Here is a 144,179-nt window from a genome sequence, read left to right on the forward strand (position 1 = left end):
CAATGTCGCGGGGGGAGTGGTTGTGTTATAGGACATGAGAGTCAACTTTTTTGAACTTGTTCACTTTCAAAATACTCCTGTAGAAAACCCTTACACAACTCTTTTTTTTTACATCAGTGTGTAGAGGGTGTCATGCTCTTCAATTGAGGCTATAGGTGACCCAAATCGGGGTTCAGATGAAGAAGTTATGATCAAAAGAGTGAACTGCTATCTGCTAGGTAGTAGAGCGGGGTGGGGAGAGAGAGAGAGAGAGAGAGAGAGAGAGAGAGAGAGAGAGAGAGAGAGAGAGAGAGAGGAGCAATCACCAAGGTTTACTAAAACTTGAGTCGGTGAGAAAAAGGAAATGATGACTAAAACTGGAGCGATTTTGCATCAAAATGTGGAGAATTTTTCCCTTCTTATATTGAAGGTGAAAAAAGAAAATTTAAAGATCTTGTACTTTATCCAATGAAGAATACACTAACGGTTTGCTTGCTATGATACCTTCCATCAATGGGTTTATTTTTTTATAAACCTCAACTAATATCATGGTGGATTAGTTTTCCACCAAAATAGAGGGGTTTAATTATGGAGCATAAATGCTTTAATATTAATAAATCCTTCCATATCTGCTTTTTATGTAGCTTAAACATGTAGCAGTCATCAGAGTTCTTGAACTTTTAAAGTGGTTTGGTTGTTTATACCCTTGAAAGTCCAAATGTTGTGTTGTTGCTTTAAGCAATACTTTGTAAACATTTGATAGAGTGGGTCCATCCATACTTAGGGTCTACTTTTTCATTACAATTTTCACTACCTGTTCAAAAAAGAAGAAGCACAATTTTAGAGTGCTTACATAAGTTGGCCTTATAGTGTATTTATAATTCATTAGGCCTTTATTTAGAAGGTCAAAATTTAAGCATTGTATCTATTGAACTTGACAAATTCCTTCTTTTGGCGTTTATTAGACAGAGGTCAAACCATGGCCTAAATCAAAGATTTTGAAATCCCAACCAGCAACTTTGGCTGTGTAGCCTCGAGTTTCAAACTTTTGAGTCTCACCATGACTTGCACGCCATCATGCCTGCAAGGAGTTTGAATGAGAGCACTTTCAAGTTAAGTTCCCGTGTTGTGTTATCACACAAAATACAAAGGTTACTAGGTTTATAAAGACGTTTATCGCTAAATCATGCAGGAAAAGGTAATGAGTTGTGAAGTGGCCTCTAGGGACGAGGTATTATCAAGGTAAGAGAAACCCCCGTGTTCCCTCTCAAAAAAATGGTTCTTGCATATATTCTCTCTTTTCATGTTTGAATACTTGGGATTTGGTTCCGAAGAAGTTCATTGGTCTCAAGTGGGTCTACAAGACCAAGTACAAGTCAAACAACTCACTAGAAAAGCATAAAGCTTGGTTGGTAGCTAAAGTGGTGGCTCAGAGTTGATTATAACGAGACCTTTTCACAGAGTGCATCACGTAACTTATTTGGAGAGTATTTGCTCTTGTAATCTATCATAGATGGCCCATGTATGGGATGAATGTCAAATTGGCCTTTCTCAATGATGATTAGAGAAGGAGGTGCATGTTTGTGGATGAAGCTTATGCACAAGCACCAAAGGGTACCGAAGAGAGGGGAAAGCGCACATTGTTCAAGTGAACAAATCTCTATGTATTCCATAACGACAGAGGGAGTGCCCTTTAAACATGTCAAAAGCTGCAAGATGAGGGCTGAATTCCAAAAATGAGAGAAGCTCATGTGCACATGATAAAGAGGGAGAGGGAAAGAGAGAGGCCGCCGTACTAGTACTTTGAAAAAATTGGTCCAGCCTCGTTGAAATTTTAACGAGCTCACGCAGCCCGCCTTGGGCGAGTCCCGTTCGCTCTTACCAAGGGATCATTCTTATGCAATTTTTCAAGCTCAAAATGTAAGTATGTGTGTACGTACCTGAGTGTGTATATAAATATGTGTGTGTACGTGTATATGTGTGTGACTATCCTTATACATCTCCATAGCACACACATCACATTCTCTCTATCTCTCCGTTGTTGGCATCCCTCACCACTCTCTCTCTCTCTCTCTCTCTCTCTCTCTGTGTGTGTGTGTGTGTGTGTGTGTGTGTGTGTGTGTGTGTGTGTGTGTGTGTGTGTGTGTGTGTGTGTGTGTGTGTGTGTGTGTGTGTGTGTGTGGAGGCCATTGAGAGAGAGAGAGAGAGAGAGTATAGAAGGTCAAAGTAATGAAAGAACTTTGATATCGTTTAGAGTAGCGGTGTGTATGAGGGAGAGTTACACTGGAGCCACCCCTGAACCCCTCTCTCTCTCACTTTAAAATGGACATGGTAAATCGAGAGTACGCCAAGGTCCACTTGCAAAAAAATAACTCAATGAAGTCAGCTTCAAGTAGTTCATGTACTCTACATCATCTTGCACTATAACATCATCATCTACGTAATCAAACCATAATCGATAGTTTTTTTCTCAAACCATGATTAAAATCAAGCCAGAGTTTGTATGTAGAGAGGGAGAGGGAGTGTGAGAGAGGAATACATTCGAAGATGTGTGTCAAGCTACATTTATTCCAACACTCAATGTATGTCAAGCTACATAAGTGACCACATAATCATCAATAAAATAAGGTCCTAGAAGCATCACTTGGTGTTTGCACTATCCAAGGTCCAATGCGACGCACACTTTGCCCAAGACGTCGAGGAGGAGGACCCAACACATACATCTCTATCCTCCAGTCGGGGGGCCAACTGTCACCATATGAATATCGACAACACACACACACAAACACACATACACACAGAGGAAACTTTGTTGCTATGTCAAGTGGTTACTTGAGTGAGAGTCTAGGTTTTTACTGCCATAGAGTGTTAACGCCATGCATTTGCATTCATCAGTTTTGTGTGTGTATGTGTGTATGTGTGTGTGTACGTGTGCATGTGCATGTGCGTGTATGGGTGTGGATAGAGATGGCCTGATTGTGCAAGTGTTTGTGCCATGGTCGCAGGACAACCTTGATTCTCTCTCTCTCTCTCTCTCTCTCTCTCTCTCTCTCTCTCTCTCTCTCTCTCTCTCTCTCTCTCTCTCTCTCGTGCTTCGCTTAATTGAAGGATCTTCCTTTGTGTCTGGAGTCAATCGCATCGTCACCATAGACGGAGAATGGCTACTTGTATTTGGAACAGGGGTGGTAATGGCCTCAATAGCATTGCTTATTTTATTGGTGTGAAATTAGGTGATGAGAAAGGACAGAGGTAGTAACCGAGTCGACGTCATGGAATTAGGAGCACGTAGGCTACTACCAAGTGCAAGAGGAGGGGCGGTAATGAGAGAGTCTGTTTGAGAGCAAGGTGATATGGTGCATTGAGTTACTACTCCGTGACCTTGCGAGTAGGTCTATCACTCCATGGGAGGTGATGTTGTCGCAAACTGATGGAGGGTGTACGCTTTGCTGTACATGTCAAAGCTGGGAACTTGCCTGTACACTGTGTGCGAGCCTTGAAAGGCTGCAAACACACAACTAGAAGATCCTAACAAGCTCAAAGGGACAGGGGTGTGTCACTCACCACTCAATGCTTCCGTCGTGAAGGATCCTGTGCTGCGAAGAAGAAGGAGCCGTCGTTGATGTCGTACTCAACCACCGATGCCGCCACAATGCTCTCTCTCTCTCTCTCTCTCTCTCTCTCTCTCTCTCTCTCTCTCTCTCTCTCTCTCTCTCTCTCTCTCTCTCACACACACACACACACACACACACACACATGTGAGCACACGAAGGAGAAGAAGACAAAGATGGAGCAAGAGCAGTTCTTAGCTTACACCTCCCAGAATGAGGATTTTTAGGTCAAATGGACCTTTTATAAGAGTTTGGCCCATTCACACATGGGCGCCCACAGTGGGCCGGTCGTTAAAAAACTACTGTAAAAATAAGATAAGTGATGTGCTTCTCATCGGCGATCACCTACACACCTATTGGACCGACAAGCCCAGTCCATGACTCAATCAAATAAATAATGTATGTCCGTCGAAGGTGATAGGGTGTCCGTGAGGGTTAACATGCCCCCCTTCCTGATGTAGATTCCGTCCTCGGAAGCTATTGAGATGAAGTCCGTTCGTCGAGGTGGAAGAGCATCCGAGATTTAATGTCCTTAGCCTTCTTCAATCACTACAAAATCAACCAAAATTGGCACAATAACTGCATTCTCATATACAATTAAAAATCATATGCAGTTGTAGGTAGACAAATTGATTGGTAACAAAATATTAAACAATTTATCAACAATAAACATTAAATTATAATATAATCAAATGCATAAACATTTGTAAAGGTAAAAAACTAAACAAGTCTGGGGTCGCTAATTTAACGGTCGAAAGGCACTAGAGGTCAACTATTAATACCATGGGTAAGCTTCTCAATTTTCTCTGGTCAATTAAGTTGTTTAATCTCGCGAGAGCAAAGTATTTCATGTCCAAGGGCTAACTAGAGGCTATACCTAGAAGACCTTGTAGTTAAGCTATGATAAAAGGAATTGTTATCACCTGACTTATTTCCTTTTCTTTGACCCCCCAAAGTCTTTTCACATTGATTCAATTTTGATATGTGTGCTTATTTTGTATGCCTTGGTTTTTTTGCTTTTCAAGGAAAAGCGCCCACACTAGGAACCTCTAAGGCTCTGGTACCATAGGCGATACATGTGAGTGAAGTACCAAATCAAGCTGGGATTTCTCTTCCAACTTAAGATTTTATATTAATGGCACTTTTGATTTTTTTGTTTGTTCATTTTCAACATTTTAATTTTGTAACTTTGGGGGGTCATATAACACTGTTACCCTCCCTAGGCTCATCACACTAGTAAATTCCCTTTATAATACTTAAGCTAAAGGTCAATAGGGAGTAAGCCCACTAGAAATCCCTAGTACATTGCACACAATGCTTCCTCAATCGGATTAAGAACATAAAGTAACCATTGATTATTAGGAAGACATTCCCCATGGTATTAAGAGAAGATCTCTAACTCCTAACTTGGTCAAACTAGCTTAGTAAGACTGCTTGATTTCTAAACCTAGACAATGGATGATGACAGAAAATTATATAGAATCTAATGTTTAATCTAAGCAAATGTGCGGGATTTGTGCTACCAATCACATTTAAAGCAGACAAACATGGATGCAAAAACAAAGACAAGGGGCAATGCTAATGGTCAAGAAACACCTGTTTGTGTTCATGATCACTCTTGATTTGAAGAGTGAACGACAGAAAGATTCCATGAAGGTCCAAATCCTAATAGCAACACGTTCATGTACACACTAGGAAACACAAAGAATATCTCTAGGAGGCACATCAGCGGGAAGAGGTACCAACCCTTATTGAACACAATCAAACAACATAAGGAACCCTAACCTAATTATTTGCACTCCCCCTAGAGAGTCAAGGAAATGGGATATTGTAGAGATTGGGGGGGAACCCTAAGGCTAAACCCCTATCCTCGTCATCATCGAGAAAAACAGTCATTATCCGTGAGACCATATGTGCCATCCGTGTAATCATGTAACTCTTCCTCATCATCCGTGTAATCATGTAACTCTTCCTCATCATTAGAGGCACAAATGTTCACTAAGAACATCACTAGATGTCTATAGTCATCTTGGTCAAGAGGGTAAGTTTGTGTAATCGGAGAGACGTCCTCTATTAAGTATGGATCAATTGTGGTCAAGAGACATATCATCCATTCTAACTCCTCAAAATTCCTCTCACACACTAGAGTATCTACCAAATCCCATTCACATGCAAGCACCGAGTAGACTATGTTAAAGACTTGTGCAAAGTAAAAATGATACCTCTCACCCAAGGTAGGAGTGGATGATTGTATCATACTAGCCATATCTATACACACAAATAGATAATGGTTAGAGTACAAATATTATAAGAGTCGTGTCAAAAGGTTGTGTACTTGTGCATAATATGTTTGTATAATTTTGGTCATGTACTAGAACTTGTAGGTTTCTAGATTTTTGTTTGGTGGCTCTTGCTCTTTTACTTTTTTATTATTTGTTTTTTGTGAGTATAAGGCTTTATATATACATTCCCTAAGATTGGGAGATTGAGAGGTCAGGGAGGAAGGTTGAGAGGGGAGTGGGTGAATGATGAATGTCAGCAAACACTCCCCCCTTCCTTGGGTAGATCATACCTTTTGGAATGATGTTGTCACCTTTTGAAACCAATTGTTCCAAGTTTTCTTGGGTGAAAACTTTGACCAATAGTTTTTGACCGCCCTAGGAATTTCATCTAGTTGCAAGGGTGGTAAGGTACTCTCCCATGATTTTATTTGCAACGTTGTTGTAGGTGGTGAAGGCGAAAACTCTTTTTTGTTTGTATGGATATGTACAATGGTAGGTGGAGGTTGTGTCAAAGCTTCTATTTCCGTATAGGAACTACATGAAGAGCAAGAAGCTTCATTCGTTTTTTCTATGGTTGAGCTGAGCGAAACAAGCCTTTCTCGCTTGGGAACCCATACTAGCTCCGAATCCGGTGTATAGTGTTCTGTGATTTTTCCTTTCTCACGATCTTCCATCGGCTTTGTCGTCACAGGATTTGACTCACATGGGTCAGGTGACAGGTAAGAACACAATTTACATTCTGGCACCCAGATTTGATCATTTCCTTGATAGTGGCCTTGGGCTTCCAATAGTCGTTTAGGAATCCAATGTCGCATTTTCTTACATTTTTGGAAGCGAGTGGGGCGTTTCTTAAAAAGCTTCTATTTTTTAGCATCAGCCATGGTCGCTAAAGAAGCTTAGGGATCTACTTGTATGTTTTCTTTGCTGTATTAGGATGCATCTTGTGTGTCTCAAGCTTTGATTCAACTACAGAAGTTGAAGCTCTAGAGAGTTGGGCTATAGGGACATATAGTTCAACCTCCTAGACATGCATTGTTTTTTGTTTTATTTCCTCAAGAGGTAATATCTCAGGGACTATGGCTTGAGTGACATGCTAAGAGGTTGTTTCTGCGTTGTGACACTCCTTGTCCCCCAATCAATAGTGCATTTTTTTGCTATCATCCACGTGCGTCCTAGGTTTATATGACCTTCCATAGTTCCAACAGGCATGACCAAAAGTCTTGAGATGACCTTCCATAGTTCCAACAGGAATGACCAAAAAATCTTGAGCTACAACCCCGTTATTGTAACTGACATAAGTGTGCCCAATACCAAAAATTGCAGTTTTTTTCTTGTCGACACCCTTGACTTGGATAGTACTCTTAGATAGGGATGGCTTTCCAAACGGACACCTCACTCCGTATGACAACAGATTATATTTAGCACCCGTGTCTAACAATGCATTATACAACACTTTCCCCTAGGCGCTATTTAGTTCAATAGGGTATCTTAGAGGCATGTCAGAGTCCAACTAATCATCCTCTGTTTCAACATGGAATGCATATGTAATTCCAAGGTTGGCCTTTCATTGGAATCTTATGCATTGTTGTCACTCCTTAGCCTCAGCTTGTTCTTCAATTATGTTTGTGCCTTGGGTGCCTTTTTTTTATGGATGGCATGTAGCTCCTCTTGGCTTAAAGGATCATAGTATCTTTTAAATTTTCTCCAATTGAGGAATCCAATGGTTTCAACTCCATCAAGAGTCTCCACACAAATGGTACCTTGTGGGGTGATTTCACATACTCTATATGATCCTTTTTCCGCACATTTCAACTTTTTCTTCTCGTTTTGCACTCCATACATAAGGACTTTATCACCAACATTGATATCTTTGTTCTTTAGATGACGGTCAAACCATTTCTTCCTCCTATCTTTCTCTACAAGTGTGTTTTGCACAGCCAATTGCCTTTCTTCGTCTAACCTTTCAAGAATATATAAACACTCAACTAAAGGGTTACCATCCAACCTTCTTATGAAGCTACATGCAGACTAGGAATTACAAACTCCCATGGCATAACTGCTTCTTGGCCATATAGCATTTTGAATGGTGTATAATTAATAGCCACTTTGTAAGAAGTACGGTAAGCCCATAGAGCTGATGTCAGCTTCAAATCCCAATCTATGCGATGAGCGTCCACTGTTTTGGTCAAGATAGAAATTAAGGTCTTGTTATTAGTGCTCTCAGCTTGGCCATTTGCTTGTGGGTAATACGGTGTAGACTTATGGTGAGCTATCATGAAGTTTGTTTTGTGAGTTCCTTCTTCACTCCATTTATAAAATGAGTACCATTGTCACTCACAATTTCAAAGGGACAACCAAATCTTTTAATAATGTTGTCAAAGAAAAACTTGGCAGTTGACCTTGCATCAACCTTACGTGTCGCCCTGGCTTCTGTCCACTTTGTCATATAGTCAGTTAGAACGATAATATATCGAGATTGAGTGCTACGAGCTACCGGACTAATTGGGCCTACAAAGTCTGAACCCCATTATTCAAATGGTTGAGTCACTTTAACAGGATGTAAGGGCATCTTATCCTTTCGTCGTGTGATAACGTTGGCTTTCATCACATCCTTTTGCAAAAAGTGATGCATCCTTGAATAAGGTAGGCCACGAATAGCTTAATTGCAACACCTTTCTAGCAGTTAGTTCCCCTGAGAAATGTCCTCCGGCTATACCCATGTGGGCTTCTTGCAGTATGTATAAATACTCATCCTCATGGGCACAAAGTCTAAGAATATCATCCTTCCCTAGCTTGTAGAGAGTTCCTACAATGAGAGAATAAGGTTCACATTCTTTTAACAGTTTTCGAGCTATATCCTTACGAAGCTCCTTGGGTGGAAAACCATTAACTAAAAAGTTCACAATATTCTCACTCCATTCATGCATGCTCTCAACTAGAAATAAGGAAGTATCGGGCAATTCATCATCGACTCCAGTAGGGGCTTCACATTGGGTATGCAAGACAAATGATCCGCCATGATATGTCTTTTACCAGGTCTCACCACAACGGTAAAATCAAACTCAAGGAGAATGAACAACCATCATCTAATTCTTCTCGTGGAACAAGGTTTATTTACTAGATACAACAAGGCTTGATGATCCACATAGAAAACAAACTAGTACCAAAATTTCTTCACTACGTAAATCATAGCTAAACCTTCCCGCTCTGTTGTTGTGTAGTTTTTCTCAGCATCATTCAATTGACGACCTGCAGAGCTAATGGGGTAGTCCAATTTATGTTCTCCTGGTTGAGCTAGAACACACCCAATAGCAAAGTTTGATGCATCAATATGCACATGGAAAATTACATTCCAATCGGGAATTCGTAGAATGGGAGCGCTTGTCAAGGTCTTTTTCAATGACTCATAAGCATGGTCACACTCCACAGTCCAGTGGAACTCAATAAGAATCTTGTACAAAGGATGAGCTATCTCGGCAAAGTTTAAAATAATCCGTCGGTAATAACCAACATGGCCCATGAACCTTTGAAATCCTGTATAGTTTGTAGGTGGTGGCAAATCAGGAACGACTTTAATTTTCTTCTCATATGTGGAAATCCCATTTTTGGACACTATATGCCCTAAAATGACTCCATGTTTAATCCAAAATTGGCATTTGAAAGGGTTTAGGGAGATGCGATACAATCTGCACTCAAACACTTTTTTGTAAACATGATAGATGTTCTTTCCAAGAAGAATAAACACATAGTTCGTCTAAGAAAGCTTCGCAAAACTCCCTCAAATATTCTCTAAAAGCGGTGTTTATTAATCTTTGGAAGGTAGCAAGAGCATTGGTTAAGCCAAAAGCCATAACACGAAACGCAAACACTCCGAATTCGGTTATAAAAGTCGTTTTAGCTTGGTCCTTTAGTGCAATTGTGATTTGATTGTATCCAGAGTACCCATCTAAAAAGTAACTCTTTCAAGCACATGTTCAGAATATGTGAAGGGGTAATAGTCTCTCCTAGTGGTGACATTGACCTTTTTAAGATCCCTCCTAGTGGCGGCATTGACCTTTTTAAGATCCATGCACACTGTGAGTTTCCCATTCTTTTTCGGCACAATCACTATTGGAGACACCCATTCTGAGTGCTCAATAGGGTATATGAATCCGCATTTGAGAAGCTTTTCAATCTCTTCTTGAACAATCTTTGCATACTTAGGATTCATTGGGTAGGGTCATTGTTGGACTGGTTTTGCCATGCTATTCATGGGAATCATGTGTTGCACCACGGAAAGTGGAACACTTTTCATATCATGATATGTCCAAGCAAATATATCCTTGAATTCCTTGAGAAGTTCTTTAAGTACATACTCCTCAGTCTTCTCTGTCAGATCTTGAGCAATGAAAACAGGTTTGGACTCTTCTCCTCGTTGAGCTAACTCTATCTCCTTAACTATCACTGGACCGTCATAGACTCCATTGCTTCCATCATAGGTTTTCTTTGAGCCTTTGTATACACAACCTTACGCTCCTTCGTGGTGTAAGATTTGAAATGATCGGGTGCAAGGTGTAAGTCTGTGGGGTCTTGTTGTTTTGTGGATTGTGATTTCACTTTCGCTTCCTTTTGTTGTTGAGCTAACTCTCGATTTTGTCATCTCCTTATGGTATGGCTCAGCTTTGGCTTCTCTGTAGCCTCTAGTTGTGCGATGTCAATGGGTTGTGGACTACACCACATAACTCTTTGAAAGTATTCACCCCAGTTATCTACCAGCTTTTGATGAGCAGCACACGCCCCTATATAATTAAGCCATTCCACGGTAGATTTCTTTTCATTTATTTTAGCATGCACATTTGCTCGATAACGTCGCCTCTTATATCTCTTACTCTTCTTGTCTAATTTTCGATTACGACCGATCTCTAGTGAAGAGTCACTAGATGAATCGCTACTTGTGTTTTCTGCTCTCCTAGATAGATTGTCATCTAGGGTACCATTGGGCCCTGAATGGTTTGTCCCCACGTTTGCATTAAGATTTAACTCTGATTCTTCGTCCTCGGAGTCAATTTCAATTGATTATTCTGACTCCGAATCGTGTGGGCTATAGTCTTGTGAGACGCTACTGGTTCCAATGTCAGGCAAGCCTTTATCCTTAGGTCATCAAAAGCTATATGCGTTGCTTCTAGCATATTTAAGGGTACAAGTTGTGGCATTTCATCCCCCTCAGGTGTTACCTAGGTCGTCCCTCTATTTCCCCAAGTGTCTATGGTTGCTGCTAGGTGGACCCAATCCACATTGTCAGACTCAGTCATCCCAGGTAGAACATCCATATTTCGGGCTTCAGTCCCTTGACGTGGGGAAGATGGGATATCCATTTCTTTCATAGGGTTAGGTAGTCCCTCAGTAAACATTCTTTCTAACAAGAAGTGAGTACGCCCACTTTCCATGACTTCAAGTCACTTTCTTTCTGGATGACACTAGGTATAGCTAGGGGTCTATGGACTTTGTGAGGTTGTTGTTGCGTAGGGAACACTGTGTCTGTAATCAGGATCTGCCTGGGTGATCCCTTTGGGTCTCTTCTACCAAACTCCTTAATTGCTTGACTCACTCGATCTCCTTTGTAGGATTTGGGTAAGTTCCTATCTTCTTCTTGGGTCCTGGCCATTGTGGCTCATGACAATCTTCCTTGTTGGTTACTTTCCTAGTGGTCGTTTCGGTCTCCATGGTTTCACCTGAATCAGAATCCTCTTCAGCGTCGTTCACATATACGGGGTCGTCACCAGTCCCTATGTTGGTCTTTGAACTGGGATTTGACTTCGTTGCTTTTTGCGATCTCTTCCTTTGTGTTTTCTTCTTCTTCTGAGATTGGGCAATTGACGTCGTGTCTCTTTCTTCAAGAATATAATTTTGTTTTTGGAGCATCGATCGTGTGAGTATATTTACTCGCACCACAGGTGTAGTTTGTGATGGCTCCTTGGTAACCTCAATCAAGTTTAATGGCATGATCTTCGGTGAATTTGGATGATTTGGACATTGGGCAATCAAATGATCTATCGGCATTGTAAACGTGCTCTCTTGATTGGTTTGCATTAGTGTAGCATTCGTTTGTAGCCTAATAGGACACTCGGCTACACGATGTGGACCTCCACACTCATAGCATTGAAGAGGTGGTCTCTTGGCAGTGTAATTGATATTTTGGCCTCTTGCAGCAAGAGCAGCTACTTGATAGATAGGTTTGACTTGTCCCCAATAGTCTTCCATGTAGCATCAATCCCATAGGAAATATTAGGGTCTATATCTTCATCATAGCCTTCGAAACAAGCAAAAGATGACTCACAACCCACTTGATTCACAAAAGTGATTCTCGGATGTGGTGGTTACGGTCATAGCATAGGAGGTGGCAAGGGTGTTGTGTGTTTGAAAAACATTTTGGGCCCTAGGGACCATGTGTTATAACATTTGTTCAAGAGGTGGGGCCGACATCAATGGAGGCACTCGAGGTGTGTTTGTCCATGCTAAGGTTGGTCTATTAGCCATCGCACGCTTAAATACTATGCAATCCTTAGCTTGATGACCATACCTCCCACAGGCATTTCAATTCTCATTAAATTTTACTCTAAAAGTAGTTCATTCACTTGTACTATGCGGACCATAGCAAATTGAGCACCTTTGTTGCTCCCTTCTTGGATACATATGGTTGTTTTGTGGAGCACGATTGTCTCTAAGACTCTCTTGAATGGCCTTGGTGAGATATGCTAAAGTCATCTCAGATATCTTTGGCTCCTTAACAATAGGCTTTAGGGTCATTGGTTGATGCCCGATGCTTGCAAGCTAGTAGATTTAGGCTCAATAGACACTCTTTCTTCTTGAATCATTAAATTATCCTCCAATTGGATCGCATTGGTGGTGACTGCTTCCCAAGTGGTGACACCTCTAATGACTAGGCCATTGTAGATATCCTCATGTCGTAATCCCCTAATGAATTTATCAAGCAATTGGTTATTATTGAAGCGCTCATTTGGATTACAACGAGAATTCAAATGCTTCAAGCGACTAATAAAGTCTCTCACCAACTCTCTTTCCTCTCGTTGGGCTTTCTAGAGCTGAGATGCTACACCCCAAAGCACTCCCTCTTGTATGCATTCTTTCAAGAACAGTCTCCTAAGAGTAGGGTAAATCGTTTTTCTTCCACTCTTAGGGTTTTATACCAATCCCTAGCCTTCCCACTTAAGGTTAGGCTTAAAGCATTACTCTTATGCAGGTCATTGTGTTCTCCTAGAGAATCGCATATTTGTTCAAACACTTCGATATGCTTTCTCACATCCCCATCTCCACTAAATTTATGTGTAATCTTGGCTATTTGTACTGCCTTACTTCTAGGCTCCCTATCAGGCGTGTTACGCATATTCTCAGCAATAGATGAACCGATAGCTTGAGCAAATGTTGCCAAGTCACCGAAGTGAGCAAGCACCGTGGGTGAAGGTGCTCCAGAGACTACATGTGGAGTAGGTATTTGCATTGGGCTTGGCTCATAGGAAGCCCTTGCGTTCCAAGTTTGGTACGGTGTTGTGCCATGTGGCGGTCCAAAGTTCATATGTGTGGCCCTATGCATAGCAGACGTCGGATGTGACATGCTAATGCTAGCCGGTATGGTCCCATTGAAATAAGAGCTTGGATGTTGTGGTTGTGGAGCATAGGTTGTTGAAACAATGGGAGGGGTAGGATCTACATGAGTACGAGGATCCATAGGTGTATATGATTGGTACACGCTTGTAGGTATTGTTGCAGGCATTGAGCTACCATGTAGCAGTCATTTACTAACAACAAAGGTCCACAATGTGTTTCTTGGCATGCCCATCATTGGGGTAGGCATGGTAGCCGTGGTTTCATCAAGGGAAAGATGAGCTAGACTTGGAAAGGCAAAGCTATCACTTGTGGGCTCAGATTGCACTGAGACCCCTAACGAAACAACATATGGAGGATCCATCAGGCTTATCGAGGGATTCTCCATTTGTGATAAGGTTGGTTGTTTAGCCTTCCCTGTATCCAAGAATCTCATGAGACCCATTGAAGGTATGTAGATCCCTTGTTCTGTCTCTCTAGCTCAATAACCTTATGGATGACCTCACAAACTCTTTGTTGTTGATCCTCTACACTAGTTGCACCCATTGTGGATTGTAGGACATATAACCAACCCACGTGATAGGTGTGACCTGTGTATAGGTCGGTTAAAGTCACCGTTTGTAGTTCATACTCCTAGTTTTTGTTTAGGAACGTCCATCTAGTGCTAGGGGTGTCCTTTGGACTGGTTGACCCTTAGTAGTCGCTAATTCAGGAGCACTTGATTGCTCGCCTGGCATGGGTGTTGACATAGGGGTTTTCACTTTTAACTCTCTTCTTTTCTCAGCCCTACATAAGCTCTTGATTTCCTTTTCCCTAGCCGCAATGAGATATCACTCAACCTTTTGCACTTTGGCAAGGCTTCTCCCATCAGGTAGTATAACCTCAGAGGGGAATAGCTCTGAAGAGTCAGGGGTTGTAATGAATGGAGTATTCATGTGCACAATCTCCAGGAGCATGGGATCTACGTTGGTCATGAATGGAGAATTTACTTCCCCACCCCCCTCATTTACATCATTAGCTCCATGTTTGGAGCAAGTGGCTCTACTAAAGGTTTCCTTCAAGCAACTAAGCACGCTCAGCCCAGACCGTGGGCCCATGGCATGCATGTCTTGGCTTGAGCTATCGGGATTAGACATTGAATAACCCTCCATGATGTCATAGTCAGAGGAAGAGTCACTAGACGCAATATGTGGGTCTTAAGTGGTATTGCCTTGGGTTCCCATTGAGGGCCTAGAGCCTAAGGTAGAGGAATAATGAGTGCCCGCATAAACGAAGACACTCTCGATGTGCTCGTCCTCTAGCACACGACCAGAGCATAGGTGCATGTGACCTCGACACTCTAGAGGTGTTGGTGAGTGTCCATGAAGGCCGTTCACCTAGGTTTTTAGGTGTTCACAACCCATTTTTTGTGTATTTTTTGTCTCTTTTTTTAACCGAGCCACAGAATATGGAGTGTGATAGCTCAAAACAAGCGTCTTGGCTAGGGGGACGTGCCATGATTTACAGCCCCTGATTCAAATACGTACAACCCTCAGAATCCTAAAACTAATCTTTTCCTAGGTGGGGAGAGAGCTAGAATTAGTAAGTCCAAAGTGTGAGTGTGAAGGGAATGGTGGAGGACTTGAGGAACTTGTCCCACATGCCCTCCCTTCACTTGAGGTCCTAGTCTTTATATATAAAGTGGTGTGTATAGTATATCATAAGATCGACGACTGAGGCCTGGACCTAAACTTGGGATTGGGCTTAGGCTTGGGAAAAGATCTCGATCCCTTCCTTTTAAGATAAGGTTTTTTTAATTTTTGTTTTGAGTTTTCTTTTTAGTCCCAAATATCCCTAGTGTTTTTTTTTTAAACAATTTTTTTAAAATATTTTTTTTTCATAAAAAGTTTTTCTGAGGATAATGTGGCCGCATGGACGTCGAGCTCCCATGCACACATAGCAGCTCCTGCGAGCTCTGTCTAACCTTACACCTAATTAAGCTAACTACCTCTACTAACACACTGTCAAACACAATACTCTGCACACTCACAGCAGACAGTCAACTCTACTGCTCACTGTCTACTCTCCTTCTCCCTGTCTACATTTACTAACAGATCTACTAATACCTGCTCATTACAGATCTTACAAAACTAATAAAAACAGTACAATGCAACACTAACAGAGCTTACAACCACTTATCAGAAGCTGACCAAAACCTATTAATTTTTCCTTTACAATCACTTAACAGTAGCTAACAAAAACCTATTAATGTGCCCATTACATCCAATTAACAGTTCTCACACAACACATCAAAAAACAGAAAACAGATGGAAGAAAAGCTTTCAGAGGTAGCACTGAGTGCTCCTCAAGCTTAATGCAAGGCATTCCCCGACAGCGGCGCCAAAAATGTACGCTTTGTGGTACGTGTCGAAGCTGGGAACTTGCATGCACACTATGTGCGAGCCTCGAAAGGCTGCAAACACACAATTAGAAGATCCTAGCAAGCTCAAAGGGGCAGGGGTGTGTCACTCACCGCTCAATGCTTCCTTCATGAAGGATCCTGTGCTACAAAGAAGAAGGAGCCGCCGTTGATGTCGCGCTCAACCGCCTCGCCATCGTCGATGCTGCCGCAATGCTCGATCACTCTCTCTCTCTCTCTTTCTCTCAAGCATACACACACACACACACACACCTGTGAGCACAGGAAGGAGAAGGAGACAGAGATAAAGTAAGAGCACTTCTTAGCTTACACCTCCCAGAATGAGGATTTTTATGTCAAATGGACCTTTTATAAGAGTTTGGTCCATTCACACATGGACGCCCACAGTGGCCGATCGTTGCAAAACTACTGTAAAAATAAGATAAGTGGTGCGTCTCTCATCGGCGATCACTTACACACCTATTGGACTGACAAGCCCACCGATCCATGACTCAATCAAATAAATAATATGCGTTCGTCGAAGGTGACAGGGTGTCCGTGAGGGTTAACAGAGGGCATGACGGTGATGGTTCGGTACTGTGTGGCCCGACATTACCATATTTCAACTCTCCCACTATTGCTCTTCTATACACGGTAAGCCCATCAAAGGTATTGCGTGACCCCTGTTAACCACAACTTTTCTTCACTGTCTTTCCCTCCCAACCTACCATAGCTACATCAATCCCAACTCCACCCCAATATGAGGCATGACTAGGCCCAGCCACGACGTCATTCCCAGGAGGGTCTTGCACAACAACAGATAATAAGAGGAATGATTTATTTCAAGCTCGACAACAGTTGGGGAGGATTCCCAGCTTTATGCTCATTGAAAACAACCCACTTGCTTGAGCTTTTCCTTGCCCAAGCCATGTTGTGGACACTTGGATACAATGCAAGTCTTGCATAGAATGCCAACCACAAAGAGACATGCCCATCTTTGACCCCATCACCTCCCCTACTCTACAAAACGTCAATATACTCGACGTTCGCTGCGTCGACCAGCTTGGCCATTGCTACACCTCTGGCGGGGCCCCACCCTTCACCTTTTGTCCACCCTACAGAAGAGCCTACACCGGTGTTGTGTCATCTTTGGCTAGCTTGTGAGGGATACTCTCACTCTCTCTTCTAGCGACAGCCTCCTTAGGGTAAAGGGGCCAATAGCGTGCCGGGTTCCAGTCCAAAAACGCAGCAGGCCCCTTACTTGTACAAGTTTCCTCCAAAAGAAGAACACAAGCTAACGGATGGTGTACTGGTTAGCCGAGAGTTGGGTGCAATCTTGATCGTCCGATATCAAGATCGAGCCTTGTTGGCCACAATGCACTATATACACCCCGTGGCGTCTCCCTTTCCATGGTCGTTTTTGTTACACATGGAATTTCGAACTGTGTCGTACCGCTTCTGTGTCGCACCATTCAAGTTGGCCTTACCATCCTAGATAGCCCTTGTGTTGAGCTTTTGATCGCGCCCTCCCAAGCTGAAAACTGTTCTGTACACTGAGTGCAATTCTTCGCCTTCCTTAGGTGGCCCCTTACTGGCCCCTTTACCCTAGCATGCCCTTCAGCTGCACCACCGCCTTCGCGAACGCCGAAAATGGAGGGGGCTTTGCCAAACTACTAGGCCTCAGTAGCGTCCCTCTTGGATTCCCTACCCAACTCCAATGCAGGGGCTACTCCAAGATCTTCTCTTACCGCCGTGCATTCCTCTGACATCTCCACTCTCACCTTCAATGGGCCCATGGCCCCTACTAACATCGCCTTCACTCCTATAATGCATTGCAAGAGATACACAAAAATCATGCCAACGCATTTTGTTTATTGTCTATCAACAGTTGTGGTAATGGCGTCTGGCTTTCCTCTTCACCACCACCTTGCTCCGCCATCTCCCTCCGCTTCACCACTTCCTGCTCACCTCGAGGTGAGCCCCTCTTAACTCTACCGGCACGTTAAAAAACATCGCAGGTGGTGCCCTCTTCTCTATTGTATCACAGCACCATTTGTTGTGCCCCCTCATGCAGCAAACATTATATACGTTTCCGTGAGCAACTGTGCATAAATATGGGTCCCATCAAGCAAAACTCCCTCATGTAGTTGCAGACAAACGTCGCCCGGAGCCCAGCTTTGCAAACAAGGGGAAGGGCTGGACTGAGGTTTTTACTACCATAGTGTGTTAACGCCATGCATTTTCATTCATCAGTTTTGTGTGTGCGTGTGTGTGTGTGGATAGAGATGGCCTGATTGTGCAATTGTTTGTGCCATGGTCGAGGGACAACCTGGACTCTCTCTCTCTCTCTCTCTCTCTCTCTCGTGTGGTTCGCTTAATTGAAGGAGCTTCCTTTGTGTCTGGAGTCAATCGCATCGTCACCATAGAAGGAGCATGGCTACTGGTATGTGGAAGAGGGGTGGTGATGGCATGAAGAGCGTTTCTTATTTTATTGGTGTGAAATTAGGTGATGAGCAAGGGAAAAGATAGTAACCAAGTAGACGTCACGGAATTAGTAGGTAGGCTACCACCAAGTGCAAGAGGCGGGGCAATAATGAGAGAGTCTGCTTGAGAGCAAGGTGATATGGTGCACCGACTTACTACTCTGTGACCTTGCGAGCACGTCCATCACTCAATGGGGTGATGTTGTCCCAAACTGATGGAGGGCATGACAATGATGGTTCGGTACCGTGTGGCCCGACATTCCCATATTTCAACTCTCCCACTATCGCTCTTCTATACACGGCAAGCCCATCAAAGGTATTGCGCGACCCTTGTTAACCAAAACTTTGCTCCATTGTCTTTCCCTCCCAACCTACCATAGCTACATCAACCCCCAACTCCACCCCAATTTGAGGCATGAGCAGGCTCAGCCACCGCATCATTCCCAGGAGGGTCTCGCACGACAACATACAATAAGCGAAATGGTTTATTTCAAGCTCGACAGCAGTTGGGGAGGATTCCCAGCTTTATGCTCATTGAAAACAACCCACTTGCTTGAGCTCTTCCTTGCCCAGGCCATGTTGTGGACACATGGATACAATGTGAGCCTTGTGTAGAATGCCAGCCGCAAATAGACATGCCCATCTTCAACTCCATCACCTCCCCTACTCTACAGAACATCAATATACTCGACGTTCACTGTACCTAAGTGTGTACATAAATATGTGTGTGTGTGTGTGTGTGTGTGTGTGTGTGTGTGTGTTTATCCTCACATATCTCCATAAGACACACATCACATTCTCTCTATCTCTCCCTTGTTGGCATCCCTCACCACACTACCTCTCTCCTCTCTCTCTCTCTCTCTCTCTCTCTCTCTCTCTCTCAGTGGCCTCCACACACCCACACACATACACGCGCACATAGACTTGGGTGGCATTTTAAATTTTATTACGGATGTACCAATGATTAATTTCTCTTGCTAAATTCTACTACAACTTGTGGCAACATGGGTGACACACATCCTATCAAAAGAGCACATATCATGTGACTTTTGTTAAATATGCACTATTTCACCCTTATTGCCCAATGCTTGGTATCTTAATGCATTCTTCAAGATCACCCATAGGTATCTTCAAGAAAGGAGGGTATGAAGCCCCTAACCTCTCTAAGTATGCACACTATTCTCCCATCATCCTTTTGGGCCCTAGGTGAAGACAATGAGAGTTGTCACATGGGATGCAAACTTTGCCATCTCTCTTACATTCTTGCAAGAAGTACGTTGATATCAAAATGTAGACTTGGGCATTGGAATATGTAGGAGAGGTAGATGAATTCCATGGGGTAGCTTATGTTTTCATAACCAAAAGTTGTAGAGTAGCTTCCAAGCTAGGTGGAGAGAGAGAGAGAGAGAGAGAGAGAGAGAGAGAGCGAGAGCTCTACATCTTGCTCAATAGAGATAGAGAAAGAGATCCTTGCAAGGTAATATGCACTTGGCATGTTACACACACACACACACACAGATCCTAATTGAAAGCCATGAATCTCATGTTTCGAGCCCAGCCTCATTTCAACTCCCAATTGCACCTTCACATTTGTAGCTTCCACTAATCTTCTCAATACGGTGGTTGCAAGTTGTCGCTCTGGCTTCAGATATCAGGTGAGTCACCTTAGAAGACATGTAAGTTCGTTAAAAAGATCGAACCATTCAAGAGGTCTAGAACTAAGATGAAGGGTATACCGATAATACTTACCACCAGGATTTGAGGGATTATTTGTAGCCCCCGCTTTTTAATGTTGCTCACAATTTCATTTTCAAGTGCTCTCTCTTGGTCCAAGATATAAACAATCTGCATGGTCATCAACATTGTTGTAAGAGGGTTCACCACCGCCATAGGCTAAATTTCAATAGTAACGTCATATGTCTACCTGGCCACCTGTGTCCAGCAATCCTAAGACATTAGCTTGCCCAAAATATCCATGGGGATACATTTTAGTGAGATTGAAAGCCACGAACAACTTCCCCAAAAAGCTCTCTAAGATGTCAGGATCAGGAGCTTGCAAAAGATCAAGAAGGAGATGCATCATTTCTAGCACGTGGTCTGTAGTATCTCCCCATTCCTTTTCCAAACCCAGCTCCTGCAACCTGCAATACATCAATTACATATCCTAAATCACAGTGTTGGCTTTTTACATCTATGCTTTCACGTGCACTCCTAAAGTAGCAATACATAGCACCTCTCTCTCTCTCTCTCTCTCTCTCTCTCTCTCTCTCTCTCTCTCTTTCCATCAAGCCTTCGATTGCCTGTTCGCCTCTTGTCGACCCTCCAAGCTCTTGGGTCTCGGCACTCACTAAAAGGGCGGTGGTAATGTGTGTGCTAGTCTCCACCCAACTGTGCTATCTTATAGCCTCCCCCTAGCGTACACATTTTCCAGTCGTGCCGGTGGCCTTGACCGTAGGATCCATGTCCTTACATTACCCCCCCCCCCCCCCCCCCCCTCTGAGAATCATTTTCATCCTCAAAAACGAACGTAGGAAAACGTTTCTTAAGTGCAGAGACTTTCTCCCATTCAGAACCTTCTTCAAGTCTATCTAGCCATTTTACCAACACTTGTCGTCTGACATGATGTCTAGTGCGAAGCTCATGAGAATCCAAAATCTTTTTGGGCTCATGAGGGATGCTTGGTGGTTCGATGAGGTCAACTAACACACATGTGTCAATGATATTATCATTCTATCCTAGCTGTTTTTGTAAACGGCTAACATGAAAAATAGGAGGAACTCGTGAGTGCTCTGGAAGAGCTAACTTATAGGCCACTTGACCTATACATTTGAGAATGGTAAACAGTCCACAATAGCATGTTGAAAGTTTATCAACTTTTCCCGTCTTTAGACTTTCTGAATGCTTCGGAACCTTGAGGAAAACCTTGTCTCCTTCTTCGAAAGTAGCAAGACTACGATGCTCATCTGCATACTTCTTATATCGATTTTGAGCTTGCTTAAGATTGTACTTCTTATATCAATCTTGAGAATTCTTATATCTGAACATTTTGTCTAACAACTCGAAGCATGTCAAAACGGTCTTGGAGAAAATCTTTTGCTTGTAGTCCTTTACTTTGAACATCATGATATGGATCTAGGTTGAAATCCATATAAAAGCATAAATGGACTAAACCCTGTAGTCACATGCTTTGAACTGTTATAAGAAAATTCCAATATAGGTAAGTAGTCTTCCCAATTGGTTTGCTTCTTGCTAACGTATCCTCTAGCACTTGATTAACTCTTTCGGTTTGACCATTTGTTTCTGGATAATCAGTCGTACTTAGATTAAATTTAGTTTCCAATTTTTGAAACACGGCTCTCTAGAAGTGATTATTGAACTTTCAATCTCTGTCACTAATGATACAAGCTGGAAGACCGTAGAGTCTATATATATGCTCTACAAATAGCCATGCTAATTCCGATGTCTTAATCGTAGTCTCAGTGCGAATGAATTGACCCATCTTTGTGAGACGGTCTACAATTACCCATATGGCATCATGGCCACAATTTGTAGTAGGTAATCTTACTACAAAATCCATAGAGATACTCTCCCACTTACCTTGTGGAATCTCTAAAGGATGTAAAAGGCAACCTACCTTCAAGCACTCTGCCTTATTAACTTGGCATTGTTGGCAGTTTAGTACGTACTCTTGAAAATCATGATGTAAGCCCGACCAATAAAATTGTCGTCGAACTAAGGTATACATCTTACGAATACCTGGATGACCAGCACTTGGACTATCGTGACACTCAAATAAGATTTGGCACCTAGTGTCTGAGTCCTTTGGCACAGATACTCTACCCTTGTGGAGTAAGTAGCCATCATCAATGGAAAAAATCTTCCATCGCTTAAGCTCTTCCTGAGTAGGGGTGGAGCTCTGTGTGTTGGAGTTTTTATCTGCGCGTGCAGAGACATGTTGATTTGGCTGTACAGAGACATGTGAGTGTGAGCGATCCCTTTTTAAAACTACACTCCACACTTTAGCATATGATTGATCTTGTGCACACTTGCCACGTAGTGACTCCAAAAATCCACTCTTTATTTATGTGAAAGCAAGTGAATTAATTTGAGGCATCCAACTTAGTGCATCCGCTACTACATTATATCGCCCCTTGTGATATCGTAGCTTACAGTCATAATCTTTAAGGATTTCTGCCCATCTAGCTTTACGGCCCTTCAAGTCCGTTTGAGTAGTAAACCATTTGATACTCTCATGGTCAAAAACTACTTCAAACTCGGCACCATATAAATAATGTCTCCACTTTCGTAAAGTGTGAATTATGGCATAGAGCTCTCTCTCATAGACAGAATAATTATGTTGAGCTCTATGTAACTTTTTACTTTCAAAGGCTATAGGTCTTCCCTCCTGGAGAAGCACTGCACCAATTTCTTTATCACTAGCATCAATCTCTACCACAAACAACTTAAGTGCATCAACAATTGCTAAAATGGGAGTAGTGGCTATAGCTACCTTGAGCTGTTCAAAACTGCATTTTTGGGCTTCTTCCCAAGAAGCCCAAAAATGGGAGTAGTGGCTATAGCTACCTTGAGCTGTTCAAAACTGCATTTTTGGGCTTCTTCCCAAGAAAAGGTCTTACCTTTTTCTTTAAGTTGATCCGTCATAGGAACAGTGATTTTGGCATAATCACGGATATATTGTCGATAAAATCTAGCCATGCCTAAGAATATTTGAATTTCCTCAACCGTGTTGGGATGTGGCCATCGAAGAATGGCAGCGACCTTGTCAGTGTCCATCTTGATGCCAGAATAAGAGATCACATGACCGAGGTAATGTATCTCTGTTTTAAAGAAATCGCACTTGCTTTTCTTAGCACACAGAGCGTGAGCTCGTAGCTGTTCGAACACTAATCTTAAGTGTTCTATGTGCTCATCTCCAGTCTTACTGTAAATGAGAATGTCATCAAGGAAAACCACAACAAATTTTTCAAGATAGGGACGTAAGACATAAATGTAGCTGGAGTGTCATAAATGTAGCTGGAGCATTGGTTAAGCCAAAAGGCATAACCAAAAATTCAAAATGCCCGAATCGTGTTCTAAAGGCAGTCTTGGAGATATCTTGCAAAAGGATACACACCTGGTGGTATCCTAAACGAAGATCTATCTTTGTGTAGTATCTTGCCCCATGGAGTTGATCAAACAACTCATCCACTCGAGGCAGAGGATACTTGTTCTTGATGGTTATGGCGTTTAATCCGCGATAATCTACGCACATGCGCATAGTACCATTTTTTTTTTTTACCAATAGAATTGGTGATGCCCAAGGTGAAGTGCTAGGTCTAATGAAACCACGGGCGAGGTAGTCAGCTAGCTTACTCTCGACCTCCTTCGCTTCTTCAACACTCATACAGTAAGGTGGTTTACTCACCGATTTAGTGCCTTGCAGGATATCTGTGCCATGTTGCACATCACGTGTAGGGGGTAAACCTGACGGTAAATCACTAGAGAATACATCACTATACTCCTTGAGTAAGTGAGTGAGCTTTTTCCATGCAAAAGGAGAAAGTAAACTAGAGTTATGCCGGGATGGAGAATCTTGTAATTCCAGTAATGTTTGTTTTACAACAGTTGTACGTTGCTCAATATAATTTAAATTGAGAGTACTTTGCTTGTTAGATTTATTAACACTTTGCTTATCATTAGAATTCATTGCACTTTGCATACCATTACTAGAATTCACTGCACTTTGCTCTTGAGAATTCACAAGACTTGGAGACAAGCAGTAACACAAAAAGACTTCATCTATTAAATCTGATTTCTGCAAAATAGAAAGCTCGGTTGTACATATAAGAGGTGCATATGGTATATTTTTCTCACCAAGCAAAAGCACATGTTTACCATTGGCCATAAAGGATAAGGAGTTGTGTTCATAACAGATATAGATGAGTAGCATCACCTCCTCTCTATTGCAATTTCCAAGCATGTCCTCCATCTCCAATCTCTTGCTCTTGCCATGCCATTCAATGCTCACGATGCCTCAATTCCAGCTAGCGCGTTTCTCTTCTCTGGTTAGGCAGCCCCTTCCACATGCAAATTTCGAAGCTCCTTGCTCTCTACCTCACCTCTAGGTCTCGACCCTCTACATCGTGTAGCCCTGCACAACCTTCCTAGACCCCCAAAGGGTGGCGCCCTCTACTCGGACTCCTCTGTCTTACCCACTTCCAACTCTCTAGTGGCTTTGCACAACCCGAGGAGCCCCCCTTCTCTGCTTTTTGGCCTCTTTAACCCCTACCAACTCCAGCTTTTTCATGCAATCGATGACACCTCCTTTCCTTATGGAAAATGGCGACCTCCCTTTCCATGCAACCTCCTGGTTTGCTCACCCTCTAGATGGAGTAATCTCCTGCACACTTTCCTTCTCCCCTAGAGCTCCTCATGTGACCTGCATTCACTTGCAGTGTTCTCTCTCTATCCTAGAGACGTAGCACCCACCTTTCATTGATATGCTATGGCCAAAAACATGGTCTTGTTCATTGTTTCGTCTTGCAAATTAGCAAGCACAATCTTGGCTTGACAGTCATGCAATAGACTATGGTGCATAGAAAAGGAGGCATGTAATCATTAGAAGAGTGGGTCTTCTTCCAAGCAGTGGAATAGCGTAGGCGACATGGCCACACACACAGAGAGAGAGAGAGAGAGAGAGAGAGAGAGAGAGAGAGAGAGAGAGAGAGAGAGGAACATGAAGAGGCTAGGAGATGCCACGATCTTGCAATATTCTGGGGGGTGGTCAAGGGAAGGAGGTAATAAGCGAGCAAAATGCAATCAATCTGAGAGTCGTGCAATAGCCTATGGCACATAGCAAGAGATTCGGAGATCGAAAGCAAAGGAGGCATGTAATCATTAGAAGAGTGAGTCTTCTTCCAAGCAGTGGAATAGCGCAGGCGATAGGGCCACAGAGAGAGAGAGAGAGAGAGAGAGAGAGAGAGAGAGAGAGAGAGAGAGAGAGAGAGAGAGAGAGAGAGAGAGAGAGAGAGAGAGCATTTTCCTCGTAAGACCCTCTGACTAAAGTCAACCGACTCAAGTCAATTTCGAGAAAATAGAGAGGCCCACACTCCCTGTATTATTGAGGTATCTTACGATAATTCCTCAATCTGTCTAAGCGTCAGCCCAAGCCTGCAAATCTGTATTATTGAGGTATCCAAGCGTGCAAATTTTCCAGTCAACTCCAACATTCCTTGTTATGTCCTCTTCCCTTGCGCTTTGCTGACACCAACACCTTGGCCTCAAACCTGTTTCACAGCTCCATGGCCTTGCCCACCTTTCACAACTAATGCTTTTTGGGTATCCCACACCCAATAAGCTACCCAAGTCACAACTTTTGCTGGCTGTGCAGCCAATTGAATTACACCACAATAGAGACTCAACAACACCAATGTACACCGATTGCTCTTCGCACTAATAGGAGGCGGGAGATAAACGTGGGAAGGGATGGAGGGCGAAGGGAGGAGTGTCAAAGGTGGGTGGAGTATTCAACATGCAAGAGAGGAAAGGTGACGCCACTGTTGCAGTGAAGAATATGCTAGTTATAGCTTCACCATCTCCATCCCTCGACCCATCACCATTGTACACATGACTAACGAATGGTGGCCAAGTGACATGTAAGCGGCAAGGCTAAGTGACGGTGGTGCAAGAAAGAGGACACGAATACCATCAACGAAAAAGCACAGCAAAGGAGTCCATTATCACCTTAAATGGGCTTTTCTAGAATTCACCCTTATCTTCCTGGGAGAAGGTGGTAAGAGTAAGAGGGAGGTGTGCAAAGCACAGTGTAAGGAGTGAGAAGGTGGTGTACAAATCGTAGGTGACATCTTTGGATAAGGTTCACCATACCCATGCAATTGAGAGTGAGGCGTGGTGCATTATTTTAACTTGCCAGCTCGGGGGGGGGGGGGGGGGGGAGAGAGAGAGAGAGAGAGAGAGAGAGAGAGAGAGGATGGGGAGGACCGCATCACAATTAATAACCTGGCGGCCTTGCCTCATGCCACTGATAATAATTGGCCCTGTCCTGCACCATCAATGATTGCGGTTGCATTAAGGCTCAAGCACTTCGGAACTTATTTTAGAAAGAAAAAAAGGGAAAATTACCAAAATACCCCTCTAATTTGTGGAAATTCCCAAAATACCCCTCAATTTTCAAAAAATCCCAAAATATCCTTGTATCTATTTTCGTTGGATTGTTCAAGATTTTCTAATCTTTATTCCTGTTTGACCATTGAGATCCGTTTTTGAGTGCTTAGCACTAATTTGTCACAAATTACCTAGAAAAAAGGCAATTATGTCTAAAAATAATGAAGCAATTAATCTCCAAAACCTATATAACCAACTCAAATTCTACTTTTAGCATCTTGTATTGATTGAAAATCAGTCTTCTTGTGAAAAGCTACAACTTTTTTTATTTTTAGAAATATATAATCTCACAATCATGGGTATTTTGGGAAATTTGGAAAATTTGAAGGGCATTTTGGGAATTTATGACAAAATGTTGGGGGTATTTTGGGAATTTTTGAAAATTGAGGGGTATTTTGAGAATTTCCACAAATTAGAGGGTAATTTTTCCCAAAAAAAAAAGCACTTCGGAACTTTAGAAGTCGAGAGTTCAAGTTGCCAAAAAGATTATCACCCTCTATCTGTCTGTGCATGCTTATTATTGCTTAGTCTTGAATGCTATGCTGCGCTTTGATCTGACAAAGCCTTTCCCTTTCTCATGTCGCTTTCTTCCTTTGCAATCTAGCCATGAAGAAAACAAACGCCTTACACGTCCCCGTCACTCCCGATTCTTCGTTTCCCCCTTTTTGAAGACGTAGATGGTACAATGATTCTGGCCAAGGACTCGAACAATCCAGTGTCACTCATAGCCGAGGCCCTCCCTTATGATGCAATTTCCATGTCATCCAAAGGAGCTTTGTTGCTTGCATTTGCGATGTCAGCAGTTCAAACTTTGCATGATGGTGCATTAAACTTTGTGCCCTTTACATAGAGTTTCAAATGCTCCTCGTCCAGCTCCGCTTCCCCAGCCCATGGAGAGCCTTCGCGAGACTACTCCCCCACGTTCTCTCACTCAAACGTATTGTGTTTGCAATGTCAGCAGGTCAAGCTTTGTATGGCAGTGCAAACTCTGTGCTTTTCACACAGAGTTTCAACTCCTCCTTGTCCTGTTGCATCTCCAGCTCCGCTTCCCCAGACCATGGAGAGCCTTCGCGGGACTTCTCCCTCACGTTTTCTCACTCAAACGTATGACATGATTGAGGATGTGGCTTCCAATTCTATTGTCACCTCAAATGTTTTCTCACTACCATGCTGTGTGTTGTGTGGAGAGATGGAGAGAGAGAGAGAGAGGGCTTACCAAGTAACATTTTCAGTAGTTCAGCGCGGACAACGCGCAACAACTCTATCTCTCTCTGTCTTGTCTGCAGTTTTGGCTCGAGCAACCGGTTCAACTCCGACACCAGCAACAACCAACTGATCTCTCTCTCTCTCTCTCTCTCTCTCTCTCTCTCTCTCTCTCTCTCTCTCTCTCTCTCTCTCCCCCCCCCCCCCCCCAAACGTTCTTTCCCCCTCTCACTCCGATGTTCATGTCTTTGCCATTGATGATCGCACCCCCTCCTCCCCTGCTATCCCTCTTCGCTTGGCTGAATGTTGTTAGCCTCCTTTACTAATGCTCCTTGTACTGCCATGTGCCACGTGGCACAAGCTAATGGAGCGTTCCTTTTTTTTTTTTTTTGCAAAACCCACAATTGTGAGTGAATTATATTAATCAACCCATAGAATTATAATGTCTTATCATGCTCGTGTTGAGCCATGACATCATCAGGGACCATAATTACATCGGCTATTAGGGCAGCATCCCAACCAACTTGCCCCCTTATCCTTGATACATAAGGTCCATTATCATGTTCTTTTTGAGAACTTTTAATTACCGATAGCCAAGATTTTCCCCCATCCTAAGCATACCCTCTGCTGTCAACAAGGTACAAGTAGTCCTAGACCAATCCTCCGACTGTTGCTTGTGCCCGAGCATCCAAATTAGCACTTTGCTTTCTTGTATAATTTCTGCGAAGCTTGCCACCTCAAGACCTCCTTCAAACACACGACGGCTCCTTGTCTGCCATACATTATGCAAGAAGAAGTACCTGACGATTTGAGTGCTAATGAGGATGGCAAGACCCACCCCCTGACTTCTTCTCTCCAAGTAATAGATCAGTCTTGTAAAAACCAATCCTCCATGTTCTTTGGATCCACTTGGATATTTTCCCTGCGAGGCCTTTGATAGTTGGGCAATCCATGAAGAGGTGGGCCAAATCTTCACTAGCCAACTTGCACCCTAAGCATCGATCTGACCCAATCCCTCTTTTTTGAATCTTCACCCCCCATCGGTAGAGCACCCCAAATTACCTTCCATAAAAATACCTTCACGTATTGCAAAACTTTTGGCTTCCAGATGATCTCCATTACTTGCTCCCACCTTTCCTCCAGCCATTGTTTTTTCCATATCTTGTTAAGGGGGCTAGACCAATTCTTCTTTTGCATCATTGTATGGTAAATGTCTTTAGGATGGGGTTTCCCTAAGAGACTACCTCCGGGCCCTACTTCCTGGCCATTTCCAGGCGTTCCAGTCAAACTCCGACTCACATATAGGCATCACTAAATTGTCAAGCTCTTTCCTCACTTTGTGGACCAGCAAGACCTCCAAGCTATTCAGTTGGAACTGTGTAACCAGAAGATCAACGGTTTTCCAACTCTTATTGTCACTGTCCTAGAAGTGCCCTAGTCGATTTAGACCCTTATTATTAAGCTTCCTGGTTGTCTCTATCCAATAGGGAATTTGTGGCGGATCTACAACTTTGGAGAGCCAAGGGGACCAATGCAAAATGTAGTTCTTGAAGTACCTGGTTTTTCCCCCCCACTTTAAGACTCCTGCTACTCTTTTGCATTTTCTTACCAATTCTCCTGAGCTACCCCCCAGTCTTAGGGTGGTCCATGTTGAGGCTAAGAGCGTGTCATGAACCTCCACCCCTCTCCACTTTCCACCCTTCGATCCAAGTTGAGTTGCTTCTATCATATATTTGATCATGACAACCCAAACTTGATCCTGTTTAGCCAAGGACACAACAAATTTGGCGCAGCAAGCTTCTGCATGGGCCATAGGGTTCAGGATTCCGAGGCCTCCTTAATTCCCCAACCGAGCAACAGATTCCCAACAGGCCCATTGCCATGGCCTTGAGGATTTCGTGTTGTTTTTCCATAAAAACCTTTTCACCGATTTTAAGAACTCTTTCCAGTGACACTTAGCCATCTTGAGAAGCGGGCTAGTGAAGGCAATATAAGGAAGCATAAAGGCATTTATCACTTTTATCCAACTTGGGAATGGGAGAAGAACATACTCCCACCTACTCATTTTTGTTTTGATTTTTTCAAGCACCCACTCAAATATTTGTTTGTGAGTTACATCCACCCCCAAGGGGGCTCCCAGATGTCTGAAGATATTCCCTTTTGTGACAATCTCCCCCGACCAATCAGAAGGGTCAAATGAATCATTTTACGATAGGGAGATCAACCTTGACTTCTCTATATTACACTGGGACCCCGAAGCTACTGAGAATATTTGTACAATCTCCAGAGCTTTCCTGATGACCTGGGGGCACTCCTTCAAAAAGAGGAGAGAATCGTCTGCAAAAAGTTTTGCTAGGAGTTGGTTGTTTCTTGGCAAAGCCAGGCCGTGCAGCGCCCCTCGTTCCGCACTAGCTTTGAGATTTGTAATTAAAGGATGTGATCCTATGGCGAACAGCAAGGGGGCCAGAGGGCATCCATGCTTAATAGACCTTTTGAACTCAAAAAAGCCCACAATTCTATCGTTGAATATGAGCTCTGACTGGCTTCGAGCTCCCAATACACTTACCAGATGACAAAGGTGCGGCCCAAAGCCCAAAGCTTCCATGACAGCTTCTATATATGTCCATGTTATTCTGTCATAAGCCTTATCCAAATCCAACTGTAACAGTACACACTCTTGCTTTGTGACAGTTGCATACTCGATCCCCACCATTGCTGCCAAGATGTTATCGTAAATGGACCTTCCTTTGATGAACCCATGCTGATGGGGAGAGATGATCTTGGTTAGTAAGGGGGCTAGTCTGAGGGCTATAGCTTTAGCAATAATTTTGTAGGCCACCGACATCATCATTATAGGGCGCCAATGTTTTAGTTGAGAACAACAGATCTGTTTGGGGATGGGTTTGATAAGCCCTCTCTTTACACTTATCTCCAACGACCCTTCGACAATGGCTTTATTGGCCAGCCTTGTGATTGGGACCTTGAGATCGTCCCAGAATTCTCTAAAGAATTCCACTGTCATGCCATCCCAACCAGGGGACTTTTCGTTGCCAAGGGCTTGCAATGCTAGTGAACATTCGTCTTTGGAAAATTCCCTTTCTAATAAATTAGCTTCTGAGTGGGGAATCTTCTTCTTGACACTCTGAAGTAAGGATCCTCTGGATTCTTCCACTTCTTGGGGCTGGATCTCTGGCCGTCCAATGATCTGACTAAGATAGCTCAGCATCATACCAGCCATCTCATCCTGGTCATGAACTATTGTCCCTTTCTCATCATCGAGCAAGCGAACATGGCCTCGGCTCTTCTTGATTTTTAAAGCCCTAAAGAAATGCGCTTGATTAGAGGCTTCAGGTTGAAGGTCAGTCTCCCTGGAGAGAAGCCTTCCCTTTTTGATATCTTCTACCTGCTCCTCAGCAAGGTTAGATTTGGCTTCGAGCCATCGTTTGTGCTCATCCTCAGTAGCCAGCCCCTTGGCTTTTTTGGAAGTAAGCAACTGTACCTCCGTTGTAAGATGCAGAAGGTGTGCCTCCCTAACTTTCTCGATTCTGGCGCCCGAGGTTTTGACTGCTTTCTGGATGCTCCGAGCAAAGAGGTCCCACACATTGTGTTTGTTGAGGTCGACATCTTTTTTGAGCTTACCTAGTGATTTCTTGGTTAAAGAGGGTCTTTGAATAGGTGTGCCTCTGTTACTAACAGTTTTTTCCCACCTCTTGGGGTCTGCTCCTCACCTGTATTCTTCTTAAAATTAATGTGCAGAGGTATGTGATCTGAAAGGCTTTTTGTTGGAACTAACTTCATCTCTATCAATGACGAAAGGCTTTTTGTTGGAGCTAACTTCATCTCTATCAATGACGAAATCCAGTCAGCTTTGTGTGAGCAATAGCATTTGTCCAGCCTGGAGGCAGTGCGGGCATACTGGAGGCTTGTGTATGTGAACCCAGGCGTGCTGTTCCATGGGCCGATTTCCCATAAGTCGATCATCGCCCATTTTTCGCACAAACTTTGCCATTTAGACCTTTATGAGCTAGCCAACATACTGGAGGATCCTGTTCTATCCATGCTCTTTTCTACCATATTGAAGTCGCCAACCAACAACCACTCACCTTCAATAGGAGTATCTCTAAGATGCATCCAAAGTTTAGCTCTGTCTTTTGCATTGCAAGGGTCGTACACATTCATAATGGTGAAGGGATGCCCTTCCCATATGATTCTAATCCCCAGGATTCTGCCGGATGGGTGGTTTAGAATCAACTTCGGCTCCAATTCTCTGTCCACAATGTTGAGAACGCCACTGAAACCGTTACTTCCTTCTCCATAGAATACTAGTTTCTTTCCTAGCGCCTACTTTCTCTTGCTATGGGCATCTAAGTGGTGTTCCCGGATGGCCCAACAGTTGATTGCCTTCTCCTTTTTAATTTCCTCCTAGAATAGGGTACTCTTCTTACGGGTTTTCAACCCGTTTACGTTCCAAGATTGGATAGTGAGAGATTCCATCATTAGTGAAGGGTTCATTGGGAAAGAGGAACGAATTCTTCAGCGCCCGAATCATCCCTCCCCCCCCCCTCCTTCGTGTCATGAGAATCCGGAGGTTCGCGGTCTGGGGATTTCCTTTCTTGTAGTGCTGCAAATGGATTGTGCAGTGGGATAGTGAACCCCCCTCCTTTCAGTGGGGTGGAGGACGGACTAGAGCCTTTCACCTCAAGTGTTCTCACGATGTGAAGTACTTTGGAGTCTCTCGTCATTGCCTTCACCCTTTTGGATCTTTTCAGACCAGCGACTTGCATAGCCGTCCCTGTTGTCACTGTCATAAATTTCGGGGTAGGAGCGGGAATAATGATCTTATTATTATTGCATGCACCTTCGGAGGTTCGTTGTATGGGAATCGATTCCTCCACAGTCTTTTCCTGTATTTTTACATCCATCATACCTTCTTTATCCTTCTTTGCAATTGCTCCTTCGTTACTACCTCCTTGCTTCTCTAGCCCTTCCATCTGGGTTTTCATTCACTGGTGGCCTGTGCTGTCGGAGCTGCAGTACCATTAGACTTCAAGGGGCAATCCTTGGCAAAGTGTCCAAAGTTGTTGCATTCAAAACATGCTCCAAAGTATGTTCCAAAGTTGAGCGGAATTGTAACAAGCCTAGCTCCGACATTGATTACCATGCTCTTAGGTGGCGCTTTAGATACATCCCAGCCTATACAAACCCTGTTTGAGGTTTTGCCAAACCCTCTCTTGCTAGGTATAAATAAAGGAGTGCCCAGTTGACTAGCGAGCATCCTGAGATTATCCCACAGCCAGCTAGGCAGACCCACAAACTCAACCCAGACCGGATGAAACCCTTGTAGAGAATCAACTAAGTCGAACACTGGCTCCCAAGGCACCACACAGACCGTAGTCCTATTAAACACTAGGGGCCCTTTGTCGAGATCTTTTCCACATCGGAGGCCTCTTTGAATCTCACTGAACAAAACCCTTTAGCTCGGTAAAAAGTACTTTCAACTGCTCCTCTGTGTGACCAAGAATTTGAGGGCTCTGAAGCCATTGAATAATCTCAAACCTGTTCGGAATTCTTCCACTGAACCCAAAAACCAGCGTTAGCTGAGCTTGCATGGCTAACTGTTTTTTGATAAGTGTTCGTGGAATCGCTATAGTAATAACCTCGACAACCTTCACCTGTTGTGGCAAAGACTTTCTTAAAGCAGCATAGGCCCGATCTGCCAACCCGTCTTCAACCAACCCAGTGTGATCTGTTTGGGAGCACGTTCTTTTGTTGTTGTTAGGGCCGGCCTCAATCATTTTGTTGACTTCCATGAGCTCTTGCTGAAGTCTAGCTCTTGTATTTTGCAATTTTCCGATATCCCCTTCCCCCGACATCCCTTCTGATGAGCCTTTTTCAGAATCCTTATAGTTAGGCCCCTTGAGTATGCTAGCAAACGAGATGCTTGGCCTATGAGTTGCAGATGCAGTCGCCGCTTTATTCCCGTTCGTACAGATGGGACCCTGAGGGACCCCGTCTTTGAGGGTTTTTACCTCGAATTTGAACCCTTGAGCTGAGGCCATTTTCTCGCTTGTTTCCTCCAAGGGAACTTTTTCGATCGAGATAGTTTTGTCCTTTTTCGTGGGTGAAGCTTTTGGCGAATTGGGGCTCGACATTGTCGCATCATCCAGCGATCTCAAGACCGAGTCATCGCCTTCATACATTGGCATGACTAGCTCCAGCTCTCGGATATTTTACCTGCCGTCTTTGAAAATTTGACAATCTCGAGTTCCATTGTCGAGAGACTTGGTTAATCGCAAGAACCTAGGAGCAACCATGTTTTAAAACTCTTAAGCCAAAAATCAGTCAACGAGAGCTAGCTCAGTTGGTAGAGCAAGAGCCCCTTGTGTAAAAGGTCTTGGGTTCAAACCCACTTGACAGCTCGTATGACATGTAGCCCTTAAGGATTGTTCCCCTAGTCCAAATGATAGATTGGCCACCCTAACCCGGTTGGGATGACTCACCTTAAGAGTCGGGTTGCCTCCACCTAGGGGGGGTTGGATGTGTGTGTTATAATTTCAAAGTTCTACTCTCTATTAACAAAAAAAAAAAAAAAAACCAGGCCTTTAATAAATTCCAATCAAAGGCTTTGGTATGGCAGAGGCTAAATGAGCACGGCGCAGAAACAACGATTATTTTGAAAGGACAACTTGGTTATTATTAAGGCAAAGGCAAAAGGGTCTCAGCGCAGAGCTTCGAGCCTCAGTCCAGAATATCATGTAGGCCCAGGAGGCCGCGAGAGGGAAGTTGCCAACAGAGCTTGCGGACAGCAGGTGGATGTCACGGCAGGCAAGGGGCGAGCAAGACCTGTATTTCAGGTTGCGCAACCAAAACCTAAGCATACGCTGTGTACGAACCAGGCAAGCCCTTGCGAAGTGGAAAATGGTACCTTCCCTCTCAGAGCCCACATCCTACCATCCCTGCGCAAAGCTCGCACATTAGGGGTTCGTCATCTCAGCCAAACTCTCCTTTCTCTTGAGCTAATGGAGCGTTCCTAAAGGAGGAGTGGAGGGCAAGGGATTTCTATTTGCCTCTCTCTCTCTCTCTCTCTCTCTCCTATCCCTCTTCGCCGGCTGAATGTTGTTAGCCTCTCTCTCTCTCTCTCTCTCTCTCTCTCTCTCTCTCTCTCTCTCTAGGGTGTTGCTACTGCACATCGCCAGGAGTTGCACAATTTCTCGAAGTTGAAGCTACTGCGCTGCCGTTGGACGTCCTTGGAGCTGAAGAAGGAAGTTCGCTTGGACATTGCTTTGGAGGTGAAGAAGTTCCCTTGGCCATTACAGGTAAACCCTCCCCTCAACGGTGAGAGAGAGAGAGAAAGCATCTACTGAAAACAACCTAAGGTTTCTTGGCCCTGTCTCTTTTGAGCATATCCGTACACCACATCTGGCATGGACGTCGACCAAGGACCAAGGTAGCACCAAGCACTAATGAAATGAAATGTTATACTAACGTCTTCTAAAGGCAGAGAGTTACGTCATTGTGAATTTGATAAGAGAGAGAGAGAGAGAGAGAGAGAGAGAGAGAGAGAGAGAGTATCTCAGCTTCAAGACCAAAACATAGGTGATTTCATTTGGAAAGACGTCCTCACTTTGCATATGCTAAAAACAGCCCAATAGTCCCTCATTAGCAATATCATTGAATTCTTTTGCACATATTGGAGTCTTGTATAGTGTCACACACCTTCAAGATGCAAGCATAGGTGATTGCAACTGGAGAGATTCCCTCGGTTTGCATCTACAAAAAACTTGGCCTTCTCCATGTTGAGAAAGAGAGAGAGAGAGAGAGGAAACAAGTATGTGAGGTTAGCGCATAGCCAAGGTGGTACCATACGTAATGTACGGTACGTATGTGTATGTATTGTACGTCGTTTCGTATGGATAAATTTTTTATGTACGTTAAAATACTTACCTTTTGTAAAAAACAAGTAAATGAGAGAACATTTAAAAAAAAATCCATTTCTCATTAGAGATTTTGAAAATGTATATCATGGAAACTACTCGTGGACACATTAATGATTACTTAATCTCCACTGGTGTGCTTCCTCCACAGGGGATTAGTTGGTTTCGGCATGATGGATCCTACTTAAAGGAAAACAATTTGCTCAATGCTCACAGTATGTGTGTAGCAAGAGAGAGAGAGAGAGAGAGAGAGAGAGAGAGAGAGAGAGAGAGAGAGAGGATGCTCACTTACCTGATTCTGAACCTGCACACACACTGTCAGTAACTTGTAAGTATTATTGTTGCATTGCAGAGAAGTTCTCAGAACGGCCACGTAGAGAAAAGCGTTCAGAGCGTACGACAATTTTCAGAGCCCTAGGTGCAAAAGTTCAATTGATATGTTGGTCGCTCGCATTCGGACGCCCAAATCACTCATTTTTTTTTCCGAAAAAAGCTGTCGTACAGTACGATCAATCCGTGTATTGTACGAATCAGTACGGACATACTGGACAATACGGTTCAATATGTACGAACTGGTACAACCTTGGCATTCAAGACCAAAGCATAGGTGGAGAGATGCTCTCACTTCGCAATTCGTTGAAAACAGCCCTGGCTTTGTGGCCTTGCCCTTATCAGGCATACTACATAGCTAGAAATCAGTGCATTCCAAGTGATGATATTTCGCACAAGCAGCTCCTCAATACATGTTGACCAAGGCATTGCCAAGCATCATGTTTTCCCTCAATAGCCCCTGATGAACAAATATCATTGTCACTTCTTTTGAACATATCAATGTCTTGCATAGTGTTACACGCCTTCAAAATGCAAGTATAGGTGATTTCAACTTGAGGGATGTCCTCATTTTGCATCTACTGAAAACAACCCAAAGCTTTCTCATCCTCTGTTGGGCATATTCGAAAATGGATGCACTCCAAGAGACGACGTCTCAAACAAGCATTTCCTCCATCAATTTTTGTGCTTTTTGAAGTGCACCACTTTTGGCATACATGTCAACGAAGGCAGTGCCAAGTAGTTTTTTTTTTTTTTTCAAGTTTCAATAGCCCCCAATGGCTCTATATGGTTTGAGAGAGAGAGAGAGAGAGAGAGAGAGAGAGAGAGAGAGAGAGAGAGAGAGAGAAGCATAGCCTTCAAGAGCAAAGCATAGTTGATCTCATTTGGAGAGACGTTCTCACTTTGCATTTGCTGAGAAAACGCTTGAGAGCCTACGGATGCCTGTGCTCTATTTGTCTTTTGCTTCTCCCATGTGCCCCATGGCTGCCTATATAGGTCCCCCAACTTGGGTGGAGCAATGCAATTCCGGCCCCACAATTTGGATTTTTTTTTATAAAAAGTCACTTATAATAAAATGACCTTATAAGAAATGATTCATATGCAGTTGGTTCTTATGGTAAAAAATGCTCCTTCTAGGTGTGCAATCAGAGGGTATGCAGCTACTCTTAAGTGCCTGGACATCCACGGCTTGTGTATAGGCTCACAAGGTTGCCAAAACACTTCCTAGGCTACCTAAACCCTAGAAGTAGGAACAACTTGTCCACATGCACATAGGGTTAGATGTGCACATGACACATTTAGGCCCCGCGGCTGGACTTTATAAGTTGGTGGGTACTAGGAATTAAACCAAAAAGAGCAAACTGGACACATGGCAGTAGAAGAGCAACTTGCAAGTCAACTCACACCCAAAGACTCTCATCCCAAGAGGGGGCGCCCAAAATTGAGGCTGGGGCTGATTTAACACAGTGTGTGTGTGAATAGTGGGTGGAGATGATCACAACTTTTGTCACAAACTGATGACGTGGCAGTGCCCAAACACTGATATACACGCTGACTGGCTTGTACGAAAGCCCGTGATTCGCATTGGTTGCTGACGTGGCGATGTACGGACTGTTGACGTGGCAACATGCACGGATTGCTGACGTGGCACTATACGGACGTCCGCTTTTCGTGTTGGCAGGCTGCCGTGGCAGCAGTACGGAATTCCGTTTTTTGCGTTGACATGCTGACGTGGCTAAACTGTACAGAAATCTGTAAATTGCGTTGGCTGATTTTTTATGACAGCTTTTAGAACAAGTTGCTTTTGATTTTGAAAGCTTTTGGGGCTCTGCTTTTAGCTTCCCTTGTAATCTTTATAAGTGACCCTAGGGGCTCACTTTGAGAGCATCTGGACGCACAGTCTGAGAGCGAGCACCCGCGGGCTCAGTTGTACTTTGCACACAGATCAATATAAAAATAAATACCGAAAGGGGTGCCAGTCTTTGGGGCCAATACCTCTTGGCACGGAACTACGCCGGGCCGTGTCGCCTCTCTTTTGTTTTGTTAGTAAATTTGAAGTGAATCTCTATTGTGTCGCGGTAGAATCTTGACTTGGGGTGTCCCAAGTTTGTTATAGTGGTATCAGAGCACAGAAAGATTCTTCTTCTACAGAGGATCTGATCCTTTTTGTAGCGCGCATAGTTTTTGTCAAAGAATCTTCGTGGCATGACCTTGGACTTATTAGCCACTCCCACCCTTCATACATTGCGCATTGGGCACGCTCCCGTCTTCATCGCTCTGTCTTACAGGGCATAAAGCCATAAAGAATTCCAGATTACACATGGGTTCTCGTGAAGAATCTGATAGAGATGACATCTCTCAGTGGGAAGGCAAAGAATTGAAAATCCGGTGCGGGAACTGAAGAAAAGAATGAAGAATGTGTGAACAAATTGATTAAGTACTCCAGGTACCCGAGATTGGTGAAACACCCGAAGAATTATCCGATTGATACGATTTACTCGAGATGACGTGTGGCCATTGCTTCTCCTCTCATGTAGGGAGGAAAGCCGAAAGGATATACGAGTGCAGAAAAGCAGAAATTGTACTCGCAGAACGAGATGAACAAGAACTCTTGAAATGACTGTGAACCAAAGGACCAATAGAAGATAAACTTGAGAGTTACAGAGCAGTAGCCGAGTGTGGAAGAAAAGGAAAGATGAAAGCAGGATCGGTACCACATTGCATGGGGCCCGACTTGAATCAGATGAACGAAAGTACAAAACTTTGCCGCACTCGGGGCAAGGTGCAAGATCAGGAAGCCCTCATTTTCTTTGATGTAGGAGCCAAGGCGAGCCAAGGCCAACTTCTTTTCACTTGAATTGGTGGCTCGACTTGGAATTACGCCCGACAGGCTGAGGCCACACGCGGAGGTAGTTCTACCGGCACCTGGATGATATGTTGCCATTACATCTATCATCGGCAAACTTCGTTTGCACAGTCAGTAGTGTTTAGGGCACGAGGACTGTTATATCATGCCTTGGGAAGGGTGTGATATCCTCCAAGGAATCCCTTGGTACCACACGAACAACGCCGTGGTTGACTATCGGGGTAAGAAAGCGACTTTGACATATTATAAGGTGCAGCGGAAGATTTGAACTTTGTTCAAGATGAGTGCTCCGAATTGTGCTCAAGGGTTCCTTTTACTTACGGAAGGGAGAGCCTTCCGTTCCTTTAGTGAGAGAGTGCAAATGATCACAAACAAAGTGGATAAACACTGTGAATGAAGGTTCTGAGACTTAGAGATAGAGAGAGAAGAATACAACACCAGAATGTTGTCAAACCCTCCTCCAAGGGTTCCACTCTCTATGGCGAGAGAGGTCTATGCTATTGATTGCACAAATCTTGTACAATGGTCTAAATGCAATGGACTTGCTGACGATGTCGGCGATGACGAGACGGGCTGAAATCTGAAAACGCTAGGGGCTGAAATCTGCAAATCTTGTATTTGCTGAATTCTGACTCTATGTCGGCGACGACGGCGACGACGATGCGTTGAAAACGCAGATGCTGAAATCTGCGAATAGCGGGCTGAATCAGCAAACGCTGGCTGATCTGACCGTGCGACGAGGATCTGCTGCGAGGTGAGATTTTGAGGTTTGGGACTTGTTCTCGGTGTCTAGATGCTGAAAACTGAAAACGTTGATGCTAGGGATGGTCTTGTTGTCGGGAATCTGCAAAACGCTAGCATGGACTGCAACTTGCAAAAACGCTAGGCTTGATCTGCTGCTTGCAAAAACGCAAGGGTTGATCTGCTGAAAACACTGGTCCCTGTTGGCTGAAAACGCTAGGTTGCTTGCCGGGGAGTCTTGCTGAAAAGGTGCATCGTCGGACGCCTGGTCCCTGCTGCCTCTTCTGCCAGATACTACTAGCGCTAGGTTTTTTATATATTGGCTTGGCTAAATTGCCCTACCCAGTTTCCCAACAAAGTCGCTTATTAATAATAAGTGAAAAATGGCTAAAATTGGGAAAATAGGTCTGTGGACTGTAAAAATGCTCCTTATGGGTTCTAATGGTAATCTGATGATCATGTTGTGAGCAACCAGAGGATATGCATCTACTCTAAGTGCCTGGACATGCACGGTCTGCGAATAGACTCACAAAAGTGCCCGAACACTTCCTAAACTAAGCTAACTGAACCCTTGTCATGAAGTAGCTTGTCCACGTACAGCTTGTCCACGTACACATAGGGTTAGATGTGCACGTGGGTGACATAAATAAAAGCAAAGAGATTGTACTTATGAAATTTAGTTTCTTTACCTGATTTTTTCTTGGGAGAACTGAACGCTGATTGAAGGTCGAATATGTTTGACCTCGAAAACGAACTAGATTTTTTGAAATAGAGACTGACTGTTTCTCTGAAGGCGTACAAAGCGAGTTACCTCCTTTACGTCGTCATGAAGATCACATGATTGATTCGTGGCTGTACACCACCGAACCGGCCACCTTATAGAGCCAGCCGAGGCCAAGATAAAGAAACAATGAACCGGAACAGATTTCCACATTATGAGGATCGATGATATACTCGACAGACTTCGGGGTTCTACTTGCCAAATTGATATGAAGAGTGATTATCATCAGATTTGTATTGCTCTTGGAGACGTCTATAAGACAGCTTTCAGGACGACTTTTTGGATTTTTAGAGAATACCGATCATTTGTGGGTTTTTGAGACATCGAGGAAGCATAAATTGCTTATAAATGTGAAAAAGAGCTAGTTTTTCTTGCTTGAGATACATTTCTTGGGACACATCGTCTGAACAGAAAGGGTACTAATGGATCCGGCCAAAAGTGACTATCCGCAACGATTGGCCCGACTTAAAGAATGTTCATGAAGTTAGAAGCTTTTTGGACTTGTGTTCTTGCTATTGGAGGTTCATTCGGAAGTTTGCAAAGCTAGCTTCCCCTTTGCACATATTGACTCAGAAAGGAGTCCCTGTGGGGATCGACAGAGGTGACTGCCTTTCAAACACTTAAAGAAAAACTGACTACTGGACCAGTGTTGACTTTGCCGGTTGACTTTGCCGGACTTGCAAAAGTCATTTGAAGGATATTGTGATGCTTGTGGTCGTAGTCTGGGAGCGGTCTCAATGCAAGAAGGCCATGAAAGCTGATTGTTTTCAAGGGCAGAATTGACAACACAGATTTATAAGAAAGAGCTTTTGGTAGTGATCCATGCTCTTACTCAGTGCCTACACGGAGCCGATTTCATGGTCTTTATTGATCATTAGAGTCTACACTACTTCTTGTGACAGAAGCAGCTTTTGGAAAAGCAGATGCAGTGGGCTAACATCTTGTCACAGTTTCACTTCCAGATTGTCCATGTTCAGGGACAAAAAAACTCGGTGGCAGATGCATTGTCTCGGAAGCCCCTAGTCTTGGCTATTTTCGTGATTCATCATAGAAGCTTCAAGGACATGGTCGATTAGTACGCCTCGGATCCGGATTTTTCCGATGTATTCACTCGAATACAAAATGGGGAGGTAGTAGCGTGATATTCCATACGAGATGTCTATTTGATCAAGAAAACGATGTTGTGGGTCACACAGCCGTTGAGGGAAAAGGTTTTGACTGAGTGCCATTGTCCACCTTTTACGGGTAATCGTGACATCAACACCACCTTGAAAGGTGTGGAGCGTTACTACTTCTTTTGGCCGAGACTCAAGAAAGACGTGGACGAATTTGTTCGCAGTTGTTTAGTATGTCAGAAGGTCAAGTTTGACAGTCATAAGGCACAAGGATTACTACAATCTTTACCCATTCCCACCCTCTTGGGAAAGTATTGCAATGGATTTTGTTTTTGATCTTCTGAAGACACAGAGTGGGCATGATGGCATTTGGATTGTCATCGACATATTTAGCAAGCAAGCTCACTTCATTTTAGTGAAGAAAACAGTCAAGCCGGATCATTTAGCGAGACTGTTCATTTCACAGATTTTCCGACTATATGGCATGCTTGAGACAATAGTCTCCGACAAAGATCCCCGATTCACGAGTTTGTTTTGGAGGGCTATTTGGGAGAACATTGACACACGGTTGCAATTCTCGTCATCATTCCACCCGCAGATAGATGGGCAATGTGAGATTGCAAATTCAGTTATACTGGATTTATAGAAGTCTTACATTTCTGATTAGATGACTCAATGGTGGGAATTTTTTATGCCCTTGGTGGAATTTGCCTACAATAAGACGATCCACTCTTAGACGGGGAAGGTGCCATTTGAGATCATTGAAAGTGCTTCGAAGGTTCCACCCTTCCTTAGCACTAAAGATAAGATTTTTGAAGCCGACCAATACACGAGGGACTTGGACACTGCTTTTGCCAAGGTTCGGGAGGCTTTAGCGAAATCTCAAGAACGACATAAGAAGGCAGCAGATCGACATCGACGAGATTTGAAATTAAAGGAAGACGATTGGGTGCTCTTACGTATTGAGAAGGCACGCTTAAGAAAACGAAAAGGAAAGGAGCGGCTATTTCCAAAGCTTAGATGAGGTATTATGGCCCTTTCCAGATAAAAGAAAAGATAAATGATGTCTCCTTTAGACTCAATTTGCCGGATACTTGGAAGGTCACAATGCATTCCATGTGAGTCTATTGAAGTCTTTTAAAGGCGATGTGCTAGTTGATGGGGAGCTTGATGAGCAACCCGAAGTGGAGGAAAGTGAGGAGATACTCGTTCCATAACATATTTTGGCGAACAAAGATAGAAAGATAAAAGGTAAAGTGATTAGGCGGTTCTTGGTTAAATTCAAGAACTATCCTGTATTGGATGCGAAGTGGATGGAGGAGGAGGACCTAGCAGATACTTAGATTTTGGAACTTTACCTTGAATCATTCGGTTTAGCATAGTCTACTCCGATAGAACCTCGAATTCAGCGAGGGTGAATCTAGTGCAGCGGGTTTGCACAAGAGGGGAGTTACTCCGCTCTTTTGTCAACAAATTACCCCGATTTTTGAATAAGGTCACTGATGTCCCCTTTGGGTTTTAGGGATACTAATGGGCTGAGTAGTATTCTGCTGTATGACTTTATGACAGGAATTCCCGAAAATGAATACGATTGATTTGTACTTGACTTGTTTGAGTGTAGGAGCTGAAAGATGAAATGACTGCAGCATTTCGGTCTCATAAATCTCTATAGACACTAGTAAAACGGCGCCGCCTTCGGCGGCGGCATGGCCTATCGTCAGGTGTGGGGCTCTCCTTCTTGTTCGAAGCTCCATTAGGATTCTTCTTCCTTCGCTCTGATAGAGCCTCTGCAGATTCTAATTCAAGCGCATTTCAGCCTTGCAGATGACAACTCTTTCACTACATCGGGGCTCTGTTGAATGATCTTTGGTGCTACTCCGGCATGATATTAAGATGAGACATTTTTCCTGAACATTGCGACACAGAGAGGAGTCTTGCTCCCTCTCTCTCTCTCTCGCTCTCTCGGGCCTGTGCTATTGCCTGCGTGTCACGCTGAACAGTCAACATCTCTCTCTCTCTCTCTCTCTCTCTCTCTCTCTCTCTCTCTCTCTCTCTCTCTCTCTCTCTCTTTCTTAGTTCGCACGTGCCACCGTGTGTCTCTGTGTAGTTGGAGTTGTACCTGCTCGATACCCTACTCCTGAAACATGCAACCTCTCTCTCTCTCTCTCTCTCTCTCTCTCTCTCTCCGTCTCTCTCAGTTCGCAGTGTAGCCAGAGCTGAAATGTACACAGGCCGGATCAAAGAGAACGCGCCACGTGGCGGGGGGGGGGGGGGGAGCCGGAATTCCCTCCCCCATTATCTATTAGTATAGATAAATGGACATTTGAATAGATAACTATTCTTAAATAGAGTCTATATAGGTGCTGATGTCTTCGCTATCACAGAACTGCGAACTGCTTTGCAGTTGCCTCTTCGCAGCCCCCCCCCCCCCCCCCCCCCCCCCCCCCCCCTCTCTCTCTCTCTCTCTCTCTCTCTAGCAGTTCTAGCATAGAGCTCACCATCGTCTGCTACTCCCGCTCTCTCTCTCTCTCTCTCTCTCTCTCTGAAACCCTAGCCGCCTAAGCCTAAGCCTGCAAGCAAGCCTTCCCCTGGGGCGAGGGGCATCCCTCTGGGGGGGGCCTCTGCATCCCTCAGCTCAGCCCTGTCCCGCCCCCGCCAGCAGTTTCAAGGTCCTCTTGGTCTGTCCCGCCACAGCCAACAGAAGCCAGCAGATTTCTACGTCTGTCAATCGGCAGCATCGTCGTCTTCTCGAGCTGCAGAGATGAGAAGCTACTACGTTTCTCCATTGCCAGCAGAACACAAGTTGTAGCCCCATTCTCTCGAGTTACAGGGAGTGTCCTCGTTTTTGTGTTTCTGCACGTTTCGACGAGTTGAAAAAACGCTTTCTCTGCTTGCTTACTCTCCTTTAAGCACTATTAACCAAGCTTAAACTCGGTTCCCATAACCGGGCAACAACAGTCAAGAACAGCATTGGTTCTCATAGTCGGAACTGCTCACACAACAGAGTCAAGAAATTCCAAGGATCTAATGGCCTCCTTCAGCACACCAACGACCAGCACACGCAAGAGTTTCCTTGCGGTGGTAGCTGCGCCTAAGAAGGATCCCGCCACTCGTCAAGAAGCAAGGATTACTGCTCTTGAAGCTCAGATTCAGGAACTTATTGAAGAGAATGCGCAACTCAAACAACGCTTGCTTAAGTTAGAGGAGACGAAGATAGAGAGCCAAGATCTAATTGCAAAAGCTCAAGGTGTTGAAGCGTCCCTTACCGAAACCGTCAAAGCAGTGAAAGAAGCTCATGAAGCGACACACGAGAAGATCGACACCAAGATAGAAGCAGTTTTACAAGAATGCAAACTACAAGAATCCCTTGGTCTTAAGGTCAGGATTGGAGGACTTCACGCACCTTGGTGCACAAGCGAGGACACTCTCGAAGAGGCAATCGCCAAACTCAATAACATTCTTCAACCTGTCAACATCGAGCTTGAAACCATTTCCTGGATCAATGACACACCCAAGCATGTACCACCCGAACATTGTATTCTCACCTTCAAGGACAAAGAAGAACGAAAAAAGCTACTACGCCAATCCCGTCTCCTCAAGGGAACAACGTTTTGGATCACCGAAGAATTAACCACAAACCAACTCAAAACCAAACCAAATGAGCTCAAGAAGGTACATGAAGCCCGCAAACAAGGTAAATGGGCAGTTTATCGAGGTGGTAAAGCCATCATCCAAGAATTCCGAAACCCTAAATTAGTTTACTCCACAGCTGACCCTCCCTAGTTTTTTGTTTTCCCCATTTCCATTTCTTTTTACCCTCCCAATGGACCCTCAGTCCTTAACTGATATGTATCGTCATCATCATCTTTCTGCTTAGTCGGAACCATTTGTAATGCTTGTTTTTGGTCCCATGGGTCATATCCGACCTCAGTGGACGATAATACAATCTATCTATCTATCTATCTCTCTCACACACACACACACACACACGCGCGCGCGCGCGCGCCACCGCCTTCGGCGGTGGCATGGTCCCTCTTACCCTCAAAGCTCTTGTTCCCTCGCAAATTTCATAAACCAAATCAAAAAAAGTTCTCTCTCTCTCTCTCTCTCTACGTGTGTGTGTGTGTGTGTGTGTGTGTGTGTGTGTGTGCACTCAAGGCCTAAGCTTGTCATTATCTTTCTGTTCGTTGTTTCGTGTATCGAGCGTAGGGTGCACTCGCTTGGAAGCACCAGAGAAAGCACAATTATCTGCCATGTGTCCCAGGGCCGGCTGCCTTCGACAGCCTGTGTGTGTGTGTGTGTGTGTGTGTGTGTGTGTGTGTGGAGCAAGCTAATCTACTTGCTTGTGTTGTCGAGCTGGTAGGGTACAATGGTCGGACTCAGCTACTTGCAACAAATATCCAAGGGGATTGGGAGTGTCTTTGTAGGAGGGGGGGATATTCCTAAAACAACATCCTTCCCTTGTAGAAGTTTCCGTTTAGAGGTAGCACCACTTTTGTTCGATAATATCCACGTTGGGAGACATTCCTTCTAGTAAGTGAAGTCGTGGAGATTTTACTTACAATTGGAATTAGGTCTCTAGAAACTTGTGCTCTCCACTTGCCAACTTGCCCCAACCTTGAGCTTCTTTTCCTTGTCCATGTTTGACATGTCTTGCATTACATGGAATTCTCTAACCCAAAAAATCTTCAAAAAATTGTTGTGCTCTGCAAGGTAGGAAGCTAGGATTGGACACAACTTGCTCTCAAAGTCGAATGATGGAGAAAGGCCACCACTACAGTGGCGTGAGCAGCCAGAAGAGGAGCCAATGTTGAGTGACTTTATTCAAGGATGGTGAAGCTTGTGGTCACCGCAGTGCTCGCAAAAAACATTTTTCCAAAAACTTGGCAAACCTACATATGTGAAACAACAGAGGTAAATTGACAAAATTTGAAGGTTTTCACACCAAATTACACTAATTTTTTTCAAAATTTTGTAGGTTCTCATCTTTTATATCTAAAATTTAGAGGTAAATTTCAAAATTTGTAGGTGGGAATACAATAAACCTAGGTTTTTTTCGAGCACATGTGGTGGAAACAGGGCAGCGCAGGTGACAGATGACTATAGAGGAGCGTTAGTGTGAGACGAAGGACACCAAGCCGTGGCAATTGACCGCAGTGAAAAGTCGATCGCGAACAGGCAAGGGAGAAACATGGTGCAGTAGGTGCATTAGCACTGGTGGGCTCGGTCTCTCAAATTCTAGGCCCCCTTATCACGTGCGATTCAAACTTCAAGGTTGCCTCTTCCAACCGAGTTATAAATCTATAACTCGACCCTCATAGCCTAGTTGCATATAGTTGTGGCAAGGGGTGCTATTCCACGTGTCAGTGGCAATGCGTCAAGTTAGCTGCACGATTGAGGAGCTGGTCGGCAATAAAAGACAGGTAGAACATGGCATACCATAGCTCACCAACACTTATAAAGTGGTGTAACTTTCTAGTTGCTATTATGAAAGCCGTTCACAATGAGAGCTATAACACTACTCATTGGGATGCAAATGTTCCTTTGCAATGCATACTCTACTACAGTACTTGGTTTGCAGCTGGAGGCAAGCCTATTCTCTAAGAAAACAATGCATGCTACATGTAGTGCACAGAAGTTGGCATGCTCTATCTGGCAGCATGTACACGACCATCTCTCTCTCTCTCTCTCTCTCTCTCTCCTCTCTCTCTCTCTCTCTCACACACACACACACACACACACACTTAATCCACTTGTCATAGTTTAAAAAATCAAAGTCTTTTGCAAAGAATTTCACAATGAGATTGAGAGTGCAACACATTTTTGGGCCAAGGAAGGCTTTCTGAGGAATTCGTCTCTACCTACACAGCTTGGTTTCCACTCTATCACTCGCGGGCTTGCACGCGGGTGCATAGAGAAACCAATACAGATTTGTGCAAAGAGAGAGGGTCATTCTCCCACATGTACAGATCGAAGAGAAAGAGCAACCCATTCTCGCTCCCGTTTGTGCAGGTTGAGCATGGCCACGTAGCACCCATGAGTGCAAAAATTGAATTGAGAGAGAGAGAGAGAGAGAGAGAGAGAGAGAGAGAGAGAGAGAGAGAGAGAGAGAGAGAGAGAGAGAGAGAGAGAGAGAGAGAGAGAGAGAGAGAGAGAGAGAGAGAGAGAGAGAGAGAGAGAGAGAGAGAGAGAGAGAGAGAAGAGAGGAGAGAGAGAGAGAGAGGAGAGAGGAGAGAGAGAGAGAGAGAGAGAGAGAGAGAGAGAGAGAGAGAGAGAGAGAGAGAAGAGAGAGAGAGAGAGAGAGAGAGAGAAGAGAGAGAGAGAGAGAGAGAGAGAGAGAGAGAGAGAGAGAGAGAGAGAGAGAGAGAGAGAGAGAGAGAGAGAGAGAGAGAGAGAGAGAAGAGAGAGAGAGAGAGAGAGAGAGAGAAGAGAGAGAGAGAGAGAGAGAGAGAGAGAGAGAGAGAGAGAGAGAGAGGAGAGAGAGGAGAGAGAGAGAGAGAGAGAGAGAGAGAGAGGAGAGAGAGAGAGAGAGAGAGAGAGAGAGAGAGAGGAGAGAGAGAGAGAGAGAGAGAGAGAGAGAGAGAGAGAGAGAGAGAGAGGAGAGAGAGAGAGAGAGAGAGAGAGAGAGAGAGAGAGAGAGAGAGAGAGCTTTATTAACGTCTTCGAAAGGCCGAACTCGACCTATGAGACAATATCATATACATGTGTTGTTGCTCTAGGCATCGGAAAATAAAAAAAGGGTACAAACTGAAATGAGCCTATACTATGCAAAAGAGAGAGAGAGAGAAAGAAAGAAAGAAAGAAAGCTTTATTAACGTCTTCGAAAGGCCGAACTCGACCTATGAGACAATATCATATACGTGTGTTGATGCTCTAGGCATCGGAAAATAAAAAAAGGGTACAAACTGAAATGAGCCTATACTATGCAAAAGGGTGTGGTAGGGTGGTGCATGTGGTGTACAATGTATAGTGTGGGTCCTCGTGTCGAGGTGTGCTCACGCATCATCAGGCTCAACTAGGGGCTGCAAGGTGATACCACCATGAGATGATAGGGAGGGTATCTAAAAACAAGCAACATATGTAGGGTAGAGAATGTGGTACATCGGTGGTGGCCTGCTCAGGTATCTCTGGAATGCTGGATCTCCTGGTGCTGGTACATGACTCTGTTCTAGATACTGATGGTGTAAGGTTAGTATCCTCGAGATCTCCCTCTGGTGACACCTATGTGTCCTGTATCCTGGGAGCCTCGGTCTCCGACGTGCCCTCTGAGACTCTGCCTGCAGAAGGGTAAGCCCTCTACTCTGTGTAGGTAGTGTGGGGGGGTTTGGCCCTGCTCGTCGGAAAAACTGTGTGATGGTAGTCTGTGTCCTGCTATCCTGACTCTGGCGTGGCTGTAACAACTGCTCTCGAACCTCTAAAGCCGCAACCAGGAACTGGCCAAACCTCCTCTGCTCTCGGCCTATCATATGCTGTTGTAATGAGTCTCCAATGCCATCTCTCTCTCTCAGCTCTGTATATGCTGGGCATCTCATGACAAAATGCTCCTCACTCTCCACCTCCGTCTGGCAAATCCGGCATGTACGCTCCTCTCGTGGTATGCCTTTGGCTCTGCCACTCTCAATCTCTAGCTGATGTGATGACACTCGTAGCTGGCCAATGTTGATCCGAAGTCGGTGTGGCATGTACTCTTGCATGTATAATGGAATCTCAATGAATCCCTGCTCTGAGAACCTCAGAAAATGCTCATAGTAATATAGCATTTTAGGAGGTAGGGTGTCTGTGGGCCTGCGCCATGTCCTTTGAATATATGTATGCCATATCTCCTGTCTGATGACCCTATTCCGCTCAGAGCGTGAGAGGGTATAGGTCGGGGCCTGGGTGTCATACTGGAGTGGTGGTAGTCTATCGATATCAAAACCGTGCTGAGCTAGCCAATCTCTTGTCTGGGCATACCATGAGCTAGTGTCCCCTGCCTGTGCCATCTCTCTAGATGCAATGAAGGCTCTATGAGAGATCCTATCTGGATCCATATCTTTGAATCTGCGAAGAAGGCAAACAGTCTGAAAGAGTGCCTCTACCAACATCGGTGGTGCAGCCAGCTCAGCTCTAATAATGTCGTGTGGAACTGATGGCTTGCTGCGAATCATCCTGGAGATCATAATAATATGTGGCCTCTCTATCTGTGTCCATACTGAGTCTGTCAGTCCCGATCCCCAAATGGTCGAGGCATACATGAGTGCAGGTGTGACCAGTGTGTCAAAGAGCCACCCCTTCCTCCGGGGCTCCTGGAAGTGGGCCTGGTGGCACTGTCTCTCCATCAGAGCTAGTGATGCGTATCCTCTGGTAAGTCTATCTCTGGCTGCCTGTGTCATGGAGAAGGTCCCTGATGCTGCGGTGAATGTAACCCCCAGATATACATATGAGCCTGTCACCTCTATATCCCCTCTAGCTATTGTAAATCTACTCTGTCGGCGAATCTGAGCCGATGTATGAAATATGAGAACCTTGGTCTTGCCAAGGTTCACCGTGAGTCCTCTCTGTGAGCAGAAATCATCCAGGGCCTGCAAATGTAGTTGTAGTCCCTCTGCCGTCTCTGACACCAGGACAATATCATCTGCATATAAGAGTATGTGTACAGTAGTCCCTGCAATATCCACACCCTCTCCACCCCTGTGCAAGATGAAGTCTACAATCTCGTCAATGTATAGACCAAAGAGTGTAGGTGATAGGGGGCAACCTTGTTTCACACCAATGGTGCTCACAAGGGTGTCAGATAATCCACCCGGGCATCTCACTCTGCCAGATACATGCTCATACAATGCATAGATCCCCCATGCCATCTCCTCTCCAATCCCAAGCGCAGCCGGACATCGGAAAAGTCTCTCTCTAGGTACTGTGTCAAATGCTTTGCGGAAGTCAACGAAGCAGCAATATAATCTCCTCTTCCTCACCCGTGTCTGGTCGATCAGACAACGAAGGGTGAAGATATGATCAATAGTAGAGAAAGCTCGGCGGAAGCCTACCTGTCCTGGTGTCCTCATGCCCTCTCCCTCTGCTAGAGAACTGAGCTCCTCCTCTAAAACCGCGCCATATAGTTTGGCCAGTATTGGACCAATCATGATAGTGCGATATGTGCTAGGATCCATGTCATCCCCAGATTTGTGGATAGGCACGATGGTGTGCACTGTCCACGACTCTGGGAATCCCTCTGAAAGCGCGCGGTTGAAGAGGTGGGCAATGAGTGGTGCGAATGCATCACAGCCATATATAAGATGCTCTGCCTGTAGGCCTGCCTGATCTCTAGCCCTCCCATGCTGTAGGTGGGATATAGCTTTCTTCACCATGTGGGTGGTGAAGAAAGTAGATGATGTGGGTCGGGTAGCCGATGGCGTAGGTATGGGTGGCTGTCCTGGGATCTCGTATAAGCTCTCGGCATATCTGTGCCATGTCGCTGGGTCCTGAATAGGAGTGGATGGCCTGGGAGGTCTGATCCGACGCCATGCCTCAGCACTATTCTTGCTCATGAGTAAATGATAGATGTCCCAATACTGGTGCTCCTCCCACTCCCGTCTTTGACGACGGGTAAGTGTCTGCATCTTGCGCTGAGCCCGGCGATGTGTAATCTCCCCTCTGATCTCCAGTATATGTAGGTGTCTGTGTAGATCTTGACATTCGTCGTCGTACCACCTGTTTTGTGGCATAGTGCCAGTGCGTGGAGGGTGTGTGTGTATGCGATGTGGGAAACTTTGAGTGGCTGACTCGTGTAAGATGGATGTAATGTGTGTGGTGAGTGTGTCCAGAGGTGCTGTGGGGTCTAAGTGTATAAGGTGCTCATGCAGGTGATGTATATAAACAGGAGTGAGCTCATGAGTGAAAGAAATGGTAGTGTAAGTGTGAGGGGGGGAGGCGGGGGATTCAGCAAGCTGTGTAGCAAAAAGGGAGAATGTGAGATAAGTATGATCCGCCCCTATCGGTGTGCGTGCAACGCTGAAGGAGTGTATAAGCTCTGCTGTCTGGGTAGAGCCCAACAAGTAGTCTACTGTGCTCTCTCCGCCACTGTGTGGGAAGCAAGTGAATCCCGCAGAATCTGGCCACCTCGCCATCCCGTTATAAATTACGAGATGGTGCCTGCTGCCAAGCTCAAGAAGGTGTCTGCCATATCCAGTGTTGTCCTGTCCCCCATCTGCAGACACTCTACTCACCCCCATGTCCTCTGCATCAAGTGCCCTCATGATCTCCGGCTGCTCCATATCATAGATCTCACACTGTCGGCTCTGTGTCCTCCCGTTGAAGTCCCCCATGAGGAGGACTTCCCCGAGTGATGTGTAGTGAGAAATGTCCTCCGACAGTCGAGAGTAGGGGTCCTGGATAGCATATCGTGATCCATGTGGTGAAAAGTAGCATATGGCAATGTATAGCCCTCTCTCGTGGGTGAGCTCTAGCCGTACCCACGAGAGAGAGAGAGAGAGAGAGAGAGAGAGAGAGAGAGAGAGAGAGAGAGAGAGAGAGAGAGAGAGAGAGAGAGAGAGAGAGAGAGAGAGAGAGAGAAGGAAATCGTGTCCTGGTATGTAGAGGGGCTAGGTTACTTATACATTGTGTGTGTGTGCGCTTGTGGTGTGAGAAAAAGAGAGAGAGTAGCCATTTTGCCCTCTTTCAAATATCAGATTGGTGCTTGGAGAGGAAGGGAAGAGAGAGCGCCCCGGCTGACGCTTCAAGCTTTGAGTTTTGAGTTTTTCTCTAGGTAGGATCGTTTCGAAGTTGGTACGTACACCCGGTCTGCACACTGCAAGTCCTTCCCCTCAACCACTCCATCTTCTACAGTTCCAACCACTCCATAGTTCTGCACACTGCAAACATAGAACATGTTAATTATCTGAAGACAAAAGCTATCATAAAAGGAGCCATCATAAAAAAGCATACAAAGCTACACACTCATTAGCGCACACACACACATCGTTGGCTCTCACTATGGAACTTCCTGCTGCATTATTGTGGCTCCTTGCTGAAGCACTCTCCCTGCGTTGCTGGCCATCGTTGGCTTCTCTCTCTCTCTCTCTCTGATCATCCTGCGAGCCTTGGAATAATATTCGGACTCAGGAGTTGAAGGAGCGTGGAGGCCTAAGGAAGAGGTTTGAAGTTCAAATAGGTAGCGGGCATGCCTCACTGCCCAAGATAAAGTCTATTGTCTACATCTTGCAGTGAAGAGCGAGTGTGTGAGAGAGTAACGGAAGATTGACATGGCAACAGGATAGATAATTGACCCTGCGCCGGGAAACACCTCTCTCTCTCTCTCTCTCTCTCTCTCTCTCTCTCTGTGTGTGTGCATGTGTTCGTGCTGTTTTACTTCGTGCAGGGCACACTGGTCAGGCAAAGGAAATATCGACAGTGGACACGTGGAAGGGGGGGCCGGACTCAGGATCTCTCTCTCTCTCTCTCTCTCTCTCTCTCTATCCTGTGCCGCAGTGCCGCTGCTCATTGAATTCGCTTGGGCCCTACGCGCACTGTGCGTGGATTTCAAGTCCAGGGCTCCAGTCCAGCTCCAGGCCCTACTCTCTCTCTCTCTCTCTCTCTCTCTCTCTCTCTCTCTCTCTCTCTCTCTCTCTTCCAGGGACCACCAGACCAAGTTGTCTCGCTCCCTGTCTACTCTGTCACGTCACACAGGCCTGGAAGTTGCCTTCTCTCTCTCTCTCTCTCTCTCTCTCTCTCTCTCTACACGCGAGCATCGAGCTGCAAAGAACACACTCGGCTATTTCCTGTGCAGGCCGCAAGGTCGCCGGACTAAGCAGCTTCAGCCACGTGGCAGGGGGGGAGCCGGAATTCCCTCCCCCATTATCTGTAGTATAGATGATTGCAATAAGGATTAGTTAATCGGGCATAAGTGAGGTTCGGAATGGATCTAGATGCGATTACTAAATACGTTGCCGATGGTCATGGTCTGAGATTTGGAATGAATTTTTTTGTGATTTGTCATGTGATATCGAGTGATGTCTTGTGATGTGACTGTCGTTTTGTACAAGTACTAGATGTGTCGTGTCTAGTGCGTCGGTACTAATAGTCAGTGTCTACTAAGACAATTTATGGCCTCTATCTGTTTTGCAGGCGTAATCAAGGGCGATTACAATTCTTGGGGGTATGTCACAATCTGATGATGTGGTAGTGTCCGGACACTCATACACACGTTGACTGGCTTGTATGGAAGCTCGTGATTTGCGTTGACGGTTGATGTGGCGATGTACGGACTCCTGACGTGGCAACATGTACGGACTGTTGACATGGCACTGTACGGACGCCCGCTTTTCGCGCTGACAAGTTGACGTGGCAGCAGTACGGAATTCTGCTTTTTGCGTTGACATGTTGACGTGGCAAATTTGTACGGAAATCTGTAAATTGCGTTGGCTGATTTTTGTTGGCACCTTTTAGAACAAGTTGCTTTTGATTTTGAAAGCTTTTGGGGCTCTGCTTTTAGCATCCCTTGTAATCTTTATAAGTGACCCTAGGGGCTCACTTCTGAGAGCATCTGGACGCACAGTCTGAGAGCAAGCACCCGCGGGCTCAGTTGTACTTTGCACACAGATTAATATAAAAATAAATACCGAAAGGGGCGCCAGTCTTTGGGGCCAATGTAACCGGCCTGTACAATCCAAAAAGGGCGGTAGACTTTACTTTAAACCTTGATTTAGCTTTCACCCATTATTAGTCGTCTATTTTACCTGCACTATAGTGACACAAGAGAGGGGAATGGGATATAGATGCTAGAATGCACCTGTATGAGAAGAGTGACACCAGATTGGCCCCTAACTTAGGCGCCCCTTTCGGTATTTCTTTATTGTTCAAAAGAGGGAATAAACGCTGTGGATCCCTACAAGCTGCCCCGCACAAACTTGGCTGAATTTCAACTGTTCCGGCCTGATTTCGGCAGCATAACTGTACTAGGACCCTTCACAGTCAGTATTCCCACGCATTGACTGACCTTCCCGACGCATACGGGCACTTTACAAAACCTGGCGAGAATCTGCAGCACGTTGAATTCTCTGTTTTCAGCCCGGAAAATGTGCCAGATCACCTGTACAGCGGTCCGTCCCCTTGCGTCCCCGAACCTCCTGGGGGTATTAGGGTCCGTTTAGGGCCAAAACCCTAAACCTGCAAAAATACACAGCAGCCTGTAATTCACTGTTTCGGGCTCCGTTTCGCGTGCCGGTCGCATCCGTAGCAAGTCCTCGAGCTCCCGCACCTGTAGGGCTACTTGCCCTTTGAATCGGACGAGATTTCTGGCGTGAAACCTCTCCGAATTCACCTGTACCTGCAGGGGGATTAGCCGCTAGCTAATCCAGTACCTGTGCAAGAGGCTCTTGCCTCGGCAATCGCGCATGAACCCACACAAGTGTACATTGGTCAAATGAAAAGCCCACTAGAGGGGCATAACATACTGCCAAAGGGGAGAGAGAGGGCAATGCGTAGCGTGCAGGGCATCACTCCTGGCACCGCACTGTACATAGGAGGGAAAGCAAGCACTCCATAGCTCTTAACCTGTGACAAATCTGAAAATGAGGCTCTCCCACTCCTAAATTCAGCGCCACTTCTTGTTGCATGAGGTAAGTGCACCAGAATGTGCCACTTGGCACATTTACAAGCATTTTCCCGTTTCGGGGTTGCCGCCTAAAAATCTCCCAACCGGTTGCCCAGTTGACTTCACGGCAGAGTAAGAAAATGTTCTCCTTGTCATTCCGGAGGTAATGACGTCAACACATTTTTAGGTCCCAAAATAGCAGTTCCCTAAATTTTAGGAGATGTTGCCATTGTATCTTTCTAGGTCATCCGACCCTCTTTGTACACTGCGGCCACATCCAGAACTGAAATGTAGCCTGTGTAACAAAGGATTCCACTTTGGCTAGTCAATGACCCCACTTGGCTAACCATAGTCCTTGTCCAACCTTAGTGCTCTCTTGCCCTCAGGCCTGGACTCCCTCTGGACAGTTCCACACTAGCTATGCAATGCAGGGCAGTTAGATTTCGCGAGGGGTGTTTCCAAAAAGTGAAAGTAAATAGATAATAAGAAAGAAATCAACGAAAAGGATAGATAGTAGTCACACGCTGGTGACATACCCCCCTCCTGAAATCTCAAACGTCCTCGTTTGAATCTATGTTGTACATGCTCCTAGTCAACACTGATGTATTCAACACTTGTCGACTCATGTACGACACATACATGCTCATTGTCAACCCTGGTGTATTCAACACCTCGTCGACTCATGTATTGCTTGCGTGTGAACCTTGTCCCAATGACATAGTGGTAGCTTCGCACTCTGCCATTGCTTTGAGTCACTAACTTTCCAATGACAAAATGGTAGCTGCACATTTTGCCACTGTCTTATAGTACACGTTGGATCCCGTAACACTTTCGAGCATACCCAAACCGACAGTTTAAGAATGCAGTTACACATGTACTCTTTAATAGAAGCAATCACTGTATCCTTGACAAACTGACAAGAAATACTCACTTCTATAGCACTAACCAAACTTTTGGACATTCCATAAGAGCAATTGTCAAACTGACAATCTGTACAGCTCTAACATTCATGTAACAGGTATTTGATTTGAGCTCACTTTAATTACCATGTACATCATTTGTTTCAGAAGCCATTGTCACACTGACAATCCATTTAGCTTTGAAACTCAAGGGGTCAAGGTAGGTTGCAAATCGAAGGCTTCCAGGTAAAGTGATAACACAGTTGGTGACTCTGCAAGTTCACCTTCTTCCATCCACTTAGCATCCATTGGTGGATAGTTTCTGAACTTTACCAAGTAACGCCTAGCAACCTTGCCTTTCACTTTCCTTTCTTTGTGTGCCAAAATCTGTTCAGGGACCAAGATCTCGTCAAGTTCCTCGACTTCCGGCTGATCTTCAGCTGGCATATCTTCTGGCACATCACCCACATAGGGTCTGAGAAGACTCACATGAAACGCATTGTGAATCTTCCAACTGTCAGGCAATTTCAGCCTATATGCAACATCACTGATTATGTCGCACACTTGAAAAGGCCCATAGTAACGCATGCTGAGCTTTGGAAACAGTCTTTCCTTGCCCTTCATCTTCTTTAACCTTGCCTTTTCAAAGCGTAAAAGCACCCAATCACCAAGTGAATATACCACTTCACGACGGTGACGATCAGCTGCTTTCTTTTGCTTTGCCTGAGTCCTTTCTAAGGCCACTTTGACCTTCTTGTACATTTCATCCATGTCCTTAACATACTTATCTGCTTCAAATATCTTGTCCTTTGTATGCAGTATGGGAGGAACTTTCTTGCCACCTTCAACTATCTCAAAGGGTGCCTTGCCAGTTGATGAATGCACTGTATTATTGTATGCATACTCCACCAATGGCAAATACTGCTCCCACTTTCCTTTATGCTCTGACACATAGCACTATAACAGATCTAGGACAGTAGAATTTCCTCTTCTGACTGCCCATCTGTTTGAGGATGAAATGACGAAGAGAATTTGAGCGTGGTGCCCATATTCTCAAACAAGCCTCTCTAGAACAAACTTGTCGTGCGTGGATCACGATCGCTAACAATCGACTGTGGCATGCCATGATACTTGAAAATATTGCTCATAAACAAGCGTGCCATCTGATCTGGTTTTATCTTCTTCCTGACAGGAATAAAATGAGCTTGTTTGCTGAATCTGCAAATAATGGTCCAAATACCATCGTTTCCTGTCTGCGTTCTCGGAAGATCAAAGATAAAATCCATAGCAATACTTTCCCATGGTTTATCTGGAATAGGTAGTGGTTGCAATAACCCTGGTGCCTTTTGCCTGTCAAACTTGACCTTTTGGCATATTAGGCATTCTCGCACAAAGGCATCCACATCCCTTCTCAATGTAGGCCAATAGAAGAATGTCTCAACCGCTTTAAGTGTAGCATCGATACCACGATGCCCTGCATACGGTGGGACATGACTCTCTTCCATAACTTTGCGTCGCAATGGCTTTGTGACACAATCTGCCATGCATCATCATGAACCCGTCTTTAAGAAGATAGTGTTCATGACGTTGTCCATCCATTAGTTGCTCGAAGACCCTTGCAAAATCTTTATCATTTGCATACTGTTCTCTCATATCATCAAGTTCATGATGATAAGGAATCGACACAGCGGAAATTTGTGGCTTCCTTGACAAGGCATCAGCCACAACGTTCTTCTTGCCTTCCACATGCACAATCTGAAAATGGAACATGGACAAGATATTTGCCCATCGCATATGCTTCTCAAATAACTTTGTTTGTGTTAAGAAGTATCGCAAGGTCTGATGATCCGTTTGGACAACGAAATCTGCACCTAGCCAACTTAAGAGCGCATGAATCACAGCCAGTAACTCTTTCTTATAGACCTGCATGGTCATCTCTGGCCCTTGCAAAATTCTGCTCTCATAGGCTACTACCCTGCCATCTTGCATTAGCACTGCACCAATGCTACTACCGCAGGCATCACACTGGACAACAAATGACTTCCTAAGATCTGGCAACACAATGATTGGATCTGAAGTCATCTTTTCCTTTAAGAGATTAAAAGCTGAAATCTCTTTTTGTGTCCATCTAAAGGTGACTGCCTTCTTTTGGAGAGCATGTAAAGGTGAAGCAATCTCAGCGAAATTTCGGATAAACCTTCTGTAATAGGAGCATAGTCCCAAAAAGCTTCGGACATCATGCACCGTCTTCAAATTTGGCCATGACTTGATCGCTTCAACTCTTGCAGGATCCATTCTGACACCATCCTTTGAGACAATGTGTCCCAGAAAGTGAATCTCTTCCAGAAAAAACTCACTTTTCTTTGCATTGATGAGCAACCTATGACTGCGTAGCTCTTTGAACACAATGGCCAAGTGATGCCTATGCTCCTCTTCATTCTTTGAGTAGACTATCATGTCATCAAAGAATGTACCAACAAACTGCTGATGTGGACGGAAAATTCTGTCCATCATCCTATTGAATGTAGCAGGAGCATTTGTGAGACCAAAGGGCATCACTAAAAATTCGTAAAGGCCAAACGTCGTTCTAAAAGCGGTCTTGTGCACATCCTCTGATCTAATGCGAATCTGATGGTACCCACTCTTTAGATCTATCCTGCTAAACATAGCTGCTCCTTCTAATTTGTCCATAATATCATCAATTCTAGGTATAGGGAACCTATTCTTGATGGTATTCTTGTTCAGTGCACGGTAGTCGATGCACATACGCCATGAGCCATCCTTTTTTTGCACCAACAACACTGGAGAACAGAATGGAGATGAACTGGGCTGAATCAGCCCCTTTTCTAACAGCTCCTGTACTTGGCCCATTATCTCTTTCTGCTGAGCCGCACTAACCCTGTACGGAGGCTTATTTGGTGGGCTACTGCCTGGCACCAAATCTATCGCATGGTCCTCGGGTCTCTCTGGCGGTAATTGAGACGGTAATGAATCGGAAAAACAGTCACTATACTGTTGTAAAAACATTGACCTTTCTTTATCTAGCACAAATAAATTCGATTCATCACAATCTGACACTTCACGTGCAAAAACCAAGTACGCAGAAAGATGCTTTTTCATTACAGAAGTAATAGCAGAAGCTGATACAGTGGGAATAGACTCCCCTTTAAGCTTTACATCTAGAATATGAGTCTTTCCCCTGCTCTGTACAGTGATCTTTTTGTTGTAGGCATCCATGATTCCCTGTACACGAAACAACCAAGGAATACCTAGCAACACATCACATCCGTCCAGTGGCATGATGTAAAATTCTTCAGCATCTACATAGGACTGGATATGTAGACGCAACTTTCCAATGATGGGTGTCACAGCCTCTGTATGGCCAGGACATGCCAAACCTGCCTCTGCTATATACCCCATCTCTTCAGGTCTGATTCCCAACTTTGAAGCCAATTCTGGGGAAATGAAGTTGGCTTTGGCACGTGGATCAAAGAAGATAAGCACTGTTTGATCCCTGACCTTTCCCCACGCTCTGCAAAGCTCACTTGCATCAGAATTTGGCTTGTCGCCCACCATATCTGGCACTAGACCGGCCATGGGCTTCTTTCCTTTCCTGTCCTCCTTGTCATCAGAATCAGCTGGCCTTTTCTTTGTAGGATAGTTGTAAGCAATGTGGCCAGGCTGCTCACATATAAAGCATTTGTTCTCTGTCCTCAGGACCTTCTTTTGCTCTTCTGACTTGCGAGGAAAACGTCTTTTCCATTTCTTTGCTGGTCCTTTTTCTGATTCAGCCGTAGCTTTGTCTTTCCCTGCGTTGGCTGACTCCTGAGTCCCTTTAGGAGTCTCATTGGGAACGTGCTTCTTGGCTGAATTTTTCTTGCCTGATCCTGCCTTGACGCCAGTGTTAAATTCACAATCTTCTCCCTTGAGCAAACCATTGCCAGTGTTTGCTACCTCGATGAGCTGCGTCAAAGTAGTGACTTTTGTCTTCGTACAATACTTTCTCAATCCTTTAGGTAGGCCACAACAGTATTTTTCAATCTGTTCTGTCAATGGCACAAACCTATAGGAAGTTACTGGAAGTAGAGCTTTCCAAAACTTCCGATTGTAATCATCCAGATTTCTGCAAGTGGCAGCATTTAGCTGGTGCCATTCTGTCATGACATCTACTTCAAAGTCATCAGATAACCATGCTGCTGCAAAAATATGCTTGAAGTAAATCCATGTGGACGGAGCTTGCCCTTGAAGCAATAAAGTTGTCCACCGTTGTCCCGCATTCCCTGTCAAGAAAGTGGCTGCCTTGCGGACCTTTGAAGCCTCTGTAAAGTTTCCCCCTACATAGGCCTTGTCAAACTGCTGGAGGAATGAGAGAGCCTTCTTCCTGTCATCAAATCCTGTAAAGGTCGTGAATGACACACCTTTGCCACCTTCTTTGTACGGAGTTGGCCTCTCCAGCGGCGTTAAATTGTCATATGGTAGTGACTGAAACATGGGAACACTATTAGGGTTCATCTGTGTTCCTTGGCCGCTATCAGCTTGACCTAGAAATGCCATATTTGGCTGCTGATTTGTAATTCCAGCCATACCAAAATTTGCCTGTGGCATCCCAAATTGGCCCTGAAAGCTCTGAAACCCTGGTTGCATACCCATGACACTGTACATGGGGTTAGGCATCATCGTTTGAGCACCCCCAAACACTGTTCCTGGCGTATAAAACTGATTTCCAAGTGCATGACCAGCCATGCTCTGGAATACCGATCCACCTCCAAAATAGCCAGGGTGTACTGAAGGTGGTGGGAAGACTTGTTGCATAGCCTGTAAGTTGCTTCCCTGCCCATTAGAACCAGCTATAGGCTGCTGAAAGGTGGCGGGCTGAACTGGTACAGCTTGAAAGACTGGCATCTCAGCCACCTGTTCTTGCACCTTAGGCATAGGTTGTGGAGACTGCATGTTCTCCGTCAAGTGTACAGGTGTTTCCATTGACTGTGCGGTATGAATCACCCATACTCGAGCCTTAACAGGCTTTTGAATATGATCCAGTGACCGAACTTGCTGAGACGAAACAGGAGGTTGCAGAAAGGCTAAAAACCTCGGGTTCTGCATTACTTGTGTGAACATAGCCACAGCAGTAGCCAACTGGGTCGTGAATATATCATCATCTGTCTGTGGTGGTCTTGAGGACTCACCCACTTCATGTGTCTGTTGACCCTGTGAAGAGGAAACCTCTTCAGTCACATCATCTGGTCTGTCAGCCATAATTGCAATTCCCTGTGTCTGGTCTATGATCCCCTGTGTCTTCAAGCCCAAAACTGACCAAGGCTCACTTCTATGGGAAAAAGTGATTTAATCCCGTCGATGGGCCAATGTAACCGGCCTGTACAATCCAAAAAGGGCGGTAGACTTTACTTTAAACCTTGATTTAGCTTTCACCCATTATTAGTCGTCTATTTTACCTGCACTATAGTGACACAAGAGAGGGGAATGGGATATAGATGCTAGAATGCACCTGTATGAGAAGACCGACACCAGATTGGCCCCTAACTTAGGCGCCCCTTTCGGTATTTCTTTTTTGTTCAAAAGAGGGAATAAACGCTATGGATCCCTACAAGCTGCCCCGCACAAACTTGGCTGAATTTCAACTGTTCCGGCCTGATTTCGGCAGCATAAATGTACTAGGACCCTTCACAGTCAGTATTCCCACGCATTGACTGACCTTCCCGACGCATACGGGCACTTTACAAAACCTGGCGAGAATCTGCAGCACGTTGAATTCTCTGTTTTCAGCCCGGAAAATGTGCCAGATCACCTGTACAGCGGTCCGTCCCCTTGCGTCCCCGAACCTCCTGGGGGTATTAGGGTCCGTTTAGGGCCAAAACCCTAAACCTGCAAAAATACACAGCAGCCTGTAATTCACTGTTTCGGGCTCCGTTTCGCGTGCCGGTCGCATCCGTAGCAAGTCCTCGAGCTCCCGCACCTGTAGGGCTACTTGCCCTTTGAATCGGACGAGATTTCTGGCGTGAAACCTCTCCGAATTCACCTGTACCTGCGGGGGGATTAGCCGCTAGCTAATCTAGTACCTGTGCAAGAGGCTCTTGCCTCGGCAATCGCGCATGAACCCACACAAGTGTACATTGGTCAAATGAAAAGCCCACTAGAGGGGCATAACATACTGCCAAAGGGGAGAGAGAGGGCAATGCGTAGCGTGCAGGGCATCACTCCTGGCACCGCATTGTACATAGGAGGGAAAGCAAGCACTCCATAGCTCTTAACCTGTGACAAATCTGAAAATGAGGCTCTCCCACTCCTAAATTCAGCGCCACTTCTTGTTGCATGAGGCAAGTGCACCAGAATGTGCCACGTGGCACATTTACAAGCATTTTCCCGTTTCGGGGTTGCCGCCTAAAAATCTCCCAACCGGTTGCCCAGTTGACTTCACGGCAGAGTATGCTCTCTTGCCCTCAGGCCTGGACTCCCTCTGGACAGTTCCACACTAGCTATGCAATGCAGGGCAGTTAGATTTCCCGAGGGGTGTTTCCAAAAAGTGAAAGTAAATAGATAATAAGAAAGAAATCAACAAAAAGGATAGATAGTAGTCACACGCTGGTGACAGCCAATACCTCTTGGCACGGAACTACGTTGGGTTGTGTCTCCTCTCTTTTGTTCTGTCAGTAAATTTGAAGTGAATCTTTGCTGTGTCGCGGCAAAATCTTGACTTGGGGTGTCCAAGTTTGTTACAGCTTTAATGGAAAGCTTGCCTTATCCCTTGTCTCATGTAGCGCGATAATTTTCTCTTGCGCATCTTTCTCTCCCCTTTGCACATATGGTAATGCCTCTCTAGTTGGGCTTCTTAGATAACCATGTATAGTTTTGGGGGTTTTATGCACGTTTGCGAAGGCAAGAGCCTTTTGTATAGGAATCGGATTAGCTAATTGCTAATCCCCTACAAGTATGCACAATTGCTTCGCGAAGGAATGCAAAAACGAAGAGTTTTCTCGCGTGAAAGCTCATCCATTTTATAGGGGAACTGTCCCATTGCGTGCGGGAGCTTCTGAGACACGCCTAGACATGTTTCCTTTGCTTAAAATGATGTGAAACAGGTAATTACAGCCTGCTGTGTTTTTTTTGCAGGTTTAGGGTTTCGCTCCTAAGCTGCAAGATAATGCCAGGGGAGCCTCGAGAAGGCCTCGGGTGCTTATACGGGACAATTGAGAGGGATTTCCCACGAGGAATCTCGTCTAATTCAAAGGACAAGTGAACTTACAGGTGCGGGAGCTCGAGGGCTACCTAGTACCCACACGAGTGATAGGCTCGCGGATCAGAGCGCAAAACAAAGATATACATCTTGCTGTAATTTTGTTGTAGGTTTAGGTTTTTGGCCAATTTTGATGCTGTCACAAACTGGTGACGTGGCAAGCCCCCGGACACACACACACCATATTTAAGTTGCCCCAACTTATGGCCAAAGGACGAGGAGGCTTGGGGACGTTAAAATTAAATCGTAGAATCTGCTGACGTGGCTGTCGTACGTGTAATTCCAAGTTCATGTCATCTCTGTCTTCGCCGCAAACCAACCAAGGCTCACACTTTGTAAAAAAAGTGATTCTATCTGGGCAATGGAACCATGAAACCGGCGTGTAGGATGGTAGACTTTAGCTTCACCCAGTCTTTACACTGTTAACTTTAGTGTGACAGAACGATTTACGCGAGGGAAGATGGTTCCTCTTCACAGGAAGGAGAGGCTGTTCCTCCTTTAGTGTTCGAGCGTGGTGAAAGTTCACGGCCACCCTTGTCTGTCACAAAGTGATGACGTGGCGGACAACAAAAACCCTAATTTCTGCCAGAAACCCTAAAATTCTTGCAAACCCTAATTTTTGCCAAAAACCCTAATTTTTGGGAAAAGAGAACTTGCTTTTTACTGGCTCTCATTGAGAGAGAGAGAGAATCTGCTTTTGCTTTCAAGCTTTTGGGGCTCTGCTTTTGGGCATCCCTTGTAACCTTTAAATAAGTGGTGAGGGTCTCACTTCTCAGAGCATCTGGACGCAGAGTCTGAGAGTGAAACCCTAACCGCTCTCTTGCACTTTGAAGATTGATTAATACAAAAAGAAATACCGAAAGGGGCGCCGGTCTTTGGGGCCAATATCTCTAGGCACGAAACTCCGCCGGGCCAGTGTAAATCTATTGTGATCTGTGAATTGTTTTGAAGTGGTTATTTGGTGTTGTCGCGATTGATTCTTGACTTGGAGTGTCCAAGTCTGTTACAGTGGTATCAGAGCACGGCCGATTTCTCTTCTACGAGAAATCCGATCCCCAAATTTTTTTTGCGCGGCACCTATGGCTTCACGCAAGGATCAATCGACTCCCTCTGCATCTGGAGATGCGGGCTGGGATCACAACGAAGATTCAGGCAGAGAGTATGGCCCGCCTCGGCCTACTCAGGCGGAGAGACAAGAGATGGAGCGTTGTCAATTGATTGATGATGCAACAAAGATGATGCTCAATTTTGCCAAGGACCTGAAGATGGAAAAATATATGAACCAGACCTCTTTGGAAGAGGTACAGATGGAGTGGCAAAGAACCACAACACCACTCCCGAAACCCGCTCTCAAGAAACCTTCTGCCTCCAAGAAATATACGGAGAAGGAATTGGAGAACGTGGTTGATGCAAGGATTGCTCAGCTTTTTGACGTGCAAAAGAAGGCAAAAAGCAGAAGAAAGGCACTGACTTCCCGGGATATTTGGGTCGTCGGTCGACATTTGACAAAGCAAAGAAACAAAAGAAGCGTGTTCGATTTGAAGGAGTACCCAGTTCTTCTTCTTCTTCTTCTTTTGACAGTTCTTCGAGCTCCTCCGATTCGAGCGAAGAAGACAGAAAAGGTAAAAAGCGAAGCAAGAAGCAATGCTTCGGAAAGGGCAAGAGAAATACAAAGAAGTCTAAATCTCGCTCAGAGACTGATAGTTCTACTGAGGACTCGTCTACAGATAGCTCAGATTCTGATGACGGAAACTTTTATGCGAACAAGAAGAATTTTTATAAAGCCAACTAGTATGACTTTCTGGAAGATAAAAGCAAGAAAGTCCGAGAGTTTAAGGAAGGTGGACAGTCAATTAAATTTGACACTTTCTCAGGATACTCGGATGCTTCGAAGGCTTTGTCTTTTATACAACAGTTTGACATCGCTTTCGCGGGAGGACGCTACTCAGAGCACTCCAAGATTCACAGAGCTGCCTCTTGCTATAAGGGGAATGCTCGCACTTGGTGGTCCACTCTTCTCTTAAACAAGACTGTGTTGCTAATTGGACTATTTTCTTATTTTTTGCAAGAGAAGGATCCAAGATTTGTTTCAAGCTGCTGTTTTTCTCAAAGGCAGTGCCATGCAGTGGTGGAAGTCTATAGCTACCAAGCCCGCACACTCCAAGGACTTGGCAAGATTTCAAGAAAATTTTTGCTCGAAGTTATATGGTTTCTGACATCTTCGTTCGGAGTGCAACTTGTGGCAGAGTGGGGTATTCTGAAATGCTTTCCATGGAAACCTTAGCAGCCCGACCTGGGCAGTAGGCCACTCCTAGCTCATTCACATTGAGAGCCACATTGAGATGCAATTTGGTGGCGTGGATTCTGTTACGGTTCACACCGGAGGCAGGAGATACAGGCAAGACGGCGCAGACAGATTGGTCTAGCCTTTCCTCTTCTCAAAGGATCTTCACAGCGTAGACTTCTCAGTGTGGCTTCCCTTCTTCATACAGGATGATCACGGTGCAGACGACTTGGTCTGACAACACCTCTTCTCAGAGACCCTTCACAACGCAGACTGTTGAGTCTAGCTTTCCCCTCATCTTGGATTACCCTACCTACTAACGGGACACCATCAGGTGGTCGTCTGTGCGGTCTATCAACGATTGCTGTAGCTTACGGTAGCCTCTACAATGCGGACTGTTTAGTCTGGCTTTACGACGCAGATTGCTACATCCGGCCTTCTTGGAGTTTTACACAACTTAGCCACCTCACCACACTGGGCTACAGGTTCATGCATTGACAGGCTTCCGGTCATTTTCACGACGGTTCCTAGGCTTACCCATTTTCTCCTGACGTTTTGACTACAGACACCACAAATCCTATTGGGCAGGACACTTGCAGATCTATTGGCACTTCTTTTACGACAAGGAGTTGTTTTCACACTCAGTTCGGGACCTTCATACAATATCTTCACCTTGTATTTGCTGAGTACAAGAGTTTGCTACATTGCTTGTGACGACACTTTACCATGGAGATTTTATGGCGGTCGGGACACCCTAGACTCGCGGAGTTCGCCGGAGTATTGTCCTTCAGTGGACATCGCAGCAGACATCTTCATCATTTGCCTCACATCTTCGGCTTCACGCGGTTTGTTCAGGTGTTGAGAGGGCGTGTTAGATTTACACCACTTTGTTGCTTCACACAGGTCTAGGGCACTTCCTTGTACGGCTAGTGTCTGCGGGTTGGTGAAACCAGCCCGTAGGGAGGTAGATGAAACTGGCTCGTGGGGCGGTAGGCTTTGGCTTTCGCCCGAAATTCTGTACTTTAGACACACACAGAGAGCACTCTGGAAAAGTAACCTGTGACGGGAATTAACACTTAAGCACACACACGGCTCGGACGCTAGAATGCCCCGAGCAACTTGTAGGCCCCAAAATTGGCGCCCCTTTTTGTATTTCTTTATAGTTCAAGAGGGTAAATTACAAGAAGAGTCCTGGGAATTCGTTACCTATATCCAACTAGATACCACCTACTTTGGCAAAATTTCGGCAGCATAACAACCCCAAAACTTGCCCAAAACCAATTCCTTTGCTGGAACTTGCTTCCACTGACATAAACCCTCTAATTTCTGCCCAAAAACAGTTAATTCAGCACGCTTTATTTGCTGGGTTTTGCCCTGTTTTCAGCCGTGAACAGTCCCTGAACTGTCCTCCAATAGTGGGGCACTGTTCCCAATGGTTCTGGCATCCGTATGGCTGAAAAACAGTCAAAATTCAGCACAGAAAATGCACTTGTATGGTGAGGTTATCACCCTCACCGGTGCCTGCTTTTGGAGTAGTCAAATGAAGAACCCTCTTGTGGGGCATCACATTACTGCACACAGGGGAGAGAGAGAGAGAGAGAGAGAGAGAGAGAGAGAGAGAGAGAGAGAGAGAGAGAGAGAGAGAGAGCAGTGTGAAGTGTGAAGTGTGCAGGACATGACTTCTTGCACCACACTGTACATGAGAGGGAAAGCTTGCAGTCAATAGCTCTTAACTTGTGAAAGCTTGCAAATGAGCTCTCTCTCAGCTAGAAATCGAGCGCCCAGTTTTCTGCAAGAGGAAAGTGCACCAGAAGGTGCCACTTGGCATGTTTACAAGCAATTTCCTGTTTTGGGGTTGCCGCTTAAAAATCTTCCAACTGGTTGTCCAGTTGACTTTGCAGTAGAGTTCTAATGTTCCCCTTGTCATTCCGGAAGTAATGACACGAACAAATTTCATGGTCCAAAATAGCAGTTCCCTAAATTTTAGGGGATGCTTCCGTTGAACTCCCACTGGTCATTTGACCATCTATCCCTATTGGGACCGCATCCAAAAATGCAATGTGGCCCAACTGCCGGGTACTTGCCCTCTGTGACCCCACCTTGGCACTATGCCTTTATTGAGTTCACTTCCTAGTATCCACCAACTTGCTAAGTGCGACGGGGGACCTACATCTTACTACACGAATTACAGTGCCGACCAACTTCTTGTCTGCGGGTGAAACTTCTGTTCACATTGGCCATACAATGTCCGACCATTTGCAACTTCAAAAAGAGGGTCTCAAAAATCAAACAAAAATCATTGGAAAGAAACCAACAACTAAGGTTAGCAATTGCCACGTCCTTGTAACATAGTTAACAGTTGCCACGTCCTCGTGACAGTAGACTTGGCTTTCACCCGAAATTCTTTACTTTACTTTAGATTTTCACACAGAGAGAACTTTGCCAAGGTAACCTGCTAACGGGAATTAACACTTAAAGCACACACACGGCTCGGAAGCTACAATGCTCCGAGCAGACGCCAACAATCTGTAGTCCCCAAAATTGGCGCCCCTTTCAGTATTTCTTTAATCTTTAAGAGGGTAAATTACAAAGAAGAGTCCTGGGAATTTCTTTACTTGTATCCAGCTTGATACCACCTATTCTTGCAAAATTTCGGCAGCATAACAGCCCCAAAACTTGCCCGAATCCAATTCCCCTACTGGAACTCACTTCCATTGACATAAACCCTCTGTTTTCTGCCCAAAAACAGTAAATTCAGCACGCTGTATTTATTGGTTTTTGCCCTGTTTTCAGCCCTAAATAGTCCTTGAACTGTCCTCTAACAGTGGGGCACTGTTCCCCATGGTTCTTGCATCCGTATGCCTGAAAAACAGTCCAAATTCAACGTATAACCAGCCTTGAAAACGCACCTGTACGGTGAGGTTATCACCCTCACCGGTGCGTGCTTTTGGAGTAATAGTTAACTACTACTATTCATGCTCAGAGAGGCTCTTGCCTCAACAAAAACGCTTATGACCACACAGCTGTACACGAGTCAAATGAAGAGCCCTCTTGAGGGGTATCACATTACTGCACGTAAGAGAGAGAGAGAGAGAGAGAGAGAGAGAGAGAGAGAGAGAGAGAGAGAGAGAGTAGGGTAAGGTGGCAGGACATGACTTGTTAGGTGCAGCGGAATGAATGTTGTATTTTCTCAAGATTAGTGATCTTTATTGCTCAAGGTTCCTTTTAGTTCTTAGGGAAAGAGAGAGCTTTCCGTCTTATGGAGAGTGCTATGATCACAACACAAAGTGAGTGGACACTGTGCGTGCAAGTGAATGAGACTGAGAGAAGGAGAGAGAAGAGATACGACACCCGAGAGGTTGTAAAACCCTCCTCCGAAGGCCCCACTCTCGTCGGCGAGAGTGGTCTACTTTGATTGCACAAAGGTGTACAATGCGTATGCAATGGACTGATGCAATGGGACTAGGCGGATGACGACGAAGGTGACGACGACGACGACTTGATGGCTGAAATCTGTGGTCTTCTAATTGCTGAAATTCGGAACTGTTTAGGTGGCTGAAAATGACTGTTTTGATTGCGTTTTTATGGCTGAAAATGAAGGAACATCTGCAACCAATCTGGGGCTGATCTGCTACTGTTCATCTGCTGAAAAACTGCGTTTTTATCCCTGCTGAAACTGTTGATAAAAAACACTGATTGCTGAAAATGAAAACGCTGAGATCTGCTCCCTTTGGCTGCGTTTTTAGATTGCTTCCATGGCTGAGAAAACGCTGGACCAGCAGGTCTGTTATTGTTGATAAAACGCCAGGCAAGCTGAGCAAAAACGCTGCAACTGCTGGTGGTCTACAAGTCCAAAAACGCTATGCTGATTTGCTTCAAAAACGTTGGCTTGTGGGGGCTGATCTACAGGGAAATTATCGCCAGGAAGGGGAGACTTCAAGGCGATGGGTGCTTCTGTGGGAAACGCCAAGGGGATGGGAGATGGCGAGGGTCTATTGCTGAGGGGGGGGGGGGTACTGCTGAGAAGTTGCCTGTTGAGCGGGAATCTCCTGCTGCCTCTTTCGCTGTGGAGTGCTAACTTCGGTTTTCTTATATATTAACTTACCCAATTTGCCCTACTGACTACCCAACAAAAGTCACTGAATAAATAAGTGAAAAATGTCAAAAATAGGGAAAATGGGATAAAGTCACTTGAAAAATTTCCAAACTGACTCTAATGGAATCTGATGGAAATGCTTATGCTTCTGCGGTGTGCAACCGGAGGATATGCATCTATGCTAAGTGACTGGGCATGCACGATCTACGAATAGACTCACAAAAGTGCCAGATCACTTCTAATCTAACTTGACGTGACTGACGGGAACCCTGCTATGGTGTAGCTTGTCCACGGACACATAGGGTTGGGATGTGTCATGTGACATCCCCTCCTTTTCAAAGTGAGGTACTGGTACCGAACCTACTGACGTCGAGGGAGATCGCCAATAGCATCCGGTATCCTGGAAGGGATTCTTCGCTGGCCCACTCTGGTGTGTGGTCCGGGCGGTACTTGAACTTCATGAAGGTCTGCAATGCCTTCTTCTTTGGGCCGCGTCGAAAGCGACACAGAGTCTTCAAAGATTCCTTCCTTTCTTCGTCAACTTCGTTTAGAGACTTGCTTCTTTCGTCTTCAAGAATCTCCATGGTTGAAAATTCATGAAACCATCTCCAACACAAAACCATGAACATACTTTTTCCATGTAAAGTGAAGGAAAAAAATATTGTCTTCTCTAAAGACTGTGTATGCAATGTCGATGAACATATAGGCGGAGTGACAAACCGTTCATCAAATACATGCAAACAATGCGATCTAATCTTTTCTGTTTGATCGAAATCAATCAACTGTGGCAAATCACAATGGAAATGCCCATGCCTGGTGCTCATACTATTATGTGCTCGTTCGGAAACTGTGTCATGCCAAGGAAGAGACATGGAATGTGACTTCCTTACATACAAACTTTTTAGCTTTTTACGAAAAATACGCATACATTCGTGCTCATCCATGATAGAAACGTGCTCAACATACAATATGTCATGCCTAGGAAAAGGGATTACATAACGATGCTGACTAAAATACAAGAAACCTTCACGAATGAAACACTCGAACAATGCGTGCGTATCAATCATGCGAACACACAATACTTCCTGTGATGGTTCTTTGGACCAAGGCTCGAGAGCCAAGATCGGTTCGTCTTGAATGATCGAATCGTCCTGTGGGGGTTCTTTGGACCTCGACTCGAAAGCCAAGATCGGATCTTCGTGATTGATCGAATCTACAACGAGGTTAGCTTCGCTAGAAAAAGCATCCACTAATACATCATCCTTTTGAATAATCACTTCTTCTTTATGCAACTCATCATGCTTGTGAGAAATCACCTCTTGATCATGCAAATCATCATGCTTGTCATTGGCATCCAAATCATCATGCTTATCTTTGTCATCCAAATCATCATGCTTATCATGGTCAATGAAATCATCATCATGCTTCACACAATCATGCAAATCCTGTGTATCATGCTTTGGAGAAGAAGAGACTGAGAGAGTCTCCTTTTCCCGATTCTATTGCATCTGTGCCTGAGCTTGAGAAAAGAGTTGCAATAACTCTTGCATTTGTGCTTTGGTCTTGCGATGAAATTCTACTTCTCTTGCTTTGGCTTCCAAGCGTGCTTGTTCGCTCTCACGCGCTATGGCTGCCCTTCTTTCTTGGTACTTACGCTCGATGGCTGCCATGTCTTCTTCGTAGGCTTTTCTTTCTTGGTCCAACTCCTCCATAGGAGTTAGTGCAATCGTTGTCGTAGATGGGGAAGGGTTGGTAAAACCTCCCTGGGGGGAAAATTCTTCTTCTCCTCTCTCATGCTCATCACTGCCAAGCGAAGTATCCATTCCGTCACAAAGTGATGACGTGGCGGACAACAGAAACCCTAATTTTTGCGAGAAACCCTAAAAATTCTTGCAAACCCTAATTTTTGCCAAAAACCCTAATTTCCGAAAATCGCGAAGGTGAAAAAGCAAAATAAAAAAATAAAAAAAATTGCAAATTTTCAGCGACGCAAATCTCAGCTTTTTGCTATGATTTGGGAAAAAGAGAACTTGCTTTTTACTGGCTCTCATTGAGAGAGAGAGAATTTGCTTTTGCTTTCAGAAGCTCTCTGTGAGAGAGAGAAAAGAGCTTTTGCTTTCAAACTTTTGGGGCTCTAAATTTTTTTTTTGCAAATTTTCGGCGACGCAAATCTCAGCGTTTTGCTATGATTTGGGAAAAAGAGAACTTGCTTTTTACTGGCTCTCATTGAGAGAGATAGAATTTGCTTTTGCTTTCAGAAGCTCTCTGTGAGAGAGAGAAAAGAGCTTTTGCTTTCAAGCTTTTGGGGCTCTGCTTTTGGGCATCCCTTGTAACTTTAAATAAGTGGTTTGGGCATTCACTTCTCAGAGCATCTGGACGCAGAGTCTGAGAGTGAAACCCTAACCGCTCTCTTGTACTTTGAAGATTGATTAATACAAAAAGAAATACTGAAAGGGGCGCCAGTCTTTGGGGCCAATATCTCTAGGCACGGAACTCCGCTGGGCCAGTGTAAAATCTATTGTGATATGTGAATTGTTTGAAGTGGTTATTTGGTGCTGTCATGATTGATTCTTGACTTGGAGTGTCCAAGTCTGTTACAGTGGTATCTGAGCACGGCCGATTTCTCTTCTACGGGAAATCCGATCCCCAATTTTTTTTTTCCGCGGCACCTATGGCTTCTTGCAAGGATTAGTCGACTCCCTCTGCATCTGGAGATGCGGGCTGGGATCACAACGAAGATTCAGGCAGAGAGTATGGTCCGCCTCGGCCTACTTAGGCGGAGAGACAAGAGATGGAGCGTCGTCAATTAATTGGCGATGCAACGAAGATGATGCTCAATTTTGCCAAGGACCCGAAGATGGCAAAATATATGAACCAGACCTCTTTGGAAGAGGTACAGACGGAGTGGCAGAGAACCACAACACCACTCCCGAAACCTGCTCTCAAGAAACCTTCTGTCTCCAAGAAATATACGGAGAAGGACGTGGAGAACGTGGTTGATGCACGGATTGCTCAACTTTTTGAAGTGCAAAAGAAAGACAAAAAGCACGGCAAAAAGCAGAAGAAAGGCACTGACTTCCCGGGATATTTGGGTCGTCGGTCGACATTCGACAGGGCAAAGAAACAGAAGAAGCGTGTTCGATTTGAAGGAGTACCCAATCCTTCTTCTTCTTCTTCTTCTGACAGTTCTTCTAGCTCTTCAGACTCGAGCGAAGAAGACAGGAAAAGCAAAAAAAGCGAAGTAAGAAACAACGCTTCGGAAAGGGCAAGCAAAAGGCAAGGAAGTCTAAGTCTCGCCCAGTGAGTGACACTTCTACAGAGGGCCCGTCTACGAACAGTTCAGATTGAAACCGGCCCGTAGGGCGGTAGGCGTTGGCTTTCACCCGAAATTCTTTACTTTAAACACACACACGGAGCACTTTGCAAAGAGAACCTGTAATGGGAATTAACACTTCAACTCACACACGGCTCGGAAGCTAGAATGCTCCGAGCAGACGCCGACAACCTGTAGGCCCCAAAATTGGCGCCCCTTTCGGTATTTCTTTATTCTTTAGGAGGGTAAATTACAAGGTAAGGTCCTGGGAATCCTTCACGTGTATCCACCTAGATACCATTTGATTTGGCCAAATTTCGGTAGCATAACAGCCCCAAAACTTGCGCGAAACCAATTCCCCTGCTGGAACTCGCTTGCACTGGCGTATACCCTCTGATTCCTGTCCAAAAACAGTAAATTCAGCACGCTGTATTTACTAGTTTTTGCCCTGTTTTCAGCCCCAAACAGTCCCCTAACTGTCCTTTGCCAGTGGGGCACGATTCCCAATGATCTTGGCGTCTGTACGGCTGAAAAACAGTGAATTTACAGCGCATACACAGCGCTGATTTTGCACCTGTTCGGTGAGGTTATGACCCTCACCAGTGCCTGCTTTGGAGCAGCAGTTAGCTACCCTTGTGCCTGCTCAAGGAGGCTCTTGCCTCAGCACAAAAGCATGAACCCACACATCTGTACATCAGTCAAATGAGTAGCCCTCTTGTGGGGCATCACATAACTGCACGTAGGGGAGAGAGAGAGCAGTGTGTAGTGTGCAGGGCATCACTCCTAGCACCACACTGTACATGAGAGGGAAAGAAAGCACTCCATAGCTCTTAACCTGTGACCGGTTGCAAATGAGGCTTCTCCCAGCTTAAAATCAGCGCCCATTTTTCTGGAAGAGGCAAGTCCTGAAAATGTGCTGGGCGCATTTACAAGCATTTTCCCGTTTTTCGGGGTTCGCCGCTTAAAATATCCCAACGACGCGTCAGTTGACTTCGCGGCAGAGTTATAAATTGTTCCCCTAGTCATACCGAAGGTAATGACGCGAACACATTTCACGGCCCAAAATAGCAGTTCCCTAAATTTTAGGAGATGCTTCCGTTGGGCTCCCACTGGTCTTCTGACCATCTATCCTCATTGGGAACGCATCCAAAAATGCAATGTGGCCCAACTGTCGCATACTTTTTGTTGGAAGTCCCACCTTGACTTTACGCCTTAATTGAGTTACTTCCTAGCATCCACCAACTTGCTAAGTGCGACGGGGGGACCTATATGATCTTGCTCTGAGCCTAGACTTCCTCTTACCATACGAATTCCAGTGCCGACCACTCTTCCCGTCTGCGGCGTGAATCTACCGTTCACATTGGCCATACAATGTCCGACCGTTTGCTACTTCAAAAAGAGGTCTTAAACAAATAAAAATAAACCCCATTGGGAAAGAAACCAACAACCAAGGTTAGCAGTTGCCACATCTCTGTGACATGGTTAATAACTGCCACGTCCTCGTGACATACCCCCTCTTGAAATCGCAAACGTCCTCGATTGCATACCATAAATACACGCCACTGATGATCTTGTGCTATTACACTCTTTTATCATCGCATGTATCCGCATAGAAAGGTCGTAACATACATAGATACAAATGACTTTATGAGGCCTTCATACTTTTGCCATTTCCATCTATGGCACTGAATTCATATGTACATTTGATGTACTAGCTCTATCATTCCCCCTCCTTTGCACACGTTGGGTTGGGGCATAAGTGGGCTGGGACCCAAAGGCTTCAAGGTAAAGCCTGCAATATATTTGGTGACTCTTGACAGTTCATGCTCTTCCATCCACTTTGCATCCATAGGTGGATAGTTCTTGAAACTTCACCAAATAGCGTCTTGCAACTTGTCTTTAACTTTTCTGTCCTTATGTGCCAAACTTGCTCAGGTACCAAGATCTCATCAAGTTCTTTCAACTTCTGGCTGATCCTCAACTGGCATATCACCCCGAAGGGTCTTAGAAGGACTCACATGAAACGCATTATGAATCTTCCATGCATCAGGCAATTTCAGCCTGTAAGCCACATCGCTGATCTTGTCAAGCACTTGAAAAGGCCCATAGTAACGCATGCTGAGTTAAGGCAACTTTAATCTTCTTATACATCTCATCCATGTTTTCAACATATCGATCTGTCTCAAAGATCTTGTCCTTTGTGTGCAAAATGGGGGGAACCTTTTTGCCGCCTTCAACAATCTCAAAAGGTGCTTTGCCAGTAGACGAATGCACCGTATTATTGTACGCATACTCAAGCATAGGCAAATACTGTTCCCACTTGCCCTTATTATCTGACACATAGCATTTCAGCAGATCTAAGACAGTAGAATTGGCCTCTTCTGACTGTCCATCAGTTTGTGGATGAAACGAAGACGAGAACTTGAGCGTAGTACCCATGTTCTCAAACAATCCTCTCCAGAACAAACTGGTCATGCGAGGATCACGATCACTGATAATCGATTGTGGCATACCATGGTACTTAAACACATTGTACATGAACAAGCGTGCCATCTGATCAGATTTTATCTTCTTCCTGACAGGGATAAAATGGGCCTGCTTGCTGAACCTGCAGATAATGGTCCATATACCATCATTCCCTGTTGGTGTCCTTGGAAGATCAAAGATAAAGTCCATAGCAATGCTTTCCCATGGCTTATCCGGAATCGGCAGTGGTTGTAACAACCCTGGTGCCTTTTGCCTGTCAAACTTGACCTTTTGGCAAACTATGCATGCTCGCACAAAGGCATCCACATCTCTCCTCAAGGTAGGCCAATAGAAGAACGTCTCTACCGCTTTAACTGTTGCATCAATGCCACGATGCCCTGCATACGGTGGGACATGACTCTCTTCCATGACCTTATGTCGCAGTGGCCTAGTGACACAAAGTCTGCCATGCATCATCATAAAACCATCTCTGAGGAGGTAGTGCTCGTGATGTTGCCCCTCTTGTAACTGTTCAAAGATCCTTGCAAAATCTTCATTAGCAATATACTGTTCCTTCATGTCATCTAACTCATGATGATAAGGAATTGACACAGCTGAAATTTGTGGCTTTCTTGATAACGCATCAGCCACAACATTCTTCTTGCCTTCCACATGCATAATCTGGAAGTGGAACATGGAAAGAATGTTTGCCCATCGCATATGCTTTTCGGATAACTTTGACTGTGTCAAGAAGTATCGCAAGGTCTGATGATCTGTTTGGACAACAAAATCAGCACCTAAGAGGTAGTGCTTCCAGCTAGAAAGCGCATGAATCACGGCCAAGAGCTCTTTCTCATAGACTTGCATAGTCCTCTCTGGCCCTTGCAAAATTCGGCTTTCATAGGCTACTACCCGTCCATCTTGCATTAGCACTGCTCCGATGCTACTGCCACACGCGTCACACTGGACCACAAATGACTTCCTGAGATCTGGCAGAACAATAACTGGATCTGAAGTCAACTTTTCCTTTAAGAGACTAAAAGCTGAAATCTCTTTTTGGGTCCATCTGAAAGTGACCTCTTTCTTTTGCAATGCGTGAAGAGGCGATGCTATCTCTGCAAAATTTCTGATAAACCTTCTATAGTAGGAACACAATCCTAAGAAGCTTCTGACATCGTGCACAGTCTTCAAGTCTGGCCATGTCTTGATAGCTTCGACCTTTGCGGGATCCATTCTAACACCATCCTTTGAGACTATGTGGCCCAGAAAGTGGATCTCTTCAAGGAAGAATTCACTTTTCTTAGGATTGACAAGTAACCTGTGACTGCGCAGCTCTTCGAACACAATGGTCAAGTGACGCCTATGCTCCTCTTCATTCTTCGAATACACAATCATGTCATCGAAGAATGTTCCAACAAACTGTTGATGCGAGCGGAAAATCCGGTCCATCATTCTGTTGATCGTGGCTGGAGCATTTGTTAGCCCAAACGGCATCACTAGAAACTCATAAAGACCAAATGTCGTTCTAAACGCAGTCTGGTGCACATCCTCTGGGCTTATACGAATCTGATGGTACCCACTCTTCAGGTCTATCCTGCTGAAAATTGCAGCACCCTCTAAACGATCGAGAATATCATCAATGCGAGGAATAGGAAACCTATTCTTGATGGTATTCTTATTCAACGCACGGTAATCAATACACATGCGCCATAAGCCATCCTTCTTCTGCACTAGGAGCACTGGGGAGCAAAAGGGTGAAGAACTAGGCTGAATCAGCCCCTTCTCTAATAACTCAACCTGGCCCATAATCTCTTTCTGCTGCGCCGCACTAACCCTGTAGGGAGGTCTATTTGGTGGGCTACACCCTGGCACCAAATCTATCCGATGGTCCTCAGGTCTCTCTGGCGGCAATTGCGACGGTAATGAATCAGAAAAACAGTCACTAAACTTTTGCAAAAATGCTGACCTTTCTTTATCTAACACAGATAAATTTGACTGATCACTATCTGAGACATCACGTGCAAAAATCAAGTACACAGAAAGATGATTCTTTATTACAGAAGTGATAGCAGAAGCAGATACAATAGGGACTGACTCTCCTTTAAGCTTTACATCCAAGATGTAAGTTTTGCCCCTATGCTGTACAGTGATCTTTTTGTTGTAGGCATCCAAGACTCCATGCACTCGGAACATCCACGGGATCCCCAACAAGGCGTCACAACCTTCCAGCGGCATGATGTAGAACTCTTCAGTGTCCACATACGACTGAATATGCAAACGCAGTTTTCCAATGATGGGAGTAACACACTCTGAGTGGCCAGGACATGCCAACCCTGCCTCTGCGGTGTACCCCATCTCTTCAGCTTTGATGCCGAGCTTCATAGCTAACTCTGGTGAGATAAAGTTGGCTTTGGCACCTGGATCAAAGAAGATGAGTGCCGTCTGATCCCTAACTTTACCCCATGCCCTGCATAACTCACTGGCATCTGTGCTGGGCCTGTCACCCACCATGTCTGGCACTAAACCTGCCGTGGGTTTAGGCTTCTTGCCTTTCTGGTCTTCTTTATCCTCTGAGTCAGCTTGCCTTTTCCTTTGTGGACAATTGATAGAAAAGTGACCAGGCTGCTCGCATATAAAGCATTTGTTCTCAGCCATTAGGACCTTCTTTTCCTCGAGCGACTTGCGCACAAAAGGCTTCCTTTTCTGTTTCTTTGCCTGCGCTCCAGAAGTCCCAGCTGAATCCTTGTCTTTGGTGGCCTGTTCAGACCCCTGTGACGCATCAGGAGCCGTCTTCACAAAGGGCTTCTTCGCTGAATTTTTCTTTTGCTGCCCTCCTTTATCACTGCTCGGAAATCCATTGTCCTCTCCTTTCAACAGGGCAAGACCAGTGTTCGCAACTTCCATAAGCTGAGTAAGGGTAGCCACTCTATTCTTTGTACAGTAATCGCGAAGCCCTTTAGGCAACCCACAACAATACTTCTCTATCTGCTCTGTCAGTGGCACAAATCTGTAGGAGGTCACTGAGAGTAATGCTTTACAAAACCTCCTATTGTACTCCAGCAAGCTCTTGCACGAAGCTGTCGTAAGCTGGTGCCAATGTGTCAAGACATCGGCTTCAAATTCATTTGATAGCCAAGCAGATGCAAACATTTGCTTGAAGTAAACCCAAGTGGCGGGTGCCTGTCCTTGCATTAACAATGTCGTCCACCAGGTAAGCGCATTGTCCTTTTAGAAAGTGGCAGCTTTCCTGACCTTCGAGGCCTCTGTAAAATTCCCTCCCGCATAAGCTGTATCAAACTGCTGGAGGAAAGTGAGTGCCTTTGTCTTGTCCTCGAAACCACTGAAGGTACTGAACTTTACTGCTGCACCACCTTCTTTGTAAGCCTTCGGCTTCTCTAGTGCCCCCAAGTTGTCATACGGAATGGTCTGCAACATGGGCACTGTACTAGGCATGATCGGCACGTGTTGGCCATTCACATTTTGCGTCAGAGGTGCGATATCTGGCTGCTGTCCAGAAAAACCAGCCATGCCAAAATGACCCTGTGGCACCCCAAACTGGCCCTGGTTGCCGTGGAAACCTTGCTGCATGCCGATAGTACCATACATGGGGTTTGGCATGATGCCTTGCATACCCCCGAACACTGTTCCTGGCATGTACGGCTGACTTCCAGACGCATAACCAGCCATACTTTGGAACACTGATCCACCCCCGAAATACCCAGGATGTACCGTGGGTGGTGGAAAAACTGAGTGCATAGCCTGGTATCCAGCTCCCTGTCCATTCAAGACAGCATGCTGGCTCTGAAAGGTGGCGGGCTGAACTGGCATAACCTGTGGAATAGGCGTTCTAGCCTCCTGTTCAAGCACGGGAGGAACCTGCTTTGGAGCCCCCGACTCCGCAACATGCGAGTGTTCCCTTTCCTCCTGCGCCTCATGAAGTACCTGGGCTTGAGCTTCAACAAGCTCCGTACGCGGCGTAGGTTGCCTATTTTGATGTTGCACTGGTGGCGCTTGCAAGAATTCCATAAACCTCGGATTCTGCACCAGCTGCGAAAAGACATTCACCGCGGCAACTAACTGAGTCTTAAACGCATCATCCTCGAGTTGCCCTGTCATAAAGCCCTGTACTACTGGAGGGACACTCACGTTGACAGGAGGTACAGACTGACGTGGCCGTGAGCTCTCGCCAATCTCAAAAACCATAGGAATCTCCTGCATGTCCTTTGGAGAGGAACCCTCTTCCATAATTCCCTTCCCCTTGTCGGTCATAGTGTAATCCCCGCGTTCTTGCAATGTGTGTCTTTACCTTGAACAATCCAGGCTCACTCTTTGAGGAAAAAGTGATTGATATCCCGGCAATGGAACCATGAAACCGGCCCGTAGGGCGGTAGGCGTTGGCTTTCACCCGAAATTCTTTACTTTAAACACACACACGGAGCACTTTGCAAAGAGAACCTGTAATGGGAATTAACACTTCAACTCACACACGGCTCGGAAGCTAGAATGCTCCGAGCAGACGCCGACAACCTGTAGGCCCCAAAATTGGCGCCCCTTTCGGTATTTCTTTATTCTTTAGGAGGGTAAATTACAAGGTAAGGTCCTGGGAATCCTTCACGTGTATCCACCTAGATACCATTTGATTTGGCCAAATTTCGGCAGCATAACAGCCCCAAAACTTGAGCGAAACCAATTCCCCTGCTGGAACTCGCTTGCACTGGCGTATACCCTCTGATTCCTGTCCAAAAACAGTAAATTCAGCACGCTGTATTTACTAGTTTTTGCCCTGTTTTCAGCCCCAAACAGTCCCCTAACTGTCCTTTGCCAGTGGGGCACGATTCCCAGTGATCCTGGCGTCCGTACGGCTGAAAAACAGTGAATTTACAGCGCATACACAGCGCTGATTTTGCACCTGTTCGGTGAGGTTATGACCCTCACCAGTGCCTGCTTTGGAGCAGCAGTTAGCTACCCCTGTTCCTGCTCAAGGAGGCTCTTGCCTCAGCACAAAAGCATGAACCCACACATCTGTACATCAGTCAAATGAGTAGCCCTCTTGTGGGGCATCACATAACTGCACGTAGGGGAGAGAGAGAGCAGTGTGTAGTGTGCAGGACATCACTCCTAGCACCACACTGTACATGAGAGGGAAAGAAAGCACTCCATAGCTCTTAACCTGTGACAGGTTGCAAATGAGGCTTCTCCCAGCTTAAAAATCAGCGCCCATTTTTCTGGAAGAGGCAAGTCCCTGAAAATGTGACACTTGGCGCATTTACAAGCATTTTCCTGTTTCGGGTTCGCCGCTTAAAAATATCCCAACCGACGCGTCAGTTGACTTCGAGGCAGAGTTATAAAGTGTTCCCCTAGTCATACCGAAGGTAATGACGCGAACACATTTCACGGCCCAAAATAGCAGTTCCCTAAATTTTAGGAGATGCTTCCGTTGGGCTCCCACTGGTCTTCTGACCATCTATCCTCATTGGGACCGCATCCAAAAATGCAATGTGGCCCAACTGTCGCATACTTTTTGTTGGAAGTCCCACCTTGACTTTACGCCTTAATTGAGTTCACTTCCTAGCATCCACCAACTTGCTAAGTGCGACGGGGGGACCTATATGATCTTGCTCTGAGCCTAGACATCCTCTTACCATACGAATTCCAGTGCCGACCACTTCCCGTCTGCGGGTGAATCTACCGTTCACATTGGCCATACAGTGTCCGACCGTTTGCTACTTCAAAAAGAGGGTCTTAAACAAATAAAATAAACCCCATTGGAAAGAAACCAACAACCAAGGTTAGCAGTTGCCACATCTCTGTGACATGGTTAATAACTGCCACGTCCTCGTGACACAGATTCCGATGACGAAAACTTTTATGCGAACAAGAAGAATTTTTACAAAGCTAACCATCATGACTTTCTCGAAGATAAAAAGCAAGAAAGTCGGAGAGTTTAAGGAAGGTGGCCACTCGATCAAGTTTGATACTTTTCAGGATACTCAGATGCTTCCAAGGCTTTGTCTTTTATACAACAGTTTGACATTGCTTTCGCGGGAGGATGCTATTCAGAGCACTCCAAGATTCGGAGAGTTCCCTCTTATTTTAAGGGGAACGCTCGCACTTGGTGGTCCACGCTTCTATTAAGCAAGAGTGTGCTAGTTACATTGCTGAAATTCAAGAGGCTTTTTATTTCTTCTTAGTTGACTCAAGAGTTTGAGCGAGATATACGAGCTGCTTGGAACCATCTCCGGATGACCAAGAGCGATACAGTGAATTCTTACTGTGAAAGATTTTGGAGCTCTTTTCTACCCGCCTCTTCATGCAAGAAGATATCGTTCAGAGAACAGATTGAGCGGTTTACCTTGGGTCTACCTACAGAGATTCGAGATCACTGCTTGGATCAGAAGTCAGTTTCTATTCAGGAGTTGATGAGTCATGCGAAGCGGGGCTTTGCCATTCACTCTGGTAGTCTGACCTACCCCACAGATGAGGCCATGACACAACGAGCCGAACAGACTTCTGGGATTGAAAGCAGAAAGAAAAAGAGCAAACCAGAGAAAAAGGATGCACGACCCAAGCTTACTCTTGAGGAGAGAGCTCGCTTCATCAGAGAGGGTAAGTGCTTTGGATGCGGGGAACATGGACATATCTCCGCGAAGTGCCCTAAAAAGGCACAGAAAGAACAGAATGATAAGAACGAAGACAGGCCTGAGAGTTCGACAGTAGTTGAGGAACGTGGCAGAAAAGGCAGATAGAAAAGCAGAACTGGTACCACATGGCGTGGGACTTGCACCGAATCAAATGAATGAAAGTACAAACTTTGCCGCTTTTTGGGGCAAAGTGAAGGATCAGGAAGCTCTTTTGAAGGAGCCAAGGCCAACTTCTTTTCACTTGGAATTGGCGGCTCGATTTGGAATTATGCTCGACAGACTGATGCCACAGGTGGAGGTAGTTCGACTGGCACCCGGATGGGATGTTGCCATTACACCGAGCATTGACAAACTTCGTTTGCAATGACAGGGGTGTTGAGGGCACGCGAGTGACGTTCTACTCAGGATCCCTTGGTACCACAAGAACTACGCCGTGGTTGACTACCGGGCCGAGAAAGCGACTTTGATAAATGAAGGGCTTAGAGATTGTACTTGATGAACTTCAGTTTCTTACTCATTCTTTTGGGAGAGAACCGAACGATCGATAAAGGTTGAATATGTTTTGACCTGATCAAAAGAACGCCAAGATTTTTCTCCACACTCATGCCGATTGCTTTTTAGAGAGCCTGAAGATCAAACCATTGATCTGATACCTGGAAGCACGCCACCGAATCGGCCACCTTACCGTGTGAGCCGAGTACAGAATGAAAAGATTATGAAGCAAGTGAGAGACCTCTTAGAAAAGGGTCTTGTCCAGCCTAGTACTTCACCGTATTGCTCTCCACTGTTGTTGGATTTGAAGAAAGACGGATCTTGGAGAATGTGCATTGATTATAGAGCTCTCAACAAAATCACCATCAAGAACAGATTTCCGATTCCTAGGATCGATGATATACTCGACAGGTTACAGGGAGCCTCGTGCTTTAGCAGGATTGACTTGAAGAGTGGATATCATCAGATCAGGATAGCGCCAGGAGATGTCTACAAGACAGCTTTTTGGACGACTTTTGGGTTATTTGAGTTTTTGGTGATGCCTTTTGGCTTAACCAATGCTCCTGCGACATTTAATCGGATGATGGACAGGATTTTTCGAGAGTACAGGCTATTTGTTGGCACTTTCTTTGACGACATCATTGTTTTCTCCAAGAATGAGGCAAAACACAGAGATCATTTGCTTCAAGTCTTTCAGGCATTACGAGATCACACGTTAGTGATTAATGCAAAGAAAAGTGAATTATTCCTACCAGAGATACACTTTTTTGGGACACATTGTAGGAGTGCAAATGGACCCGGCCACGATAGAGACTATCCGTCATTGGCCCGACTTGAGGAATGTCCATGAAGTTAGAGGCTTCTTGGGACTGTGTTCGTACTACAAGCGGTTCATACGAAAGTTTGCAGAGGTTGCTTCCCCTTTGCATACCTTGATACAGAAAGGAGTCCCTTTCTCGTGGGGATCCACAGAGGTGACTGCCTTTCAGATATTGAACAAGAGATTGACTATAGGACCAGAGTTGACTTTGCCGGACTTGCAAAAGTCATTTGAAGTATTTTGTGATGCTTGTGGTCGTAGTCTGGGTGCGGTCTTGATGCAAGAAGGCCATGTCATAGCTTATGAGAGCCGTTTGTTCTCTAGGGCGGAGATGACAGCACAAATTTATGAGAAAGAGCTTTTGGTGGTTATCCATGCTCTTACTCAGTGGCGGCATTACCTACTCGGAGTGGATTTTAGTGTCTTTACAGACCATCAGAGTTTGCGCTACTTCTTGTCACAGAAGCAGCTTTCGGAAAAGCAAATGCGGTGGGTGAACATCTTGTCACAGTTCCACTTCCAGATTGTCCATGTGCAGGGACAGAAGAATGTGGTGGCAGATGCTTTGTCTCAGAAACCGTTGGTTCTGGCTATTTCCGCGATACATCATAGGAGCTTCGAGGATATGGTCGATCAGTATGCCACAGATACAAATTTTGCAGATATTTTCACACGGATACGGGATGGGGAGACATTAGCTGGATACTCCCTTCGGGAAGGCTACTTGATGAAAAAGACTATGTTGTGCGTTACACAGCCGTTGAGGGAAAAGGGTATGGCTTAATGCCACTGTGCACCTTTTACGGGTCACCACGGCATTGCTACCACCATGAAAGAGGTAGAGAGATACTTCTTTGGGCCGAGACTTAAAAAGGATATGGAAGAGTTTGTGCGCAATTGCTTAGTATGCCAGAAGGTCAATTTTGACAGGCATAAGGCACAGGGATTGTTCAAGCCTTTACCCATACCCACCCGTCCTTGGAAAAGTATTGAAATGGATTTCATTTTTGATCTCCCGAGAACACAGAATGATCACGATGATTTTCCGATTACATGGCACATCTGAGACGATTGTCTCCGACAGAGACCTCAGATTTATGAGTTTGTTTTGGAAGGCAATTTGGGAGAACATGCACGCGGTTGCAGTTCTCGTCATCGTTCCATTTGCAGACTGACGGGCAATCTGAGATTGCCAATTCAGTGGTTTTAGATTTATTGAAGTCTTGTATCTCGGATCAGAAGACTCAATGGGAAAAGAACTTACCTTTGGTGGAATTTTCCTACAATAACACGATATACTCTTCGACGGGGAAGACGCCATGTGAGATTGTTGAAAGTGCTGCGAAGGTTCCATCCTTCCTGAGCACGAAAGATTAGATATTTGAAGCGGATGAATATTCGCGAGATTTGGATACGGCTTTTGCCAAGGTTCGCGAGACTTTGCAGGAGTCTCAAGAACGACAGAAAAAGGCAGCGGATCGCCATCGTTGCGATTTGAAATTGAAGGAGGATGATTGGGTGCTCTTACGTTTTGAGAAGGCATGCCTACGAAAGAAAAAGGGAAAGGAGAGGCTTTTTCCAAAGCTTAGTATGCGATACTACGGACCTTTCCAGATCACTGACAAGATAAATGATGTCTCCTTCTGATTGAAACTGCCAGATACTTGGAGGATTCACAATGCATTGCATGGGAGTCTCTTGAAACCTATTAAGGGTGATGTGCCTGATGATGGGGAGCCTGATGAGCAACCCGAATTGGAAGAAAACAAGGAGATCCTTGTTCCTGAACAGATTTTGGCACATAATGATACGAAGAAAGGTAAAGTCCGAAGGCGCTTCTTGGTTAACTTCAAGAACTTTCCTCCATTTGATGCGAAGTGGATGGAGGAGGAGGACGTAGCAGATACTCCTCGGATTGTGAAACTTTACCTCGATGGTTTGGTTTAGCATAGTCTACTCCAAACGGAACCCAGAATTTAGCTTGGCCGGAGATCTCGTGCAGTGGGATGCACAAGAGGGGAGTCACTCTGCTTCTTTGTCATCAGATGCCTCGATTTTGATACTAAAGTCACTTATGTCTCTTTGAGCTTCATGGATACTGATAGCTGACAGTATTCTGTTGGATGACTTTATGAAATGGAATTCCTGATAATGATACTGATTTGTTTCTTCACTTCTTTTGAGTGCAGGAACTGATAGCCGAAATGACTGCAGCATTTTGGTCTGATTGATCTCGAATAGACATGGTTGCAATAGGGGTTAGTCAATCGGACATCGATGAGGTCCCGATTGGACCTAGATGTGATTGCTAGCTACATTGCCGATAAATCATTGTCTAAGATCCTAATGAATGTTGAATGTCATGTGATGTCCTGTGATGTCTAGTGATGTCCTTTGATGTCGTGTGATGGGACTGTCTATTTTGTACATGTGCTAGATGTGTGTTCCTAGTACGTAGGTACTAACAGTCAGTGTCTGCTAAGACGGTTTATGGCTTTTGTCGGTTTTGCAGGTGCAATCGCGGTCGATTACAATGCTTTCAAGAGGGGGGTATGTCACAAAGTGATGACGTGGCGAACAGCAGAAACCCTAATTTTTGCCAGAAACCCTAAAAATTCTTGCAAATCCTAATTTTTGCCAAAAACCCTAATTTTCGGAATCGCGGAGGTTAAAAAAGCTTTTTTTTTTGTGGAAATTTTCGGCGACGCAAATCTTAGCTTTTTGCTATGATTTGGAAAAAAGAGAACTTGCTTTTTATCGGCTCTCATTGAGAGAGAGAGAGAATTTGCTTTTGCTTTCAGAAGCTCTCTGTGAGAGAGAGAAAAGAGCTTTTGCTTTCAAGCTTTTGGGGCTCTGTTTTTGGGCATCCCTTGTAACTTTAAATAAGTGGTTTGGGCATTCATTTCTCAGAGCATCTGGACGCAGAGTCTGAGAGTGAAACCCTAACTGCTCTCTTGTACTTTGAAGATTGATTAATACAAAAAGAAATACCGAAAGGGGCGCCAATCTTTGGGGCCAATATCTCTAGGCACGGAACTCCGCTGGGCCAGTGTAAAATCTATTGTGATCTGTGAATTGTTTGAAGTGGTTATTTGGTGCTGTCGTGATTGATTCTTGACTTGGAGTATCCAAGTCTGTTACAGTGGTATGAGAGCACGGTCGATTTCTCTTCTACGGGAAATTCGATCCCCAATTTTTTTTTTTCCGCGGCACCTATGGCTTCTTGCAAGGATTAGTCGACTCCCTCTGCATCTGGAGATGCGGGCTGGGATCACAACGAAGATTCAGGCAGAGAGTATGGTCCGCCTCGGCCTACTTAGGCGGAGAGACAAGAGATGGAGCGTCGTCAAATAATCGGCTTGCAAATCGCGTTCTACCCTTTTCTGCGGGCGCACCCCTTGGCGGCCTTGCGCTCACACCAAGGTTGCTTTTTCCCACCTCACGTCGATTGGCCGGCCGCTAAGTGCACGGTCCGCTCTCAATGAGTGAAAAGAGACACAAGGGGAGGCTGGAGAAGCCCTTCTTTCCTGGGATTCCTGTCACTCTTCTACAAACACGATTAGGAATCAACACGCCCAAGCGAACTTGGGTTCGTGCGACCGCAACAAGCAAAATAAATTCTTGTGGTTCTTCCCTTGAGTAATGCAGAACTCTGCCAAAGCTCTGATACCAATGTTAGGTGCAGCGGAATGAATGTTGTATTTTCTCAAGATTAATGATCTTTATTGCTCAAGGTTCCTTTTAGTTCATAGGGAAAGAGAGAGCTTTCTGGAAAGAGAGAGCTTTCCGTCTTATGGAGAGTGCTATGATCACAACACAAAGTGAGTGGACACTGTGCGTGCAAGTGAATGAGACTGAGAGAAGGAGAGAGAAGAGATACGACACCCGAGAGGTTGTAAAACCCTCCTCCGAAGGCCCCACTCTCGTCGGCGAGAGTGGTCTACTTTGATTGCACAAAGGTGTACAATGCGTATGCAATGGACTGATGCAATGGGACTAGGCCGATGACGACGACGACTTGATGGCTGAAATCTGTGGTCTTCTAACTGCTGAAATTCGGAACTGTTTAGGTGGCTGAAAATGACTGTTTTGACTGCGTTTTTATGGCTGAAAATGAAGGAACATCTGCAACCAATCTGGGGCTGATCTGCTACTGTTCATCTGCTGAAAAACTTCGTTTTTATCCCTGCTGAAACTGTTGATAAAAAACGCTGATTGCTGAAAATGAAAACGCTGAGATCTGCTCCCTTTGGCTGCGTTTTTAGATTGCTTCCATGGCTGAGAAAACGCTGGACCAGCAGGTCTGTTATTGTTGATAAAACGCCAGGCAAGCTGAGCAAAAACGCTGCAACTGCTGGTGGTCTACAAGTCCAAAAACGCTATGCTGATTTGCTTCAAAAATGTTGGCTTGTGGGGGCTGATCTGCAGGGAAATTATCGCCAGGAAGGGGAGACTTCAAGGCGATGGGTGCTTCTGTGGGAAACGCCAAGGGGATGGGAGATGGCAAGGGTCTACTGCTGAGGGGGGGGGGGGGGGGGGGGGGGGGGTATTGCTGAGAAGGTGCCTGTTGAGCGGGAAGCTCCTGCTGCCTCTTCCGCTGTGGAGTGCTAACTTCGGTTTTCTTATATATTAACTTACCCAATTTGCCCTACTGGCTACCCAACAAAAGTCACTTAATAAATAAGTGAAAAATGTCAAAAATAGGGAAAATGGGATAAAGTCACTTGAAAAATTTCCAAACTGACTCTAATGGAATCTGATGGAAATGCTTATGCTTCTGCGGTGTGCAACCGGAGGATATGCATCTATGCTAAGTGACTGGGCATGCACGGTCTACGAATAGACTCACAAAAGTGCCAGATCACTTCTAATCTAACTTGACTTGACTGACGGGAACCCTGCTATGGTGTAGCTTGTCCATGGACACATAGGGTTGGGATGTGTCACGTGACATGACTTCTTGCACTATACTGTACATGAGAGGGAAAGCTTGCAGTCAATAGCTCTTAACCTGTGACAAAAACTTGCAAATGAGCTCTCTCAGCTAGAAATTCAGCGCTACGTCTTGCTGCATGAGGAAAGTTAATGAAAATGTGCCACTTGACACGTTTACAAGCAATTTTCCGTTTTGGGGTTGCCGCTTAAAAATCTCCTGACTGGTTGCTCAGTTGTCTTTGCAGTAGAGTTCTAAAATGTTCCCCTTGTCATTCCGGAGGTAATGACGCGAACAGATTTCATGGTCCAAAATAGCAGTTCCCTAAATTTTAGGGGATGCTTCCGTTGGACTCCCATTGGTCGTTTGACCATCTATCCCCACTGGGACCGCATCCAAAAATGCAATGTAGCCCAACTGTCGGGTATTTTCTTTTGGTGACCCCACCTTGGCACTGTGCCTTTATTGAGTTCACTTTCTAGTACCCACCAACTTGCTAAGTGGGACGGGGGGCCCTACATGATCTTGAATTGAGCCTAGACATCCTTTTACTATACGAGTTCCAGTACCGAACAACTTCCCGTCTGCAGGTGAAACTACCGTTCACATTGGCCATACAATGTTCGACCATTTGTAACTTCAAAAAGAGGGTCTCGAAAATTAAACAAAAATCATTGGAAAGAAACCAACAACTAAGGTTAGCAATTGCCACGTCCTCGTGACATAGTTAACAATTGCCACGTCCTCGTGACATACCTCCCTTTTGAAATGGCAAACGTCCTCGATTGCATACCATAAATACGTGCCATTGATGATCTTGTGTTGTTAGCACTCTTTTATCATCGCATGTATCCGCAAGAAAGGTCGTAACACATAGATACAAATGACTTAATGAGACCTTTGTGACCGTCGATTGGTACATGTGCTAGATGTGTAGTGCCTAGTGCGTCGGTACTAAGAGTCAGTGTCTACTAAGACAGTTTATGGCCTCTGTCTGTTTTGCAGGCGTAATCGAGGGCGATTACAATTCTTTCAAGAGGGGGGTATGTCACAAACTGATGACGTGGCTGGCCCCCGGACACACTTGCAAACAGATAATGTGGCAGCAGCCCGCATTATGCACTGACAGGCTGATACGTGGCAGATTGTACAAAACCTCTGGGATTCTCGGCGCAGAAAACGCTCACAGTGTTGTCGTGGCATTCCGTACGGATCAACGAAAATTACGCTGGCTGATTTTTATGGCAGGTTTGGGCCCATTGCTTTTTAAGTTAATGATTTTGGGGCTCTGCTTTTGGGGCATCCCTTGTACCAATAAATAAGTTGGTTGGGCCTCACTTCTTAGAGCATATGGACGTAGAGTCTGAGAGTGAGCATCCGCCAACTCTTTTGTACTTTGAACACAAATTAATATAAAAAGAAAAACCGAAAGGGGCGCCAGTCTTTGGGGCCAGTATCTCTGGGCACAGAACTACGCCGGGCCGTGTCATCTTTGTGAAGTGTTTTGAAGTGAATCTCTGTTGTGTCGTAGTAGAATCTTAACTTGGGGTGTCCAAGGGGAGGTAGGGCAAAGCTTGGAAAACCCCCCCACGACCCAACAAGAAATAAATGAAATATGAGATATATGAGGGCGCCCGAACAAGGTGGACAGCCGGCCCAGAAGTGGGTGGTCGGACAATGCAATCAAAATGCATATGCAAAGGGTGGCCAGCCCGGAGGCACACTAGCCGTACATGTATGCCCTAGACGTGAGTGAAGCAGCAGAGTGGTGTAAATCAAACATAATGCTCTCTAGTAGTGGCTGGATCCTCAAGCTTAGAGCCTTTGCTAGAACTTTGTAGGATGAGTTGAGGATGGTAATGGGTCGCCGCTGTCGGATCTCATCGAAGGAGCTGCCCTCCTTGGGATTCAGGTAGATCAAGTCCTCACTCACTCTGTCAGGCATCTCGCCAGTGTGCAAAACGTACTCGAATGCACTGCAAAGATCTGAACCAAGCAAGTCCTAGTACTGCAAGAAAAAGTTGGGAGTCAAACCATCCTCCCCTGGAAAACTACCACGGGTGAGTGCTCTGAGGGCCTCATGGAGCTCCTCTAACTGGAGGGGATGCTCAACTCTTTGTTGCATCTCCTCGGTAACAAGGCAAGGCATCTGTGCCCAAACCTGCTCTTTGCATGCATCCGACGCTTAACTGAGGCTCAGCTGATAACAGATCGTGGTAGAAGTCAGTAGCAACTGCACACATATCCTTAGGCTCTGAAGCAACTGATCCATTAGGTCTCCTAACACTGGTGTGCGTATGGCATGGCTCCACTGTCTCAAAAAACTTTCTAGTAACTCTGTCACCCACCTGGGTCCCCTGAGATGCCTGTCGATGGAAGGCAAACTCATGACGCCACTCCTCAATGCTAGTCACCTCCTGCCTAGTCTGCTACATCTGCTCCTCCACCCATGGACTGTGTGGATGCTGCTCTTGCATCCTTTGTAAGGAGACAATGCCCTGTCGAAGATGCTTCTCCTCCTCCATGGCTGCAGCCAAGCGAGCTGCAGACTCCTGAAGGAAGAAGCGACTAAGCTCTACTAGTCTAGGGGCCACTCTACTAGCAGGGGTGTCCTGCGTGTCCAGATTCTCTGTCCAAAGTGCCTCCACTAGCTCTCTAAGTGTTGGATCCAGCAAGATCCTCTCGGGGATGCGTAGCATCGCACCCCCCTCCTCTGTCTATCTGTCACAGTGAAAATCGCTGGCGCGTAGTCGGAAAAAATAGCCCCTGTTAGGATGCAAACAGATCCCTTCATGTCACAACCGTGGTCACTGGCGTAGAAGTGATCTATCCGAGATAGAAGAAAATTTGCCCACCTCATTTGTTTGTCGAAAAGATTTGTTTGCGTCATGAAGTACTTGAGACTTTGATGGTTTGTTATTCACTCTTCCTACCCTGTGGTCAGAGCGAGAGAAAGATAGGTTGTCTAGGGGTCTCACGAAACCCGAGTGCTGCCAAACATAAAAAATCCTCATAGTCATACATAGCCACTCCCAAGCTGCCAACTCAGCCCTGTGCATTGTAGCATGGCCACCTCCAATCCCGTCAGAGGGGTCCTCCAACATGCTGAAGTCCCCCCCCAACACACCACTACTTTGCATGCGGCAAAGGCTCAACAACATGAGACCAAAACTCTGCTCGTACATTTGCCACATTGGGTGCATATATGTTTAGGAAACCCATGAGGCAATCCTGAACCTGCATAGTAATCCACTGAGCTCTGCCTGGCACAATAGTACCTTTGTCCACAATGGCCTGATGCCAAGAATCCGCAATTGTCATACATACCCCTCCCTGGATACTTCTAGGTCCAAATGTAGCTGACCAAAACGTCTCATAGCGACCACGCAAAATATGACCACATCGTCTAATGCGGCTCTCACACAGATGATGCTCCTATAGCAGAGGGATATCAATCTCACCACCCACAAGGCATCGCTGAAGCTCTTGACGCAACCGACCCCTCTGACACTGAAATTCGGGCTCTCCTAATCCCTGCACATTCCATGAAACGATCCTCGTGGAGTCTGTGAGAAAAAACGGATGTTGCAGCAACAGCCAATCTCGCTATCTTTGAGGCCATTTTGGATGGGGAGTAATCTGCATCTGAGCGACCTCTAGACAAGGGCGTCTGAAGTGATTGTCCCACCTAGGCCCAAGCCGAGCGTACAGCCCATAAGGCTACATCCTGTCCAAGAATCCTCATGTACACATACATAGCAAGGGGGGCTGTGAGTATCAGCAAACAAATGCACCACAATGTGCTTGCAACTTGCTACATCCGGCGGCGTCACACTGAACTTGGCTAAATGCGTAAGTGTTTGTACCAGGTTTGTCACCCCTAGATCCCCTTTGTGGTGTGAGAACTTAGTGGCCTGGACCTAGAGCCAGTCAAGAACTGTGTACAGGGTCCACTCTGTAGGATCCCTACCGTAGAGCGGAAAGGAGAAACCCACTGTTGTATCCAGAGCCTCATTGCCTCGGGCTGTTAGAAAGAGGATGTGGACTCGGAAGCAAGCCCCTCCAGGTTTGGGAAGCAGACCGAGATAGGCAAGTTGGCCTCCTCCTCAAGCACATCTGTAGTAGGGTTGAAACCGTGATGCCATCGTCTGAAGTAAAAGCTCGAGCGGCAGCCTGCTCGGATACCAAGCGGGCTCATCGATATCACCTTGGCCGTCATCTCTGGAGACTCAAACTCTATCTGATAATACCCTCTCCCGAGGATCTTGACATCGGTGATCTTGCCTTGCCCATATCGGAGAGGAGTCGGGCTTGAAGTAAATCCCGAACCTCGCCTCGGTTGGGTTGAGTGCCAATAATCTTGTAGATAACCGAGGAGGCTTGCAAGCGTTTCACCTCGGCCATCAAGCTCGCTTGCTCTTCCAGCGAGAGAGCAAGTCGAAGGGTTGGCTCTGCAGGGTCGGGAGAGGGGGCTTTTGAGGAGTCTCTGTGGTGGAGCAGGGGCCGCCATTCTATGTCTGCTGCTGTCGAGGAGGGACGAATGTGTGGACTCCGTCGCCAATAGGCTGCAAATCAGCCCACAACAAAGGAGGCGGGTGAGCAAGTCGAGGGAGCGCGAGGCGGGAAGGGCTGGCAGGTTGCCAAGGGCAGCGCGAGGTGGGAGAGGAGGGGTGGCGTGCTGCTGAAAGCAGCGCAAGGAGGGGGTTGGGTGGATAAGGTGGGTTGCCCACGCTGAAAACAGCACACGCCTTGGCTGGGACAGCGTGCTGTAGGCCTGGCACGCAACGCGAGGGGGGAGGAGGGTGCAGGGTTGCGGAGAGAAGGTGCGCAGGGTAAGCGGCAGCAGCAGCGAGCGTAGCTTACTCCTATCATATACTTGCTTAAGTTCCACATTCTGTGTTGATCTTCTTATTTCTCTCGGTCAAATTCTGTTTATTCGAGTCTATTAACTGTTCGTGTGCGTTGCTGTGGACCCCTGCATATTTCTGTCGGGTGCGCAGGGTGGTCTCATACGGTCACGTACGTTTTGTCCACGTACGAAGACGTACGGTACTCATCGAACTAGAAAATTTTATGTCGTACGACATGGTTACGTACGTTCAAAAATAAAAACATGCAATTCTTATCCCTAGATTTTACACTTACGACAAATAGACAATTGATTATCACATTGGACAAGAATGCAACTTGCAAGTGCCAAGTGCTGACACTCAAGAGTTGAGAATCAAGACAATGAGACACAATGGGTATGAACTGCGATTCGCATTACATATGTCATAAATCAAAAAGCTAAGTTGAGATTTGATAATCGAGATGATACAAAAAAGTAGGCCTTTTAAGCCTCAATCGTGCAAAAAGTGGAAGTACGGTCAAAAAAGATATGAGAGACACTAAAGTCTAAGAGCTTTCTCCGCTCTCATCATCATCATCATCTTCCTCTTGTGAGCTATGCTCATCGATGTCATCTTCATCCTCACATGAATCGGATTGTGGTGTGTCATAATCTCCCTCACTAAGGAGATTTCCCTCCTCGTCATACTCCGGCTCTCTAGGGTCCATAGTGTTGGATCTACGAATAGGCACATCCTCCAAAACAGAGGCTGCCGCAATGGAGCCGCTTCCCGAGCCTCGCCGCACATAGGTTGTAGGAGTAGTAGCCTCCATCTCACGCCCACGGCCACGAGCATGGGAAGCTCTTGCACCTCTACCTCTTGTAGCCGAAGGGACTCCACGCACAATGACCCTTTTGCGTGATCGTGTGCGAGAAACCCGTCGGTCAATCTCCTCTAGCTTCAAGTAGAGCTCGCGGAAAATTTGCTCCTCCGTCATATCACGCTCTTTGTTGACGCTTTTGAGAGTATCAATTGAGAGCTTGCAATCATCAACATTGACCTATTTGACAAGTTATACAAAAGTTCAAAAGAGTCAAGACTCAAGATAAAGTTAGCACATGTGAATTGGAATGCAAAGTCATAGCCCATATGAGTCAAGAAGCAAGTGTGTAGAAAGAGGGTTTACTTGTCTAGCCATAGGCATCTCATGCATGGAGCGCAACATTCGGAGATTGGAGCGACAATAGATGAGCCGCTCCAATTGCTTTGTTGACAGTTTGTTGCGAATTTTGGTGTGGATAAGCGAGTATGCGGACCAATTTCGCTCGCATGCACCGGATGAGCAATCCTATATTATATTCAAAAGATAGTGAGTATCATGTATGTAATATAATTCATGAGAGAGAGAGAGAGAGAGAGAGAGAGAGAGAGAGAGAGAGAGAGAGAGAGAGAGAGAGCGCCAAGGCCCGAGGCTTAAGAGGGTTTACTTGTCCAAGAATCCTTAATGCAACTCTTTGAAGGTGAGGTAATTGGTACCCGAAACTCTCCCACCAAAAAAGAGGCTTCACCAAGGACTCCCTCTTCCAACATATGGTGGAAGTAAAAGCCATGCCTCTTTGGTCTCCATAGTTGATTAGCTCTTGAAGGAATGCACCGTGATGATCTTCCGAGAGGGCCTTGGGAAGGAAGTTGCGGCTCTCTTCTTGTAGCATTTGGTTTGCGAAAAGATCCGGCTTCTTGTAGGCCGGATGCAAGAGAGCCGCAAAGTGGTGAATGGGCCTCTTCATAAAATCCCATCTCTTTTGGAAAAGAAAGAGGATATCATCTTTCTTGGGGGAATCTTCAAAGACATAACTACAAAAAGAGAGAGAGAGAGAGGTGAGGCATAGTGCAAATTAGCAAAAAACATATTGTCGACTTGATAATGGAGAGCAAAGGAGATACATCATACCGTGTCCCATTGGGTGGACCATCAAGAATGGTTGATGCCTCTATTTCCTTGTATGCCTCATCCATGAAGTGGTGAAGAAGGCCTATGGTAGATCCCTCCATGTCGGTCATTCGGAGCACTTTGTAGAAGGGCAAGATGGCTACCACAAGACCCTTCACCTCTTCCCAAAATTCTTCTTTGAGGGAAAGCCGTTGGATGGCCTTTGCCTCTTGTGAGGTTGTCGAGTTCTCTCCATCACACCATTGATTGAACTCATCGGACACCATGGTTTTTTGCACTTTGTTTTGGACATCGTAGAGGCGCTCAAGAAGACGCCACATAGAGGCAAATCGTGTTGCCGAGGGTTTCTTCAACTCCTTGTCGGAGTACGTGCGAAAAATTGCAAGTACTCTCACCTTAGCATTGATGAAGTTGACGATAGTGAGGGCTTGGGTGAGAATGGCCTTCACCCATTCTAGTTCTCCTATGTCTTCCATGAGAAGATCGAGGCAATGGGAGGCACAAGGGGTCCATACAATGTTCTTGTATTCGGCCTCAAGTAGTCGGCTCATGCTAGTGCAATTGGATGCATTATCGGTGATCACTTGCACCACATTTTCGGGCCCGACCTACATTAAAGAGAGAAAAATTTAGAACACTTATCAAGAGGGCAAAAAGTAGTAAGTACATACTACACATTGCACAAGAAGAGGGGACAACTTAAACTCTCACCTCTTCTATTGCCGCCTTGATGTGCTTGTAGAGGAATTTTCCCATGACCTTCTTGCCTCTTGCTCCTGCATCAACCGCTCTCAAGAAGTAGGTGCCAAAAGGGCATGACACGAGTATGTTAATGATGCCCCTCTTCTTACGATCACTCCACCCATCGGAGAGAATGGAGCACCCATATTTTGCCCATCTGGCTCACACGGGCTCAAGGGATTTGTCGATTCTTGTCCGCTCTTCGTCGAGCTTCTTGGTGCGCATGTCCGCATAGGATGGACCCGTCCACCCCTCACATGGACCGACGGCCGCAATAGCTTTCACCATCCTCTTCCACCGCTCTAGTTGAAGGATGTTGAAAGCAAGATTACACTCAATGATGGTGCGTGCAATCTCAATGTCCGCAAGCCTTTGTCTCTCTTTGAGAAAAGACAATGGACCGGAGCTCAAACCCACCGATTGCGAGAGAGAGGCTTGCCTTGCTTGCTTTGGAGGACGGCCACTAGCACTTGCCGATGCCTTCTTCTTATTGGTAGCCATTGAGCTTGCCGTCGCGTCACCGCTTGCAATGGAGGTAGAGGGAGAACGGCCACTTGTAGTTGTATCCTCCTCCGAGTCGGTAACATCAATGTCGGGCGCCACTATCTCCTCTTGGGCTCTCTTCATCCCACCTTGCGCCTTTTCAAAGGGAGATACTTCTTCTTGCACTCTTCCAAAATGTCGTCGGGTATATTGGGACATGGACCGGCTTCACCTCCCATCTTCGTCAAGTGGATGATGAGTCGAGTGGAGGAGGAGGTCATGATCTTGGGACAATACTTGCATGTCCACCTACAAACGTTTCGTTTGTCCCCCACTCTCTCACAGGAACGGCAATGCTTTTGAAAAACTTCATGAAGAGGGGGAGGCATGATAGAACACTTGAAAGTTGAGAGATTTAGAGCTTGAAAGTTGAAACTTGAGAGGGTTACGCAATGGAGAGCTTGAGATTTTTTGATAATGGAGAGAGGAGGTGTGAGAGAGGAAGACTCAAGAGGAAAGCTTCATGGAGGAATGCCAATGGAGAGCTATGAGGGAGGAATGGAGAGCTTGAGAGCTTGAGAATGACTCATGAGCTTGAGCCTTGAGTTGGAACATAATGGAGAAGAAGAGAAAGAGGGCATCCTTATATAGATTTAGAGTGTAGACACTTGCCCTTGAACACAAGAGAGAGTTAGATAAGAGAGAGAGAGAGAGAGAGAGAGAGAGAGAGAGAGAGAGAGAGAGAGAGAGAGAGCTAATGGAATCCAAAGCAATGTGAGAGGGAGAGCGAGAGAGAGGAGCTAATGGAATCCAAAGCAATGCTCAAGGCATGTGGGAGGTGAGGGGGGGGATCCTAGGAGGTATCCTATGCCTAAAAGTCACGTAAAAATCCTCACAGACAAAAGCGCAGTCAACGGTTTTAAAACCGGTCAAACGGACTAAAAACGGGCCGGACGGAACGGACGCCACTGCCAGACGGGACGAAACCGGATGGGACGGGACGTCACGTACGACGGACGAGAACAACACTGCGGGTGCGGGAGCCTATAAAATCAACCCTCTCTCTCTCTCTCTCTCTCTCTCTCTCTCTCTCTCTCTCTCTCTCAGTTTCATAGAAGGACCAGTGCTAGCAGCAAGAAGTATGCCCACGGCGGAAGTCTCTGCAGCAAGAAGTATGCCCACGGCGGAAGTCTCTGCAAGTGATTGAGAGAGGCCGGTACTCGGAATTCGCTTTCACGTACTCGGAGCGATAGGTACCAATTGTGAATTTTGTTGTTTCGTGTTTGTGCTTTTGCAAGTACTCCATCACGGAGAGGAGCAAGGAGGCGTCAGCCTATGCTGAGAGATTCTAGGAACATAATCGGGACGGTTTGTAGAGCTTTATGCTTTGGGAACAGACGGAAACCAAATTGAGAGCTCGTCTCTCGGGAATTTCCCGCAAGGGAAGGAATTGACTTCGAGTTTGATGAACTAGAACGGAGGGGTCACTCGAGTTCTTGTGCTTGTAAAAAGATTCTCCCTAATAAATCTTCTCTTTAAGGGGGGGACCAGCCCATCTTTTGGTCCCAAGTACTGTGCTGATTTTCTCCCTCATCTCTTTTGAGTCGAAAGATTATTTATTTTCAGCTTGTTGATTCGCTCCCGTTTGTGACAATTACGGAGGTTGCTTTTGTAGATTGGTTTTCCGCAACAGACAACCACTATTTATTCTGACAAACAAATTGTTCTACGTTGGATAACACTGCTGATCGCTGCCATAGGCAACATATTCCCTTAATGCCAGCTCCCTTGGATTGGTTTCCTGGCCAGGAACTGAAAGGGGGTATAAGAAGTTTCATCTTCTATCTGGTGGTGGCTCTAGTATCCCCTAGGAGCATATTAGGGAGTGAGGCTGTTTTGTGGCTGTGCCCAGCCGTATTTGAGGTAGATGTTCCTTTCCCGGTACAAGCCATGTACCTGCCCACGGTTGTCTCAATGTAGCTTCTTCATCCCAGGTTAAGGATTGATTCCCACTCTTGATCATTATAGCTCTCTGATTCTCCTTCGCCTCATGCTAGCACTAACCTCCCCTCCAGCCATTGTTGTTTCCTCTACACCCTCTTCATTCTTTATCAGTACACTCTGCATCCTCGACTTCAGCTACTTTGCCTTCTATGTCAAATGATACTCGACAACCTTCTACCCCAATACCCTCTTACATATGCAAAGCGTATCGGACCTCCTCATTGGGCATGTATATCTTTTTGTTTCTTGTACTTCGCGGCTCGTTAATTACAAGCGCGATGTCTCTACACTTATCAAATGCTACGCTTTGTGAAGAGGTTTCTTTAGGTAGGCCTTCGCAGGAAAAGCTAAGGACAAGTGGATCCTTTCAAGCTTGGATGATTGGTGAGGACTCGTACGACAAGTGGATAACTGTGTGAGTCACTCGGCAGCTTTGATGAAAGTTGACTTCATCAAGAATGTGGTTCCCACCACACACACACACACACACACACACCCCTAAAATTTAGGGAAAATAATTATCTTGAAAAAGGGGTCCTGCACAGATGTTAAACAGGCTTCCAAAAGCTAAAAAACATTCATAGCTCATGTGTGAGTTATTCATGGATATTACAGTTAAATGGGATTGATATGGCCAGAGGCATAGAGGAGGTATGTCACAACCTCATTGGCATGAAGCGATGATAGTGGAGGTGTCTTCTTTGCAGGACACTCATGCTTCAGAGCTTGTATCACGTAGGATTTTCATAAATCAAAACTATCTGGTTCTGTTGTTAAAGGCTTCTTCCAGTATTTCCTACCCTCGTCTACTCAGATTATCGTTTTTTTTTTTGGACTTTCATAGCCCAATTCAACTTCAAATGGTGCTATAAATCTCCGTTTTGGTAGTTCTCATTATAGATCTCACCTTGTACTGGAGCATCATTCATGATGTTATGTGTTTCCTTTTCGACTATGTCTTGGGGCCATGTTTTTGGAAAAAATGTTCTCGTCTGTGTTATAATATGCTTATGGTATTCTACATTGGGTTGGGATAGATTGGGGCCTTCTAGCAAGGTGTGCCAAATATAAAAAAGAGGATTTAAAAGGAATATATTAAATATCCTTGTACGTTTGTGATTGTGCATTTGTTGTGTTTGTGTTGCCTGTCTGGTGCTATACTTAGATTCTGCAATAAAGAGGCATAGATTCTGCTTGTAGAAGTGCACACATATGATTTGTATCTATATTATGGGCTCAATAATGTTGCAGTATTTTTAATATCATACAGTTTACCCTTTCAGTGATATTGAAATTGCTATAACAGCATTAGGTGTGTCATGGAAGATTCAGTGAAAGCAAAGATATTAGGTTCTGACAGATTGGCAAAGAAGTCAAAGAAAGCATTGAAGAGGAAGGTCGCCTTTGACGATGTAGCGTGTGCTAATGGAAATGAGGCATTACCACATGTACCAGAGATCACTGAAGTGCAGTCTGTGCCCAATCTTAGGCCCAAAAAGAGAAAAAAGAAACACCGAAATGTGAAAGACGAAAGTGAGCAAAATGTGCAACAAGATCACTCAACGAGGAAGAAGAAGGTAAAATCTGATCCAGAATCAGGCATTGTGAGCTTGGAACAAAGATCAACGGATGGGCAATGCAAGGGGGATGTAGTGGAAGAAGGGAGAGGGTCGAACAGAGGTGACACAAGCTGGGTGCAAAGGGCCTCCTGGACGTCTCTTGTTGGCGAAACTGGGCGTGTGGCTTTCAGTTTGGGCAGCGTAGTGGGTAATGTGGATTTTCCAGTCGGGAGTATGGAGCAACTCTCTACTGATGTGCACTCGAGCAATGATGTGAGTGCCTGGATAGATGGGACCGGCTCTTCCCCGTTGTTGAAGGCCCCTCATCAATCCAGCAACCACTTAGAGCCTGCTCATATTGGGAAATTAAAATCAAGCTCATTAAAGAAATTTCAATCACCAGACGGTTTTGGCTGTTTAGGAAGTGAGGACGCTCAAGAAGGTGGCTTGCGAGGGAGTGCAGAATGTGACAAGACTGAGAGGCCTGAGCCCGGACTGGTCTCTCACAATGTCCATCAAAATGGTGTGGATAAGGGTTGTACATTTATGAGATCAGAGAATTATGAGCAAGAATGGTTAGAGGCAAAGAGAGCTGTAAAAGACATTTTCAAGAGGACCCGGAAAGATGCTCTGAGGAGCATGAAGATGTTTCATCCAAGACACACCACATAAACCTTGAGTGTCTTCTTGTGCAGGAAATAGTCCTCGTAGGGTTGTGCATTTCGAATGCTTCTCTAATGGATGAATGAAATTGATCTGCTGGATATGTTGTGAAGTCATTGCTTCCTTCCGAGTTCAGTGCACATGCATGAGACCTCGAGGGTTTTGATTCTTATGACATCTTTTGTCAAACGTGCAACACGGTTCTTTTCTTTTAAATCTGTCCATTTGCTTGTGCATACCAAGGCATCTCTCTCCCTCCTTCCTCTTCCATACTTACTTCCTAGGAGGGCAATAGAATTGACTGCCTTCTTTCCTTTGTTAGAGGAAGTTGAATTAGCGGGTGGCCGTCTCGTAGGAGCAACTTGGTTTGCCTTTGCAGTTTGAGTGCTGGAAGGAGCCTTGTGAACTTGAAAAGAAGACTCTTCTTTCCACAAGAAGATTTAGAAATTTTCTCATGTAGGAAAAGGGAGCCTTTTTCAGTGTTTTTCATACAGTACATAACATCACGAGCTTCTGTTCGGGAGGCACCGCATACATAGCTAGGTACGATTGGGGGCAGGGACCGGTCCCTTGCCCCCAATCGTACCTAGCTAGGTATACCGTGCCTCTCTCAAAGAAGCTCAGGCTGTTGAGGTAAGTCATAATGTGGGAATCATTGTGAGAATCTGTCCAAAACTTCTTGTGTTCGTTTCCGGGGAGGCTTGAGCTTCAGATCCTTTCTTACTCGATGAGGAGAAGTCTCTTTCAATTTCTTACTCAATTAGTCTTTGATGTAACCCACAATGGAAGCAAGTTGGGCTTATGCTTGTAGCACATCGGTTGTAGGAAACTTACAAGCTCTTACCTTGGGTACCCAAGGCATAGAAGTTTTTAAAGTGCAAACCTTGAGTAGTGAGAGAGACCCCACATGCAAGTCACCTGTAGTATACATGCACGCCTTTAAGGTGGCCACAAGGGAGGGATGGGGTGAGCATTGGAGCAATTAAATTGCTCAAAAGTGTTAATAAGCAAGCAACAAATACTAACGATAGTGTTTTTAGAGAGAGAGAGAGAGAGAGAGAGAGAGAGAGAGAGAGAGGCTTTAGGGTTAGGGTTTTTGCGATGCAATTGATCATTGTTCATTGCATCCGTTAGATTCTCTCTCCCCCTCTAGAAAAGTGATACATGCCAATCTTTTTGTCAGAGCGGAAATCCTCTACTCGTATTGATTCTTATTCTAAACTTAAATTTGTAATTTTCTCCATGGAATCTGCAATTTTTACTCTCTAGAATAGTGCATAATTTTTCCCCTCTGAAGGTGAATTTTAAAATAACATTAAAAAAAGCGTTTTTCTTCTCTCTTTTTAGGGGGGAGAAGAAAAGCGTTGGGAAAAGCAGAGAGAGGGGCGAGAGGGGGGGGGGGGGGGGGGAGGCTTTTTGAGAAGGCTTGCTATCGTTGTGGGTCCTCAAGGCCTATAATAGCATCACTTAATAATTGATGCCGCATGAATGCATGAGCACCAACTTTTGGATTTCAACCTTCCGGCTCCTTGTATGACAAGAGTTAAACTAATAAAGAAATATCCAAACGGGGGCGCTCACAGTTGCAATTCAAGGCCACCAACTATGTAAAGGGGCATGCCGCTCCAAAATCTCTCTCTCTCTCTCTCTCTCTCTCTCTCTCTCTCTCTCTCTCTACTAGGGTTCAATTGTTTGAAGTGATAAAGTGTTGTAGAGTTCTATAGATTCACCAACATAGCCAAGGGGGTAGGGTCTCTCTAAGGCGTCTTGCATGTTGGACTATGTATGCCCGATGTTTATTGTGAAGATTAGTGGTGTTGATGTGTGTTGAAGATAGCATGCTAGTAATAATGATGATTGTGGTAGTTTCGCAGTGCTATTGTAAACCAGAGTTTAAGAGTTTGGAAGTAGTGCCTTGTATACAAGAGGCACAAAAAGAAAAGTGTATTATGAGACAACTCATGTAAATACTTACCTTTCCATGTGAGGAGATGTAGCGGTCTCTTTTCAATGGATTTGTTTGATCTTAAAAGTTAGAAAAAGTGTTGGCAATGTTGGGTGGGGAAGCTGGTGAAAGGGATGGGAAAGTGGGAATAGATGGTCCAAGAGGTAGCTTCATGAAACCTAATAGTATGCTGAGATCAAATAAGATGTTTACTACGAAATGGTTCAAGGCCGAAACATTTCACCCACAAAATACGGTGTTTCAGCTACAAAACATTTCTTGATCAACAAAATGTTCTAAGGCTCGAAACATTTCACTTGTTTGGAGCCTTGGAATGTTTCAAGGAACTAGGGAGTGATGATAATCGTTAAGAGTGTACAACGGAAGAATGTTGGCTCCCTTTGTAGCATAGTTCCAACGAATCAACAAAATCATCAATCCGCGGATGGTAGTGACCTGACTAGCGCATGGAAGCATCACACATGGGTGAGTGTGTGAGAGTAATGACTAAGAATGGAGTGAGAAAATAATGAGAGTCCATCTAGATTAGAAAGATAAGAGAGCTAATGAAAGGGATTAGTGTTGCACACATGCTAATCACACATTGCTCTTCGTTTCATTCCCTACCAATGCTTGTAGACACATCCTAATCACAAGCTCACCCAAGCTCATGGGGTTACAATTATGGCAATGCATGCACGGATCCTAATCTATACACTAATCTAATGATACACACAACACCATAATCAAACACACAATAGTCAGTCAAGAAATTAGAGGACGATTAGTTCTTGACACGCACAAATCAAGACACTAATACACAACTTGAATAAAAAGCAAAGAGAGAAGCAATATGACTCACCTTCATTGCATGCTTAACCGGTTTGTGAAGAGAGTACATGTGGCTCCAAGCCTCCACCTCCATAGCCTTCTTTTTCCTCCTCTCTACTCTAGGTTTTGTCTCAAAATGATATCTCCCCTTTCACATGACCTACAATTCACTTATATGCCTAGGGTTTTAAAAACAAATAGCCTCGTAAAGAGCTCGTGAACCTACACATAATAAATGAAAAAATATGCTCATGAAGAAGAGGTAAACGACTGCTAGTGTTGGACGTTGCGAACATTCCCCCCCTTGCTAAGCTTTGTAGTCCTTGACAAAGCCATGTCGTGGTAGACGATCAAGGAAGGATGTGCCTGCAAAAGAAAAACGTGGATAAGGTAGCAAGTTGAATCAAATGGCAATAAAGCATAAGGGGAATGTACAACATATGTGGAAATGAGTAAATGCAAATAATTATGAAATGTTACACTGCCGTTAAGAAAAAATAAATCACACTTTAGTGAAATTAATTAATCGATCAAGAGTTTTGGATTTATGAGTGAGCCTCTCAATTAATTAGCTATGATTAAGGGTTAAAACACTCACTCTAGCATTAATTAAGTTAGGAAGATTATCTAAATGCAAGATTCCTTGAGTGTGTCTTCCGGCTTTGATTAGCTAACTAACTCTCACAACTCTAAACAAAAGCTTGAATTTTTTTCTTGAAGCTCAATGGAAGTCTTTCATTTCATTTTTCTTGCACTAAGGTCTCATACCTAGATGCCTAAAGGGAAAAAACCCAAAGGAAAAAAAGTGCCTCTAGTATATGTGCATGTGTCTAGTGCACCATGGTCAATCTGCACAAGTCAAGGGTCTAGTGCAACTAGGAGGGATAAGATAACTCTCTCCAAACAATAAAACCTGTAATCTCCTAGCTCTTTGCCTAATGGTCATCGGTTGGATAGCACCTAGCTCCATATGGATGGTAGAATCTGGAGCACAACTAATGGGTCTAGAAATAACATCAACCTATGACTGTGTGGTCAATGAACTCTGTGGCTCAAGATCTCTCAATGTGGGCTGACTCTTTCCTAGATCTAAGTCAACAACATGGTCAATGAAAATCTCAGGTGAGCTATGGCTCCCATCAGCCTTTGGTGTGATAAATGATCGGCTCTTCGGTAACCAAATCTTCGATGTCCGTAGTATCTCATTGAATGTAGGTCGAGCTCGCCTCACGTGTGGTCGTGAATGTCTAGCTCGTGTCGGCACTAGTCGTGGGGTAGGCCTCTATAGGTTGTGAACATGGTCTAGATCTCCGTAACATGGGTGTGGTCAAAGAAAGTGTAGGAGATCTATGAGTATGTGCTATGGTCTGTGGCCTAGGGACCCAAATCTATCTATGTCCTTTATAAAATCCATGTGCCTCTAGTGATTTTTTAGATGTGAGCCAACCCGAGGATAAATCATCATGTGTACTATTGCTCTCAATCCAAACGAGTCTATCATCTCTAGCTGATGGTCTAATTTGTGTCATCATGCGAGGCATGTAAATGTGTCTAATGGCCCTACAATAAGCTCTTTGTGATGAGCTATAGACATGATATGTCCTAGGTCGTTCATAGGTAGTGCTACTCTTATGAAGATCCTCTAAGGTGGGCTATACTCTCAGGGTGTCTCAAGTGTCGTGGTAGGAGTCACTCTAGGAAAAGTGGTATCGGAATCGTCGGGTGTGACCTCTAATCTAGGGGGGTGGTGACAGGCATGGTCTATAAGTACCTCACATGTCCTTGTTTCTCATGGGGAATCTAAATGCTCAATCATCGTTGAATCTGGTCGTGGATGCTTGTGAGCATCTCAATGGCAACCTCTGTCTCTATTGTATCTGTAGGTATCTTAATCTCTAATGACTCATTCGTAATGTCAGCACTCTCATGGTCATGTGAAACAACAATATTCTCAAGTGTAGGCTCTGTTGGGACATATACCTCTATGATAGGTGCACTGGAATCATCAATAAGTGTAGAATCTGGCACACTATCTATCTATACTAGTTCAGGTCTTGTCTCTAGCATAGGAGCAATCTCACTCGGATGTATATCCTCTGTGGAACAAGTAACAACCTCTGGAATAGTCACTCTAGGTGTCTCTATGGTAGTGCTCTTTGGTGTGCTCGTCCTATCGCCAATCTGGGAATTCGTCTCCTTCATCTCAATCATTCTAGATCTCAACTAATCAAATGTGCTCTAAGGCAAAATCTGTCTATGTGACGGAGATTTGGGAGGTGACCTCGTAGGGGAAGTGTTCCTAGCAAGTGTTTGTGGACTATCTGTGGTCATGACTATAGTATCATGTTCATGCCGTGGAGAATAGGGCAATCCCATCATCAAGAAATATATGGTACCATCCGTGTCCCTATAAATCCTATAGCAAGGATTTCCAATAAGATATACCATAAGGCTCATGGCTGGCTCAAAACGTCTTGTGCTCAGCTCTCGTCGATATCTACGTCCACAATCATCAACATAAGTCAATGTGCGCTCCAATCTACATAATTGCACTCTCCTAGGATGTAACTAGGTGTCCAAAGAATCATCGAGATGTGCTCTATTTACAACATCATAAGGGTAATTGACATGGATATGTATGTGGCCTTGAGCTCATCAGTGAAGAGCCCAGTCAAACCAAGCTCATGTCTCTGAACTCTAACTACTTGCCGTATCAAAGGATCAATGTCATCTGAGAAGGTGCCTTTAGTGTAGGAATGTCCATCAAGGTCAACAAACCAAGGCATGACTCCTCTATAGCGTAAGAAATGTAGCACAAGCTCAGTATGGTGCTCTCTACTCGTCGTGGCAACTCTATCCTCATGTTGTACCTGCATGGTGTCTCTTGGTGGTGATCTATGTCTCGCCATCGTATGTGATTTATGTGATCTAGCAACCTTTGTGTCAGGTGTGCTCACAATCTGTGATGTGGTCTCTACAGCCTCTCTAGCATGTGTACTAGTCGTGGTAGCTTGTGATGTGGTTGTATTTGTGCATGGTAACTGTGGTGGTGCACTAGTAAGGCTTTGGCTCCCGCGATCCATATGTGTCCTCTCCTCTGCCATGATCTCATCAAAGGTTTGTCTTGTAGATGGTCTGGATGATGTGAATCCTGGAGGTGATCTAAGTCGTGCTAAATGTGTAGAGGGAATGGTCATCGATTCTACTATAGGCTCAACAACACTACTCAGAGAAGGGGAATAGTGTAGTCCACACAACAACATATAGGTAGCCTCATCGTTAACGCTCCTATAGGTACATCGCAAGGAACCTGGTGGGATAGCACTCGCTGTGTCATAGGGTGTGTCATAGGGAGGGTACTCTCCAAATCTAACTTTCTTTCTCATGTACATCCTCCGATCCTCATCAACATACAATGGTCCAGTCTCAAACAAGTCCAAAGATATAGTCTATGGTAGCTCAAAGGTTTCTGGCTATCCTCACAAAGGGCTAACGTGACATGCTATGGAATCTTCTCCTTCGTGCGTCTATAAGATGTACCAAAACCATCAAGAAGGTGATCTGGCAAGGTGGGGTGTGCTCAGGCTCTAAGCATTTGGAAACTATGTGTCTGATAGTTTGTCGACTAAATCTGGATGTACCTTTTCTGAGTGTCTACATGTATGTATATAGGAAATCCGTCTAACTCTCCATGAACCCACAATCGTCTATCAAATCGGCCTCAAGATCCATGATAGCCAAAATCTATCAATCTAGGTCAAATCTAGTGTCAAGGAGGTCTATATTCAAGGGCACTAGCTAGGGTGCATAATCTAGAAATCAAGGGCTAAGGAAATGCTAAGATGGGGTCACTAAATGTGAACAAGCTCTAACAATTGTCTCTCGGCCTAAGTCGTGGTTAAAAATCAAGCAGTGGATCAAATCGGGCTATAATCATGTGCAAGTGTGTGACCAACGGCTAAACTCAAGCTATGTCGAGATCTCGTGTGTGAATGTTTCTCTATATCCAGCAAAGGCTGAAGTCTTTGCTCAAGCACCAAATTCTGAACCTGCAATTCCACAGTTGTGTTAGCCAACTGCTCTAACTCATTGCCGACTTTTCCTTCCAGAGTCATAATCCACTCTTTAAACAACCCTAAGGACAGTTTGACCTTGGCCAATTCATCTTGATGTTGCCCCAAAACAGTGTGCATTTCCTCCTTATGCTGAAGCTTCAAATTTTCCATCTCCAAAGTCAAATTTTTTACCATATCAACTTGGTCCTGTAATAACACATGAGCTGCCCCTGTTTTGGACATTGCCTGCACTTGATTATCCATCTGCAATTGTTGTTTTTGAACAAACTTCTTAACCTATGCCAACATCTGTACAGCCATGTCAACATCATCAATGTCCACCTTTTCCTTAGCCTTGACATGTAACCAGGATCAAAATCCAACTGCCTGAGTGCCTTGAACATGTCAGTGTCCACTTTCCTTTTCTTTGAGAAAGTGAACAACTTTCCCAACTTAGTGATTGGCTGCACGTTATCCTTAGGACTCATGATAGGCATATCCAAATCTAGCATAGAAGTAACCATATGTGAATTCTTCACAGCCTTTAGAGGCTCCTCCTCTGAATATCCAACTTTGACCAGAAACTTAAAAGAAGCCATCTGTTGCTTGTTCTCCAAAATATCTGTTGGCAAGTCCAACTTCAGACCTGTAGTCTGATTTTCCTGCATATCCAACATTCTGCCCAAGTCACTAGTAAAATGCTGATCACCCGCATCCTTGATTGCACTAGGGGCTTTGCAAGGAAAACTAAACATTGCTGCCAAAAATGCAGAAAGTCTAGTACAGTTCTGAACTCTCCTTTTGTTTGACATATACACCTCAGCAGAAATCTTATCAAACAGTCAATTAGCCCAATTAACTTTGCCTCCCTGTTCGGCAAAGCACAGTGGTCCATAATTCTCTTTGGACATGTAGTCAAACTTAATCAAAAAGCACAACCTTTCAAGATACCACTTCAACTGCTCCCTTCTGATATAATTAACATTCCTAAGCATGTAGTACTTTCTACCTCCTTCAGTGGGACCAAATTCCCCTTTCAACAATATTTCAGAACACTAAGGGATAGTGGTACTCCCTTTTGATGGCAACTGAAATACCTGAGCTACCAAATCAGGGCTAAGAGACACATAACTGGAAATCATACCCTTTGTTTTTCTAAGAATGTCAAGCTGAGCCTTGGCATAGTAATTATTCCTCCAATCATCCCATGGTAGCATAGAAAAATCCTGCAATCCGGTGGTCTGCAGCCATGCAAGATTGGCTTCCACTGTCAAATCCAATTGCACCTTAAAATCCGTGAAAGGCTCCATCAGAGATTGTTGGATCTTGGCCGCTGGATCTTGGCCGCACTTCGAGGAGTACCCACGGGTGTATCCTCATCTCCAGAAACTTCTTCTTCTTTCGGGCTGCTTACATCTACAGTCACAGCTTTCCCCTTGCGTCGCAAATGCCGTGGTGGCTCCTTGTGCTCCAACTCGGGTTGCATGGTGCTACTTTGCTTCCCGCGTACCATCACTGCAGGTGAAGGCAAAGGTGGTGTGTACTTGAAAAAATCAGGCGTCCACATAAGGTAAGTACGAGAGCTGCAGAAGTGATTGATGGTGCCTTCGATTTACGCACCCTCCAGTAAGAATACCCACTGCACAAGGGATTCACTTAAGGGGAAATCATCCCACAATTCAAAATCCTTTCTCAAATTACCCTCCTTGGTAAGGATTTCTCCTTTCCTATGCTTGGGGAAAGATGGAAGAGCATGATGCCTTTATTTTGTTTGACCCTGGTTCAACTCACAACTTCATATCCACGGAGTTGACCACTAAGCTAGGCATACAAGCCCACGAGATGGAAGATGCATTGAAAGTCAATGGAACTATCAAGGGACAAGACGTTTCAATTACTTCCTTAATTGAAAAATTAAGGCTTCATGTCCAAAGCTATGTGGACAAAAAGGATTTCTTCATCTCCCCTCGCAAACATGAGAATATTATCGTTGGGGAACCGTGATTTAACCACATGGCTTCCAACATGAAGCTCCTTAAAGGAGAATCTATTTCACCTACAGGGAAGAGAGCATGTATATAGATGCTAATGAGTTGGGGAACACCATATTCCTACAATAAAGGGAATCAAGAGGAATTAGAGTTGTCTAATTTCCTAAATGGATTCCAAGATGTTTTCATTGATGACATCCCTAGTGAGATACCTCTAAAATGAGGCATGATGACCATGCAATTGAGCTCCTACCAAGAAGCTCACCGCCTAACAAGCCTCCTTATCGAGTTTCACAAGCTCAACAAGAGGAGATCATGAGGAAGTGCATGAATTGGTGGAAAAAGGGATAGTGAGGTCTAGCTCCTGTCCATTTAGTTCACCATTGCTTTTAGTGCAAAAGAAAGATGACACATATCACATGTGTGTCGACTATAGAGCACTAAATAAGATCACTATCAAAAATAGATTTCCCGCGCCGCATGTAGAAGATCTATTTTGATAATTTGCAAGTTTTGGCCTGACAAATTCTCCAGACGCATTCAAACTCATGATGGACAAAAATCTTTAAGCCATTCAAATTCTCATTGAGGAGTACAAGGGACACCTCCAAGTAATCTTTCAAGTTGTGAGAGAGAATAAGGTTTTCATTAATCAAAAGAAAATTGAATTTTTCCTACAAGAGATTCAATATTTAGGTCACATTATCTCTAAAGATATGCCATATGGATCCAACAAAGTTAGAGATAATAAAAGGATGACCTACTCCAAGGAATCTATAGGAGGTACGAAGCTTCATAGGTATGTGTGCGTACTATAGATGCTTCATAGAAAAAATTCTCGCTAACAGCAGGCCCCTTACATGACTTAACAAAAAAAAGAACGTTAAGTATTCATGGATTGCAAAAGTGCAAGAAGCTTTTGAGAAGCTTATCTCTCAACATGTGCTCACACTACTAGATCTCTCAAAGCATTTGAGGTTGCCTTGGAGCTATTTTGCTTCAAGAAGGGCATGCCATAGCATATGAGAGTCAAAGACTCAACTTCAAGAAGTGAGCATTGGGCAAATACAAAAAAGAGCTGCTAATTATTCTGTATGCCCTAAACACGTGGAAACACTATCTCTTCGGGACTCCATTCATCCTACAAATGGATCACAAAGTCTCAAGAACTTCATGACGAAAACCAAGCTCTTCGATAAACAAATGAGGTGGGAAAATTTTCTTTTTCAATTTAAATTTCATATTGCTCACATTGCTAACAAGCACAATCAAATGGTCGATGCACTTTCACGACGACCAAGGGTAAATGTGGTGTCTATAGCAACTCACAATGATCTATCTTTTATGATAGATGAGCATTCGACTGAAACTTTAAGTACGTAATTACAACCTTTTCAATAGAGAAGAAAAAAAGAACCATTCACCTTGAAGGATGGTTATCTTCCGAACGGCAATAGGCTATGTGTTACTCACCCATACAATAAGAAAGTCATGTATGAATCCCATACTTCTCCATATGCGGGGCAAAGAGGGAATCCATAATATACTCTTCAAGGAGTAGAAATGTATTTCTGTTGGTAAACCGTGAAAAGTAAACATACAAGAGTATGTTTCAAAATGCGTGGTATACCAAAAGTTGAAATTTGATCGAGGGAAGCAACTTAAATTGTTTCAATCGACAGACTTAACAAGCAAACACACTCTATGCCTGTCAAAAAGACTATTAAATGAAATAGCAACCCTCTTCAGATATCAAATTTTCAAGCATAATGGCTTTCCAACACCCATAGTGTCAGACAAAGATCTTAGAATGACCAGTAAGTTCTAGAAGGCTCTCTTTGAGAATCTAGGAAGTAGATTAAATTTCTCTTTCGACCTATCATCCACAAACGGATGACCAAAGTGAAATAACTAATCTAACGATTCTTGATATACTAAAAGCCTATGTCATGGAAGTAGATCAATGTTCTCAATGATAGAAGTACCTAGCTCTTATAGAGTATGCGTACAATGATATTGTACATACTTCTATGGGGAAAGTGCCTTTTGATGTTAAAGAAGGAAGATCCAAAAGTCCCTTACTACTTAAAGTACATGGGAAGATCTTCGCTGCTGATGAATATAGCCTAGACCTACAAGAATCTTTTCCAAAGATTAAACGGGTTATATCCATCTCACAGGAAAGGCAAAAAGGGTTGCTGCTAATAAGCACAAAAGAGCCTTAGCCTTTAAGGAAAATGATTGGGTCTTGCTAAAGTTTCTCAAGGCACATCTAAGGCATACTACGGGCAAGAGTCCTATGGACCACCAAGAGTATGATGCTAAACTAGCAAAAAGATACTATGGTCCTTCAAATTCTTAAGCTAGTGAATGAGATGGCTTATCAATTGAAGCTGCCTGACCATTGGCTCATGCACAATGTTTTCCATGAGAACCTACATAAGCCTTACAAAGAAGCGCCATCAAAAGAAGCAATAGTTGCAAACCCTCCAAAAATCGAAGATCAAGAAGAAGTACTTCAATCTAAGTCCATCCTATGACATGAAGACAAGGTATTAAGAAACGGTAAAATTATCTAACGATATCTTATTAAGTTAAAGAATTATCCTTTTAAAGATGCTAAATGGATACAAGGAACCTAGCTTGAGGATAATATGAACCTTGTCAATGCTTACAATGCTTCACTAGAGTAAGCATATGAAAATGCATATTAAATGAAAAATGTTTTTGTCTTATAAGACTAATTCTCTTTTTATTGTGCACAAATTTAAATAGTATGCATGCTTATAATCATATTTGTGGTGATGACGTCTCCCAAACACCAAGTAGAACTTGTCACTCTACTTTGGAAGTATGATATGGACTAAAGAGGAGACATGCTTGCGGTAGCTACGTCTCCCAAGCACCAAATGGACTAGTCATCCATCTTGGAATGATGTCGTAGGGTAAAAAGGGATCCTCTACCCGCTAAGAAACATGGACTAATGACTAAGCTTTATCTTCTCTACCTCATAGTCGAGGACGACTATGATTTCAAGAGAGAGGTAATGTCATAAAATATAATATCTAACTTTACCAAATGATTTTCTCATATTAAACTGATCATTTAATGTGGGAGAATAAACGGGAACAAGAGTTAGAATAGAGGCATGTGCTTCTAGACCTATCTCAACACGGGACCAAAAGGAGAGATGGTTGCATCTCAATAGGGGTCCAAAAGAAGATGGTCTATCAAAGAGCAATGTGCAATAAGTGCTTCTAGACTTACCTTAGCAGGGGGCCAAGAGGAGAGATGGTTACATCTCAATAGGGGTCCAAAAGGAGGTAGTCTATCAAAGAGCAATGTGCAATAAAGTGCTTCTAGACGTACCTCAGCAGGGGGCCAAGAGGAGAGATGGTTACATCTCAATAGGGGTCCAAAAGGAGGTAGTCTATCAAAGAGCAATGTGCATCTAATTGAGCTTAAAAGACCTTAGGGTTAGCTTCATTAAAGACCTCCAATGGTTAGTGTTAAAAGTTCTTTGACCTTAGGCAAGCTAGGGCTGAGCTTGAGGTGGGAACCCGACCTAAGCTTGAGGTGCTTGTCGTGCTTGATGACTAAGGTGCTTGAGGTGCTTAATGAATAAGGTGCTTGAGGTGCTCGTCGTGCTTGATGACTAAGGTGCTTGAGGTGCTTGTCATGGTTGATGACTAAGGTACTTGAGGTGCTTATCATACTTAATGAGGAAGGTGCTTGAGAAGCTTTCCATGCATGGGGGGTAAGGTGCTTGAAAAAGAGACCCTACCAACTTAATGAGGAAGGTGCTTGAGAAGCTTCCCATGCATGGGGGGTAAGGTGCTTGAGTAAAAAAGAGACCCTACAAAGGAGGGGGAAAGTCCCAAAGTTAGGGGAACCTTTGACTTAACCTCCCACTCATCCAAAGGGCACCCCTTTTCTCAAGGGACACATGGGACACATGTCAGACTCTCCCTATGCTTAGCCACATGGTGTGCTTGAATGCTATTGGTTGGGCTAAAGAGGGGTCCAATGAGCTTCTAGTTCCATCCAACAAATATCTAGATATTTTTAAGCTCTCTCTCTCTAAGGGGTAAGGAGGACACTTTTCCAAAGACTACCCATGTACTTGAATGCATGCTGCATGTGATTATCTAGGGGGAGAGGGGTCCAATGAGCTTGAAGCATGTGGAAAGGCTAGAACTCGCCCCAAGAAAGCAAGGGGGGTGTTGGGGGGCTATACACCACACACACACTCATTTTGTGGATCATTCTCACTTGGTGAAAGTAGAGGAACTCCACCTTCTTCTCCAAGCTTGTGAGAAGTAAGAGCCTACACCAACACTCTTGGCTATGGAATACAAATGTAACCAAGAGCCATGCTTCAATGCTTAAGCTTGCCATCTTCTCCATCTTCATTACTATGCTATTATGTATGCTAGCAAGAAGAGTGATGATAAGTGAGGAACTATTTCTTTCTCCTGTGGAATGTTTCTTTTTCCTCTTCCCTACCCTCATTCCCCGCTAGCTCTCTCCACCTTCGAAGGTGTTTGAGGCCTTGGGACTGAGGCTTGGGATAGTTAATGCTTTCTACAAAGTTTATGTTATGCTTGTGATGCATGAAACTTTCCATCTTCATTGCATCACCTAGGTCACAAGGAACACAAAGATTGTATTGTACCAAGTCTCTCTTGATGGGAGAAACTATAATACAAATGCCTATCGGAGGGGGGATTGGCTCCGTATGCATCCGGTCCTCAATTGTAGTCATGTTCTCTAAACTCTCTCTCTTGCAAAAGTATCGTTGATGCTAAGTTAACTAAGCACCATGTTTATGTTGCTACCATCAATTAAGTTCACCCACAATGCTCAGAAAGTAATCTCACAAAAGTGTTTTATTTAATTTCCTAATTCTGCTACTCTCAAAGTTCATAGGCCATTTCCATTACAAAGAATTGTATTGTAAAATGTCTCCATTGATGGGGGAAACCTATAATACAAAGCCTTTTGGAGGGGGGACCGGCTCCATGTAAATCCGATCCTCAAATGTTGTCAATAGCTTAATTTCTCTCTCTTTTGAAGTATTGTTCATGCTATCTAACTAGGTGTTATGCTTTTTGTTGCTCTCTCCACCCAAGTACTCTTGTTATGCTCATTAGGAACGTATTCTAATGAAATGCTCACTATGTTCATGTTATTTTCCGCTACACACAAGTGACTAGGCCATTAAATTTTACAATCTCCTTCTCAAAGCTTGTTGAGAAGTTGAGAGCCTACACCAACACTCTTGGCTATGGAATGCAAATTCAACCAAGAGCCATGCTTCAACGCTTAAGCTTGCCGTCTTCTTCATCTTCATTACTATGCTATTATGCTAACTCCGATCCAAGGAAATCCGATCTGACAGACACATCCGATGTGAGAAAGTCCAACTGCAGATGCTGCACTAAACCAATTGTGGAACCTTACACTCTGACCCTTGTAACCTGTTGGTGCACCACTCTGGATGACATAGTGAGAATCAATATTCTTCAGAAGCACATTCTTTGGGAATATTTGAGAAATCCCATACCATTTATCTACACCGTAGTTTGAAAACTGTGTAGGTAGAATCAATCCTGCTAAAGGCAAATCCAAATGAGGTGGTTTCCCTTGAAATTTTTTCAGTATGAACCCATTAACAGGTTTTTCAACGCTTGTGCCAAAAACATCAGCAACTATAAATGTTCCCTGGCCCATGTCTTGAACAATTTTATAAGGACCAATATATCTCAAAGTGAGCTTGCCTGGATGTGGTCCCAATCTGGAGTTATACAACATAACCCAGTCTCCCACATGAAAAGCTTTAAACTTAACATTCATGCTTACCCAAGCCTTTCTTCTTCTTTGAATCACCTTAGAGATATATGAATTAATCAATCTGTCTTCTTCCAGCTGCATCAAATACTTACTCCTGTACTTGACTGACAACTTAGGACTCATTTTATCAGCACTGATTCGAAGACTCGAAACTACAAATTCCATAGGAACCACAGCTTCCAACCCATAAACCAATTTAAAAGGAGTCATTCCTATTGTGACCTTGAAAGCTATCCTAAAAGACCATAGTGCTGAATCAAGCTTCTGATCCCAATCCTTCTTATTGTCCTAAACAATTTTCTTCAATATCCTCACCAGGGTCTTGTTTGTACTTTCAGCCTGTCCATTAGCTTGAGGATGATAAGCTGTGGACTTCTTGTGCATTATCATGTGAGTTTTGGTTAACTAAGCAATCACCTCATTTAGAAAATGGCTGCCTATATCACTGACCAGCTCCACAGGACATCCAAATCGAGTCATAATGTTGTGATAGAGAAACCTGGCAACGCTGCCAGCTTTATTGTCTTTTAGAGCCACTTCTTCAACCCACTTGGTGCAATAATCAGTAGCTACCAAGATGTACCTACATCCCCTACTGGTTGAAGGCTTCACAGGTCCCACAAAGTCCATACCCCACTTTTGAAAAGGTTCCAAAGGTAAAATAGGATGATCTGTCATTCTATCTATGGCATCTCGATGACCTAACTTCTGACAAATCACACAACTTTTAGCATACTCATGAGCATCTTTTAACACTGTGGGCCACCATAATCCAGTTTGCAAAACTTTTTTGCCTGTAATGTCACCAGAAAAATGTCCTCCAGTTGTTCCTGAATGAGCTTCCTATAAAACAGCTCTTTGTTCAAAGTCTGGAATGCACCGTCGGATTACTTGATTAATCCCTTTTCTATACAATGCTCCTACTATTACAAAAAATGGTCGACTCTTTAAAGCACACTTCCTTCTCTGATCTCCTGAAAATCCGATCGGCATTGTACCATCTGTCAAAAGTATGAGAATTTGATCATACCATGATTCAGAAACTGGATTCTGAACTTCAAACAGATCAGCATCTGGTAAATCATCGGAAACCCCTGTTGGTTCCTCTCCTATATCAATTCTACTTAAATAATCAGCTATGGCATGCTCTTTTCCAGGAGTGTGCACAATTACAAAATCAAACTCCTGCAACAACAACATCCATCTTGCTAATCTGCCTGTTAGCAATGGCTTCTTAATCAAGTAAAGCAATGCTTGATGGTCCACATGAAAAATAACTCTGTTGCTCAACAAGTAATGCCTGAATTTATTTAAAGCATAGACCATACCAAAAGCTTCCCTTTCTGTTACAACATAGTTCCTCTCAGCTGATGTTAACACCCTGCTAGCATAATAAATAGGTCGGGACCATTCCCTAACTTTTTCTTGCATAAGGACAACACCAGTGTCCATATCCGATGCATCACCAAAAACATGAAAAGGTAATGACCAATCTAGAGGTTGTAATATTGGTGCTACAGAAAGCAACTTCTTTAACATTTGGAATGAGTTCTCTTGAGGTTCAGCCCACACAAAAGGTACATTCTTCTTTGTTAAATGAGTGAGAGGCATACAAACATTGGCTAAATATCTGACATATCTAGCATGCCATTTTACCTAACCAACAAACCTGCTAACTTCCTTAACATTCTCTGGATCTTTTGCTGCTTTAATCACTTCAATCTTCTTCTCATCAATAGACATCCCTTCATAAGAAACCACATGACCTAAAAGTACTCCACTCCGAACAGCAATAACACTCTTGAAAGGGTTAAGACACATTCTGAATTGTCGACACCTTTCAAAACACAACTTCAGATGCTGTAAATGAAGGTCTTTCTTTCCAAAGACAGAAAAATCATCCACAAAGACTCTCATGAAATCCTGCAAATATGGTTCAAATGTTTTATATGTTGTAAAGTTGAATGATGGTGGTCCATTTTTGAGGCCAAAATTCATCATTGTAGATGCAAAAGCACCCCACTCGGTTATAAAGGTTGTTTTGTGTTGATCCTCTTCAGCCACCTTAATCTGATTATACCCTGAAAATCCATCCAAAAAGCTATACATTTCCTTCCCTGCTATAGCATCCAATATAGCATCACAAAATGGCATTGGAAAAGGATCAGTAATAGTGGCTGCATTCAACTTTCTATAATCAACACAAACTCGGATTTTTCCATTCTTCTTAGGAACCACAATGATTGGTGACAACCATGTATCCTCATGAATGGGTTTAATGAAGCCAACAACTAACAACTTATCAATCTCCTGTTTAACCTGCTCTGCAAAATTTGGATTCATAGTGTATCTCTGTTGCAAAATCGGAATTGCGTCCTCCTTCAAATTAATATGATGCTAATGTAAATCAGGATCTATACCTTTCACTTCAGAATAATCCCAGGCAAAAACATCTTTATACTCCTTTAACAGCTGAAACAACTCATGCAAAAATTGTCCATCCACATGAATACTGACCTTGACAATCTTAGGATCCTCTTCAGTACCCAAATTAAGGTCCTTCAATTCATCTTACTTGACTCTAGCTGATGCTCCAAATCTTTTATTATAAATCTTCTCAGCCAAATCCCTTGCTTCCTTTTCCTCTTGTTGCCTCCCTGGAAGTAGGAATCAAAGTCCAATCCACCAACTGCACCAAGTCGGATCCCTGAATTGTCTGTCCAGGTACCAGATCAGAATCTGCCAACTCTTTCTCTTCTTCTTTTTGCAAGATACCATCCACATCAACTTCAAAGACTGGTACAATGGTTGGATTGGCTCTCAAGAATGCTTCTTCTTCATCATCTGCCACTTCTTCTGCCAAGTTGATTGACTAAGCATACAATGGTCATTCCTTGAAAGGAATATTCTTTCTCCCCAACATAGGGATTGCAATTGTCTGCTTTCCCTTTTTTATAACAACTTCATTCTCTCCCCAATCCTGCTTAACTTTAGCCAATATGAACCAAGGCCTTCCCAATAACATATCATAGGAGGTTTTACCCTTCTCCATCTTCAACACAACAAAATTCACCTGAAAGTTAATTCCTACAATGTAAATAACTTGTTGCCTCAGAATCCCCAAGTGTTGAACTCTCCTCTGATCTGCCATCTTTACCTGAAATGGTGCTGGCTCCAATTTTCCTAACTTCATCTTATGATAAATAGACTTAGCCAATATGTTGACTCCAAATCCTCCATCTAGTAACACTTCTTCAAACAAAGTACTCTGAAATACCACCTTAATCATTGAAACCACAAAATCCACATATGTTGGATCAACATTATTGACAACAATGTCTAGCATATGTTTTGTCGGATCTGAAGATTCTTTGGCTAACAATCTATTCAACAGCTTGTCTTTGAAAGCTGGAACCAAACATAATAACTGATCCAAAAAAAGCTATAAGGGAGAGTTTATTAATACCTCAAACCAATCCTTATCCTCCTTGATCTCTAAAGGTGTGTCAGATTGCTTCTGTAGTATATCCTCTTCAATGTTAGAGGGAGTATGATGCACCTTCTGATGTTGTTGGTCCTTCTGAACCTGTTTTTGAACTCGATCTCTGATTCCTTTTTGCTCCTTCTAGTCAATAGGACCTTTGCCCTTTGACCTAGTAACCGCCATAACATCTATTTCCTGATGTTCCCTAGCTTGAGTACAATCACCAGCCCATTCATCACAATGCTCTTGAATTTGCTACTTCCGATTTTCTTCCAATAAAACCTTTGCTGGTTGTTGTTCGGCAATATCAATGATAATAACATTGGCTTGAACGGGTGGTTGATTTTGTTGTTGAGGCTGTGGGTTAACTTGCTGATTATCCTAATTATAGGGTACCACTGGTATTCCCCTCTCCTCTCGATGTTTAACCCATAAAACACAATTCATACCAACCCAATGGTCTGCTGCACCACAATACACACACGGCATAATACCTAGTGGTCTTCTTTGATTATTGTCCTGATTTCTCCAAGGTGGTCGTGGAGGTCGAGGAGGTTGCTGAAATGGTGGTCTCCCCCTGAAAGGAGCAACTTGATTGGTTTCAGCATCATTTCTCCCTCTTCTTGCATTAGGAGTAGGTCTACCTCTATTGTGGGGATTATACCAACACTGAGCTGTGTTATGTCCTTCCCTTTCACAAATATGACAATATTGCTTTTCCTTGGGAGCCACTATGGAATACCCAATTTTCTTCAATTGATTGATCAAATCCTCCCCTTTCTCCTTCTTATCCTTTTTCTACTTAACTGCCCTGCTTCTTCTTCTTATGTTTTACTTTGCTACTTTCAGCCTCACTTTCAGATGACACCTCGGAATCACTCTCTGAATTAACTTCAGATTCAGAATTAGACTCATTCTCAGATTCAGAACTAGCCTTGCTCCTGTTTTTTGTCTTGGTCATACCAAGTCATTTTTCAACTTTGGTTGTAGCTGTGACCAAATTATCGAAACCACCGACAATGTCAATGCTGGCCACAACATTCTTTAATCCCTTTCTTATACCTTTCAAGAAATAAATTGCCAACATCTCATCTGTGGGTCTTTCATTGCCCTGCAATCTGTCCACCAAAATTCTAAATTTCTGAGCATAATCTTCTACCAACATATTCCCTTGTTTGCTATCTCTGATTTTCTTTAAAATATCAGTCGGAGTTTTCTCCTTTTGGAATCTTTGCAAGAACGCTACTCGGAGGGCAGCATAGGTTGCAAAGTGTACAGTTCCATATTAGCTAAACCAACTCATGGCCTTGCCTTCCAATGTTGTTGCAAATTGCTGCAATTTTATATCATCTCCATATACAGCCTGATGCCCACTTGCTTGCCACTTGGTCTTAAATTGGCCCTCATGACAATCAACATCCTCACCAGACTTTCCTCTGAACTTGGTTGCCTTAACCTTGGGGTTAGGAGGTGGTTGAGCCATGGGAGGGGACTGAGGTACTCTCCTAGATCTTTGCCTGGTAGATACCTGTAATGGGTCAAAGTGGAGTCTTCTTCTACTTCTTGTAGATCTTGTTGTCAAGAGTAAGCTCCAACAAATTGTCCCACCTGCCTACCCTTGGGTGCTCCTGAACTCTCCCCTACCTGGTTTTCTGGCTGTAATTCAGACTCATATGTTTCACCCTGTTCTTCTATGATTGGGCCATATTGAAAAGGATCAATATTGCCTGATTGGGCCCACGCCCTTGTGTAATACACTCAAGATGTCCGTCTATGTCCCTCTGACATACATCATCATTCATGAAGATACAAACGACCCTAAACGCTATCTCAAAAAGAATCAGATACAGCAGGATCGCCAAATGTGTTGGGGTTCATCAACACAAAGATTTCATTCTCACACATACTTTCACACAAAGAAAAGAACACTCAATGCATGATCAAAAACATTGCAGAATGTTGAACAAACATTTCAGACTGAGCAAGAACATGAAACAAACAAGATTCAGACATCAGAAACCTCCTTTTCTCTCCAACGTCTTACATCCCCATTCCTTTCTACCCCCGACTACTTCTATTATAACCGCTCTAACTGTCATGAACATCCGACTTAACAAGTCCGAATATCTGATCAACTAAAGTTCGACAGACTAAAATCCGATTCAGATCCAATTTACAATCAAAATCCGACAATCTGACGCATTGCTTCAACTAAATAAGTACCCTGTCAACAATCTCTCTCTCTCTCTCTCTCTCTCTCTCTCTCTCTATCTATCTATCTATCTATCTATCTCTACTTTCTATTTTTATCTCTCTCTACTTTCTACTTCCTTTCATATATATATATATATATATATATACACACACACTCTCCCTCTCTCTCTACCTCTATCTCTATCTCTCTCTATATATATCTACTTTCTATTTTTATCTCTTTCTACTTTCTCCTTCCTTTCTCCACTTTTTATTTTTTATACTCTAAAATTACTTTTTATTTCTTTCTCTACTCTATCTCTCTCTAATAGATATCTCTATTTATACCTTTTTACTTCTTCTTTTAATTACTCTCTCTCTCTCTCTCTCTCTCTCTCTCTCTCTCTCTCTCTCATTTTCCCTTCTCTCCTTACTTGTATTTTTCTACTCTATCTCTTTTTCTATTCTACTCTTTCTTTTGTCTATTTACATTTTTTATTTCTACTTACTTATTTCTACTTATTTATTTTCTACTTAACACTTCATTAGTTTTTTTAATCTTTTTTCACAATGTCTTTCTTTAACCTCTTTTCAAGTTTCAAGCTAGGTGATCAAAAAAGTTTCAGGCAAGCTCAATCTACAAGAAAGTCGATCTAATGTTGCCATATACATGTGATAGTGATGTGTGTGAACACACTTAGGACCGCCGGGGCATTTTTCCCCTCTTTAGGAGGTTTTTTTTGTTGGAATTAGGGTTGCAGAGAAACACACACAGCTTGGAGAAGACGAAGGAAGCTCAAGGCACACAATAGAGAGTGTGTTACTTAGTGTGCAATGGAAAGATAGATAGCCCTAGAGTGATGGGCGTATATCCAATGCACGGGGGGAAAAACCTCCTAAAGAGGGAAAAAATGCCCCGGCGGTCCTAGTGTGTTCACACACATCACTACCACATGTATATGGTAACAAATCCCCCCTGGAGTGATGTGGTGAACGAGAGCTGGCACATGAGTAAAGGGAAGTGCCATGCCTTGAGGACAGGATCAGTCCACAAAGGGGAGTAAGCCCAAAGCTTTGCGGAAAGCTTCAAGCTTCTCACGAGACAATGCCTTTGTGAAAAGATCTGCAAGGTTGTCCTGTGTTGGCACATAAGCCAAGTTGATCTCTCCTGCTGAGAGCCTCTCACTGACATAGTGGTAATGCACCTCAATGTTCTTTGTGCGAGCATGAAAAACTGGGTTCCTCGCAACTGCCAATGCGCTCTGACTGTCAGTGTAGATAGTGTTGGCAGTGTCCTGTCCAACACCCAAATCAGCCATAAGGCATCTGAGCCACACACACTCAACCGTAGCTGTCAAGACTGCCCTGTACTCAGCCTCACAACTCGAAGTGGCCACAGTAGGTTGCTTCTTGCTCAACCATGATATACATGAACTGCCAAGCATGAAACAAAAACCACTTGTGGACACTCGCGTGTCAAAACAACCAGCCCAATCCGAGTCTGAAAAAGCATGTAAGTCTGGCGGCAATGATCCCCCCTTGGGATAAAACAAGACAAGATGTAAAGTGCCACTCAGGCAACGGAAAATCCTCTTGACAGCCTGCCAATACTTAGACCCTAGGCTATTCATAAATTTGCTGACCTGTGAGACTGCAAACTGAATATCCGGCCTCGTGTTGCATACATAAATGAGGCAGCCAACAGCAGTTTGGTAAAGAGTGACATCAGCAAGATCGCCAGCATCATGTAGACTCAACTTCAAACCTGTTTCCATGGGAGTGGCAATAGACAAAACCAATGTAAGTCTCGTAACTCGAAGTCAAAGAATGACATAGAATGCTACCATTGTGTCAAGAAGGGTCACATGAAGCGAGATTGTACAAAGTGGAAACAAGAAAAAGGCAAAACAAAGAGTTATGAGCAAGATGAAAAGAAGAGTTCAGTGAAGATTGAAGAGGTGAATGTCACAGGATCTGGTTAAGATAGTGATTCTGGTATAGCAGCTGGTGACATCTTCCTCACAAGCAATCTTGATTCTGTTTTCTTGACTGCAGAGGATGGACATGCTATGAGTGATTGGATTATCGACTCAGGGGCATCTTTACATGTTTCTCTGCACAAAAAGTGGTTTACATCATATGTGGCTACTAAAGATTATGTCAGACTTGGCAATGAGCAGGTTTGTGACATACTTGGAGCGGGAGATGTGCAGTTGAAGTTTCAGAATGGCTCTTCTTTATGGCTCAAGAATGTCAGACATGTTCCAGCAATCCGAAAGAGCTTGATCAGTATAGGGAAGTTGGATGATGCGGGTTATGTGACAGTTTTTGGGAAGAGCGCTTGGAAGATCTCCAAAGGTTCGATGACTGTAGCACATGGCAGCAAGTCAGGAACTCTGTACACTTTACATGTTTTAGAGGTTAAAAACCATGTAATTAATGTGATTGAGCAGCCAAGTGTGTCACTGTGGCATCGTAGACCGGGACATATGTCAAAAAGAGGAATGGAAATACTTTCTCATTATGGTTATTTGCCTGGCTTTTCATTTCAAGATTTCAAGTTTTGTGAGAATTGTGTTTATGGTAAGCAAACACAGGAACTGCACAGATCAAAGAGGAACCGTAGGGACGAATGGTTAGCTCTTGTGGACATTGATCTATGCGGACCAATGGCTAGTTTGTCACTAGGGGGAGCAGCATACTTTTGTACATTCATAGATGACTATTCTCGCAAAGTATGGGTTTACTTCTTGAAGCACAAGGATGAGGTGCTCAAGGTCTTTAAGACATTCTTGCAACTTGTGGAGAATCAGAGTGGTCAGAAGCTGAAGTGCTTGAGAACTGACAATGGTGGAGATTATGTTTCCAAAGCTTTTCAAGACTTTTGTGAAGCAAAAGGGATTAAGCGGGAACTTACTGCACCATATAATCCTTCACAGAATGGGGTTGCAAAACGGATGAATAGGACCATACAAGAGAAGGTCAGAAGCATGTTGTCAAATGCTGAGTTGCCTGATGGATTTTGGACGGAAGCATTGGCTACAACAGTCCATTTGATCAACAGGTCTCCTAGTAGGGTTCTGGATAAGAGTGAAGTGGCCGAGATGCTATGGATAGGCAAGGCACCTTCGTATAAGCATCTTAGAGTCTTTGGTTGTGAAGCTTATAGCCATATTCCTAAGGAGTTTAGGAAAAAGTTAGAACCAAAGAGCAAGAAGTGTATATTTCTTGGCTACGGAGAATCGGGCGAGATGGGTTACCGGCTTTGTGATCCCGAGTCCCGAAAAGTTATTCGTAGCAATGATGTGCATTTCAATGAAGCCAAGTTTCACGCTAAGCCAGAGAAGACAGAGGAGATCAGAAGAGTTGTCTTCAGGGAAGATGGACCTAGTGCTAGCACATCAAGACAGCATGGTCAGGCTCAAGAACAGCCTATAGTGGCTAGAGAGGCAGAATCAATTGTGGTGAGACGTTCTGAGCGTGTCTCCAAACCACCTAATCGTTATGTGCCATCTCTAAATTATGTCATGCTCACAGATTGCGGAGAACCATCTTGTTACAAGGAAGCATTACAAGTGGTTGACTCGAAAAAATGGCAGTTGGCCATGCAGTTAGAGATGACAGCTCTGCATAAAAACCAGACATGGAAGCTAGTTAAATTACCACAGGGAAAAAAGGCTCTACCTTGTAAATGGGTTTACAGGTATAAGATCACCGCTCATGATAGTCAGCCAAAGTACAAAGCAAGGCTTGTTGCCAAGGGCTTTAGGCAAGAACAAGGCATTGACTTTGATGAATTCTTCTCTCGAGTGGTCAAGATGACTACATTGAGATGCTTTCTTGCATTGGTTGCCATATTGGATTTGGTGTTGCACCAAATGGATGTCAAGACAGCGTTCTTGCATGGTGATTTAGATGTGGAAATTTACATGCAGCAGCCAAAAGGGTTTGTTGAGAAAGGCAAGGAAGATTTGGTATGCCAGTTGTTAAAGAGTCTTTATGGCTTAAAACAATCACCGAGGGCATGGTACCATAAGTTCCACAAGTTTATGCTTTCTCAAGGCTACAAATGTCTATATACAAAGAAGGCTAAGGATGGTAGTTGGCTGATCCTTATTTTGTATATGGATGACATGTTCATTGTTGGCAAACACTTGGAAGAAATTTCAGCTTTGAAGTCAAAGATGGCAAAATCGTTTGACATGAAAGACATGGGTGAGGCAAGTGATATACTTGGTATGCGCATTGAGAGAGACACATCAAAGAAGTTTTTGGTTATCTCAAACAGAGTATATTGACAAGGTTTTGCAACGTTTCAATATGGAGAAGGGAAAGGCATTGAGTGTTCCATTGCCACCATATGTGAAACTTAGCAAACAAGATTGTCCTATGTGTGAGGAAGAAAAGGCTGAAATGGATAAGATTCCATATGCGTCTGCAGTGGGTAGTTTGATGTATGCAATGATTGCTACACGTCCGGATATTGCATTTGTAGTGGGAGTGGTTAGTAGATATATGTCAAATCCCGGCGAGAAACATTGGGAGACAGTGAAAGGTATCATGAGATACTTAAAACATACAAAGAGTATGCGCATATGCTATGGTAGTCAGGATTTGAGTGTTAGAGGATACACTGACTCGGATTATGCAGGAGACTTAATTAAGAAAAGATCTACATCATGCTATGTCTTTACATTGGCTGGAGGTGCCATATCATGGCGATCTCCATTACAAGATTGTATTACGCAGTCTACCATAGAAGTTGAGTATGTTGCAGCAAATGAGGCATGCAAAGAAGCTATTTGGCTTGGTAGATTGGTAGCAGACTTGGGAATCAAAGTAGATATGCCAGAGTTATATTGTGATAGTCAAAGTGCTATAAAATTGGCAAAGAATCCAGTGTTCCATTCGAAGACTAAGCATATTGATGTGAAATATCACTTCATTAGGGAAGTACTTGAAGACAAGTAGATACAACTGCTGAAGATCCACACCAAGGACAATCCTGCTGATCTACTCACAAAGGGACTTCCAGGAGAGGGCTTTGTGCATTGTCGTGAGTTATTGGGCATTCGATAGATGGCAGCCATGTAAATCTTTGTACATTTATGTTCATAGATTTACAGTTACTTAAAGTGCCACATTGGACTTTAAGTGGGAGGTTGTTGGGATTAAAGCCCAAGTGGCCTCTTATACGGATTTGGCCGGTCGGCCGCCTAACTCACTTATCACTAACTCTTTGTATATACTCACATATACTTTTGTGGATAATAAGGTTTTTGGGAGATAACCCTTCAAACGATTCTCTGCGTATTGTGTAAGCTGTCAATGTATCTGTGTGTGTGTGTGTGTGTGTGTGTGTGTCAATCTTCGCTTCGCTCCGCGACTTCAGTGGCAAGGAACCCAGTTTTTCATGCTCGCACAAAGCACATTGAGGTGCATTACCACTATGTCAAGGAAAGGCTCTCAACAGGAGAGATCACCTTGGCTTATGTGCCAACACAAGACAACCTTGCAGATCTTTTCACAAAGGCATTGTCTCGTGAGAAGTTCGAAGCTTTCCGCAAAAAATTGGGCTTACTCCCCTTTATGGATTGATCATCTCCTCAAGGCATGGCACTTCCCTTTACTCTATGTGCCAGCTCTCGTTCACCACATCACTCCAGGGGGATTTGTTATCATATACATGTGGTAGTGATGTGTGTGAACACACTTAGGACCGTCAGGGCATTTTTTCCCTCTTTAGGAGGTTTTTTCCCCCGTGCATTGTATATATGCCCATCATTCTAGGGCTATTTATCTTTCCATTGCACACTAAGTAAAACACTCTCGGTTGTGTGCCTTGAGCTTCCTTGGTCTTAGTTGTGTGTGTTTTCCTACAACCCTAATTCTACAACATTCTCATTGTGTGCCTTGAGCTTCCTTCGTCTTCTCCAAGTTGTGTGTGTTCTTCTGCAACCCTAATTCCAACATTTACAAACAAACTGCATCTTCTACAATGATTGCCCTAAGCTAATCTACCATTCAATTTACAATAAAAAATCATAAACCCTAAACCTAACCTACTCCTACAAGCAAATGAAAGAGGTATGTGCATCTCTACTTTTCTTTTTGTTTTAATGTTTTTGTGTGTGGTGTTGTTTTTAGACTTATACACAAAAGAACATAATAGTTCAAAAGGAAGTTGGATTTAGACAAAGGACAATGATTAGCACATAAATAAATCAATCTTTGATTATTTTTGTACATCATAGTGAGAATGAGTTATCATTCTATTATTTTGTATATAAGATAGCCAAGAACAACTTATTTCAAAGTGAAAGAGATCAGGTTTTACAATGATGGATAGCAGCGAAGCCAAAAGGATCCTAAGTGAAGATAGAGTCCTCACCTACATCCATATAAACAAGACAACAGATGTGTTAGCCTTGAATACATATTACAGGTGTCAACAACGAACCTATCCGTTGTTCTCCATGTCCTACTTAACACCTTTTTAACTTATACCTACCATCCATGTAGTGTTAAATATCAGCAAGTATGCATTCTCAGAACAGTAATGGGAGCTAAAGTCCAGAAAGCTACACAAAGGTCACCACCAAAATCTCCTCCAAAGAGACAGATTCTTCCAGAAAGTATAGTGGATCTTCTAAGATCAAAGGTTACTCAGATGCAAGAGGACAATGCTCAACAATTGCTAAAAAGTGCAGTATCACATTCATACGAGTCGACATCAAGTGAAGCAGGTGATCAAAGCAAAAAAAAGTGCAAATAAAGTTGAACCAAAGGACACTGCCACAGCAAAAGCATTCAATTTGGATAAAAATCCTGAGAATATCAAGTGCAACATCATTGGTGAAAACGAAGAAAAGCTGTCGAGTGAAGTAAAGCTAGATTTTCAATTAGACAAGAACCTCATATCTTTTCGCACTTGGAAAAGATGTGGCCAACCACAACTGGAAGATGCTCCTAAATTTGTGAGCATATCAGGAGATAAACAAGCAGAATGTTGGGGAATCATCTCCACCACCATTGAAGTAAGTTTACAGACCATCATAGCTCAATTCTATGTGATCACAGCAAAAGATATGCTAGATGACATCATAATGGGAATGCCAATGGCCAAGAATATGTTAGAGATACAGAATGTAAACATAATGGAGTCATCAAAGACAATCAAGAATGAAGACCAAGATTGGTCACCCGCGGACGACAGCACAAAGTCCTCAAGCACAATTCCAATGGAAGATCTTATTGAAGATGATTCATCTCCATTGAACAGAACTGCAAAAGAGCTTAATGCAAATCAGGCAATAGCAAGTGCAGATCAAACAGAGCAAAGAGAAACCACGAAAGCTATTGAGCATAGAATGCCACCGAGACCAGAGGTAAAGAAGACAAATCTTGCAAACAAAGGTAAAGCTAAAGTGGAACTTCCACCAACTAGCAAAGAAGGTGGAACATTATATGCCTCTACATCAAAGAACCCTCATGGATCAGCTTCTTCAAGTAAGTCAGGCTTTCAAAGCTTTAAATCAATTGCTTAGCCAACTAAAACCTCTAAGGAGACACCCAAAAAAGCAAAGGTATATCAGCCAAAGTACTCAAGAAAGCAAAGAAAATTCAAGCAAGTGTTTGTTCAGAGCAGTTTAGTCAAAGTCAATGATCCAGTTTGGATTAAAGATAGGAAATCAACATAGAAAGACAAACACATGCGATGGATAGCATCACAATGGAGCTTAAAGGAACAGGAGTACTATAGAGGTAATAGACAGGTATGGGTACCAAAATCGCAGGTTATGGCATATGAAGTAAAGTCAAGACCCTCGCAAAAAAGAAGGCCCACAAGGTATCAACCTCGACAATATCCTAGGATACCTAAGAAGCAGGTATACAACAGAACAACATCAAAAGCTCCTAAAGTCAACCACAACTCTCAAGAGGATACAGAACAAAGATGGATCTCAAAGAATCATCCTCTTGGACAAGAATTTTACACAGGGTATACAAAGATTTGGCTACCAGTCAATCGCAAACCAACTACAGCTACACCAGACCTGCATGAAGATCTCAAGAGCTCAACAAAAACAACAAAGGAGGTATAAAGGTCCTCAAAAGATTTGGATTCCTAAGTCTTCCAATGCTCCGATTCAAAAGCCAAAAGCCGACAATGAACAGAGGCCTACAACAACATCAAAGACTCCTATCAACATGCCTACTTGGAGAATCAAATAGATAATGGAGTCTTCACAGTCAAAAAAGGACAACCCAACCAATGTGAATGCAGATTCAAAGATGATAAAACAGGTATGGCAAAAGAAACCTTCAATGCCAACTTGGTCCTTCACAAATCCTCTTTTTGAGGACTCAAGCTTACTTTTACTTGAAGAAATGTTTGTAGTAAGCTCAAGAATGTAAAAAGTCAAGTCGCCAGGGTGCAAAAAACACTCTTTGGCATAGTCAGAGTCGGGTCGCTGAGCCATAAAATGAGTAAAGCATTAGTCCCAAATCTTCAAGTCATATTAAACTCTGTGTTAAGAGTCATACTTATTAGGCTTGCGCTCAAGCTGGAAGAGTTGAGCATATCTAAGTCATGTTGCTCATGCTAGATGAGATGAGCATAAGAGTCGAAGTCGATTAACTTACAATTGGTGGAGTGTCGTACAGTCCAACACTCATGCACAGTGCACAGTAAGATCAGAGCACATATCCTCGTCAACAAAAACCATTCTGAAAGGGGCGCCAGCTTGCCAAGCCATGTCATATGCTTTTATAGCTACACCATCTTTCTGAATAACCCCTCAAAATCTTTCTTGCACAACATATTGTTTCCCATGCATTTCTGTGTATGCATACAAATGAAGACAATCAGGCCATCAACAACCAATCAAAAACCTTCCATAGCCTCCACGGACACTTTTCAACAGTGCCCGAGGACGGGCACTAAAATAAGAAGGGGGGAATGTTCATTGAGTCAACGTCAGGTAGCAGAAACTGCTAAAGACCGAAGACGTACAAATGCACATCGAAGATCCAAGTGAAGAAGCAGTAAGATTGGAGTTACACATTTTCTACGTTTTCCCAAAATGGTCACATATTGTAAATTTCCGATTTATTTCAAGCCATTGCAATATTGTTAATGTGTTACGAGATCAATGGGAGTTCCAAGTTGTTTAAAACAAGTCAGTTAGGGTGCCTAGGTAGCAGATTCATTAAGTGGCGAACCCTAAAGGCCTTGGGCGGCCGGACATTGCATATTTTTAACCTAGGTATATAAGGCAATGTGTAAAAGAAATTAGGGTTCTCAAGTCATTTGTGAGAGCACTCTTTGGTGAGAGCTCTTGAGGTGTGTGGCTATGGAGTCCTTGAGCTTCTTCTTGCTCATGAGACTTGATTAACACTAATCAATGATTCATTCTCTCTCACTATGCCTCTCTCTTACTTCTTATGATTGCCTATGATGCTTAGATTACCTAGATCTTAACTAATTAGTGGTTAATCCCTCTCTAATCTTGTGTGATTGCCCTCTTTTGCTTGTGTGTGCATGTAGGTTTGATTAGAGTGTGGTGCTCAATAGATCTATGTGTGTGTGCTTGGCATTAGTGTGTTGCATGATAGGATTAGTGTTGTGTGCGTCTTGCAATTGTAGTGTGTGTGATTGGGTTGATTGGAGGTGAAGAGAAGTGGATATAAAGATTGCCCTTCATTGCGGCTTAGCTCCTCCATAGGCCGAGAAGCTCACCTCGTAGAGTTAACCATTTGTGTTTCCACGATTAGCTCACTAACCGTGTGAGTGTTTCCATGCCCTAGCCGGGTAGCTCATCCCTCCGGATTGATAATTTTGTTGGTCATAGGAGCTATTGCAGCAATGGGACCCCAACAAAGATCACCAAGTGTTATTAGGGTCATGGGAATGTACCAATCCAATTACATACTTCAACTTCAAGTACATACACACAGCATTCAGGAAGTCATTCTATTCAGCACCAAAACAGAATCAAGAAATACACAGGCTACTTCACCATAATTGAACATTGTTTACTAAAGAATACCATGAAACTACAGTGCACAAGGCTTCAATATCTTCTTCTTCATTCATACGAGACGCCAAAACGTTACAACTCTTTGGGATAACTCACAATCCCTGATTTGAAGAGATTTCCCCCTTTTTCATTACAAAATGACTAAATAACGCCTAAATCTATAAACACTTTACTAAAGGTAAGAAAAGTACTAAATACGGCTTTAACAGGTGCTTTGGGTGTTGTTCACCTCTAAGTTTCAAAGAATCATTTGATGAAGTACCAAAGTTTCAAAGTCTTAATGACTTGGTACTGTGCAAATACTAGCAGCAGCATTGTAAAGTGCCAAGTTGGGAACTCTCGGCACTCTAAAGTTAAGATAACCAAACAAAGAATACTACAAAGAGACATGATAATACATGTTCAAGAGACTTGCTACTTTGCGGATAGTAATCAAGCCATCCTAAAATACCAAGATTGATGCTATGGGTACTATACAGCTCTAAGTTTTGAAGGGTCATTAGATGAGGTACCAAAGTTCCTCATCATTTGGTTCTAGCTTTTGACAAGTACCCAGGTGAGAAACTTTTGGCATTGTGAGTTGGTCTTTTTGAAATATCAATTGGGTATGGTATGTAACAAACAATACCTAGACCTCTGTAAAGCTTTGGAATGATTATTACCTTCCTCAGCCTCAAAGCATATTGCCATAAGAGGTAGAATTGCTCCCCTTGAAACTATGTACATGGCTACATAATACCAAATTCAAACCTATTCACACTATACATAACCCCCAAATAAGAGGCAACATTAACAAAAAATGATATGATGTACCTAAGAGTCATCTAGAAAATGAACTGAATATTTCACAACACTCTTCTCTTCAATTCTGAATTTACAAATGTCCTTTTTATTAGGAGAGACCCTAGTCTTCGATGACTAGAAGGCATATATCCCTTGTTATAGAATTTACATGGGTCCCACGACAAAGCGATCTTTGACAGGCAGACAATGGTAACACTTCATCCTTATCTTTGATGTGTATCCGAGAAGTTGTCGCTGCAATGTTCTTATGATGAACACCTAATAGTGTTGCAATTTTAGACTGATTCACTGTTGAGCCACGTGTAGTATTTAAAACCATGCTCAAAGAGGTTTTCTTAATGAAAAGTTTATTTGCAAAACGAGGGACCTTGAGCCGTGTAAGTATATTGTGGATGCCAGACACAAGACCAGATTCAACATCGGCAACCTAGAGCTTTGAAAATGTATTACGTTGCAGTAGTTCCTGGAAGAGCTCCTTTTGCTTGCTAGCCAAAAGACCTCGTGTTTGGTTACGCCAACATCGGGCCACTGCTGAGCAAATATTCTTCCTTGAATTTCATGTTGAAGCTCTCCCAATGATGTTGGGATCCCTTTCCTTGCTTCTTTGGTGACGCTTCTTTGCATCCCAATAATCTCTCATGTAAGCAAGGTTTGTGAGAGATGAAGTGGCGTGAATGCCCATGCTTGGACTAGTATCCATTACGTGTTCAGTTGTTGGCTCATAGGCATCAAAAGACGTGAAGCTCTCTTTCATTTGATAAAAATCATAAACTTATCCTTTTATAAATTAGCTCGGATGCAAGACCTTTGCACAAACCTTAGAGGCTTATGAAGTTGTCACGGGGCTACAACCTACTTGCTAATTTAGGACATGTTAAATTAGGATAATCTTTGATAAAAATAAAACTCACCCTTTGGGCTTTAAAACTTTGTGTGAAACCTTAGCACAATGCTTTGGGGGTGCTACCAAGCTGCTCCCAAAACCTACTAAATTTAGACAATGTGTGATCCTAAGGCTTCCCAGACTTCATACTTGGAGTCTAAAGAGTTATTCTAATGACTTGAGCTTAGCACAAGCACTTTCTATTTTTAGAATCCTATAATTTGTCTCAATCATCTCCTTTGTCCTATACTTTTGATCAAGGTTGCCTGGGATACATTTATCCTTCCTTGACTAGTACCTATGACTGAGTTAACTAGTAAACAATTACCCTTGCTCTTTTATGGACTTTTTTTTTTTGGTCCCAAGTCTGGAATGGTTGGTCCATTAGCACTTAATCAATTTCACTCGTTCTCTTTTTATTTTCCTAAACTTAAGTGGACAATTTAATTTGGAAAATACTTTTACAAGGTTAGAACTTAATATTCATGACATTACCTCTTCCTTGAAAGTATAGTCATCCTCGACTACGGGGTAGGAAAAGTAAATTCATAGCAAGTCATGTTGCTTTGGGTAGAGGATCCCTTTTTACCCATCAACATTCTTCCATAGTGGTGACTAACTCCACTTGGTGCTTGGAAGGCTTAGTTATCACAAGCATGTCTTTACTTAGTCCTAATCATCTTTCATAGTAGATTGGCATGATCTACTAGCTGCTAGAGAGACTAAGCTACCGCAAGCTTGATTTATGGTATGCATACACTTAAAACTTTTGAACATTTAAAAGAAATCTTAGAGTCAAAACAAGAAAAATTCTTTATAAAATATACTTTTTTCATAGACGATTCTTACCTTTGACATGAGTCATTGTAAGTATTTGCAATGTTTACATTATCCTATTATCTCAATGTCTTGTATCCACCTTACATCTTCAAAAGGATAATTTTTAAATTTGACAAGATACCATCGAATAGTCTTACCACTTCCTAAAATCTTGTCTTCATGTCATAGAATGCTCTTTGGTTGCAAAATATCTTCTTGACCCTCAAAACTCATGTGGTTCTTCAATTACCGGTTCTTTGGGTGGCCCTCCCTTAGAAGGTTTCAAGAGGCTCACATGAAAAGCATTATGAATGAGCCAAGTACTTGGTAACCTTAACTAAGAATTTGGAATGGGCCATAATATCTTTTTGCTAGTTTAGCATATTATTTCTAGTGATACGTTGGGCATCCTTGTGTTCCCTTGCCCGTATTGTGTCTGAGGTGTGCTTTTGGAAACTTGAGCAATACCCAATCACTTTGTTTTGAAGGTCAAGGATTGTCTATGCTTATCAGCAGCACCAGCCTTTGGCTTCTACTGTGTGATAGATATAGCTTATTTGATCTTTAAAAAAGATTCTTTAAGATCTTTGCTATACTCATCAGCAGCAAATATATTCCCAACTGTCTTGACTATCAATGGGCTCTTTGGTCTTCCTTCAATTACTTTGAAGGGTGCCTTTCTTGTAGAAGCATGGACAATGTTATTGTACGCATACTCTACTAAGGGTAAATACTTTTTTCCATTGATCTTTTTTATCTAGTTCTGTAACATAGGCTTTAAGTAGATCAATGATGGTTGAATTTGCTATCTCACTTTGGCCATCCATTTGTGGGTGATAGGCAAAGGAGAATCTCCACTTAGTACCCAAATTCTCAAAGGGACCCTTCCAAATGTTTCTGGTCATTCTTGGATCTCTATCAAATACTATGGATGTTGATAATCCCTGGTACTTAAAGACCTATGAGATAAAGAGGGTTTCCATATGGTGTGCTTTAATAGTCTTTTTGACCGGTATGAAATGCGCTTGCTTGCTAAACTGATATTTATTATCCATATTCCTTTTTTCCATGTATAGACTTGGGTAATCCAAAGATAAAGTCCATGGATATATTTTCCCATGGGGAATCAAGTATAGGCAATGGCTAAAGTAAACCAGCTTTCTTTCCTCTATCATACTTTGTCTTTTGACATACAATGCATTTGGCAACATAGTCTGATATGTTTGCCTTCATTGCCAATAGAAGTACATTTCCACTCCCTTGAGATTAGTTTGAATCCCTCTATGTCCCGCATAACGTGGAACATCAGATTTTTACATAACCTTTTCATGTAAATTATGTATAATGCATAGCCTATTGCCATAGAGAAGATAACCATCTTGCACATTGTATGGTTCCTCTTTCTTCCCTAGTGCAACAGTTGGCATTACATCTTTGGAGTTTGGATCCGTAGCATACTCATCTATCATAGAGGAGGATATATCATTGTGAGTAGCTATAAATACAACATTCAACGAGAGAGTATTTTCCCAGCTCATTTTCTTATCACTTAATGTAAATCGCATCAAAAATTAATTATGACTTTGATGATATGTGCACAAAATAAATGGAGTGCCTATGAGATAATGCTTCCATGCATCTAGGGAATGTAAGACATATTTTCATATATACCTAGATTCTTTTTTTGATCATCCAATCTCCTACTTTTGTATGCTATGGCATGCCCTTCTTGAAGAAAATTAGCTCTAAGGCATTGTCCATAAGCATCACACTGGACCTCAAAAAGCTTTGAAAGGTCTGGTAATATTAGCACGGATTAAGAGATAAGCTTTGCCTTTAACATTTCAAAAGCTTTATTCTCTTTTACAGTCATACAAATTCAATATTCTTTTTAATCAAATCATACAATGGGCCTGCTATGCATGAGAATTTTTATATGAAGCATCTATAGTATGCACACATTCCTATAAAGCTTCTCAATTCATTGTGCTTTGTTGGTATATGTCATTCTTCTATTCCCTCCAACTTTGCAGGGTCCATTGGGATCCCTTCTTGAGAGATAATATGACCTAAATGCTGAATCTCTTTTAAGAAAGACTCACTTTTCTTTTGATTAATATAAAGCTTATTGTCTCTCAAAACTTGAAATATTACATGAAGATGTTGCATATGTTCCTCAATAGTCTTCAAGTAGATAATAATGTCGTCAAAGAACACTCTCATGAAGATTAAATGAGGTCTAAAGAGACTTTCCATTATTTGATTAAATGTAGCTAGCACATTCGTAAGTCCAAAACGGAATACCAAGAATTCATATAGGCCAAAAGTTGTTCAAAAGACCGTCTTATGAATATCTTTAGGCACTATTTTTATTTTCTGATAACCAATTTTAAGATATATTCTACTAAAGAAAATAGAACCTTGTAGCTTATTGAATAGTTCTTCTATCTTGGGAACATGAAATCTATTATTTATGGTTATCCGATTAAGCGCCTGATAGTCCACACACATTCTATAAGTACCATCTTTATTTTGTACTAGTAGAACGGGTGAAAAAAATGGAGATGAGCTAGGTCCAACCATCCCTTTTTCTACGAGCTCATTCACTTGCCTCATAATCTCTTCTTGCTGAGCCAGTGAGACTCAATAAGGAGGCTTATTAGGAGGTGAGCTACCAGGTAGAAGTTATATGGAATGATCATCTTGTCCCCTTTTGGGAGGTAGTTCCCTAGGAATGTCATCCGTAAACACATCTTGAAACTCATTTAGGAAACTAGAAAGTTCTAATTTCTCTTTAGTTTCATTTTAACTTCACTAGGAACACATGCATTTTTCTTAGACTCCTTCACAAAAACCATGTAACAAGAAAGAGAGATTTTCATTACTTTGTCTAAAGTTTGAGTACGTACAAGAGGTATAGTGTTGCCCGCACTATTAAATCCAATGCAAAATCCTTGCCTCTATAGAAAAAGATGACTTTTCTCTCTGGAAACTTCATAGTGGCAGCCATGCAATCAAACCATGGTGCCCCTAGGATAACATCTTCATGCTTGAGTGGAGAGATAAGGAAATCTTCTTTATCAACATAGCTTTGCACATGGATCCTTATGTTCCTAATCAATGGATTGACTGAGACCTCTTTCCCATTGAAAGCACCATCTCCTTGTATCACATCTCCCATCTCAAAGTTATGAATTCCTAGCTTTGTAGCTAGCTCAACAGAAATGAAGTTGTGGGTAGAGCCAGGGTCAAACAATATGAAAGCATCATGCTCTCTTACTTTGCCCCATGCATAAGAGAGTGGTTCTCCTTTGCAATGACCTTCCTCTTTTAGAGCTTCCACCATGGTGGCTCTAGGAGGGGTCATTACGTTCATTTCTCTTGGGACATGCCCGGGAAACACGACCTTGCTTTCCACACTTGAAACATTTTTTATCTTTAAGATAACGTTCAACCTCTTCAGGGGAAAGTTTATTTTTACATTTTTAGCCTTATTATGTTGTCTTTCCTTCATTGTTGTTGTTCTTAGCCTTGGGAGAATTCTACATCGCATTATTCTTCCCCTTTGGCTCAATTGATTCCTTGACTTTGGTTTTCTTGGAGTCCTTCTTAGTCCCTTGTTGCAAATGGATCCTAGAAGTGACTATGATGTATGACCTCCGTAATAGCTTTAGGTCTTTGCGAGTTGACATGCTCACTCATCTCTGTTACCATATACATGTGGTAGTGATGTGTGTGAACACACTAGGACCGCCGGGGCATTTTTTCCCTCTTTAGGAGGTTTTTTCCCCCGTGCATCGTATATACGCCCATCACTCTAGGGCTATCTATCTTTCCATTGCACACTAAGTAACATACTCTCTATTGTGTGGCTTGAGCTTCCTTCGTCTTCTCTAAGCTGTGTGTGTTTCTCTGCAACCCTAATTCCAACAATTGGTGTCAGAGCAGGTCACGTCCTCCCGGGCTTAGTCGCCAACTGCTCCAGCACACGCCTGCTCACTTTCTCCGATTTCAGTGAGCTTTGGCAAGCGTTCACAAGTCGACAAAAATTTTGGGATAGCTCAAAGAGCTTGATCTGCTCAGAATTTTGATTTGGGCTCATTTCGGCCTCCGTTTCCACTACAGGCAGTACTGCACATGCTATTTCGTCATTTTGTGCAGAATTTTTGTCAGTGCAGTTTTCTGCATAACAGGTGCATTATAGTCTTCTACGGTTTGTGCTATATAGCACAGGTTGTTCCCGCTCCGTTTCTCCTATTTTCGGGCAGTTTTCACATCAGGTACAACATTTACCATGGCTGACAACAACAACACGGATGTGTTCAAGATGTTTGTTGCTGAGGAGAGGTTGGATGGGGACAACTACCCTATGTGGGCTTATATGATGCAACTTGTTCTTGTGTCAAAGGGTGTCTGGAACATTGTGCAGGGCATTGATGTACGTCCTGGTTCTGAGGATGTAGGCGATGTTGAGGATGTTGCAGGTCTTGCTGCAAGGATTGCAGCTGTTAGAGTTGTTTTGCCTACGGTAGAAATCGTTGGGATGTTAAGGATGCGCAGTCTCATGCATTGATTGCGTTGTCTGTGAAGCGCACCATTGTTCCTCACATCCGTTCAGCAAAATCTGCAAAACATGCTTGGGATATTTTAGCAGGTCTTTATGCAAGCCGCAATGCGGCTAAAATTGCTTTGCTGCGTAAAGAGCTGGAGTCGAAGATTATGCATGAGGAAGATGATATGGACACTTTCCTTGCTAGTTTCAAGGATATCAATAAGCAGCTTATTTCTGCAGGTGAAGTCATTTCAGACAGTTCCCTTGTGCAGACTATTCTTGATGCCTTACCAGATTCCTACCAGACTTTTGCTAGTACTTGGAGACTTATGACCCAAGGAAATCCTGAAGTTGTCAAGTTTAATGCATTATGCACATTGTTGTTGCAAGAGTCACTTTCCAGAAAAAACAAGACTAGATAGCGTGCAGCTGAACGGGCTTTTATTGCTTCTCAAAGAAAGGGTGGTAACAGTAATGTAGCCACTTCTTATGGTTCTACTGCGAGTGGCAAAAATTCTGTTCCTAATGCTTCTGCTGGCAGCACTTCGTCTGGCAATTCTGGTGATAAGGGAAAAAAGAAGATGCGTTGCCATTATTGTAAAGCCAATGATCACTTGATCAAGTCGTGTCCTAAGTTGAAGGCCAAAGAGGCTAAGAAGAAAGAGGGTGCTTCCACAGCAAATGCTGGTTCCACTACAAATGCTACCATTGTTGAGTCTTCTATGAAAGGAGACTGTGTTGCTAATGTTGATGCAGAATGGGCATTTAGCGCAGAGTGCACTTACAATCCTGTTGTCCATGATGCATGCTTGTCAGTTGCTGCAGATTCACATGTGTGGTATTTTGACAGTGGTGCTACAAAGCACATTACCTCGCATCGTGAATTGTTTACCTCTCTTGAGTCTGTCCCTCATGGGAATTCAGTCACTTGTGCCAACAACGCCTCTTATCCGGTTCAGGGAGTTGGAAAGATTGTGCTCACTGCTGCTAATGGCAGTTCCTTTACACTTGTTGATGCACTTTATGTACCTGGGATCAAGAAGAATCTCTTGTCTGTATCCGCACTTGCTAGACTTGGACTTGTAGTCAAATTGTGGATGACAGACGTACAGTTCATGATCTCAGTTTTGGTGAAGAAATTGTTGCATCTGGGCTTTTGTGTCGTGGGCTGTATAAGCTCACTTTGTATGACAAGTGTGGACAAAATTTTGCAAATGTTGTTGCAGATTCAAGGGCTATTTCAGATGCAAAAACTTGGCATGCACGTTTTGGTCATCTGAATTTTGCCAGTTTGCTGCATTTGCAGAAATCTGATATGGTTGCTTCTTGGCCGCCTCTTGAAGCACCTGTCAAACATGTTTGTGAAGGCTGTATTTTGGGTAAGATGCAGCGTTCTAAGTTTCCAAAGGATGGTTCAGTTCGGGCCACATGCAGGTTGCAGCTTGTGCATAGTGATGTTTGTGGGCCCATGCAAACTCCGTTCCTTGGGCAATTACCTATACTTCGTGACTTTCATTGATGATTACTCCAGGCATGCATGGGTATTTCCGCTTAAAGCGAAGTCCGAAGTTTTTATGTGCTTCAAACAATTTCTGGCTATGGCTGAAAATGTATTGACATGTACTATGGGCACCCTCCATTCCGATCGAGGGGGGGAGTATATGTCTCATGAATTTAATGGATTTTTGGCTAGTCGTGGGATAAAACACCAATGTACAGTGCCTTATACACCTCAGCAAAATGGTGTTGCTGAGAGGAAAAATAGGTCACTTACGGAAATGGCACGATATATGGTCAAAAGTCAAGCTTTGCCGCATTCTTTTTGGCTTGAGGCCATCATGTGTGCCACTTATGTACTTTTCAGGTGTCAGGTTGTATCATCTGCAAACAAAACGTATTCTGGTTTCTCAGGATGTAGTGTTTGTGGAAGATTCTGTTCAGCCCTTGCTGTCATGTACTATAGACAGTAATGTAAGCTCACAGGACATTTATGACACTTTGTTGCCTCTTTTCAGTGGTGGAAATACGAATGTAAGTTCCAATGAGGCAAATGTACAGCCTATGGGGGTTTCTGAAAATGTTTTAGATCAGCCTATTACTTATGCAGATGTACATGATGTACTTGATGAGGAAAGGGCTGAAAATGAGTAGGCTAGAGGTATGCCAAAATGGCTGGTGCACACTTTGCGTGACAGTTAATTGGATGCACCTTTGACTAGTCGTACTCGTCCAGGCTCTCGCCATGCATCTTATGCATCAGATTGTTATGCTTTGGCTATGTCTAGCTTACATGATGTTGAGGAGCCTCTGTCTTTTGATGAAGCACAAAATTCAGAAAATTGGATGGTTGCCATGCAATCAGAATATGATGCACTTATAGAGAATGACACATGGACGTTATGTGATTTGCCTTCTAGCAAAAAGGCCATTGGTACGAAGTGGGTTTACAAGTTGAAACGCAAGCCGGATGGTGAGATCGATCGCCATAAGGCTCGACTTGTCGCAAGCCGGATGGTGAGATCGATCGCCATAAGGCTCGACTTGTTGCAAAGGGTTATGCACATCAAAAAGGCATAGATTAAGAAGAGACTTTTGCTCCCACTTGTCGTATGACTACTGTACGTTTTCTATGTGCATTGGCAGCTCATTTTGGTTGGGATGTACATCAATCAGACATTGTTACTGCTTTCTTGAATGGTGACATATTTGAGGAAGTTTATGTAACGCAGCCTTGCGGTTTTGTCATAAAAGGACAAGAGGACAAAGTGTGCAGATGTAAGAAGGCTTTGTATGGGTTGAAGCAATCTCCTCGTGCTTGGTATGAGAAAGCTGACACTTATTTGGTTAAACGAGGCTTTCGTAACAGTCCAACAGAAAGCACATTGTATGTAAAGGGTGAGGGTGATGTACTTCTCATTGTGGTTCTTTATGTTGATGATTTGCTGATCACTGGACCAAATGAGAGACATATTGCTGAATTTAAGGCTGATTTGAATGCTACTTTCAAGATGAAAGATTTGGGGCTGTTGCATCATTATTTGGGCATACAGTTTAAGCAGTGTGATGGTGGTATTGCCTTGTGTCAGAAAAGTTACATAGAGACATTGCTATGTAAATTTGGACTTGAGGATTGCAAACCTATTGCCACTCCCATGGATACAGGTTTGAAATTGAGTCTACATGATGCTGGCGATCCTGCTGATATCACTCTTTACCAAACTGTTGTTGGCTGCCTCATTTATGTATGCAACACGAGGCCGGATATTCAGTTTGCAGTCTCACAGGTCAGCAGATTTATGCATAGCCCAAGGTCTAAGCATTGGCAGGCTGTCAAGAGAATTTTCCGCTACCTTAGTGGCACTTTACATCTTGGCTTGTTTTATCCCAAGGGGGGATCATTGCCACCAGACTTACATGCTTTTTCGGACTCGGATTGGGCTGGTTGTTTTGACACGCGAGTGTCCACATCAGGTTTTTGTTTCATGCTTGGAAGTTCATGTATATCATGGTTGAGCAAGAAGCAACCTACTTAGGCCACTTCGAGTTGTGAGGCTAAGTACAGGGCAGTCTTCACAGCTACGGTTGAGTGTGTATGGCTCAGACGCCTTATGGCTGATTTGGGTGTTGGACAGGACACTGCCAACACTATCTACACTAACAGTCAGAGCGCATTGGCAGTTGCAAGGAACCCAATTTTTCATGCTCGCACAAAGCACATTGAGGTCCATTACCACTATGTCAGGGAGAGGCTCTCAGCAGGAGAGATCAGCTTGGCTTATGTGCCAACATAGGACAACCTTGCAGATCTTTTCACAAAGGCATTGTCTCGTGAGAAGCTTGAAGCTTTCCGCAGAGCTTTGGGCTTACTCCCCTTTGTGGACTGATCTTGTCCTCGGGGCATGGCACTTCCCTTTACTCATGTGCTAGCTCTCGTTCACCGCATCACTCCAGGGGGGATTTGTTACCATATACATGTGGTAGTGATGTGTGTGAACACACTAGGACCGCCGGGGCATTTTTTCCCTCTTTAGGAGGTTTTTTCCCCCGTGCATCGTATATATGCCCATCACTCTAGGGCTATCTATCTTTCCATTGCACACTAAGTAACATACTCTCTATTGTGTGCCTTGAGCTTCCTTCGTCTTGTCCAAGCTGTGTGTGTTTCTTTGCAACCCTAATTCCAACAATCTCCTGAGATAGGCTAGCAAAAAATTGTTTCTTTTGTTCCACAAAGTCTATCTTTTTGTAGATAATAGCTTTGAGATGCAATTTCCAAAAATTATCCACATACTTTTGGATAGACTTGTATGGGGCCATATTCAAGCTTTGCCATTCCGTAAGGACTTTGTCTTTGTCATCACTTGGAAGGAATTGCTTTGCAATAGAAATCCTCCAGGTCTTTGGAGCTTCACCTTGACTACATTCTCTCTTGGATGGCAAGTCGCTATCCTCCGTGTCAAAAAATGGTGATGATGATCAAGAGGAAGAGGAGGAAGAAGGAAAAGATGGTGACCGCTTTCTTTGCTTCCTCTTGTTTGGATTTCTTTCTCTCTTTTTTGAATGAGCATGGGAGGGAGTGTTTGATGAATTCCTCTTCTTTTTGCGAGGAGTAGGTGACCACCATGCCCTTCATCTTCTTGGGGCATCATCACTTTTAGAGGTAGGTAGAGTGTCACTTTCATACCTCTCACTAGGCGTACTTCTTCTTCTTGAATAGTTATCCTTGGAGGTCCTTCCGGCATCTCCTCTTTATTACCCAAAGAGATTCCTCTTTTGAATTTCTCAGTTGGACACTTGGGGGAACTTGAGCTTGAAGGGCTTGAATTTGGCTTTGACCCTCTACTTGCAAAATAGGGTTTCCTAGTGCTTCTTGCAACTTGTCAACAAGATAGTTGACAACTTTGCAACCATCATAAAATGTTATACCATGAGCCAAATCTAAGTTGTCAATATTGATTACATTCTCTTGATTATGTTGGACCATGATTAAATTTTCTTATATGTGTATGCTAACTCTTTCCTTAGCACTTCCAAAACTTTGGCTACCACTCCTCTTATCCCTTGAAAATTAGTACTTAAGTAACTACACACGTTGTTTAGAATATTGTTAATTGTTGCAAATAGTAGTGGAGTGGGTTTAATAGTGCGAGGTTGGTATCAGTTCCTATCGGGAGTCTAATAGCTCAATAATGGTTAAGCCGTGGGCAAGTCCCGAAAGACTCCGTTATCAAGACCATAGATCCGGATGGTGTCCCCCATACCGTGTAAACAAGCATACCAACCAAGTTAATAAATCTTAGTCCCACTTACCCTATTGCAATGAACAACTCCAACCATTCATAGATTACTCAAGGACCTCTCTTCTTAGGCACAAAAACAGAAACCTCAGTTCTGATACCAATTTCAAAGAATCTAACACTTACTTTTAGATTCAACAAAATTTAACTGTGAAAGGAGAGTTTTTTCCTTAAGAGAAAGATAGCAAGGAGAATATAGGTTGTGATGGGCTGATTTCTTTACACAAATACACATTAAAACACTATAATTATGCACATAATTCAAAGAGAATACCCAATTAAGATTGGCAACTCAATGAGGACCGAATTTTCTTGGAGCCGGTCCCCCCTCCAAAAGGACTTGTGTTATAATTCTCTCAAACCAGACCTTTGTTACAATATATGTTTGTGCTCTTGTGAAGCCTTGCTTGAATCAACAAGATGGTGTTCTTCAATATTCCATGGTATAAACCTCCTTCTGAAACCCTAAACACCCAAGCGGGGAGAAAGGAACTACGGTAAACGAGGACAATGAGAGTAAAAAGAAGTATTATTTAAGCATGATAATGGATTCTTCGTATACGCATGCTCACGGGCAAGCTCTTAGCAAAGCTTAGTAATAGAGTAATAGAGATAGAGATTCATTGGCTTGAATCTATATCCATGGCCAAGAGCTTGAGCATAGAGTCTGTCTCTAGAGCTCCTATGAGAGAGAGAGAGAGAGAGAGAGAGAGAGAGAGAGAGCTTGAGCATCGATTCCGTCTGTCTGTGTGTGTGTGTGTGTGTGTGTGTGTGTGTGTGTGTGTGTGTGAGAGAGAGAGAGAGAGAGAGAGCTTTCTTTGCCAACTTGGGCACTTGAGAGAGTCTGTGAGAGGAGCAAGAAGAGCCAAAAATCCCCACAAGGCCCTCCTTATATGCTTGTGCAATTGTGCAACTAGACTTGAATT

The 144,179-nt window shown here is 43.9% G+C and overlaps 2 protein-coding genes and 1 pseudogene across 5 annotated transcripts; 1 reads left to right on the forward strand and 2 right to left on the reverse strand.

Moving 5' to 3' along the window:
- Nucleotides 1–34,434: 34,434 nt before the first annotated feature.
- On the forward strand, nucleotides 34,435–100,603 carry LOC147465247 (uncharacterized). 4 transcript variants are annotated; one of them, XM_086519054.1, is made up of 2 exons: nucleotides 34,435–35,186; nucleotides 99,587–100,603. In XM_086519054.1, exons 1-2 carry the CDS (start codon nucleotides 35,164–35,166, stop codon nucleotides 100,509–100,511), a joined length of 948 nt encoding a protein of 315 aa, XP_086375180.1. In that variant the 5' UTR covers nucleotides 34,435–35,163; the 3' UTR covers nucleotides 100,512–100,603. The 4 variants fall into 4 exon arrangements, with proteins under 4 accessions (XP_086375180.1, XP_086375197.1, XP_086375190.1 ...); XM_086519071.1 differs by having other exon boundaries at nucleotides 34,436–35,186; nucleotides 99,564–100,603; XM_086519064.1 differs by having other exon boundaries at nucleotides 34,436–35,055; nucleotides 99,564–100,603.
- On the reverse strand, nucleotides 48,164–51,949 carry LOC147465248 (uncharacterized). The gene has a single exon (XM_086511444.1). It carries the CDS (start codon nucleotides 51,805–51,807, stop codon nucleotides 48,568–48,570), a length of 3,240 nt encoding a protein of 1,079 aa, XP_086367570.1. The 5' UTR covers nucleotides 51,808–51,949; the 3' UTR covers nucleotides 48,164–48,567.
- Nucleotides 87,917–99,557, reverse strand: LOC147465249 (uncharacterized; annotated as a pseudogene).
- Nucleotides 100,604–144,179: the final 43,576 nt, after the last annotated feature.

Source organism: Adiantum capillus-veneris, chromosome 1 (assembly GCF_014529385.1).
Source record: "Adiantum capillus-veneris isolate H3 chromosome 1, ASM1452938v2, whole genome shotgun sequence".
NCBI classification, from domain to species: Eukaryota; Viridiplantae; Streptophyta; class Polypodiopsida; order Polypodiales; family Pteridaceae; genus Adiantum; species Adiantum capillus-veneris.

What these genes read in the sequence shown, in the direction of transcription:
- LOC147465247 (XM_086519054.1), top strand. Translation starts at nt 35,164, where the DNA reads ATGGACGTCGACCAAGGACCAAG. An exon ending in GACGTCGACCAAGGACCAAG is followed by an intron (nt 35,187 to 99,586) that starts GTAGCACCAAGC and finishes TTGCTATAACAG; the next exon opens with CATTAGGTGTGTCATGGAAG.
- LOC147465248 (XM_086511444.1), bottom strand. Translation starts at nt 51,807, where the DNA reads ATGGGGGACTTCAACGGGAGGACACAGAGCCGACAGTGTGAGATCTAT.